This window comes from Trichomycterus rosablanca, chromosome 5 (assembly GCF_030014385.1).
Source record: "Trichomycterus rosablanca isolate fTriRos1 chromosome 5, fTriRos1.hap1, whole genome shotgun sequence".
In the NCBI taxonomy this organism is placed as follows: domain Eukaryota; kingdom Metazoa; phylum Chordata; class Actinopteri; order Siluriformes; family Trichomycteridae; genus Trichomycterus; species Trichomycterus rosablanca.
In genome coordinates, this window is record NC_085992.1 from 34,966,018 (window position 1) to 35,100,826 (window position 134,809).

Here is a 134,809-nt window from a genome sequence, read left to right on the forward strand (position 1 = left end):
AACCGTACAAAATAAAAACGAGAATTTTCATTGAGGATCCGAGCTTACATGCAAATGAACAAAATCTACCATCAAAAATGCACTTGCTAAGAAAGACGACGAAGAGCACAAATTAGAAGATAAAAAGCTCTAAGACTGTAAATAGCTCTTAATTTAAAAGAAGCTGCACAGTAAGGTAGAACAAGACATTTGGAAAGGAGTCCTGAAAGGTCATGACAAAAGAAAAAAAGAAAATAGCAGACATGTGAGAAGGACTGTCCAAAAGTTCAAAATAGCTCGTGTAACCTACACTTCTAATCAGAAATCATAAGGGCGTCAGAGAGGAGAAGAGAGTACAGGAGAGGAAAGAACAGAAAAGAGTAACTACAAGTAAAAAAAAAAAAAGGCACAGCAGAGACTCTACTTCCTGAGAATTCTTCAGGAGAAGCTGCTGGTGTCTGACTACCGCTCTGCCATTGAGAGTGTGCTAACATACTGCATCTCAACATGGTACAGTAGCTGCTCAGCGGCAGATAGGAGATCTCTTCAGAGGGTCCTTAACACAGCCCAGAAAATCATTGGCTGCCTATTGCCCACTGCCCAGCCTGGAGGACCTTGTCAGTTCTCACTGCCTCAGCAGGGCAGCCAACATACTGAAAGATCCATCTCACCCTGCACATCATCTGTTCAACCTGCTGCCCTCTGGAAAACACTTCAGGTCCATCACATGCCGGACAAACAGACTTAAAAACAGTTTTTACCCCAGGGCCATTCGGGAACTAAAAACTTCCAAATCACAGTCTGGACTCCTTTAAAACACAACCTCGTGTTCCACCCTACTCTATATTTATATTTTATTTATTATGACTGCACTATTACTTTTAAAGTGTGCAATATTTTCAGTGCAGTATCTAAGCTACTCAGGGCATGTGCAATACCCCCACTACTAGTCCTCACTGTGGTTTTTCAACCATTGTCTTTTTTATAATTATAGTTTTTAGTCTTTATATTTAAGATTTTTTAGGCATACATATGTGTGTATTGTGAATTGAAGATAGTAATTTTTGCCATTCTATAAGAGGAATTTTAGCCCATCTTAAAAGCATGTTATATAATGATAAAATTACAATACTAATACCATTGTGAACAAAATGCTTGCAAAAAGTGTGAATAAGAATATACATTAAAGATAAAGTAAGAGACAATTATAGACTGTTTTTTTCAAACATGTGACACCTTAGATTTTGGGATAGTTTCAGCCTCTGAAGAGTGGGTTTTAGTTTTGGATATTTTTGCTGGACTTGGCAACCCTGCTACCTACCCCTGTATTACAGAACAAAAATCTTAAAAAAATACACATTTGCTTATAGTTATGTTTATCAATAACACACTTCTTTGAACATGCATGCAGCACTCTAGAAATGTAAAACTGATTGGCAAGTGGAAATTGTTGGCTCAGGAAGAAACGTTTAAATGTAAATGCTAGTAAATACAAACGTGCTAAATTCAACAACGTAATGTTAAAAGGACAGTGGATCCTAACAGCAACCATAAATAACAAAGAAAAAAACCTACTTCAGGGTCATTCTAAAGTAGTACTTTCAAACTAATTAGGGTCTTACCATCACAAATAAAACAGCATTGGCATGTTTTATTGTAATTATATTTAATTACTGAAACACAAATAAAAAAACAAGCAACACTTCATGACAGTGGATGTTTAACGTCAGACATATTCTTTTTAACAGTGACAAGCAAATAAACAGGAGTCTCATAACTGGCTTTTGATCAGCATTTCTTATTGGAATGCAGTCCGTTTAACCACTCGTCCTTCTTTATTTACAGCAAAGTTGTAGTTTTTCGGGTTGTCCAATGCCTCTTCGATACGTTCATTCAAATTCTCTAATGTAATGAAGTTCTTTGCCTCTTCCTGAAAAAAGAAAAATAGAGAAGATGATCATGTGCAGCCAAGAGCTCTTAGTGCAGTTTAATTAAACTATGACAACATGTAAGGAGTCATCTCGGGAGATTTCCTGACTGGCATACCTGACTGCTATTAGAAAGTGAGCCAACCCTATTTGAGCAAATACAGAAATATATCTAAATATGTTGTTTTGTTGGATGCAGGCTGTATTCTGACTCACAAGTGTGCTAAAATTCCATCTGAGGTGGGGTTCTGTAGAATATGGTGCCTGGGCTTTTTGTATGTTTTGACTATTTATAGGTATTTATAACAGTTAGGTATTGTATACATTCACAGTACCAAATAGGATATATAGATATGCATCTAGTGAATAAACTTCAGATGCATCATGACCTGATAAAGCCTGATAAAGTATTAACTGAAAATAAATAATTAAATGATTGAACTTTAAAGACAAAAAATTAAGGTATAGGTACCACTTAGTTTACAACCTATCAGCATAGCTTAGTATTTCTGTTATTCCCACCTGTAACTGCAGGATTTCTTTCTCTTTTTGTTTGATGTGTTTTTCCAGCTCTTGTTGATGCAGATTTGCTGCCTCTCTCCTTCTCTGTTCAGCAGCCTCATTCTCTTTTTGCACACGTAGCTCACTATCAGATACAAGCACACCAGCGGTCATTCATTTCATAAGAAAAAAAGTGTTTTAAAGAATGATGATGCTCTCTAAAGATTATAAACAGATGAGAGGGTTAACTTTCCTGATAAATAACAATTCTTTCATTAAGGAATGATGCAGCAAATAAACAAACTTGAGTGTTTTAAACATTGATTCCACTGTCTGTTTATGTTGTACTAGTTCTTCCACATGAAGGGTAAATCACCATGTGAAGTCCGCACTTGGTATAGGTGTAAAATTCCCCATGGTCTCAACATCATGTTTTACTACAAATTATCATTTGAACGTAGCAGGATTTTATGTACATTCGGTGTATTGTAGTATTTGTTTTGATTTATGGATTTATGGTTAAGCATTTGTGGGCACTTGGGTAGCACAGCACTCAATTGTGCTAGACCACTACCACTGGGATCCAGGGTTTCAATCCCCAGCAGTGCTGTTGGGCATCTACAGGGGTTGGACAAAATAACTGAAACACCTGTCATTTTAGTGTGGGAGGTTTCATGGCTAAATTGGACCAGTCTGGTGGCCAATCTTCATTAATTGCACATTGCACCAGTAAGAGCAGAGTGTGAAGGTTCAATTAGCAGGGTAAGAGCACAGTTTTGCTCAAAATATTGCAATGCACACAACATTATGGGTGACATACCAGAGTTCAAAAGAGGACAAATTGTTGGTGCACGTCTTGCTGGCGCATCTGTGACCAAGACAGCAAGTCTTTGTGATGTATCAAGAGCCACGGTATCCAGGGTAATGTCAGCATACCACCAAGAAGGACAAACCACATCCAACAGGATTAACTGTGGACGCAAGAGGAAGCTGTCTGAAAGGGATGTTCGGGTGCTAACCCGGATTGTATCCAAAAAACATAAAACCACGGCTGCCCAAATCACGGCAGAATTAAATGTGCACCTCAACTCTCCTGTTTCCACCAGAACTGTCCGTCGGGAGCTCCACAGGGTCAATATACACGGCCGGGCTGCTATAGCCAAACCTTTGGTCACTCGTGCCAATGCCAAACGTCGGTTTCAATGGTGCAAGGAGCGCAAATCTTGGGCTGTGGACAATGTGAAACATGTATTGTTCTCTGATGAGTCCACCTTTACTGTTTTCCCCACATCCGGGAGAGTTACGGTGTGGAGAAGCCCCAAAGAAGCGTACCACCCAGACTGTTGCATGCCCAGAGTGAAGCATGGGGGTGGATCAGTGATGGTTTGGGCTGCCATATCATGGCATTCCCTTGGCCCAATACTTGTGCTAGATGGGCGCGTCACTGCCAAGGACTACCGAACCATTCTGGAGGACCATGTGCATCCAATGGCGGTGCCGTGTATCAGGATGACAATGCACCAATACACCCCCATGGCCTGCACAGTCACCAGATCTAAATATTATTGAGCCACTTTGGGGTGTTTTGGAGAAGCGAGTCAGGAAACGTTTTCCTCCACCAGCATCACGTAGTGACCTGGCCACTATCCTGCAAGAAGAATGGCTTAAAATCCCTCTGACCACTGTGCAGGACTTGTATATGTCATTTCCAAGACGAATTGACGCTGTATTGGCCGCAAAAGGAGGCCCTACACCATACTAATAAATTATTGTGTCCAACCCCTGTACATACAGACTATGACATAGTGGTGGGTTTACCGAGTCTCCCCAATAGATTGGCATCCTGCATTGTGCCTAGTTATCCCGAGAAAGCCAGATCAATCACAACCCTGACCACGATAAAGCGGTGGTAATGAAAATGAATGAATAACCAAATGAATGAATGAATGTTAAGCATTTAAATGTGAGGTTATAGTTCTATAGTCATGATGCTGTCGGCCAATCAGTGTTTACAGCACAGTAAATCACTTCATGTTTGCGACCCCGGTCACTGGCTCAAATTTATTTGAGTGAGAAAATGTTACAATAAAGCACACTTCCTGTGATGTATTACACTAGAGGCTAATGCTACCATTCACTCAAATTCTAATAGTACTGCCATGGTGTGATCAGCACAAGATGCAGCAGCAGCATCATCATTACATGTGAGTTTACATTATACATACAAGTTAGGACAAAGAATAATCACCTTTATACACAACTATTGGTGTCTCTTTATTGCTCCTTAAAAAGTAACGTTTAGAAATGTTAGTGTCTTACCGTATTTTACACAGCCTGAGGTTCTCAGTATCATTCCATGCCATTAATGATCTGTGTTCCTCAGCCTCAAGCTTGGCTCTCTCCTCTGCCAGAGAGCCAGTCTCTTCCTCATAGCGCTTCCGCAGCATCTCCTCTTTAAACTGTAACCTAGACACACAACACAGTCCAAAGTTAAATGGAGAGTGACACAATCACTGGTGGTGTGGCTCTGTACTTTAGAAATAATAAAAAAATAATATACAGAAAATTAATTAGGTGAACCATTTACAAATTATATCACCTTTAAAATAGGAAAACATCAAAAAATGTACACAATGACAAACACTTTTTGTCAGGTTTAGTACTGTTTAACAGACTGCCTGAACTTAAGAGACTTAATGTCTCTTAAGAGAGGGGGGTTAAGAAACACAGCCAGGAGACCACAATAATGACTACAAATGACCAGATATTATGTTAGTAAAGTATAATGTCATATCAGATAAATAAAGCAAACAATGTTGTATGACTTTTAATTATTACATATAATATAAACTGCACTGTAGTTTTAGAGGAAATCTCTATACAAAATAAAGTGCATAATGGTGCGTTAGTAAAATGTTATTATAATAGATTTGAATGGAAATGGTGGTAATAATTACATTGACAAGGATATGGAAAAACAAGTCAGTTAGCAAAATTAACAAGTTACAGTTGAGGAAAGGCTTGGTCTGCCCTGTAGCCACATATGGATGTGAAGCCTAGACAAAAATCTAAATGATGACCACTGAGAAAGTTTACAAGATGGCCAGGACAGAAAAGCTACTGAAACACATTAAGTCCCACAAGTTACATTACAAGTTACATTTTGGCATGTGATGAGGCACCCACATGACAACATTGAAGGCAATCTTATGACAGGACTTCTGGGAGGACTCATGGAAGATGAGGGACTCCAGGAAAATGCTGGATTGACATCATCATGACATGGATTGCATTATTAGGGCTAAATATGCTACAAGTGACACAAGACAGAGGACATTGGAGAAAACTGACCCATCTGTGCATGATGGCACAGTGACATGACATGACCAAGTTTACCCACGAGAGAGGATGGAAAACAGTATATGAATATTTCCTTTTAAGATTTTTTTTTAAATGTCAAAGACTGTTTTGAAGAATAAAAATATTAAACAGGTTTTGACCTTTAAGACACAATGTAATTTCATGTAATGATGCCTTCAGTATTATTCTTTAATCACACTCAGATCACATTTCCATCATTCTGATGATTGATAGGAACATCATTTGAAAGCCTTCACTGATTTTTTTTTTTTTTATGCTTTGAGCTGCTGCCCCATGACTGGCTGATAGTTGCATGAGTATGAATGAGTATGATGCTCCAGGGCAGTTGGTGAGGTACTGGACCAGTAATCAAAATCACTGCCAGGTTGTCACTGTTGGCCCCTTGAGCAAGGCCCTTAAACCTCAATTGCTTAGACAGTATACTGTCACAGTATTGTAAATTGCTTTGAATAAAGAGTCTGCTAAATGTAGATGTCAATGTTTCAAAAAAGAGACCAATATACACATGCATAGTAAAGGTCACTGAAAAAGCAGCACTAAATGCAGCAGTGTGTTTGTTACCTGAGTGCCCTCATGATCAGGTCATACTGAGTGTATCGTTCCTTCAGCACCACCATCTCTACAGGATCCACAGCAGGAGGGGTTTTAATCCGACCCGCTTTTGACTTGGCTTTCGGGTCACTGCGGGACTTTCTGCCTCGCACACTGTCCACCAGCACCCCGAACCGAGGAGAGACAAGGACAGCAGCAGGAGTCCGGCTCCGAACTACTGCCTGAAACATTCTACTGCTTTTATATCTGTGTGTTTTATATCAACACTGAGTAATGCAACACATGCACTTAATATCCGTGCGCAATAAAAAAAAATAGGCCGGCTACACAAACACAGCGTGGCTATATAACACCAAAGCGTTTACAGGAGCTCGCCATGTTCAACCTTTCACAGAGGAAGCAGTTTTACTTCTACTAACCATGCCTGTGTGTGAGTAGAGATAACAGAAGTGCAGTGACACTGTAAGGTCGAATGGAGAACTGCACGTTTAAAGAACTGCAACTTTTGGCTAGTGCAGCGGTTCTTAACCTCTTTTTTCTCTTAGTCGAAGTCAAGTCAAATGTATTTGTATCTATGGAAGCAAGTCTGAATCTTTTTGTTTCTTGTTATTTTGAGGTTGGACTAAATTTTAAGATTAGACCTTCATGTGTTCAAACATTTTTTCTGGGACCCCCTTGACACAGGTTATGAAATTATTCTTACGCTTTCAGTGAGGATGACAAAAGGTATTGTCTTCTTCTGCATGGGAATTTTGATGAATCCACGATGAAAGTATATATCATGTGTTATACAACAGTTAGTTCCGACCTTACAATCTGATTGGTTGAGAAGCGTTCTAACCGTGCTGATTTTCGTGATAACAGCACGGTCTTTTCACACCACGACGGTATTACTCCGCTGACACGTTGCCAGTAACGACAAGCTACATGCACACAAACGCGCACGCAGGCGACACAGACTTTTTTCCCCATCGCGTTTTAAATCCGTTATCTGATATACGATCTAGTGCACTATGTAGGGAACATAAATCTGCGATCTGATACACAATCTAGTGCACTATGTAGGGAACTTTAATGTGTTTGTAACGCGAACAGTTAGCTTAATAGCCCAGTTAGCAGCTCCTAAGAGTTCTGTTATCACCCATATCCTTTGGTGTGTGCAAGAGGTTTTTTATTTCATTTTTTCCCTTCGGAGGTTCTTGCCTTCTTCTTCTTGTTGTTCTTACCTCCCTGAAATGAGTTTTTGCAACTTGGGATGTTTGCTTTGTAGTGTTAAATTTTATATTTGTTGTGGAACTACTTTTTGGCGGAAGGTATTGTCAATATTAAAGCATATTTAATATGAAATTCAGGGCTTCTTTGATTTATTTTCTTTCTTTATTCTGTAAAAAATGTTGTATAAAACAGCCTTCGGCTCGTGCCTGCGACCAAATCACAGCCGTGATGTTATTCGCGATAACACACTCCCTCTCGTATTGCTTAAGTATTTTCTGATTTTGATTGATGTAGAGGGTTTACTTTTGGTGAACTGGTGGTGGGAGTTTACTTATTGGAATCTACATCTACAACCAAATCAGAATCAGTTGTTGTCACCATCTGGTGCAGTGGCGGCTCCTGCCAAATCTCTCAGGGGGGGCAATTGTTGTGATGATGGCCAAGGTGACCCGTTTAATGGGCAAATTAAAGCTTAAATAATTAACATCTTAAGTCATCTGTCAGTTTACCCTCACAAATAACTTTGAACATGGAGAGAGACCAGCTTTACCATTAATCATAAAATTAAGTAAGCCTTCACACTAACAATTTAATTCAGTCTTCATCAGATAGCATTTTACTTTAGGTGCAGCAGATCCAGAATAAAGACTGCCCTAATTCTTTAGTTGCTAATTAATCCTGATTACTACGACGACTGAATGGCATTTCCCTTAATGACACGATGGAGTTGCTCCGAACTGATGTGATGGTAGTCATGGTGACGACATCGCGACACCAGGTTACGTGTGATGCAGGCACATAAGTGCGAGCCCTTCCGGAACCCATTCAGAATGTATTGCAGCGCCTACAGTTTGAAAAAAAAAAGGGCCTTAACATGAGAGTCTATCAGAGCAATCCGGGTGATTTTCAATCAGACTAAAATCGCCCAAAAGGGGCGGTACTGTACGGAACACAACTCGACGCTGATTGGACTACAATATTCAGAGGCAAGACAGACTGTCCAGAACAGTCACAGCTGTGATAGAAAAATGTCTTCCTTTTTCCCCCTTTGGTGGTGCGTCGGCGATCGCCCTAAGGAACGAGCCGCCCCTGATCTGTTGACCTTTACACTTCTGATGAGGATGAATCAAATATTTGTCCATTCTCAAAGACCCAATGTAGGCTATAGGTAGTTCAAAAAAGAATTCTGTAACATCATAAGAGATCTCCCATCCCATTACATGTGATTATTTTTTACTTTTTTAATAAAATGCAATGGCCGGTGTTTCCATGCTTACTATCAGACTTAAAAAAAAAAAACAGCCCTGGCTTAGTATTCATTCCTTCATTTATTCACCTCCGCTTTGTCCTGGTCAGGGTCACAGTGGGTAGGTAGGAAGACCCACTTTTTCGCTAAGCACTTAGGCAATTACTAACCCTGCACTTTCAATTTTAGAATAAAAAACGACACTTACCTTCTATTTGTGTACCTATACTTTATTATAACAGGGTCTCAGCAGATTTGTGTTCTTAAATTCTATTGACTGATATTTGTACTAGAGTAAGAAAATGTTTACTAAAGAAAACATGAAGTACACCCACACTCATATTTCATCTGTCTGTACTGATGAATTATTACTTCTAAGTGTTTCATTGCTTTGATAATATAGGCATTTAGTAAAAATTAAAAGATTAAATACACTTTAAAAGCTTTGTTTATTATTTTATTCAGTAGGTATAGGTTTAGGTACAGAGGTACAGAATACAGTACCAGGTTGGTCTAAGCCTGGCACTGGTTAATCTCTTGCTTGTTTTCTTCTATTAGTTAGCTTAGTTTCTTATTGATGAGCAGATAAAACAGAAGCAGGTGAGAAACACATTCACAATTACTTGTTTTAATATCTATCAGATGGAAAAAATAATTAACCAAATAATCTAGTCTAAACATTAAAGTGGTGTCTAAATGAAAAGCAAATAAAATGCTGTAGCTCTCAATGGATATTGTACTATCTAAACGGTGACTTTAGGAGTTAAGAGTGTGGAATAATATCCTGCTGGCGAATTCCACATCAAACGCCTTGATAGGAAATTGTTTGAGTGCATCTCTAATGCCGAAATTAAGACCTTACAAATCCACCCTTACAAACAATTGGTTAAAAGTTTGTACAGAAGAGGCCTTATTTCCAGTCTAATTTGGCACTAAGAAGAACTGAAAAGTGAGAATTCCCGAACAGGATATTGAGCTCTGGCTGGGCGAGTGCTGATCTCTTTATCATCCTGTTTAATTTTGAGTGTGAAGAAGAAGGGGGAAGATCCTGGTTTCCCTCTTGTGTAACACAAGGGCACATTTTCTTTAAATCACTGATGCAGGGATGGCATGAATAGAGTACAAATAGAAACTAGAAATTTTTTTTTGATTGTTCTAGATTCTATTCTATAAATGATTAAAGGCTATGAAGTTGGGTCATATGTGAGGTGTAAGTAGTGTGTGGTGATTTGGGGATTGTTGCATGGGAAATTTTGGGTAAAACAAATCAGGTATTAACTGTCGAGGTGAAACAATAGAGAAGAGGTATGATCTAGAACATAAAAATTCACTATACGAAGTTTAGAATTTGACTTGATGCAGAACAAAGGTTCAGAATTGATGAAATGTTGGTTTGTTGGTTCAGGTTTATGCCAGGACTGGCAAGGAGTAATATGTCAGCCGAATTTCCTCCCCCTCAAGTAGTTGCCTGTGAAAACAAATATATGTAAAAAACAGAGAAGGCATTACATATACAGACAAAAACGATTGTGTAATACATGGTCTGTATTCTTAAAAGTTAAGGGCTGCCAATGACTGTTAATACAAATCTTACTTAGAACTGATTTGATACCAATTTCAGATTTTCCTTATACAAGTCTTATTCCTTAACATTTTTAAAGTCAGCATAGTATGATATAAGGTAGTTATTGAAATACAGTATTCCATAATGTAGGCTAGTGTAAAAAATAGCATGCTGGCAGACAGTGTAAAAGCATTACTTGTAGGCTGCAATCTCAATGTCGAGGGCCATCTTCACATTCAGCAGATCTTGATACTCTTTCAAGTAGCGTGACATCTCCTCTTTGGCCTCAGCAATATTCTTCTCTAGATCACTAATCCTCTCCTACAAAACACAACAATAAAATACATTTAAATATTGTAACATCCAATAAACCAGTGTCAAAAATGTGTCTAATTAAAAAATATTGAGGTGCAAAAATTGGCCACTAGTGTGCTGAGTGGGAAAAGACCGGACTTAAACTGGTCTTCGAAGCTCTTGGTTAGTAGCCCGAAGCACCTTTACAAAAGTGGAGATCAGTGTGTGACTCTCCGTGTGCGAGACTGGACTGGCCTTATGCGAATCCACTGAAGTATGGGTGAATAAGAAGGGGTCGGTGGACTGTGCACACGTCCAAGGGAGCATGTGTCACCCTCCTCACAACATGATTGGGGTCCCCAACAGCGAAAGACAAATTGGCTACACTAAATTGGGAGAAAAAGGAATAAAATGCATAAATAAAATAGAAAAAAAATAAAACTTGTATTATCATGAAATGCATTAATTCATTTAGTTTTCAGTAACCACTTTATTCTTTTTAGGGTCACAGCAGATCCTGCATACACTGTATACAGAGAGTGTCAGTACATCCTAGAGCACACACCCAATAACTCACTTACACCTAGGAATAATTTTTGCAGCCAATCCACCTAGTTTGGGATATAGTGTTTGTGATATTGATGCTAGGTAGCATGATGGTAGAATCATTTTGCTGCACAGCCCTGAGGAATGGGGCTAGATTCCAACAAGCCAATCGCTGTCTGTGTGAAGCTTGTCTTGTGCTTCTATGTACTCTAGTTTATTCCCACATTCCAAAAAAATTTCAGTAGGTGTATTAGCTACTGTATACTGTCCCCAAAGTGAGCGAGTGTGCTTTGGAGTAGTATTTTTAGCTATTGGGATGCTGGGATAGGCTCTGGACACTATGCAATACTAACTAAGGTGCTTTCTGATAATGAGTATTTCTGATAACGTATTATTTTTACTGTGGAGCCATGTCATGATGCTGCAAATTAAACAGTCTGTGGAGACTATAAGTAAAGAGCAGCCATCTATCAGCACTGCTAGAATGAGTCAGCAGTCTGCCCTCTTTAATTAACTGTAACTGCATTACCCCTGCCAAGGTCTTAGCACAATAAAAAAACATGAATCAACTGCTGTCAATTCTACTGACACTATTAGTGTACTGTATATTACATTACATGGCACAGAAATACAATATTCTTTGTAAGTAGGCCAGGAGCACATGAGCATGGATCCTTCCTTTCTTTATAATACACCGATCAGCCATTACATTAAATCCACCTCCTTGTTTCTACACTCACTGTCCATTTTATCAGCTCCACTTACCATATAGAAGCACTTTGTAGTTCTACAATTACTGACTGTAGTCCATCTGTTTCTCTACGTACCTTTTTAGCCTGCTTTCACCCTGTTCTTCAATGATCAGGACCCCCACAGGACCACCACAGAGCAGTTATTATTTAGGTGATGGATCATTCTCAGCACTGCAGTAACACTGACACGGTGGTGGTGTGTTAGTGTGTGTTGTGCTGGTATGAGTGGATAAGACACAGCAGCGCTGATGGAGTTTTTAAACACCTCACTGTCACTGCTGGACTGAGAATAGTCCACCAACCAAAAACATTCAGCCAACAGTGCCCCATGGGCAGCATCCTGTGACCACTGATGAAGGTCTAGAAGGTCAAACAGCAGCAATAGATAAGCAATCGTCTCTGACTTTACATCTACAAGGTGGACCAACTAGGTAGAAGTGTCTAATAGAGTGGACAGTGAGTGGACGCAGTATTTAAAAACTCCAGCAGCGCTGCTGTGTCTGATCCACTCATACCAACACAACACACACTAACACACCACCACCATGTCAGTGTCACTGCAGTGCTGAGAATGATCCACCACCTAAATAATACCTACTCTGTGGTGGTCCTGTGGGGGTCCTGACCATTGAAGAACAGGGAGAAAGCAGGCTAAAAAATATGTAGAGAAACACATGGACTACAGTCAATAATTGTAGAACTACAAAGTGCTTCTATATGGTAGGTGGAGCTGATAAAATGGACAGTGAGTGTCGAAACAAGGAGGTGGATTTAATGTTATGGCTGATCTGTGTATGATATTGTGTTCGGGCTCAAAGGTTCAGAATAAAAAAGCAAAAATATTATTGTAGGTTTTAAAGTGGTCAGTATGATTTAATACAGTTTTGGAATACAGTACTTTAACATACACAGTATCCCATGCTCAAGTTCTCTAGATTTAATTTCCTGTGGTTTTTGTCTTTATTATACACAGTAGAGGAAAAAGTATTTGGCCGCCTGACTCTGAGCTTGTTGGGCATCTTATTCCAAATCCTTGGCATTAATATAGTTGCCTCCTTTGTGGAAATTACTATCTTCTGGACAGGATTCTAGAAGATTTTTGAAATGTGTCTTTGGAAACGTCTGTTCATTCAGTTAAAATAGCATTTGTGAGGTCAGACATTAACATTAAGCAAGAAGATCTGGGACTCTGTACAAAAAATCCAAACTAGTCTAATCTTCTCCTTATGAATCTTGCTTTGTGCACAGGAGACACTTATGCAGAAAAGAGCAATCCCTAAACTGTTGCCACAAAGTTGGATCCATATAATTTATTATATATAATTGATTACATTTACCTGTTAGCAATGAGTGTGGCTGAAACACCTGTACTGAGAGCTGTCCACATACCTTTTGTGATATAACACCTAGTGTAGCACTTAAATAACTGTGATTAATGAATGAATTGTCTGTTCTGTTTTGTGATTATGTGTATGCAAATAAACAACAGCGTTTTATGAACATTAAACGTTAGTAAACTAAATTTGTCTTTTAGACATTGTAAGATCTAAAAGAGAAAGATATAAAATAAACAACAAATCCATAAAGTCATTGTTAAAATACAAAAGAAATAATAGTTTACCATGCAATACATAATGTTTTAATACAAAACTTATAGTTATACTATATATTAAACTATACTTTATCTTCTTAATACACTCAGGTAGCGCAGTGGTAAAACACGCTAGCACACCAGAGCTGACATTTCAAACTCATCGGTTCGGAACTCAGCTCTGCCATCCGGCTGGGGAGCTATATGAACAATGATTGGCTTGTTGTTCATACAGGGTGGGCAGCCGGATAGGGTCCTCATAACTGAAGCAATTACGACCTCTGCTGGCTGGTTGATGGTGTCTGCACAGAGTTGAGGGATAATGTGATCAGGGTGTGGCTCGTCTCGTGCAGGTGAAAAGATGCAGTCGGCTACTGCACGTGTCGGAGGGGGCATGTGTCAGTCTAGCTCTCCTCAATCGGGGTGGGGGTCAGCACCAGAGAGAAAGCAAAACGCAATTGGGTAAAAAAAATTGGACACGCTAAGAAAAAGCAGGAGAAAAGGGGGAAATGCATTAAAAAAAAAGAATCACAAATATAATTTGCCAGTATTTCACCTATTTGAGTCTCAGACTATTTATAGACGTTTGTAGGATAGTGGAATCCAGGGCTGGACTGGGAACAAAATTCAGCCCTGGACTTTTTTCTTGACCAGCCCACTACAAGCACATCGCGCCACACATATCACCCCCTAATCAAATGTTAGATGATTGATATTAATAGTTTTCATCTTACCACTAAAGTTAATAACTCACTATAATAAAAATTAAAATAATAAAAAAATAACTACAAACAAATATATATATTTCCAACACTTTCCTTTGGGATTAATAGTTCTATCCATCTATCACACACATAAAATTTACAATTTCTTAAATGGTTCTATTGGATTTCCCCATCCTGTCTCATTAAACCGCAAGAAATAAAATTAAACCTTTCTTTCATTAAACCACTAAACACTGGTAAATATGCTTTTTTCGCACTTTTATTCAAACGTGATTCACGTTTGTTTCAAATTAGTGCATTGCTCAGCACTTTAGGAGCAGTCACATTATCATGCTATTCTGCAGGTCAGAGCTACGATTTACAATTCTATGTAATCGAAAAAAAATGCACAGCCACTACTAGGCTTACAGGACTGTTTGCGTATGGGACTCATAACGCTAAACAAAGAGGTTCACCAGCTCAACACCTCTGACAGCTCTGATTTCACAAACAAAATCTTTGAGGATTATGCAGATTTTTTTAAAGACGATGTAGGCAAACTTCCTGTCACATACTCAATGAAAATAGACCCCACAGTGCAGCCAGTCGTCCGACCAGCAAGACGCATTCCATTAGCCATGCAAGACAAGGTCAAAGTAGAGCTACAGAGAATGACAGATCTAGGAGTCATAACTCCTGTATCAGAACCTAGCGAATGGGTTTCATCAATGGTAGCGACGCATAAGAAGAACACTGACCATATTCAAATTTGCATAGATCCTAGAGATCTTCATGTGGCCCTGAAAAGACCACATCACCCAATGCGTACTGTTGAAGAAGTTGCAGCCCAAATGTCAAATTGTGTTCTTTTCTCTGTGCTAGATGCAAAAAGTTCCTTCTGGCAAATATAGCTAGACCACAAATCATCACTGCTCACCACATTCAGTACCCCCTTTGGCCGATTAAGGTTCCTCAAAATGCCATTTGGAATAAACTCAGCCAGTGAAGTATTCCAGTGATCAATGGAACAAATTTTTGCAGGATATCCATGCACAGTCATTGTAGATGATATCTTGGTTGGAGGTAAAAATGAGCAGGAACATGATGAAAACTTGAAAAAGGTTCTTGATCGTGCCAGACAAGTCAATCTGAGACTGAATCAGCTCAAATGCAAATTTAAGCTCAAAGAAGTGAGTTACGTAGGCCACATATTCAGTAGTATTGGTCTGCAGGCTGACCCTTCCAAAACAAAAGCGATCAGTGAGATGCCAGTACCAACAAATGTCACTGCACTCCAGAGATTTCTTGGGATGACAAACTACCTTGGTAAATTCATTCAAAACTTCAGCAAAATATCTGCTCCACTACGCCATTTGACACATAAGAACTGTGAATGGTGTTGGCTGAAACAGCACCAAGATGCATTCGATACACTGAAGAAGTGCATATCAAGCCCACCTGTCCTATCATATTACAGTGTTGATAAGCCAGTCACATTGACCTGTGATTCATCACAATATGGTCTTGGAGCAGCATGCTTACAGGAAGGCAAACCAATAGCCTATGCCTCACGCACGCTAACAGAACCAGAAATGCGCTATGCGCAGATTGAAAAGGAGTTACTTGCTGTTGTGTTTGCTTGCAGTAAGTTCAACGATTACATCTTTGGCAAGTCAGTCACCATTGAAACAGACCATCAGCCTTTGGTGACGATATTAAAAAAGCCAATTCACACCGCTCCTGCACGACTCCAACGTATGATGTTACGACTACAAAAGTACAACTTTAACTTGGTGTATAAGAAAGGCAAACAAATGTACATAGCTGACACGCTATCGCGAGCACCAAGCCCTTCTACACTGCAACACCCAAGTGAGGAAAACACCTTTGAGGTCATGAACATTTGTGATATCTCCTCATCCTGTCTGGAAGAACTTAAACAGCACACTGCAAAAGATGCTACACTACAGTTGCTGAGCGACATCATCAGGCGAGGATGGCCAAGCAGAATGCACAGTGTACCACCCACAATTTAACCATTCTACCCCTACAGACATGAGTTGATCGTGGATGAAGAAATTGTGAGAAAAGGCCACAAGGCAGTGATACCACAATCATTACAGACTGAGTACATGAAGATTGTACACAGAGGACACCCAGGAACCGACTCAACAAAGCGTAGAGCTAGAGGTATAATCTTTTGGCCCACCATGACCAAAGACATTGAGGATCAAACTCAGTCATGCTCAATCTGTAACAGTACCAAACCACATCAGCAGAAAGAACCACTACAGCTACACAAGATCCCAGACTTGCCGTGGTCAACTGTAGCAGCTGACATCTTTGAATGGAACAGCCAGCATTATTTAGTGCTCACTGACTCCTACTCAGGATGGTTTGAAGTTGACTTTCTCCGTGACTTAACCTCAGCAACAGTCATTGGAAAACTGAAAAGACATTTTTCTGTCCATGGATCACCACACATCTTTATTTCGGACAATGTAAAACAATTCACAAGTCACCAATTCAAAGTCTTTGCTGCAACTTGGGATTTCGTGCATAAAACTAGCAGCCCAGAATATCCACAATCCAATGGCTTGGCAGAGCGAGCTGTTCGCAGTGCAAAACAACTGTTGGAGAAGTCCAAACGAGATGGCACTGATGCTTACCTCAACTTGTTAAATCTCAGGAACGTGCCTCGTGACTCCATGCTAGGCTCTCCAGCACAAAGGCTTTTATCCAGACAAACCCGCACAACACTACCTATCCACAGATCCCTACTTGTACCATCTTCACTCTCAACCAGCCAAATTCATGCACAACTCCAGAAAACACGACTTTGTCAAAAGAGAAGCTATGATAAGTCTAGCAGACCACTAAATCCAATGCTTCCAGGACAAGTAGTGAGAATGCAAACTCCACAAGGTTATCATCATATGGGAATTGTAAAGGACATTTGCAGTGAACCAAGGTCATACACTGTTCTATCAGAAGGAAAGGTTTATAGAAGGAACCGCAAACACCTCTTGCCTGTAAATGAACCACTCCAAGTACAGCATGATGTATGAGAACCTGCAACCTGAAGGACAAACTATGAGGTTGATAGAACATACCCCAACTACAAGTGACAAACCACCTCAAACAACTCCAGCACGACTGTCAATTGAAAAGCCCATTAGTCCTAGTCCTTACAAAACACGCTCAGGACGCACTGTTCGTCCCAATCCCAAGTATTTGGACTAGACGTTTAGAACTTTGAGCAACACAGTTATTTAGTTTAAAAGACACTTATTTTTTTACGTGCTATATTTTGTTTGAGAACAAATCAAGACATTTAGTAATGTCAAAACTTTTATATCCACCCTGTTGCTCTAGAACAGACCTGGGCATTGTACGGCCCGCGGGCCACATCCGGCCCGCGAGACATCTCCAACCGGCCCGCATGAGGTTCGAGGCAACTAAAAATTAGATGTAAATAAATGTACATCAAACATGCAGTATAACAGGATTGATTTTGACGGGAGCGCTGTGTCTTTAAATATCCGTAAATTTCGTTTTCGTGTGCGCGAGTGTATCAGCTTCACCGTAATGCGAACAGAACTGAGTGTGATTGACGGTGGAGTTTTTAACAAGACATGAACTTCCGAAGTATTTATTTACTGAAGTTAGATGTAAAGCTGTTTAACGATCACAATTTAGGCTCTAAATCGCTGTTGCGGTACTAAACAGAGAAATACAACAATATGAACGATGCAGAGCGTCACACCTGAAGCTTCACTATCTAAACTGCAAAAGCAACAAATACTTTTTATAAAGTTTAACACATCCAGAACTGAAGCAGTCAGGACCAGCTTTGTGATTTTAAAAAGAATATCCAACAATAACAAAGGACTGAAAAACAAATGTGGTAATTAGACTCCAAACAAAATAGTTTAAAAATCTGCACATTTGTTCACATTAGTTTTTTTGCTTTTTATTTGTTTAAAAAGTAAAATAATGTTGATGTTTTTTCTCTGCCTACTTCTAATTTTCTGATTGTAACATCTAAACATTAACAGCTTATTAGAACTGCACAATTGACTGCTTCTCATAAAGAGTGGGCAGTTGTAGCCTAGTGCTTAAGGTACTGGACTAGTAAATACAAGGTCGCTGGTTCAAGCCCCTCCACTGCCAGGTTGCTGCTTTTGGGCCCTTGAGCAAGGCCCTTAACCCTCAATTGCTCAGACTGTATAGTGTAACTGTAATGTAAGTCGCTTTGGATAAAGACGTAAACGCTAAATGCTGAAAATGTAATGTAAATGTAAATAAAGAGATAAAATTAATATTGAGCAGAATTAAGTTCACCTTATTGGTCCTACCCTCCACAACAGTCCCAGTTTCTTATGTGGCCCCTTGGAAAATTTAATTGCCCACCCCTGCTCTAGAATATGTTTAACTGCCAGTTTTAGTACATAACTTTACTTTGTAAAAACAAGTTCTACAGATGCTGTATGTAAATTGCAACAACTTTTCTATGTCTTCAAAATGCAACTTATTATTGCTAAACTAGTTCTGTTATGTTAAGTACTAGGCTAGGAAAAGGGGATGTAGAGCAACTGTCTATTTATATATTTTGCTAGACAAGTGCACTTGGAAGTGTGTGCCCTTATTCCCTTCTCTGCGTATGTGATTGGAACTCACCCGGCTCACTCACATGTTCTGCATATCTGCAAGCTGATGTTGCAAATAATAAATCAGTTTTGTTGTAGTTAAAACGGAGTCCTTTCATGATTCATAGCACTCGACAGTTAGGAAGTACCCTAAGTAGGGCATAGGCGACATTTGAGATGGGCCCACAGTCTCTCCTTAAACGGCGTTACTAACGAAGCAGAGTCACTGAACACTAACTTTTCCTTTTCTGCTCTTTGGCTAGGCTGTAGTTCCTCACTGCCAAACAGGCTGTCCAGTTTCCTGCACTTTTCTGCATCTGCTTGCAGCTTTTTCTGTTTTTTATCACGGGCTTTTTCTGCACCTCCTTTACGCTTTTTCGACCCTTTCTCTATCTCGCACTCATTCATAGCTTTTGTACCGGTGGTTGTGATTACGGTTTATCCTGTCTCATTAAACCGCAAGAAATAAAATGAAACCTTTCTTTCATTAAACCTTTAACACTGGTAAATATGCTTTTTTCGCACTTTTATTTACACGTGATTCACGTTTGTTCCAAATTAGTGCATTGCTCCGATTTTTCTTTTTCTGCACCTCCTTTACGCTTTTTCGACCCTTTCTCTATCTCGCACTCATTCATAGTTTTTGTACCGGTGGTTGTGATTACGGTTTATCCTGGGGGAGGGACATTTCTGTGATTGGCCAATGGACATGCAGTGAGGATACTGTGGTGGGCCAATGCACACATCAGGATTATTATTCAGGAATATTAAAACAGAATTTATTTTTCACTCTCTCTCAGCGGCCCACATACAGAGCGGCCCACCGGGAAAACTCCCGACCCTCCCGATGGCCAGTCCATCCCTGGTGGAATCTATTGATTATACTGATCACAGTTACATCAAACGATTGCTATTACATAACTAGTAAATAATTGAGATAGGCCGGTGTCTTGTGTTCTGATAAAAAGTCACATATGTTTTGTGGCAGTCTTTTAGTTACTGTGGTTGTTAAAGTGTTATTTGTCATTCTGCTAGTCAATCATAGCTTAAAACGCAGGATTCAGTATATCTACCTTTGAAGTATAAAGTATATCTACCAGACCACATGGTGTCACTACTACAGCACCCTCTTGTGGGATAACTCATCTGCTAAGTGTACAGAGTATCAATGCAAGTGTGATGTTTGTATGATACCTGGTACTTAGCAACCTCTTCACTCTGCGTCTCCTCCAGTTCCTGCAGCTGTCTGTTCAGCGAGTCGATGGCACTTCTCAACGTCTCAACCTCAGCAGTACAGCCAAGCAGCAGTTGCCGGTGATTAGCCGTTTCCTCACGCACCAAGCGCACGGCCTCCTGCTGCTTATTGGCTGCCTGCGCCACATTGGCAACCTTATCCTGAAACCAAGCCTCGGCCATCTGCATGTTTTGCTTGGTCAGGCTCTCGTACTGCCCACGAATCTCCCCCAAGGCCATCGAGAGGTCAGGTCTGTCTACATTCGGCTCGATGGTGAGACTGGCCACCTCCAGCTGCGCTCTCAGGTTCTTCTGCTCTTCTGCAAACACCTGCTTTAAAAAGGCCAACTCCTGAGCCAGAGAGATCACTTTCACCTCTGCATCTGCAGACCACAGCGCTGTCCTGTCTGCTTCATCCTTTACACGCTGCAGTTCATCCTCTGCCTGCTCACGCCTCTGGACCTCCTCCTGCCAGCTCTGCTCCAGTTGCTCTCGAGTATTCTGAAGCTTGTCCCTCTGCGCCTCTATGTGTTCCCTATCCTGAGCATTATTCTGTAGCTGCTGGCGGAGACAACGTGCCTCCTGCTGATACAGCTGCTGCAGGCGAGATGGCTGATTCTGGATGCGCCGCAGAGCCTCCACCTGCGCCAGAAGCACTTGATTCTGCTGCTCTAAATAATGCACCTTGTTTGTATAGGAGGCAAAGCGATCATTCAGGCCCACAAGCTCTTCTTTCTCCTGAGCCCTTCGACCAACAAGCTCTGCACACACCACACTTAAGTTGTTCGGCTGCCAGTACCCCACTGGCTCTGACTTCAGTAGCTGTCTTGAGGTGGTGAAGGGCATCTTGGAGAGATGGGTGCTGGAGTGGTTGTCCCAGTGCCGGATCTGGGAGAAGGAGCAGGAAATAAAGCTCATGATGAATTTCTGAATTCCTTTTTTGATTGTTTTTTATTGATGTGGATTTTTTGGACTATAATTCTTTTTTAGGTCCCCCTTGTTCTACACACCATGGATGGAGATGAACCGGCACTGCACCAGTGCAGTAATACTGCTGCACAGCAGGTTTTATAGGGACCTCACAAACACGCATTCACATCTACTCACACACACACAGCTCAGTCTCAGCCAATAGGCTACTTAGCAGTGCTGGAGGTTGGTTTTGTGTTTGACTGCAAGGAGCACATGAGGTGGAAGGGCAGTTTTATTTTACCTCACAACTAAGAATTACTACATAATAAAGAGAAAATATGTTTTTAGAGTTTTTAAAAACTGATTACAAATCAGAAATCCTATTCACAAACGTATTCAGACCAATTACTTAATGTGTTTATAGATTTTCTTTTTAAATCAACCACAAAAATCTATAAATTGGCAAATAATAACTTAAAAATTAAATAATTACAAAGCCTGCTTTACACATTTTTATGTGAAATATTGTCTTAATTTATGCCCACACTCAAATGGGTCATTCCAAAACTTATTTAAACAAGCACATTCAAAATCAACACCATGTTCTGTTTAAACACTTTTTACATGTGACATTTTGATTACTTTTTGATCACCGATTAAAAATATATTTATATTTATTATTGTGGAAGCACATAAAGCATCATAAAAGCATTTGTTCAAATTTATGTAAGTGGACAAATGCATTTATATTTGAAGTATAGCATAGTCTATAAACAAGGCTTCATGTGTTCTACTGTACCACTAATTTAAAATGAACAAAGACTAAAGCTAACCACTCTCTAATTATTGTACCTTTATGGAGAACACAAAGCAGAATTATAATCACAAAACATCTGCAAATTTACAAATAGTGACTTACACTGAAAAATTCTGCTTACCAAGCCTGCTTTACACATTTTTATGTGGAGTAATGTCTTAAATTTTTGCCCACACTCAAATGGGTCATCCCAGCACTTTTTACAAGTGACATTTTGATTACTTTTTGATCACTAATTAAAATATATATTTATTATTGTGGAAGCACATAGAGCATCATAAAAGCATTTTAATTTATGTAAGTGGACAAATGCATTTCTATATTAAGTATGGCATAGTCTATAAACAAGGCTTCATGTGTACCACTAATTTATAATGAACAAAGACTAAAGCTAACCACTCTAGTTATTGTACCTTTATGGAGAACACAAAGCAGAATTGTAATTCTGTAGTTTTGCAGTTAGTTTGTTTATTGGGATTTAAAAGTCATGTTTTACACTTTGGTTACATTCATACACGGTAGTTACTCATTACACATGGTTCATCCGTTCACAAGGTTATATCAAACACAGTCTTGGACAATTTAGTGTCTCCAATTCTCCTCGCTTGCAAGTCTTTAGACTGTGGGAGGAAACCGGAGCACCCAGAGGAAACCCACACGAACATGGGGAGAACATGCAAACTTCACAAAGAAAGTACCCAGACTGCCCCACCTTGTGATCGAACCCAGGACCTTCTTGCTGTGAGGTGACAGTGCTACCCACTTCTGATTCTAATAGCACAAGAGACCTTGCATTTAAGAGAATTTACTATTAGATAAAGGAAAACAGGAAGCAGTGTTTTACTTGTTTATTACATACATATCAGGTAATTTTAATGACCTATAAAGATACTGATGGTCATCCTGCATTTATCCAATAAAAATAAAACACCAGAAAGAAAATTTTAAATCTGCACAGAAAGCAGCTAGAAATTATTGTAGAGGGCATTTCAGACCCAATTCCCTCCTATAATCTTTAAGACAGTAAATGCTATCTAAATGAACTATTTAAAGATTTATTTATTTTTTTAAATAGCTAAAAGTAAAATAAAATTCAGTTACTTGTAAGTGAAGGTGAACTGGTCAAAGTTTTATTGCTCTTACTATTGCAAACAAGCTGGAATTAACTAGATAACAGAATAATCTTTAAAATAAAATGTAATCAAAGTTTGTCTAAAACAACTGCAGCTGGCTCGTTTACGTTTCTATTGTCATTCATGTTACAGGGATGCACCCAAGAACCAGTCACAACACCATAATCTGTACTGCTCATACATACAAACATCTCTTGCTAAATAGCAAGCACATTTTAATACTGTAGTTGATTGGGATTAAAGACAATTTGCTGCTGTTTTCATTGTAACCAAGAGAGCCAAAATTCTATCCAATGCACCATTAAATCAAAGTTTAATGATGTACAAAGTCATTAGTTTATATATGTATGTATGTGGTTTAGTTTGATATATATTTGAACTAAAAGAATCCTGACAGCTTGTGGGATGCTTTTATTATTTAGCTTTGGGACGATCAACACCCTTGTTTTCTGGTACATGTTTGTAGGGGCAGCGGTTATTTTTAATGCAGCCAGTTGTTCTCCAGAAAAAACACTCATCAGGAAGTTTGCTGCAAAAAAGAAAAAAAAAAATGCGACAATTGTAAAAAGAGCATAATAAAAAAAAAAGTATGTTAAACATAGGAGCAGAAAACTAGTCTTTAAATACAACTAGAACACATTGTAATCAACTGCTGAGAAAAAAAACACTGTGTTTACTTACTTAGGGACCCCTATGTCGGTTGATGCAGTTTTGGATGCACCAAGATGTGTGTGAATTCTGTCAGGGTAACGCACTGTGAGACAGGTCCCAGCAACATGATAGCCCTAAAAAATAAATGAAGGAATTAATTAATTAAAAAAATTCTACTTCCACATATTGTTAACCATCAGTGATTTTTTACATTGTTGCTAAGGGGATATAATGTGCAATATCTAAGGAAAAAGTAATATTTAATTCATTTTTATCTTAAGCGTGTAATACAACAAAAAATAAGGATTAGAATAATCAACTAGACACTCACATTCAAATTGTTAATTGCTTTCTCACAATCTTCTTTTCTGGTGTAGTTGACAAAAGCACACCGTTTTCCAGACAGCAATTTTACACTATATACTGACCCAAACCTGTTTTCAAATAACACAAGAAAAAAAGAAACAAGTCAACAGTTTAGCTTCTTTATTTTAAGTGGTTAGAATAGCTTTAAGGTGGGCTTAGTGGGTAGCACTGTCGCCTCACAACAAGAAGGTCCTGGGTTCAATCCCCAGGTGGGGCGGTCCGGGTCCTTTCTGTGCGGAGTTTGCATGTTCTCCCCGTGTCCGCGTGGGTTTCCTCCGGGTACTCCGGTTTCCTCCCACAGTCCAAAAACATGCCACCAGGTTAATTGGAAACACTGAATTGTCCTATAGATACCTAGCCGCTAGATGCACTAGTGCATTGTAGTGCCGGTCCCAAGCCCGGATAAATTAGGGAGGGTTGTGTCAGGAAGGGCATCCGGCGTAAAAATTGTGCCAAATCAATGAGCGATCATGAGGATGACTCGCTGTGGCGACCCCTGAAAAAGGGAAAAAGCCGAAAGAAGAAGAAGAAGAATAGCTTTAAGGTAAAAAGACTGGACTAGTGATCAGAAGGTTGCTGGTTCAAGCCCCACCACCGACAAGTTGCCAACGATAGGCATTTGAGCAAGCCTTTTAATCCTCGATTGCCTGCAATGTTTTAGTCACTTCTCCAAGTCTTTGGATAAAAGCTTCTGTTAAATGTCATGCAATGTTTTACTTTAAAATACAGAAGCTCTTTATACAGTGAAGTTGAAAACAGCCAGCTGCTGTGAAATGAGACTGTACTTACGGTCTAAAGAGCTCATGAAGCTTTGACTCTGATAAAGCAGGCACTAAATCCCCAACCCAAATGGGAAAGAACTCTCTAAACAACATAGGTAAACAACTATTAGACATATATTACACACAAACAGAGAAATATACACGATCAGCCATAACATTAAAACCACCTCCTTGTTTCTATACCCACTGTCCATTTTTTCAGCTCCACTTACCATATAGAAGCACTTTGTAGTTCTACAATTACTGACTGTAATACATCTGTTTCTCTACATACCTTTTTAGACTGCTTTCACCCTGTTCTTCAATGGTCAGGACCACCACAGAGCAGGTATTATTTGGGTGGTGGGTCATTCTCAGCACTGCAGTGACATAGACATGGTGGTGGTGTGTTAGTGTGTGTTGTGCTGGTATGAGTGGATCAGACACAGCAGCGCTGCTGGAGTTTTTAAATACCGTGTCCACTCACTGTCCACTCTATTAGACACTCCTACCTAGTTGGTCCACCTTGTAGATGTAAAGTCAGAGATAATCGCTTATCTATTGCAGCTGTTTGAGTTGGTCATCTTCTAGACCTTTATCAGTGGTCACAGGACACTGCCTATGGGGCACTGTTGGCTGAATGTTTTAGGTTGGTGGACTATTCTCAGTCCAGCAGTGACAGTGAGGTGTTTAAAAACTCCATCAGCATTTCTGTGTCTTATCCACTCATACCAGCACAACACACACTAACACACCACCACCATGTCAGTGTCACTGCAGTGCTGAGAATGACCCACTACCCAAATAATACCTACTCTGTAGTGGTCCTGTGAGAGTCCTGACCATTGAAGAACAGGGTAAAAGCAGGCTAAAAAATAGAGAATAGCCAGAGAAACAGATGGACTACAGTCAGTAATTGTAGAACTACAAAGTGCTTCCATATGGTAAGTGGAGCTTGTAAAAACAAGGAGGTGGTTTTAATGTTATGGCTGATGTTATGGTAAGTAATATAAGTGGAATCTACAGAATCAGTGTTTACTTGCAAAAAAACAGGTAGTTTTAACTTACACTTAACAGTTAACGTTTATGTAGAACAGATAAACAATAGTTTTGTGGCAGATCACTGTTTTGAGCAGCGATATGCCAGCAATTCAGTAGACTTGGTTAGATTTTAATGTGAAATATGCTCTAGTTGAAGTATTCATGTATCAAGTGTTAGTTCTTACGGTAGTGCTGGTGTGGGGCCAGCGCTAACTCTATGCTGGTTTTGTGAAACTGTTTGAAGTGGAGCTTTAAGAGGTTGGGTTTTTAACTCTGGACAAACATTCTCCTCTCTGGGGGGATGAGGAGGTGCCATATTACCTACAAAGATAAAGTAAAGGTCATAAAAAAACAGAAAGTGTGTGTAAACTCAGAAAGAAGTCTGTATAAGCAGAGATGGTCTCACCATGTAATTCAGAGAGCACTTCTAAAGCTTTTTCTAAAGTTCCATGTATGATCAGAGAATTTGAACTTTGCTCTCTTGTGTAGCCCATATCCTGTAGAGGACCCAAAGCAACAGAATGATTAACATTTACTAACAAAAGTGAAATTGAAATAAAAAAGAAATTCTTTAAAAAAAAATGAGCATTAGCATTTGTAGGTATTTTAAGCATGTTATATGTTTTACATTTATTACAATATTGGCCTTCCAAAACCACAACCAATCTTTGGCTATTTAAACAAGGCTATTTGGAAATAATGCAAAAGCTGTGTGCCTGCATTTTCTAAATACTGTGCTTTCCAACAAAAGGGCAAAGTATACAATTATATTTGACATTTAAACATTAACCGGCTTGCCTGTTTATAAAAAATCAATGTTTGCTGGATAGATGCTGATACAATCCAAACTAATGGAATAAATGACCATGACTGTACAGTTATTATTCATAATATGCATGCACCTTCTAACAGAAACACATTCTTACTTACCATTAACTGCATTATATTCACACGAAAAAGCTCATGAGCAGCATCTCTACAGGAGCTGTCCAACTTTAAAACTTCCTTATAAGTCAACCCAGCCTCATAGTATTTCTAAAATACAAGAGAAAAAGTGTGATATGAGTAGATTATGTTTTTTTTTTACCTATTATTAGTAAATGTATTGCAGCAACAATCATACCTTAAGCCCTACTAGTGCTCTTCCTTTTCTGTAGAGCCCCTTAATCCATGTTGGATTTAATGAGAGAGCAATATCTGCATCTGTTAAAGCCTTTTCATACTGCTGCATTTTCTCATAACAGAAGGAGCGATTCCCAAACAACCTGTGAAAGGCGTATAATTAGTACTAGCATACTGAAATAAACCACAGTAAACATACAGGCACTGCTGTCTCTGCCCAAACCATCAATGTAGAACTAATCTAGTACAGTAATTTTAACAAACATAGTGAGCAAAAACATTAACATTCAGATGTCGATTTTAGTCATTCGTTGTTCATTATTTAAATCATTTAAATCTACAAAAGGTGTTCCTGTTCCAATTAAAATCTTGATTTGAATGGTGCTCAAAATAATTATAATAAAAGGTTTCAGAGTATGGTTTCTACATTATTATTTTAATAACTTATTTATTTATTATTAATAATTTAATATTTTTAACTCTAGTATCCCCCATATAATTAGTAAGAGAGTACTTGCTCGTCAATGCCTTTTAGCCCAATGCTGCAAAGGTTCTATTTAAATTATGCTTTAATTGAACAGAGCTGTAATAAAGCCTGGCGTGTCTAATCTAATAAAACTCAATCATCAATTAAATCTTAACTGCTAACTGTAACTAAAGGGGCAATTCCTTTTCCCACACAGTCTAGTTGATGGATTTCTTGTCTCTACGCATCTTGCTTTTGTCTTATATAAAAATGTTTTAGGACCTAAAATAATTTATACAGTACTGTCTGTTTCAAGTTTTTGTTTTTTAAGTGTTGGGAGTAAACTTCAATCCCACATTGTCCAACTTCATCTAAACAGCCTAAACGTACACAGAAAATTTTACAATTCCGAACTAACTCCCACTGAGTCATATACAGTTATAGTGCATCAGTCTAACATGCTAGCTCACCACTGCCAGGCACAAGGGGAATTGAGCATATACAAACTGGCCATTTCAAACAAGAATTTTATATCTAATCATTTAATTGAAGACAGTAAGCTTAAATGTGCTGCTGTGCACTTTTTCACTGGCTGGTCCCAAATTTACATCATTTTGTCATGCATTGGAGAATGTTAGTCAATGCACGTGTTATACTTACTTAAACTCCTGAGGGTTGTGTTTTATAGCTTGAGTAAAATACATTACAGCCATTTCCAACTTTCCTGACTGAGCATACGTGTTGCCAATCACTATAAGTAAAAAACATAAACAAACTTAGCAATTATGACAAATTTGCACCTGAATATATATTTTAAAAGAAGTCACTTACCTGCCAGCTCTGTGCTTTTAGTAACTGGGTCTTTCACTTTCTCTTCTGATGATACGTCCCCTGACGCAGCCTGGCTTGTGTACTGAAAACAGGACAATTAATAAAATTTAGCATTCCATTAGCATAAAAATTAGTTTTTTTTTTTTTTATTATTATTTAAGGCTTTCAATTGACAGTTTTTTATTAAAAATCTATTTTGTTTTAAACCTCATTCCAAGAATCTTCTGTTTCTTTTTCCTCTGGCACATGCTTCTTGAAGTTCTCCGCTTTTTTGTCTTTCCTGTCATGCTTAAGTTTTTGTTTGCGTTTTGCTATGGCTGCTGCATTGGTCACAAACCAGCTGTTCATGTCTAGCTCCTGAAACATACAATTTATCTCAATTACAGCATTCTACCATTAGCTTCATATTAAAACATAAGAACAATTTGTCTGTAACCAACACAAACCTCTGGTTCATCACCGACACTTTCTCGATCATCCTCTTCCTCTTCGTCACTTTCACTGCTCTCTGAAGCTACAGAAGTGCTATGGGGACCAGGGTCAGGTGGTGCCTTGTTACTTGTTTTATTCTTATTTTCACTTTCTTTTTCAGCAACTTTAGTTTCAACTGGATCAGGATTATCCTATGTAAAAAAGAGAAAGTCAAAAGTTACTTTTACTTTTGTTTACATTATTATTCAACCCTTATTAACAAAATGTACAATCTTTCAGCTGTTTGCAATAAATAAAATTAAACAAGAACCATTTAAAAGCTTAACACAACTAATATAACAAGTGATTTCTACAAAGTGAACACAAAATCAGCCGTGTGCTTGAGATAAAACACGTCAAATACCTGGACTGGCTAGGAGTTTGTTGACTGTAAGGTTTGACTGCATGTTAGAAACAGGGCTAAGTCAAAAGAGCTACCCAAAAAGTAAAGAGAAAAGAGATAATTGCCTTGCACAAAAGGGTAGCAAAGGCACTGAGTGTTCCTATAGCACAGTTCACAAGTTCAAAGTTAAAGGAACACTTGCTTCACTATCTGAATGTGGCAGAAAGAGGAAGCTATCACCAGCTGGCACCAGATTTCTGTGGACACAGGTGAACAAAAATTTTCAAGTAACTGCAAAAGACCTGCAGCAAGATTTGGCAGCAGGCATTGAGGTTTCAGTTTGCACAGTAAGGCACATATTATACGATAATTACCTTCCAATAGGATAATGACCCCCAAGCATACCTCAAGGCTTGATTTCACAATTACCTGATTTAAACTTCATAGAAAATCTTGGTGGGATTTGAAAAAGGTGGTTGCTGAATGCAAACCTAAGAATATTAGTGAACTGGAAGCCATTGCCAATAAGGAATGGGCTAAGATTCCTCAGGAATGCTGCCAGACGCTGGTGTCTGGCTATGCATCACGTTTGCAGCAAGTCATAACAGCACTAAAGACACTTGTCATGAAATGATTAAATAATTTGGAGACTGCAGTAGTCATTAAAAGTGGCATTTTGTGTTCAATTTGGAGAAACCACTTGTTACATTAGTTGTGTAGAGCTATGACATTATTCTTGTTTGATTTGTTTGTTTGTTATTTTGCAAAGGTAGCTGAAAAAATTTGACTGCAACTAATCTCATCTGTATGTTTTATTAATGAAATTACCAAAAGATACTGGTTATGTAATAATTAAAATGTCATGTTATCAAACCTGGTCGTCACTAGCTTTATCTGCATTTTCTTTCTCTAATTTTTCTAGCCGACGTCTTTCCCGCTGCCTCTGTTAAAAACAAGACGAGTGTGTATTCAAACATTTTTAATACTTAGACAAAATGAAGGTTTGTTGTCTTAGCATTGCATACCATCTTTTTTTGTTTTTTCTTCTCAGCTTTTTTCTTAAGTTTTTCTTCTTCGTCTACAAGTTTTTTAGCATTTATTTCAGCCTCCTAAAAAATGAAAAATCACACATGAAACCTACCCAGAGAGCACAAATGTAAGAGCATCATATGTATAAATGTCTAACCTCTTGTGTGATGGATTTAACACCTCTAAATGATGTTGAAGGCAGATGTTTTCTTTCTAGAAAGTTTTGAGGAAAACCACAGTATCTATTTTGGTGAGAATTCGAAAAATCATCTTCGTCCTCATCAGATGTCAATACATCGTAGTCAAGACCTGAAAAAAAATGTACAGGATGAAACCCTTACACCAAAGTATATCAAAATAATATCCTTAGTCTAAAATAAATCAAAATCCCCAGCTGGAAGTAAATAACTGCTGGGGCCAGTAATTAATGCCAGTTTTACAAATTGTTAACAGTGCCTCCAGAAATCCTGTTTCACTCAGTACACAAACACACATCATACCTGCAGACGTACATATGAGTAAGTCTTTAAATGAACCATAACAATAAATATACAGCAGATGTTTGTAAAATGAAAAATAAAACAAGATGCTTCTACATAGAGATTATAGAGATTATTAATTAGGCTAAATATTATTCAAGGTCTAATATGTACTTGGGATCTTTACTTTCACTGACAATTTGTTGTGATTTTTAGTATATAAACAAATGAAATAAATTGCAGGTAATCAAACATTAAGAAAGATGAAAGCGTTTACCAAGTTCATAACCAGCAGACAGTGCATTAAATATTAAATCGGATCTATTAGCTCTCCAGTTGATGTAATCAAACATGGTCTCCTATAGATGATAAAAAGAGAGTAAAATAAGCCCAGTTGTACAAAACCAATCTGATAAATAGGGGGAAATTCTCATCATAATCTTGCATCATTTGCACCACTCCTGGTCAGGATCACAGTGGATTCGGTTCAACCAGGAAACACTGGGCGCAAGGCAGGAATAGGAGCATTGTAAAGTACAGTAATTCTCATAATTAAGTTTAATAACCAAAAATTATTCGTTTTTACATTAAGTAAATGGAGGTCATTAAATAAACGTGTTCTCTGCCATACAAAAAAGAATCCACCCACATTTACTTACTTTATAAAAGTAAACACAAGAATGTAAATCAACAGTACAAACTGCTCCAGGTATTACATTTAAAGACCGAGTACTGCTCACTGTTAACCAGCAGATGGTGGACTCTTAATTTGACTCATCAGTTATAAACAAAATCATGTCTAAAATGTAGTTAAGATTACCCAAGCGAATCAGATAATCAGAAAATGTACGGGGAAAACTACTAAATATTTGGCAGATAATTATACTTACACGGGTCGGCACAAGTCTTCCACTTTGGAAAAAATCTAGAGAACAAAAATAACAAAAAAAATTACCAAAAACGTTATTAAACATTCATCAAATGTGAATAAGTGTACTAAATGTACTAATACAGCCTGTTAATAACCACGTGATCTCTAAAAACTAGAGATTATGTGTTAAAAAGTTCCCTATTATTAATACTGTATGTAACTTTTTTCCAGCTGGATAGCTAGCTAGCTAGTTAGCCTTTAGATATCTTCTTAGCTAGGAAGTTAGAAGCCAAACAAAGAAAATCCAGAACAATAATAGTAAGTATTTATTCCAATTTTAGTTCTAAATTAATTTTAAATTAGCTAGTCTAAGCAGTTACTTTGCTACGACCAGCCCCAAGGGTAGAGAAAGTTTGATAAAACTCAAACGGGTGTTTTTGTCTAGAGGTAAATTAGCTAGTACTTACCAAAATGACTATGTCTGGACATATTTATTTTATATGTATAATTATAGTTTAGTAAAAATGTTTAAAACGACGACTGCGTTCCTTTGTTTTATTCTTGCATTCTGAAAACACTGCGCACGTTTCCTCATTCCTCTCACCTTTACCCACACCACGGCCATGCGCCGGCGCATGCGCATTACATCCATACAAGATTTGTTATCCACCGCCACCCAACATTAAAACTACCAGAAAATAGAAACCGAGACAATGTGTTTGATACTTACACACAAATGTATTATATTAACCTTCATTTATTACAATATAAACAGCAATCCATCTAAAGTAATAAGCTCGTTCTACTTTTTCTTCAGATGAACTTTTTTTACAGCAATCGCGCTGTAGCACTAAATGAGTAACAATGTTATTCTGAAATGCTAAATTATTGACCTCACTGCTTCAACCGTGGTAACATCCAGAAATTAATAAAAATTGCATGAACTCACACTGCAGTTTTGTCCTGGACATTCGAGTGTCTTTCTTCTCGTTCTTCGTCAATAAACATGCAGAAATGAATACAACTGCATGAACTCATATTGCAGTGAACAAGCAACACATTTTAGATAGGTTGAAGGAAACTGGAGTGTCTGAGAAAATCTGAATTTAAAAAATAGCAGAATAAAAGGTCCACACTTGGAGTAGCAGAAAATAATCCATGAGTTTATAAATGTTTTTTTTTTAAGAAACCAAACATAAACTGAGTTAGTCCAAGGAGCCTAAGAATGAGCGGGCTATTTTGCCCTTCTCTGCCTATTAATTTGTTACACTGTACCATAGATTCTAACTCTGATTTTCAGTTTTCATTCTCTGCATAACACTGTTTACTTTTGTCTATAAAATATGCTTTTCAGGTACCGCTATCTCTATTGGAATACTTTGTCTTTCTTCTGTTGACCTTGGTTCTGTTACATTCTCCTATCTCTCAGTGACTCTTACATTTCTTTATTATGCTCACAGCATTGTCTTATAGTTATCAAAAATTATCTTAAAAATGGGGTCATATTTTAAACATGTTGAATACACACAAATCACATAGTCAGAATATACCATTGTTTAACACTGATCACAGGATTGTTTAGAAAAAGTGAAGTAGGTTATATTAAGGTAGACCTTTGGTTACACTGATTCTTAGGGAAAAAATATTTCAGAGTCACAGATGTCCCAAAGAAAACCCACACAGAGACTGAGAAAGCAGACAGACAGTGACTGAAGGTAAAACATATAAAACCCAGTCTCAGGAACCATATTGTTGTGCAGCACACAATCTACAACATGCTACTGTGACTTCACTGACTTCAGCGGAGAGCGACTTTATTATCAGATTACATTACCAGAATGTGTTAAAATATACCTGCCTTTTCAGTCATTCCTATCAGATTTAACAGTGCTGTGGTATAAACTGTAATAAATGTTTATGTTTGAAGACTAAATGTTGACACTATCTTACACAATTAAAGACCACTGATTAACTGTTTAGTATTAAAGTTTTTACACTTAAAAATTTACTTAACTTACTATTTTCTTTTTTTTTTTTTTATAATGACGGATTCAAGATTTTTAAAAGGTAAAGTAGGCCAGAGAAGTAAAGAACTGATTTTCTCTTGTTTCTCAGTTTAAGAAGGCAAAGAATTTAGGTCTTTCACCATCTACAGTTCATAATATCATAAAAAGATTCTAGGAGTCAGGGGAAACTGAATGAGTGTGCATTACCATCAGTCCTCAGGCGGTATTGTTTAATCCACATGGGCTCTGGAGTACTTTGGAAAAAAACTAAACACAGTCTGCCACTGCATCAAGAAATACAACCAGAACCTGTATTATTCAAAGAGGAAGCCATATATTAATTTTGTGTATACTTTTGCATATGATTAAAAGCTGGGGTCATAGTGCAGGGTCAGCCAGTTATGCAGTGCTCCTGGAGCTGGCCTAAGCAAGCGGGTCTGTTTTTGATTTTGCATGATTTTGCATTATTTTAGGGCTGAAATATAAAACTATATATATTATAAATTATAAAATATTCAATGTAGCGACTGTAAATCCTATTTAGGGTTCGATAAAATCGTATGAAAGGCTCTGGGGTCGACGTTCAATTCACAACCTTAGTGATTAAAGAATCGACTAGATAGGTTATCGACTCCCACTCAATAGGCTGTTTAAGTCATTTGAATTATCTGCGTAATTTAAACACAAAATAAAATACAGCTAAACACTTTATATCCAGTTAAAAGTAACAGGTAAAGTATTACTATACTAACCGGAGTTTATGCCATTTTAGAATGGGGTCTGTTAACCATAACGGACTCAACTAACATTTGAATAACTGCATCTGCGCAGATCCGGGGTAGAACCACATTTCATGTGCGCATGCGCGAGAATGTCAGTTATTGTCTTAGAAACGCGAGAAAGCTGCAGAAACAACAATGGAGCCGTTAGCGCAAGGTGTAGATGCAGACAGTGCTGACAGGGTAAGTCTGTTTTGACATTAAAGTCTTGTTTTAACAGCAGCGAGTGTTTTCATTATTATGTTTTATTTGTTAAATTCATTAGTCTTTTACTATTTGTTTCCCGCCAGTTTTAAAGCTAGTAAACAAGCATAACTTAGTTAGCTAACGACAGTTAGCAACAAGTGCAGATGAAGTTTAGATATTATCTGACTAGCCGGTGTTCATCGGTTATCTGAAAACACTAACATGTGTTCATTCATAATGAAGTGAAAAGCAGAGCAATCTCGCTAACTGTCGAGTAGTATGTAGAATGTGCAAAGCACAGAAGAAGTAGATGAGCAGCAACAGCAATGTTATTTTTCTGTTTTATATAAGTTACTATATTAACTGTTTATTAAAGTATATACAGCATTAACGAATCACCAGGTAGAACCCGCAGGTCTGCTGAGACCAGACCCATCTCTTGTTTGCCTGCAAATATATATAATCAACTAGGTTAAAAAAGGGATCATTGTGTAATTAAACAAAAATGCTATGGCATACCAATACAAGCGTGAAGATAGTTGTTGTTAAGTACTATCAAGTTGATTCTGACTCCTGGTGACCATATGGATAGTGTTTCTCCAGAACAGCCTGTCTTCTATTTTGGTTTTCAGGCTTCTTAATGGCTCATCCAAAGTTTGTTTGTTTATTAGGATTTTAACGTCATGTTTTACACTTTGGTTACATTCATGACAGGAACGGTAGTTACTCATTACACAAGGTTCATCAGTTCACGAGGTTATATCGGACAGTCTTGGACAATTTTGTATCTCCAATTGACCTAACTTGGATGTCTTTGGACTGTGGGAGGAAACCCACGCGGACACGAGGAGAACATGCCAACTCCACACAGAAAGGACACAGACCGCCCCACCTGGGGATCGAACCCAGGACCTTCTTGCTGTTAGGTGACAGTGCTACCCACTGAGCCACCGTGCCGCCCGCTCATCCGAAGTTTCTCCAATTGTATCCATCCATAGTTGCTGTCTGACTCTTCTTCTTTTATCTTCAACTCTTTTAAGCATGATTGTCTTTTCCAATAAATTGGTTCTTCTTGTCCTCATACTGAATCCAGTATAAGAGAGCTTCAGTTTGGTTATCTGGGCTTTAAGTGAGAAGTTAGTATTGATTTGGTCAAGGATCCGTTTATTTGTCGTCTTTGGCATTTCGTGAAATTGAAGACACTAGTCATTTTAAAACTACATTTTGGCACATATTTGCTGCTAGAACAACTAAGAAAACACCATGACTTCTAGCTGAAATATTAGCAAAAGTCTTGGCCTGTTTTTAGTCAAAGTTCAGGAAATATTGATTGCAGCAATACTCCTTACTATCTATCTATCTCTATCTATCTTTTCCATGCAGGGATGCTCTGCATTCTTTGTCCCTTATGTCCCACATTAACCCTTAATCTGCATCGTCCTGCATCATACACACTTGATGATACTGTTAATTTGATTTTTGTAAAGGAAATGTTACATTTTGCTGTGTGTATTTTAGTAATAGTTTTTTGTGTGTTTACATCTGTTGGGTCTTTAAATTAATTATTAGCTAAACCTAATGTAATAGTGACAGACATAGTACTGCCTTGTTTTTAACTGCCACATTATCAAGAAATATATCCACTAACTGGAAGTTGTTGCATCCAAATCTACTATCAAAAGTAAATCCAATATTTTTTCATTAAAGCCAGTAAGGAATTGAATTTCTCCAATGCTGTGTTTGCCAATGCATCTTGTTGCATACATTTTTTTTTCTGTTTAGAGCATGGAAACCTGGCACCAGCTCCCTGCAGAGGAGGATCCTAGTCAGCTTCTGCAACACACATCAGGCTTGCCTGAAACTGCCTGTCAACACAGGTTTGCTGTCAGCCATGAAGGACAAATGTCCATTGTACAAGACACAAGCATGCAGCCTGTAGCTGATAGATTTGCTTCTTTACAGCTGGGTAAACAGATGTTTTATCATTTCCACTGTTAGTAATTGTTTTTGTTTATTTAATAAAACCTAAATGTAGTTGTCACAGAGCATGTAAAGTAATGTTATTGTCTTTTTTAACTTTTCAAAATGTTTCTTTTCACATTAGCGGAGCTGCAGGATAGCTGTTTATCACCTGTACTCACACTGATTCCTCAGGGAAAGACCTTCATCCCTTCTGAGTCTACTCTTCTTCATCAGACAGAATTAGATTTTGCCCCCTTGAGGTAGTGTGTTTAAAATATTACCTAAGATTTTAAATATTTTTCCATTGTATACTAAGCTCTTTGCATTGTGTGTGAAGGGGATCTCCTGATCTGTCAGTTTTTTTGGAGAGGTGCCCTCGGATGTCGCACCTAGATGTGGATACAGAGTCCAACCACCCAGACAGATCTCTTGAACAGGCATCACTATCCCAGCATCCTTTGGGAGTGACGACTGCCATTTTAGAGGATGTTAGCAGCTGCTGCTCGCTCTCACAACACAGCCTGTCACCTAATAGTGACTACCAGGCATCATGGGTTCATGAAAAGAAATTTGGTAAAAAATATGAAAAACTACTGGATGGAGAATTTGGAGACTCCGTTTCAAAACTGCAAAAGTATGTTGGAGTAGCCAGCAGTGATGAAGTGACCCTGGTGTCTAAAAATGCATTTAGTCAGACTGGTGCTGCCCCAGTTGCACTAAACACACCTGAGGAACAGTCTAAACACTGTAATCCTACCTGTAAGGATGATTCTGACTTTAGGGCTGCAGAGAAACTACAGGTCAGACTATCTGGGGGTAGAAAGCAGCCACAGGGAGGGTGTTCTTCCTCAGTGTCTCATAGAAAGACCATGGGAAGTGTTGAGACATCACTTTCTTCTCGCATGTCTGCCATCTCAAATATTACAGTTCGCTTTGCAAGAATGCAACCAGATGAAACCACTGACTTTCGCCACAGACAGCTTGAGCTCCAAAGCGATGCTGCAATCTCCACACTGGGAAGTATAAATCAAATTGAAAACAAAATCCCTTCAAGTGCACAATATGTTAGTTCGGCCAGTTTATGTGAGCCAGGTTTAACAAGAGCACCCAAGAATTCAGCCAGACATCCAACAGCAGATGGCTTCTTCTTAACATCTCAGCCTGTGTCTCAGTCAACACCTGCTGTGCTTTTTGGTAGAGGAGCACCAGTCCTAACTGAACTGACACCCATATATTCCCAGCAAAACACTGAGGCAACATCAGCAATTAACCAAATACCAGCCCTGGACCTAAGTAACACAAACCCTCTGACCATTCCTGATGTTTCACATGCCACCTCTTTGGACCCAGCTGAGACTCAAAAAGTATCAAACATTTATTCTGAGAAGCAACTTAACCAAGAAGCTTCTTCCCCTAAAATATATGTACTTGCCTTGACCCGTGAGGATGCATCTTTTGAGCCACATACACAATCCATTGGATCCACCTCCCAATCCACCTCTGACCGAGAACTCTCCAATCAGGAGTTAATGCTGTCTTCGAGAAGAGTGCATTCACTACCCAGCCTCAGCTCCCTGCAGAAAGTGGATGCTTGGAAAGCCAGTCAGAGTTCCAGCAGGTCATTTCATGACTTGGCTTTGCAGGGGTTTGCTGGTGTATCTCCTAAGAGGAAAGCACAAGATTCTGCATCTGAAACAGTAAACATCATACTGTCGCCACAAAGTCTGGAAAATCCCAGCAGAGCAGTTAACGTTAGTGGTTTGAGACATAGGAATATGGCAGAGGCAGGTGGGGTTGTACAACCTACACCAGCGTCTCCACTTACTCACTCTCATTCCCACTTATCTCTTGGCACAGTTATCGTCCCTGTTCAGCAGGATGACACTCAAATTGATCTGCAGCTTCCACCTGTACGTTCTCTTGCCATCACACAAGGGAACAACTCAACTGCTGCTGAATCAAGTGATGAGAGGATGGCTGATCGGTCCAAAACAAACCCTGTTAAAACACCCTCTTTAATTGGTCTTGGTCACTTTGGTGATTTGCCTACAAACCCCAGCATGATCAGCTCTCTTCCCAGCTTTAAGGGTAGTTGCTATGGTGAACAGAGTTTTCATGAGTCAGTGGGTGCAGCTTCCTCTGTTGTGAGTCTAGAAGTGGATAATTATGCTCCCTACTGGACGTCCAGGCCTAGTTCCCCCCAACGTTCCTTTGAGCTCAACATCGAAGACAGGATCCCAGTAAGTATGAGATAAACGCTTCAGTATGTACATTTTACTGCTTAATTTAATTGTTGCTTGACCAACATTTTTTGCAGCTCTACCTTCGTAACTTGGGTATTGATCAGTCACCTTCAGCAATCTTAAATCCATTCACACGACGTGGGCCTATCAGAGAGCCTGAATTCTCTCCTACTGACTTGTGCACCATTAAAGATTCAGTAGGGACACCCACCAAGAGCACACTGCCATCTGAAGGTAAGCAAATCATTCTGACATGCACCATATGTAAAGCCCTACTAAATTCACGGGAAAATGTGCTTAATTTTACTGACTTTATTTTTTTAAAAATAATGGATTTTTAAAGGAAAGTGCCACATTTCTCGGCAGTCATTTAATTACTCTCATTAATTGAATGATAGAATAAATGGAAGTTACAATACACAGCACAGCCTACCTTTATAGTTGAATGTAAACTAGAACAGAATTAGAACAGAATCATTCATGTTTTGACACCCTCCCCTCTGCGTCCACAGAATCGATAGGGAGTTTTCCAAATTCAGTTACACGAGTAGTGTTTTTAGCTGCTTTAGACTTTGACATCTTGGACATTTCTCTAACCGATTGCTAATGTAATTAAGAGTTTGCTGAGTTTAGAGAGTAAGAAATGAACTGTACAAGCCACTCAGGTGGCCCAGCGGTAAAAACACACACTGGAACCAGAGCTGGGTTCCTTAATACATCGTATCGAGTCTCAGCTCTGCCTGTTGGCTGGGCTGAGCAGCCACATGAACAACGATTGGCCTGTTGTTCAGATAGGGGCGGGATATTTAAAAAAGCAGCATAGGGCTTTCTCTCATAACTAATGCTATTACAACCTCTGCTGGCTGATTGATGGTGCCTGCACAGAGACGGGAAAAGGGTGCTGTCAGGGTGTGTCTCTCCGAACACAGTGCTGATCTGCACACAGGTGACAAGATGCATACGGCATGCTGCCCACGTGTCGGAGGGGGCATGGGTTAGCTTCGTTTTCCTCAATCAGAGCGGGGATCCAGCATTGGTGGAGAGAAAGCATGATGCAATGTGGCAATTGGACGCACTAAAAGGGAGAAAAAGGGGAGAAAAATTCATTAATATATTAGCATATTACATGGGAAACGTCTCATTTCATGGTCCGTGACACGATTTTCACGGCTGTGAATTAGGTAGAGACTTAACCATATATCCTGTATGTGATCACCTGACCATGAGCGTTTTGGATGTCCCATTCCAAAAATATAGGCATTGGCACGAGGTAGCTGCTGCCTTGTGGCTATTACAGCCTCCACTTTTTGTGAAGGCTTTCTACAACTTTCTGTTGGAATTCGTGCTTAGTCAAGCTGGCACAAACTGTTGCCATAAATTGGAGGAATATGATTTTTCTTATATTTTAATGCATCTCTTTGCAATGCGTGTGGCCAAATTACATGAAATAAAGAATTAATAGGGGTTTCCACATACTTTTGGCCATGTAGTGCATCAAAATGTAATGTAATTTTTTTATGGTGTGCATGTTACTTTCATACACAGGTGATAGTCCTCGAAAGGCGACATTTTCCAGTTCCAGTGTGCTCTCCTCAGATTCCAATTCCTCTTTAACACAACAAGTTCAGAAACCTGACAGACCGGCTAGTCCAGGGAGTGTAAGGATGATACGCTGCCAGACAAGCACTCCACCCAAATCTCAGACTTCACACCACGCATGCTCTGTTCCTAAAGAATCTGACGCTCCCCAGCGAGAGGGCAGTTATGGCCTCCCAGCACAATTGAGCCTGGATTCTGGCCCCCCTCCAGGGACCTGTCTGGAAGTTAGGGAGGGTGACTCATCTCTTGTAGGTTCTGCAACACTGCAAGAGATTAGGCATTTGCTTGGCCGTGCAGAAAGTCTTGTGTCCGCACAGTCATCACTGACCTCGTCCCCCGGATCACACTTTTACTCCGAGAGTGATGCTTCTTTGTTGTCACTCAGACAGGACACACACATGTGCCATGATGACTCATCTTTGTCAACTGGTGGAAGGAATTCCTCGGTCCTGGCTCGCTCTTCCTCTGATTCTGCCCTAAAGCAGAGCTCCTCATCATCATGTGGGGCTCCACGGCTGTCCACTCCATCTCATCACATGACCAATGCACCTTTAACAGTCGGCCAAAGCAGAGAAGAGAACCTAAAGTCACGTGACCTTGATGTAGCCCCAAGGAGGGCGGAGCCTGAGGGATGTAGTGCTGCAGACCCAGACAGGGTCGGCCCTGTCAGCCTGTCAGTCAAAAAGATGAATGCAATCACAACATCGTATGACCAGCAGCAGAGCCAAGACAGTGCAGAGGATGCTGGGGTCAGTTCATCTATAGTTAGCCCCTCTCACAGCTCGGCAGAGATGGAGTTGGGCACTCCATTGGGGAGTGATAGTGGTAGTGACTGCTCATTGGCTGCCAGGGTTGCTAAGCTCCTGCAAAGCGAGTCATCCGTCTCAGTCATTACCAGCCGTCCAAGCACAACTGACACAGAAAAGAGCCGAGCTGGAGGTAAACAGACTCATTGCTGATTTGGATTACGTGCCTTTCAGTGTTTTGAAATATTGTCTAAAATAAGGGGTGGGAATGAGGCAGCAGGTAGTCTAGGTGCCACACAGTGACATTACTTCTTAGAACCTGAGTCAATTTTTTTTGCAGTTTTGCATATTCTCCCATTCTTTTGGGTTTCCTTTTGGTGTTCCATTTCCCTCCCATTGCCCAAATGCATGCAGAAGGTACTGGAAGGGGAAAAATAACACAGTAACCAAACCTGTGTAAAAAAGTAATTGCCCCCCCCTTTAGCTTAACTGGTGGTGCCACCCATGCAACCAAATACAAACAACAACTGTAACCAAATATTTCAGTCTTTAACATTGTTCTAAATATTTTTTTTATTACTTTTGTTTACTGGGCGGCACGGTGGCTAAGTGGGTAGCACTGTCGCCTCACAGCAAGAAGGTCCTGGGTTTGATCCCTAGGTGGGGTGGTCCGGGTCCTTTCTGTGTGGAGTTGGCATGTTTTCCTCGTGTCTGCGTGGGTTTCCTCCGCGTGCTCCAGTTTCCTCTCACAGCCCAAGACATGACATGCAAGTGAGGTGAATTGGAGATACAAAATTGTCCATGACTGTGTTCAATATAACCTTGTGAACTGATGAATCTTGTGTAATAAATAACTACCGTTTCATGTCATGAATGTAACCAAAGTGTAAAAACATGACGATAAAATCCTAATAAACAAACAAACAAACTTTTGTTTACTAAATGCAATATATGTTTTCCTATCTTATGGCCAGCCCCGATCTGAATTGTTGTTGCAATCTTTAGGCCAGTGCAGGGGAACTCCCTACATATTTATACATAGGCCATTGCTGCTGGCCCTTACCGATCAATAACGCAAGTATGTCCTTCCTGCAGCTATTTATAGACTGTTTCTCCTGATAGGTTACTGGGATTTTTGTGGGTCGGCTTACAGTTTTCACTAAATGGATATGGAGTAATCAAACAATGGCTTATTTGTCTGTTATCACTGGTTAATTACATTTCAACTTGATGGTATACTTTACTAGACTGCCCTCTTCTACAAAAGTGTATTGTTTAAATGTATTTATGTATTGTTGTCATATAATATTTAAGTCATATTACCAATAAAATTGTTTTTCTGTGCTTCGTCTAGCAGAGGTGATGGTAAAGGTGTCTGGAGGTGAGTGTAAAGCCACAGGACTTAACACAGAGGACAGAAAGAGAATTGAAGAGATCAAAAGAGAGCTGCTGCTACACACTAAGGTACAACCTAACCCTGAGGCACTTAACTAACTTATGTTTGCGGTTACTAATGGTTTTCGTATTGGTTGTATGAATAGGTGTAGTAATATGGGTTTTTTGTAATGCTGGCAGACTGCTCTGATAACAGTCTTGATACTATCACAAAGGTAAAAATGTGCATGATGAGTGTGGTATGTATGAAATTGCGGTGTTTCTACATTCTTTGTAATTTTCTCTTTTTCCTCACAAAAATTGCTTAATTACGGTGGCCGAGAAGTGCAAAACAAATTTACATTTCAGAAAACAAAATTACAAAAAAACTAAAACAACATTTACAACAAAAGCAAAAACAAATGTACAAGTGCTTGGGTACCCAGTGTTTGTAAATTTGTTTTGGCATATGTAAAAGTGTTTCAGCACTTGTAAATTTGTTTTCGGCATATGTAATTTTGTTTTCTAAAATGTTAATTAGTTTTGCACTTCTCGGCCGCACATTTCTGACGGAAAAGGTAGGGACAATAAACCGGAAGTGCGTGTTGCTTACCTGCTGTCAATCAAACTGTTTCTCAGCGGTAAAGTGAACGGAGTTTGTGATGGTGACGATAAACAAGGTTTTGTCTCGTTTGTGGAAATCATTTATTTATCCAGTTGACCCGCTATTGTTTTTCTTGTGGAAAGTTATTAGATTGTGCAGATGTTTAGACGTGGCGTGTGCATCTCTATTTACCGTCCGCTCTTCTAAACATCTAAGGAATTCCCACAAGAACAACAAAAGCGAAATAATGAAAATCATTAACACAAAATGGACAAAACATTGTTTATTAGAGACGGAACATTTGATACCGAGGCTTTAAAGCTTGTTTCACTTTTGTAACAGTGGACTCAGTGTATCGGAGCTTATATTAAAGCAGCATGTGCGGGACTGATGAAGCTTTGGTGCTGTGTTTTATCTCACTCACTATATAAGAGACAATCAAACCAGGGTTACCCACCGTCCTGTAACATACACAATCCTGCTTTATCTGGAGACTAAACGCCGCGTTCAGTATTGAACTGATACAGGACGCTTTGTTCCGTATTTTTATCAATGGGAGACTGTGGGAATTATATTAAGTAGTGTTCACTTTTATTCTTAGTAACGGTGTGTGTGCGCTGGTTATAGCAGCAGAACTTGTGTAATACACTTCTGTATGAGTAGCGCAGTGGGCGGAGTGCGTTGTTTTGCCTAAAATATGGTTCTGACTTATTATTATAAAGAATAAAAATAATAAATGTTAAACACCATAAATAAAACCTTTGTTCTCATGACTGTGTAAGGTGCCCCCCCCCCCCCCTCTCTTATATAGTGAGTTAGATAAAACACAGCGCCAAAGCTTCATCAGTCCCGCACATGCTGCTGCTTTAATATAAGCTCCGATACACTGAGTCCACTGTTACAAAAGTGAAACAAGCTTTAAAGCCTCGGTATCAAATGTTCCGTCTCTAATAAACAATGTTTTGTCCATTTTGTGTTAATGATTTTCATTATTTCGCTTTTGTTGTTCTTGTGGGAATTCCTTAGATGTTTAGAAGAGCGGACAGTAGATAGAGATGCACACACCACGTCTAACCGTCTGCACAAACAATCTAATAACTTTCCACAAGAAAAACAATAGCGGGTCAACTGGATAAATAAATGATTTCCACAAACGAGACAAAACCTTGTTTATCGTCACCATCACAAACTCCGTTCACTTTACCGCTGACAAACAGTTTGATTGACAGCTGGTAAGCAACACGCACTTCCGGTTTATTGTCCCTGCCTTTTCCGTCAGAAATGTGCGGCCGGGAAGTGCAAAACAAATTTACATTTTAGAAAACAAAATTACATATGCCAAAACAAATTTACAAGTGCTGAAACACTTTTACATATGCCAAAACAAATTTACAAGTGCTGAAACACTTTTACATATGCCAAAACAAATTTACAAACACTGGGTACCCAAGCACTTGTAAATTTGTTTTTGCTTTCGTTGTAAATTTGTTTTTGTTTTTTTGTAATTTTGTTTTCTGAAATGTAAATTTGTTTTGCACTTCTCGGCCACCGTACTTAATCTCAACAAAACTACATGAAAATGTATGAAATGTGCACAGTAATTAAATGTTTTGAACTAATTATTGATAAAATATGACAAACAAAAAATAAAAATTGTTTGTACATTATTAACACCCAGCCTAAAGTCTAAAAAAAGTCTCACTACATTTGCAATGCGCTTCAGAAGCAATGAATCTTGACGTCATAGTTTTAAGTCCATATGTTGTCAAGCGGTATGTACTTTGATGGTGTACATTTAGACAGAACGTGTGTTTTAAAATGTAAGATGTCATTTTCTGCAGTGGTAGGGTAATGCTGGCAGAGCAGGTAGTTTGTGTTGCATAAAACCATCATCTTGGGAATCTGGGTTCAATCCTTTCACCTGGTTTCTATCTTTAAAAAGTTTTGCATGTTGTTCCTCTGTCCATATCTTTTGTCTGACTACTTTGGTTCACTACACCTTCCCAAAACATGTTGGTTGGTGTAAATGTGGCTTTAAATTGCCTCTAGAGGTTTTTATGTGGTAGTTGGATGGAGAGTGCCCTTTGACCAATGCGAATAACAAGGACTGTAAAAAACCATTCTCTTTATTCAGTTTGAGAAACATGCATTTAATGATTTTTCATGAGTCGTATGACAAATTATAATGATTGTCAGAACATTTATTTCAAATTCTGATCAAACTTTATGAGAAACCGGTGCTAAACACATTCATTTCCATCTTGCTAACGTTCTGACATGATCCCTCTCCTTTCTTCATATTTTAGCAGAGCTCAGATTCAGAAAGCAGTATCCAGTCCTCTGTTGGCACTCTGTCCTGGCCTACAGTCGGCTTTGCAGCGGTGCGTAGTGCTGAGGACCGTCTCACAGAGCAGTTTCAGCGGGCCAGTAAAACTTCACTGGCCCCCACTGTTCCATCGCACATACCAACACAACCCAGCCTAGAGGACAGGGTATGTCAGATTGCTTTCAGAGAGGGGATTAGTCTTACCCCACCGCTCCCCTCGGTTAGCACAGCAACCATCCGGCAAACACCCTCCCCTCAGCCTACAAGTCAACGTCTGCATGTGCATGATGGCCATGGCACACATGAAGATGCTGTACCAGATAAGAAATCCCACCAATTAATGAGCTCAGGTAAGGAGTCCAAACTACAGACTCAAGGGCCTGATAAAACAATAGAGAAGGAAGGAATGGGGATAGTGGAAAAAGACAATGAAAGAAAAGCCAAGAATGAGCACCAGGAGAACAAGAGACCTGATGCATTAGCAGTACAAGAAGGGGGTATTAAAGACATCACAGTTGAGAGAGAGATCCCTCCAGGTTTGGAGTCAGCTTCTCCCTCGGCTCATAAAGCTCACATGTCAGATATCCATCTCAACCTTTCCTCTAATCCAAAGCAAAAAACAACACAAACACGTACCGGTGATGCAAGCACTTACTCACAGCTGCAGAATGGACCCCACGCTCATCAGTCTGACAAAATGTTCAGCCAGAGCACTTTGAAAAATGTCCCATCCCCAGTTTTTAACACCAGTAAAGAACAGAATCCCACAGTATCCAGTGAGATCAGCTCAAGTAAAGACAACGATATGGACCAGAACCAGAACACAGGAATAGTTGGTGGATATTCTCAAAAAAGCTATAGACACCAACAAGCTTATATGAATGCACAAACACTGGCTGGTTCAAGCAGAGCTTTATCAGTTCAAGCAGCAGGTAAGTGGTAAAATGCTCTGATTTTTTTCTTGTATTTCCACTACTCATTGATGTAGCATTACTAAACATGTTTTGTTTTTCATCTAGCTATTCCAACATTATTGCCTTATAAACCTCATGGAAGTTCAGAGCTCTTCTATATGCCAAAGACTGACCAAGAACTCTCACCTAATACTTCTGAAACAACAATGGAGAGCTCTCACCCAGGTATTGGAAACAACTGTACTACTCTGTGTTACTTTACTGATGTAAGCAATCTAGTCGATACAGACAATTCAATGAATAAATACTGCATTAGGATTGTAACTTTTTTTATATATATATTACATGAGGCTGTCTGGATACACAGTGGTCAGAAATACTTAAAAGTGCTTTCTAGTGTATGTATTTCCCAAAGCCTGAAACTTTTCATGTTTATTAGAACAGCAGTAGGTTTTAGCTATGCATTAATCAAAGGGGGCAGTGTTGAACAGGGCACTTTTAACATAGACCACACTATCTAAAGCCCCATTAGTTTAACTTAAAAAAAACAGAAATACATATTTTTTTTATTAATGAAAATGTGTTAAGAAGATTAAATTATGTAGACTTTTTAAACCCTGTTTTATAGTTCACTCATAAGAACGATTTTAATGACATGATGCTACCACCATGCTTCAGGAAAATGTAGTTCTGATATCTGATCGGGGTGACTCCGTGGGTAGCACTGTCACCTCACAGCAAAAAGGTCCTGTTTTCGATTCCCAGGTGGAGCGGCCCGGGTCCTTTCTGTGTGGGGTGTGCATGTTCTCTGCATTGGTTTCCTCCGGTAGCTTCAGTTTCCTTCCACAGTCCAAAAACTTGCAAGTGAGGTGTTTGACTGTGTTTGACATTAAAGACTTGAACTGGTGAATCCACACACACAAAGTGTGTAAACATACCTGTATGTTAAAAATCTAATAAATAAATAATAATAATATCTGTTCAACCGGGCAGTTTAAGAAATGTCATTAAAAGTTGTCAGGTGATCACAATTGTTTTATTACAATCATGGGCTCCTCTAAACAGCTGACAGACATGGAACTGCTTGTATGTTTGTAACCCCCGGGGTCTAGCCGATACAGGATTGGTACTGCACTGCAGTTGTAGCATCAGAATTACATCTTACTTTCAATCTCATAACAAAGATCAGTACGTGTCCCATAAAACAAGCATACATATGCACTACTTGTATAAAATAGAACTAGTAGTAAAGTATTAAATTTATGCTATACTATAACACCTCGTCAAACTCTCTCTTCCTCTCTCTTCCTCTCTCTTTCTAGCTCCTTCTCGCTTACAATTTGGCACCACCTCTTTCACCAATGCATTATTCATTCAGTGTCTTTGTCTGAGGGAAATACAAACCCAGTGCTACTGAGCTTCATCAGGTGCAGAAGTCCTTTCTGTATATCTTAGCATTCACGAACTCTGTTTGACATCTGTCCCTGCAGGATCTGATGACGCTGTGCCACCCCGCTTTTCCACTGAGGTGTTGGGCTCCAGAGAAATTCAGGACCGAAACGTCACACCAAAGCATAAGGAAGGAATTTACAGCAAGAGAGTCAAAATGAACAGAGGTGAGATGAGTCCTTTAATAGGAAATTTAAAACTTTAAGCACCAGCTTGTACACATGAATTAAAAGATCTTTTTTTATTCTTTCTTGAACAGAATCCACTGTGTCTGGAAAAGGCTTTTGTGATTCTAAGGTTGCTTTTAGCCAAAAAGATTGTATTGGTCCTGTTTATCAGCTTACCTCTTCCAACTTTTCTGGTGAGCCTGTTAACAATCAGGTGGCTATCCACATTACTGAGCAAAATGAGAAGGAGGAGGATGGGTTTGTTCAACTGAATATGGAGGCGGACTATAGCACAGATGATCAGCATTATCATAGCAATACTGTTCGAAAGCAAAATTTGCCACCGGAAACACTGTCATTACCCACTAAGGCTGCCAGGAATGTGGGGGAGGACAGGAAGGTTCGAGACATTTCTGTGGAGATTGGAAGCTCTCTGGACCAACTGTGGCATCGTTTTAATAGGAGTTACAGCCTGCAGGAGAGTCGTCCCCTTAATGAGGGGGAAGTGTCACTGCTGGAGAGACTGGAGCGCCTCTCCCGTCTACTGCATAGCCCTGCACTGCCACACACTTCTGCCAAACAGGCAGGCAGCCAAGTGGAGAATGGCAAGAACATGAGAAGAGACCCTGAAATGAGGAATGTGCAAAATAAGGAGGTGAACACTAAAGAAAAGAAGGAAAGAAGCAGAAGGGTTAAAAACATAGATGAAGTAAAAAGGCTTCCAAAAACAGCCTGGGAAGATAAGGCTTTAAGAACCAGCAAGGCGTTAGTGGAGGACGTGCAGCAAGAAAATGACCACCGCTATCCTGCAGAGAGAGATGAGTCAGCCAGTGTCTCGGTGGAGACCAGCAGCAGCAGATCCACCATCGACACACAGCGTTTGCTCAGAGCTTTTGGACCTCTGAGAGTTAGCAGTGGAGGAGAGGAGAGCACTAAGCAGACCAGTGGCAGCTTGCTGAAAGTTTACAACACCATCCATAAGCAGAAAACAGGGAACGGAAAAGCTCATTCAAAGCATCACCTTGTTTCTGTTGCCACAGAGACAAGCAGTACAGATGAATCCAGGGTATGGCTTCATACCAAGAATTTTAATTTGGGTTTAATTTATTCTGCACTAGGGCTTTTTGCAGGATTCTGCAATAAATATAATTTTTGTCCTAATCTAAGTGATTAAATGGCATAGCAAAACAGACAAGATTGATATCATTTTAAAAACACTTTGTGACATTTCTTAAACACCACAATGGTGTACATTTTTGAAAGGTTGAGGGACTGGCCATGATGAAGCTATCTGCACCAGGTACTTTCAGTGTAATTTTAGTTTGCTTGGTTAGCATCAGAGACTTGGTTGTGACTCCTCTGCACATGCTATAACCCACAGGTGTCCAAACCTTTTTTCCAATGTGGCTGGAGTATTACTGGACATGCCTATAGCCTATACACATTGCTAGTACACAATTCCTTTACTGTGTCCAGCTGTGCACAGGTTTACAGTGAATATTTATTTAACTTAACTTAGAAGGGTATGCATATGTGATATTGAAACAAATTTAAAACATTTAAAGTCATCAATTAAAAATAAAACTATTTTATAAAAATATTACTGTCTAAAGGGAACTATGACAATATGAAGAATGTTGTGGATTTAGACTATTGCTGTGCTTTGTTAAGATTTTATGGGATTGATAATATGCTTTGCATTTCTCTCAGGCGTCTTTCGGCACATTATCGTCCTCAAGCACTTACAGTCTTCCCTCTCAAAGAGGCACTAGAGGTTGTAGTTCCAAGAGACGAAAAGTCAAACTGGTCAGCCGAGGTATACAAGCAGGTCAGTGTTTCTACAACAGCTTCTCTAACATACAAGATTGCCTCATTTCTAGAAAAGCCGTCGTGCACTAAGAAACACTGTCTTTAAACTGACTGACTCTTACGTAATTCTGCACATAGTGCTGCACGACCCATCCATGCTTGCAACGACTAAGCCTTTGGTGGATGCTTCTTTTATACTCTTGATGATCTCACCTGTTACCAGTTAAACTGCTAACTGTGGATCCTTTCAGAACAGTGTTACTTTATTCTTTATTAACAGTATAACTTTAGTCTTATTTTGCCTCTGTCCCAGTTTTTGTATGTTGTGACATCACATTCTATTGTTTTATATTTACAAAAATGTTTGAAAATGTTTAAAAAATGTACTGAAAATGTTTTTGGAAAGTTTATCAGTTAAATTAAAATTTGAACACATTACAGTTTTTAGTTTTTATTGCATTTTTAAAAAGTGTCCCAACATTTCTAGAGATGGAGTTTGTACAAATAGAAATCTAGAGTGTAAATAAAAAATAAATAAATAATTTTCTTTTAGGTGATTTGGAGATTGTGGTAAATGGCACCCGCAGACACACCCGAGATGTTGGCACCACCTTCCCTTCCCCAGGCTGTGCCAAAGACATCAGAGCACCTGCAGCCAACAGTGAGCTACAAGTCATTATTTTTACACACCCAGTCATTATTTTTACGATGCCCGTCACTTCCAAGAGATATGCTCCCAAAAACAACTGGATCTCTTTCCCAAACAGTTTGGGGGGAAAAAATTCTGTTCCAAAAAACAGCTCTATTTTTCTTTTTATTTCAGGTGTATCATGGTTTGTATCTGCAGATGAAATGAAAGTGGATGCCCGAAAAGAGAACAAGCCACAATCAGATTCACTGCAGTTTAAAAACCAAGCCTGGTTTGAGCCCTACAGCAGGGTGCAGCCATGGAGAGAGCCGCTCAGAGAACGGCACATTCAGGAACAAAGAGAGACACCACCTGAGCATACCACCTCTTCAGAGAATGGCACCAGCCATAAACCCTCTGCCCTGGTGTATCTCTCTCTGCAGGTTTGTGTTTACTTTAAGTTGATATGTGTAGAGCGATTTTGGTATAAAGTAGCTGATGGGTAGAGATCTTTTACAATGTGTATTTTATCTCAGATTTGATAGCTATGGCATTTTGATTGAGTTATTTTGTTTGCTTAACTAAAGTTTTTGTGTGAATGTAAATGTTGCAGGAAGCTCTGGAGTTCCACCGCCCAGGGTTTGTGTCTCGCTCTCGGGAGCGTATGAAGAGACTTTGCTTGTTGGCAGAGGAGAGGAAGATGCAGGCTGTATATAACAAAGAAAGAGAAGAGCTCTTCAACCAGCCTTTGCAAATACAGCGGCCAGCTGCTGGTTTGTTTGTCTTTTTCCATTACAGCTTTATCCTGGTCAGGGTTGCAGCAGGTCTGGTTTTACGAGGAAACACTGGGCAGAAATACCTGGACAGGCTGCCAATCCCTTGCAGAGCTAGCTTGGATTTTATGGAAATTTGTTAGCATTTTTGATCTCTGCATCTACAGTATAGTGTGTTTGCATTTAGTAAAAGAACTGACACATTTTCACAGTGCTGGCATTGTTCAAATGGTTTCTTAAAAAATCCTAATTTGTATGAAATTGTATTTTATAAATATACCCATTAAAAGAACTTATTAAATTATTCTAAATTGGGCACTCGGGTGCTGCAGCGGTCTAACCCACTAGTCCATCTAGTTCTTGAATTCTAATTTCAGCTCTGCTATCGATCAGGATTGGCTGATGTCTGAGTAAAATAGGCGGGACAGAGGTGTCTGAGGGGGTGTGTGTTAGGTAGGCCCTCCTGCAGCAGTACAGAAGAGATACAACTGGGCAACTGGATATGACTAAATTGGGAGGAAAAAAAGAAAAATGCATAAATTGAATAATAATAATAATTAGGGGAAATGTGCATGTTCACTTAAATCTTAGGCAGGTTTCATTTTTTTCTGTTCAACCAGGCATAAATCTTGCTTTTGGTAATGTAGATAAAGATTAATTATAAAGAAAAAATAAAAAGCTGGTGCATTTTTTTCAGACAGCCCTAGAATCAGTTACAGTCTGGAAGCTCATTTTAATCTCATTTTATGAGTTCTTACACAAAAATTACTTCTTACTCTACAGTATCAGCTTCTGCAGCACCTCCAGCTCCTGCTCCCTCTAAACGAGTTATTCCTGTTAGTGAGATGGTCCAGAGATCTAAGCGGTAAGCTCTTCATAACCTGCATTGTTATTCGCTCTCTAGATGATTTTGAAAATAGCATTGTGTGAAGTTAAGTCTTTTAATATTGTGTAAATTAATGCTCAGTGTGGGTATATCTCTCTCCCTTACCTGCCCACACATACAAAGTCTCCATATAGCAATTGCTTAATTCCTAGTGGACTCTCTTATTGGCCTTACATGCTTAAAATGATCAGCAATCTCTCACATACAGTGGAAGACCTATACATATGTCAACATTTACCTTTGTATCTGTGTTTTGATAAACATTTACTGAAATGTATTGATTACAGTTTTTAGATAATCTGTATCCTGAAGGGGAAAAGCCTAATCTCTTTGTTTGCATTTATCAAGTCACTGTGTGCTGCCATTAAGAATTACCAGTTGACTTTGAAGCTTTGGTACAGATTTCCCAAAATGGAATCAGTTTAATAAATTTACACACATGCATCGAAAAGTACTCTAAACTTTGCATCAGTTTTCTCAATGTTAGAAGTCCACCTTTATCTACTGAATTTAGCTACTGGTTCCCACCAAATAATAACTGCATCCTCATCAACTAATAATGGAAAGCCAGAACGCCAAATGAATCCAAATTCTTTATTGGTAGCTCTATTCTATTAGGAATAGTCGTGTTTTTGCTCTGCTCAGTGTCTGAGTTTTTTAGGGTAGGGTGCACTTTTCTTTACATGTTATAAAAGTTATGTAAAAATGCCACTTATTCCAGTCAAATGTGGAATACATTGGGCCATATCATAATACATGTTTAGTTCAAATGTCCAGCAAAAGATTAAAAGCAGGTTTTTGTCTTGTGTAAATTTTACCCAACAGGATTTATTCCCAACTTCCTGAAGTTCAGAAAAGGAAGGAGGAAGAAAGGAGGAAAATGGAGTACCGTACATACCGCCTAAATGCTCAGCTGTTTAATAAGGTTAGTAAATATTTAGTAAACGTTTAGTACAATACAGTTACATGCTAAGTTCAGTGTTGAAATGCTGATCAATCTCATGTATTAATTTGTTCCCCCTACAGAAAATCACCAATCGTGTGCTGGGAAAACGAGCACCTTGGCAGTAGTTTCTTAAAAGAAAGAAACTGCAGTGTGTTTGTGTTGTCTTTTTTTATTCTATTTTAGGTATAGACAACCATGTTTCTTTTATCGAAGTGTGTCGGTCTGTTGTATTGTAGCCAGAAAGGTTTGTTCATGGATGTGTTATTAATGTGTGTTATTTATAATCGATGTAATGTTATTAGAAACTAAATTAAGTCAAAACAAAGTGTCTGTCTTCATGTTTTAATTATGTTTTTAATAAATTAAAGGGCCCGCGGGGTGCTTTAAAAAAGGTTTCAATGTGATTTTTTTTTTTCAACTGAAACAATAAGCTTGTCTTAACTAAGCTTGAATTTTATAAGGATGAATTTAGATGATTTTTTGTGTTCTTGGAATGTGTGTTTTGCGTATACAGTAGTAGATTGTCTTAATAAGAATCAAATACAATGAGACTTCTGGAGTCTTACTTTATGTAGCATTTAAATTTTTCCCCTTTGTTATTAATGACGTCATTTATTTCCATGCTTTTCAGAAATAATTTCATAATATGTTTTTATCAATTGACTACGTTTACCAAATTTTAATGGGCCTCCTGCCTGGTAAATTGTAATTGTATATGCAGGTTTTCGCATCGCAGAGCAGAAATCAAATATTTAGTTCAAAATAGTAAGTTAATCCAGACACTAATCAATACCCCCAGTTATCTGCTGCTACATGATTAAATTCATGACCTCAAACGTCGTCCATCTCTAAGGATTCACACAATTTAAAGGAAATAGGAGGCGTTTAGAGCAAGGGTAAACTGATGTCTTCTCTATTCAAGTCTTTTTACACTAGCATGGAATGTAAATCTAGAGTAGCTGAGACATACAGCATGGCGATAACAACTGAATAGAAACTGTACAAAGAAACTTGGATCATGCTTAATTAAAATGTGCTTGTAATTACCGAAATAAAACCATATATAGACTCACATCTTAATGATTATTGTGATTGATGCTCATTTTATTTGTAGTTACTCAATGTGGTGAATACTCAGATCTGTTAAATTACACATGAAAAAGTAATCGGTTAGTACGTTTTATTTTAAATATGTTTTCACATTGATTGCCTAATTTGTTTGCTTGCAGCCAGGGAAATAAAACAATAGAAATGACTGAATTAACTGGTCTCCAGTCCAAATAGTATTTGCTCTGAATGAATTTGGCCTCAGGTCTCATTTAATTCAACAACAGCACATTTTCCCCTTCTTCAGAAAAATGTCGATGTTGAACTAGTCACTCTAAATTGCTGCTATGGAACTAGTAAGTGAATAGGTATGATGGCAATGCCAGTTGGTGTGTTAGTGTCCTGTTAAGGGTGTGTTCCTGCTTTGTGGGCAGTGTTTGCAAGATGCACAGGACCCATGTAACTCTAATCAGGAAAAAGAGGTTACTGCAGATGGATGAATAAATTAATGAATTATAAAAAATAAATGCATTTTCTTTTTTTTATATACATTTTTTCCCCTTTTTCCTCCCGATTTAGCGCACTCAATTTTGTCTTCCGCTGCTGAGGGATACCCGATTGCATCAGAGGAGAGCACGTCGCTGTACACGCCTTTTTCGGCACATGCACAGCCCTTCACTTCTCGCCCCTGCATTCTGCACAAACGTCTCTTCTGCCAGTCAGGGTTCTTACACAGTGTATGAAGATCCCACCCCTCACATAGTCCGGCCCCCACCCTGCAGATACAGTGGCCAGTTAGTATCTGCCGCAGGCACTGTCAATTGTGCCCGCCAGATGGCGCCCAGCCGACCGGTGGCAACGCCGAGATTCAAACCAAAAAGTTCAGAATCTCTGCGTTGGTGTGCTAGCGGAATATTCCGCTGCACCACCTTGGTGCCATTAAATGCATTTTCAAATAAAAAGCACCTCATGGACTGCTCTTTGTAACTCAAATGCTCGCTCATGTCTAGCAAGTGAAAGTTTCTCCACAAGAGAGGGCTACTTAATCTGAAATCGTTTACTGTTCGACATTTATGTCAAGCTAGTTGGAGCTGGTGTCATTTAGGTTAATGTACCTGTATAGATTCTGTTTATTTCAGTGTAAGAAAACGTATAACTATTATATTAAATAGTACTATACTTTCTACCATAATTACTATTCTTATAGGTGTCCTTAGGCCTGTTGGTGCCATCTATGTAAATATAGCTGCCTATAAATAACCAGCACACAGAACTAACAGCTGCCTGACCAGTGCGTGAAGCCTCACCACAATATGCTACTCGGTGGACAGGCCTAAACTACTGAACTTAAGGTATTTAAATCAGCAACATTTTGTGAATATATATTCTGATTAAATATCTGTTTACAGTGTCATGTGGTATTTAGTTTCTTTAGTGTAATGTAGAGCTAGTATTCAGATTAACCCTACTGTGTTTTACACTGTTGTTTATTTGTAGAATGGGAGACTTCAGAGAGATCGATCAAGACTTCTTCCAGACTGAGTATTACATAGATGACCAGGGTCAAGAGGCCTATGGCTATGACCCAGTATACACCAGTCCAGATTACCAAGATGTGTAAGAATCTTACTAATATCCACAGTATTGACCATGCTAAAAGCTCATAATTTTGTTTATGCTGAACATACAGTGGCAATTACTTATTCTTGGACTCTCAATCATATGATTCAGATGAATTTTTATTCATGTAAAAGGGTTCTGACTGTAAATAGTTGTTTATTTGTGATTGGCAGAGATGGTACATCAAATGCATATGCACCATCACAGGACCCACCTTATGCAGGGCAGATGTTTCAGCCTGCAGCTCCTCCTGGGAATGCTGAATACACTGACTCCTTTGAGGAAGAGCCTCCATTGTTAGAGGGTAAAGAACAAAGATGTTTTTTTTTTCAGTTTTTCCCTCTCTGTAGATGTGAAGCTCCACTTTTGTCAGAAACATGTTTGCCTGAGAAACGGGAATACGTTAAGGTGTTAAGGTGTGCCCAGGCATAAGAACTGTACTGTTAAGCATTAGCATCTATTTATTTTAGTGGAGTTATAAATGAGATGATTTAAAGTGTTACTGTTTTGGACAATTAGATTATATTTACATTTTATTGGACAGCTTTTAACTGTCTAGCTAGCACTCAGCTGTTGCTTGCTCTGTATGTGTTTTAATAAAATGCATGTTAGGGCAGCACAGAGGCACGGTGGGTAGCACTGTCGCCTCACAGCAAGAAGGCCCTGCGTTTGATTCCCAGGTGGAGCGGTCCGGGTAATTTCTGTGTGAGTTTGCATGTTCTCCCTGTGTCTGTGTGGGTTTTCTTCGGGAGTTCTGGTTTTCTCCCACAGTCCAGAGACATGCAAGTGAGGTGAATTGGAGATACAGAATTGTCCATGACTGTGTTTGACATTAAATTAGTGAACTGATGAATCTTGTGTGACTAGTGACTACCTGTCCATTCATGAATGTAACCAAAGTGTGTAAAACATGATGCTAAAATCCTAATAAAATAAATAAATAAAAAAGGCATGTTAAGCATCCAGTCCAAATAGTATTCACTCTAAATGAATTTAGCCTCAGGTTTCATTTAATTAATTAACAGACCATTTCCCCATCTTCAGAAAAATGTTGATGGTGGAATGGCCACTCTAAATTGCTCCTTTGGAACTAATGAGTGAGTGAATGGGTATAATGCCAGTTGATAAGTTGGTGTCCTGTCAAGGTTGTGTTCCTGCCTTGTGGGCAATGTTTGCAAGAGACTCAGGCCCCATGTGACCCTATTTAGGACAAAGAGGTAACTGCAGATGAATAAATAAATTATGAATGAGAATAAGAATAAGAATAAGAATTCTATTTATTTTCAAATGAAAAGCACCTGTGGGCCTGGCTTGTAACTCAAATGCTCACTCATGTCTAGCAAGTGAGAGTTTCTCCACAAGAGAGAGCTATTAGTTTAAGGACGTTTTTTGGTGGATATACCCGTTAAGGATAGGACGAACATTTAAATCAATCAATAAAGAATAAATCAATAAATGTGTCTCATCAGAGCTGGGCATTAACTTTGATCACATCTGGCAGAAGACTCTGACTGTGCTGAACCCAATGAAACCAGCAGATGGCAGCATCATGAATGAAACTGATCTAACTGGTCCTGTTCTGTTCTGCATTGCATTGGGAGCCACTCTTCTTATGGTATAAATTATGATTCATGCATTTTGCATAATTAAATCACTACCTAATCATAAATCACTGGATAAGGAGTGACACAAATTAAATTTAAATGCATGTTTTATGTGTTTGCAGGCAGGAAAGGCCCACTTTGGCTTTGTGTATGGAATCAGTGCAATGGGATGTATGGGCATACATGTTTTGCTGAATTTAATGAGTGCATATTGCATATCATTTGGATGTGTGGCTAGTGTGCTAGGATACTGCCTCCTGCCTATGGTGGCACTCTCTGCATTTGCTGTTTTTTACTCACTACAGTAAGTATGTAAAACACACACACATAAATAATCACATTAAGAATGCTTTTATTTGTCAGATATACAAACACGGGTGTACAGTATTCTTTCTTCGCATATCCCAGCTTGTTTGGAAGCTGGGGTCAGAGTGCAGGGTCAGCCATTGTATGGCACCCCTGAAGCAGAGAGGGTTAAGGGCCTTGCTCAGGGGCCCAACAGTGAATGCATGGCAGAGCTGGATTTTAACTCTCAAACTTTCAGTTGATAGATGAAAGCTCTACCCACTAGGCTACCATTGTCCCTACTGTGAAGGAAATCATAAAGGTGTTAAAAAAGAACTTGTGTTTTTTATATGGTTAGAGAAGTTAAATAATAATATACAGAAAGTTAAATAATAATTTACATTTTTAAGGTTTTTAAAGCTAATTTTCCTTTTAATTAATTACATTTTAAGAATCATAGCAGCATCAAAAACAAAGGGGCGTTTATCCACTAGCCCATCGTCTAACCCATTACAAAGATGATAGTTTGAGTAAAGTATAAAAAGCTGTATTAGTTGCTTCCACACATTAGCTCTTAACTACAGATCAAATGTTTTCTGTTTTGTCTACATTGTGAATACATGTAGTAAATATTCTCAAACAGACCATCTACACCAGTCAGGAAAAAGTGACACTTTCAGACCAGTATGTGGCTTGTCATAATATTTTAAGGTAAATTTAGAGATGATTTACTTTTTTTTTTATTATGAATACAATATATGACTCAGCATTACCCAATCTGCCTTACTTCTATTCAGCACAACAACATAAGGGAAGTCTTGAAAGTCAAAGGCATTTGGTGTTGCTTAAAGTCTTGTGTAACGTTAGTTTAGTGGAATAGACACATTTTTGACTGGCGTGTATTAAAGTTCATTCTGTTGTGTCTTCAGAGGAGTATTAGGAACATTACTGGCCATGTTCGTGATTGGCTGGTGCAGTCTGTCAGCCTCTAAGATCTTCAGTGCCACTCTGGATATGAGTGGACAGCAGCTGCTGGTGGCCTATCCCTGCTCTTTGCTCTATGGAGTCTTCGCCCTTCTCACCATCTTCTGATGAAAGACTTAGCATAACTAAAATAAAGATCGTCTAAGAGCTAAGTTACATAAACCATCAGTTCAAAACTACCTAATTTAGAAGCTACATTTAGGAAAAGAAATATGCCTAGGACCAGATACAATTTCCTTGTTTACTGAAATGTAGTTTTCAAATTGACAAAAGTAGTTGTGAATTTTTTGTAGTTGTGAATTATTATTTTTTTTTTTACATTGTGAATATGTATTTTCCAAAGGATTAACCTTTTCTACCATATAGAACATTAGCAAAGTCATTTTCTGTAATATTTTAGTAAGCAGCTTTGGTTTCTCAATTTATTTATTAATATTATACCCAAATATTTTTCTGTGGTTGCAGGATAGCTAACATTCAAAACCAAAGCCTCAACCAAAGCCTGCAACTTCATCCTGTAGGGCCAGTTATGCTGTTTTGAACTTTAGGCTATGGCTGACCATGACACTGTCAATGACTAAAGTATTTATGTTTTTTGGTGTGTTTTGTCAATTTAAAGTAGCCAGTCCAGCTTCTGCATGTTTTGGGAGGTGAGACTTAACCCATGCAGACATGAGAACACAGTGACTGGAGGTAGAGATAGAACCTGCATATGTACTGTACACTCCTGGGCAGAACATGGGCCAAACCCAAATCTGCACTAATCGTTTAACATCTTTTCATCATCTTATCTTTGTGTACAGGAAGATTATTTAAGTGAATTTCTCTGTTTCAATCTTTCCAGTTCAGTGCAGCAACAAAGACTGACAAGGAACTGATGGCACATGTATCAGGAGTGTATTCTCTTAGCTCTTACTTATTTTCTGACCAATTACTTCTTGTTAAGACTATCAACATGTATTTTGGGGTTGGCCTATTAAAGATTAGTTTGAGCTTGGCTAAGACTTTTAACCTTCAATTTTACTTTTAATTTTTACTTAACCTTTTTTCAGGGTCTGCTGGCCCTCAGACCTGCAGTCAGTTAAGTAGCTGTTAAACCTTAACTGTTGATATTTGATACTGCTTTTCCCACTTCTGTTTTCTTTATCTCTTTCTCTTCTCATTCTGTGAATAACTATTAAATAATTCAGATGGAAAATGATCTGTGTGACCTTCTGGTCTTGTGCATAATTGAATGCAAACATATGGACATGTGGTAGAGGTGTGCACCAATATAGACTTGCACAGTTCATAGAAGACATCTTGTAAACATTATCTTTAGTACCTACTAACATAATAACTATAATTAAGAAAAACACCATTAACTGTTTCGTATTTTTAAATATTTGTTTGACCTTTTTGAACATACAGTGCCAAAAACCCTGGTAAATATGAATGTGATTCCATGAAAATAGGAAAAGACAAAATATTTATTGAAAGTGAGTTGAAACCAAACAACAAAAAATTTGACTTTGTAAATTACTGGTAAGAAAAAGATACATTTTTAAATAAAACAGATATAAACTAAGAGGTTTACTAGACATGTTATTCAGTCAAAAAGTTTAGTGCAAAACAAATATTAATACAAACAGTATTATCAGAGGTATTTTACAAACTAATATCCCATAGGCGTGGCAGTGGTATAGCAGGTTCTCATGCTGGTCCTGTTAATGTCTGTGTGGAGTTTGGCATGTTTGGCCCATATCTATGTTTGTTTCCTTACCCTCCCAAAAAGATGCTATGTGGATTGGCTACTCTTAGTGATGAATTACCATCTTGCTCTGGATGTATTTCCACATTGCACCCAGAGTTATGGGGCTTTGGATCCACAGTGACCCTGATTAGAAGTGAGTGAAAATGAATGAATTTTGTTTGAATTTGTAATATGTGAAATCAGAATGACATAGTGGTGCATCTGATTGAAACCCCACCTAGTCATTATCAGTGTTGGGTTTAGATATGGTTTTAAAACTTGCCAACAGTCACTGCCAGTTTTCATACCACCATTCAAACACATACAGAAAGTGGATTGGCTAAGATACACCAACCAGGCATAACATTATGACCACTGACAGGTGAAGTGAATAACACTGATTAGCTCTTCATCACGGCACCTGTTAGTGGGTGGGATATATTAGGCAGCAAGTGAACATTTTATCCTCAAAGTTGATGTGTTAGAAGCAGGAAAAATGGGCAAGTGTAAGGATTTAAGCCAGTTTGACAAGGGCCAAATTGTGATGGCTAGACGACTGGGTCAGAGCATCTCCAAAACTGCAGCTCTTGTGGGGTGTTCCCAGTCTGCAGTGGTCAGGATCTATCAAAAGTGGTCCAAGGAAGGAACAGTGGTAAACCGGCGACAGGGACATGGGCGGCCAAGGCTCATTGATTCACGTGGGGAGCAAAGGCTGGCCCGTGTGGTCCTATCCAACAGGCGAGCTACTGTAGCTTAAATTGCTGAAGAAGTCAACGCTGGTTCTAATAGAAAGGTGTCAGAACACACAGTGCATCACAGTTTGTTGTGTATGGGGCAGCAAAAGGGGGATCAACACAATATTAGGAAGGTGGTCATAATGTTATGCCTGATCTGTGGAAATGACCCTCTAGTGTGCATGAATAAATGTTTAAGAGTGTGAGACCCTGCAACAGATGCACTTTTTTATGTTTTGTGCGAGACAGACGTTTCAGCTTTAGAGTTTCAAAAAACTGTTCATGTTAAGTGACACAAACAGTTATACGTCTTTAAGGTCCTTTATGGACTCACTGGTGAAGATGTGACCCTGTACTCTGTTCTCTGTAAACTTGTGTGGTCTTCTGTCCAGACTCATGATCTCTTTTGCCTGTTTCCATGCAAAGATCCCTTAAAAAAAGATAATTCAAAAACAGACATTTTATTTTGGTAATGCAATTTCTACAGCTAGTGGTGTATTTTGTGTCAGTCATGGTGAGATCTGAGGACTTTTTGTTTTTTCGTTGTATTTTTATGACCGGTTAAAATCACTGCTTAGATTAGTCTTTTTTAGATTAGATTTCAGTACATTGTTGCTGGGCGGTGGGTAGCACTGCCGCCTCACAGCAAGAAGGTCCTGGGTTCGATCCCCAGGTGGGGCGTTCCGGGTCCTTTCTGTGTGGAGTTTGCATGTTCTCCCCATGTCTGCGTGGGTTTCCTCCAGGGGCTCCGGTTTCCTCCCACAATCCAAAAACATGCAGCCAGGTTAATTGGAGACACTAAATTGCCCTATAGGTGAATGGATGTGTGTATGTGTGTGTGTTTGTATGTGTGTCTGCCCTGCGATGGACTGGCGCCCCGTCCAGGATGTTACTGTGTAAGCCTTGCGCCCATTGAAAAGCTGGGATAAGATATGAGAAGAAAGAATTTAATTGTACTGTACGTCTGTATATGTATATATGACAAATAAAGACATTCTCTCTAAAATATTTTGGCTCATTGGTGTATATTTGCATAGTAAGGTAGTTTGATACAAAGTCCTGAATTCTGTCCCCGTTGTCCTACTCACCCCGTACACTTTAGCCAGGTTGTTGAAGAGGACCTGTCCTGCACTCACTTTGTCCCGGACTCCGCGCACTGTACCGTTCTTGCTGAAGATGTTGATGCGTTTACGACTAAAGAGCTGTTCATGCGCGGTGCTCGCGTACACCAGCAGGTCATCCGGGTCACTGTCATTGTCCTTATGTAACTCACACGCCAGGCGGTTCAGATGGCTGTTAGCCTCGCTGACGGAGGGAGAGACGGCTCGGCTCGGCTCGGTCTCTGAACCGGCGGCTGTATCCGAATCAGTAGAATCCTCAATCTCTTCCTCCTCCTCTTCCCTGTACACCTCTCTGAGCACGCGGCCACTGCGTGCTGATGCCACCCGAAACCGCACGCGCTTCTTCGGCCTGCACCCTTCCTCCTCCCGGCCGGTCATGTTCCGCTCCATTACTAACATCTAAATTCTACATCCAGAGTCTGTGTAGCGTAGTGTAAATGAAAACTGCTGTCCTAATAATAACCAGAGCTGCACATGAGAGGTCCTGCCCTGATGTTCAGTGAAATAACAAAGTCACCGGGTGTCAAATTGTCACTCAGTTTATTAATTTTAAATGAACCTGGTCCATGGAAACTGGTTGAGCACGCAGAGCAGGCACTCTCATTAATAAATAAAAAACTAGCAATAACCAACAATTATAATACAAAAAATAACTTAAGAACAGGAGCTCAATGGTGGCACAACTAGTTTGAATGCTGTAATAATAGACTACAATAATAGAAATACACTATGTGATCAAAAGTATTTGGACTACTGACAATGAGCTTGTTGGACATCCCATTTCATTTACATTTACATTTTTAGCATTTAGCAGACGCCTTTATCCAAAGCGACTTACATTGCAGATACGGTATACAGTTTGAGCAAGTGAGGGTTAAGGGCCTTGCTCAAGGGCCCAACAGCAGCAGTGGTGGGGCTTGAACCAGGAACCCTCTGTTTACTGGTCCACTACCTTAACCACTAGGCTACAACTGGCTTTTTCAAAAACAAAAGGTATTAAAATTAAGTAACCTTTATGTGATCTTTTCAGCTATAACACCAGCCACTCTTCTAAGAAGGGTTTTGTCAGTTATGTCTGTGGGCATTTGCTCCTATCACTCAAATGAGCATTTATATGGCCGAGCACTGATGTTGGTCAAGAAAGTCTCAACTAAGGATCTAGTTCATTTGAGGGCTCTGCACAGGCCACTGGATTTTCTTTAAACCAAGCATTTCTTTGTGTCTTTATAGACCTTGCTGTGTGCCCATGGGCACAACATATACTGTACATAATAAGTCATTGCCCACGAAGACACTGGGAGAACATGCAAATTCCATACCGAAAGAACCTTGAACGCTCCACCTGGGAATTGAACCCAGGACATTCTTGCCACAAGGCAACAGTGCTACTTACCGAGCCACCCAACAGGCTCTGTTATGTTTATCCAATCTACATATAAAATCAATATATTTCTTATATTTAACAGTAAATGTTTTGTGGTTGCTATCATTTTTTCATTTATTTAGATAGCAAAGTTAGATTAGTTTAGTTATATCTGTTTTGTGTGGAATGGTGAAGTAGCTTGTGTTGTTGAAAATGCGCTGCATGTTTTCATTAAAACAAACCCAGTGATTCAAAACAATTTGTTATAATGCAGTAGTGTTGGTGGTATTTAAAAAAAATGCCTCATAGTCAATGCTGGAACAAGAATCAAACACATAGCATACAGCATAAATCCCCTGTGATTAAAGTATGTTTACTGATAAAGGACTGTAGGACTAATGCACATTGTGCATAAGAAACAATGTCGTGTGCTGACAGAATTTGTGTTCCTAATAGAAAGGCCATTAAATAAACTATTTAAAAAACCCATTTATGCTGCCACATCTAATTTACTTATATTATTAGCCCACAACATACGTCATTACCAGGTTAGGATTATAACATTGCTGAGACTGGTCCAATGGGGGTCTTTTTTCACTGATGATTTGGGTGGAGGGGAAGGACAAAGTGCACATAGCAACAGATAAGGTAGTGTTAGTAATTGTATACCCACAAAGCACATCTATATGAAAGGTGTGGCTGATTCAATAACCCAACAAATGTACGTACATAATAGGTATAAGTAATAAAATGACAGACAATGTTAGTAGAAAACATACGCTGATCAGCCATAACATTAAAACCACCTCCTTGTTTCTACACTCACTGTCCATTTTATTAGCTCCACTTACCATATAGAAGCACTTTGTAGTTCTACAATTACTGACTACAGTCCATCTATTTCTCTGCATGCTTTGTTAGCCCCCTTTTATGATGTTCTTCAATGGTCAGGACTCTCCCAGGACCACTACAGAGTAGGTATTATTTGGGTGGTGGGTCATTCTCAGCACTGCAGTGACACTGACATGGTGGTGGTGTGTTAGTGTGTGTTGTGCTGGTATGAGTGGATAAGACAAAGCAATGCTGATGGAGTTTTTAAACACCTCACTGTCACTGCTGGACTGAGAATAGTCCACCAACCAAGAAATATCCAGCCAACAGCGCCCCATGGGCAGCGTCCTGTGACCACTGATGAAGGTCTAGAACAGAGGTCACTAACAGGCGGACCGCGGTCCGGATCCGGACCCAAAAGCTGTCCCATACGGACCCGGACCTACAGCCAAAACAGAAAGTTATGATTTGAAACCTGACGGAGCGCTTCTATTTTAACCGGCGCAGCTTTTGTAGTCTTTACGGTAGCGGCACAGACCAATCACGTGACACCACTCAGCCAATCAAGTCTGTGCATTCCAGCCGGTAAACACTGCGACTCTACAGTGCAGACAGATGAGAGAGTTAGAGGCGAGTTACATGTGGAAAGACGGTGGAAAGAAAAAGAAAGATAGCGAACGTAGAAAAAATGAAGGGAGAGATACAGACGACTGTGCAGGAGAAAGTTGAGAAAAAGACGAGTGAGACAGGAGACAAATGGCGCTCTCCAAAAAAGAAACGTGTACAGCAAAAATACAGCATTTAATCCGTGATGGAGAGACTCATCTCTGTTCTTACTTCCCACTGGAGCACAATTTATTTTTATTTTCTCTTAATTTGATAAGAGAAAGGTTTGATAAGGTGGGGCGGTCCGGGTCCTCTCTGTGTGGAGTTTGCATGTTCTCCCCGTGTTCGCGTGGGTTTACTCCAGGTGCTCCGGTTTCCTCCCACAGTACAAAGACGTGCAAGTGAGGTGAATTGGAGACACTAAATTGTCCATGACTGTATTCGATATAAACTTGTGACCTGATGAATCTTGTGTAATGAGTAACTACCGTTCCTGTCATGATGTAACCAAAGTGTAAAACACGACGTTAAAATCCTTATAAACAAACAGACATCTGATTTGACAGTCAGTTATTGATTACATGCAGATGTTGATACAACTACTAGGCTATTTATATATAATATATATCAATATATATGTTATATATATATATCAATATATATGTTATATATATATATATACTGTATATATATATAGTTAAACATTCCGGACCTTTGCTTCAAGAAATTTTCTCTAACTGGACCTCTTTACATTTTAGTTGAATACCCCTGGTCTAGAAGATGACCAACTCAAACAGCAGCAATAGATGAGCGATCGTCTCTGACTTTACATCTACAAGGTAAACCAACTAGGAGTGTCTAATAGAGTGGACAGTGAGTGGACATGGTATTTAAAAACTCCAGCAGTGCTGCTGTGTCTGATCCACTCATACCAGCACAACACACACTAACACACCACCACCATGTCGGTGTCACTGCAGTGCTAAGAATGACCCACCACCCAAATAATACCTGCTCTGTGATGGTCCTGTGGGGGTCCTGACCACTGAAGAACAGGGGGGGGGGGGTTATATGGCGGGTGTTTACCTGAGTGGGAGCGGGGGTAGGCGATTAGGGTTGCACCTATAAAAACATAACGGGTCTTACACCGTCATAGGAGCATTATCAAAATGTTTTATTTAGGCTGTTTAACATTTATTATTTTCATTCTTTATAATAATAAATCAGAACCATATTTTAGGCAAAACAACATGCATAAAGAACATCATGTAACATTTTTTCTCAATAGCACAAACAACATTTTTACATAATCCATCTTCACACTGACATGCAGCCCCGGTTCTGGACTGCGTTGCTTAGGAGGGCAGTGAGAAAATCTGGGGCAGCAAAGCCCACCCCAGCGCCCCCATAGCACCGGCCCTTCTTGTGTTACTTTAGTTTCGCCCTAAGCTGGGTTCGAACCTAGGGCGGAAAAATATGCGTGCTGTGCTCTGCCCACTGCACTACTCAAACGGCAGAGTATTAAACAGGTTGTTATGCTAATATGCACGCACGGCGTTACTAAGACTAAAAGTAAATACTAAATAAAATAATAACCAAACGCTTTCTAATTCCCACAGTAGCAGCAGTTTCCTTCTGCTTCATACATATCGGTTTGGGCAGTGACAGCTCAGTGGTTAAGGTACTGGTCTAGTAAACAAAAGGTTGCCGGTTCAAGCCCCGCCACCACCAAGTTGCCACTGTTGGGTCCCTGAGCAAAGCCCTTAACCCTCAATTGCTCATTGTGTAAGTCGCTTTGGATAAAAGTGTCTGCTAAATGCTGAAAATGTAAAATGTAAATATCGGCCTGTGTCAGTCTAATCTGCAGCATTTCTCTCCCATTGATAAAAATACGGAACAAAACGCATCCTGTATCAGTTCAATACGCAACACGACGTTTAGTTTCCAAATAAGGAACAATTCCGTATTTTACGGGACGGTTGGCAACCCTAGAACAGGGTGAAAGCAGGCTAAAAAAGTATGTAGAGAAATAAATGGACTACGGTCAGTAATTGTAGAACTCCAAAGTGCTTCTATATGGTAAGTGGAGCTGATAAAATGGACAGTGTGTGTAGAAAGGATGTGGTTTTAATGTTATGGCCACTGGTGATGTCCACCTTCATCGAAGTGTATTATATTAGCGCCAGGGAAGCTAACATTGTTAACGTGTGGTGATTTACCAAACTGAGTCTCAGAGGTAAGCGCCCTTTAAGTTCGTTAGATGGCAGTAAAGCTTTTACATGCTTTTCAAATCTGTAATTCAGTTTCAACGAATAAAACGAACCGGAACAATAACAACACAGATATTTCAACAAGTTACACGTGTTTACATGTTCTAGATAAATCAGGCTCATGTATTTTAAAATAGGATGATCAGTTGGAGTGGAAAATGAATATAATGTTGTGACGTGCGGTACGTATTTAATAATTAATCTGGGGTTTATTTGTTTTTTTATAATGGGAAGGTTGAATAATGATACATTCAGCGAGTAACTTAAGAAAAGAACATTTTTAAAAATGCACTATATGGCACAAAGTATGTGGACACACCTCCTAATTATTAGGTATATATGTTTCACTTACGCCCACTGCTGAAAGGTGTATGGAACGACACAGATAAATGCTTTGTGGACATAATTACATCTTAGAACAGTTATTTGGGAATGCTCTTTCCCGTCCAAGCAGAATTCTGATCGTGTGAGCATAGCGAAGTCCATAAAAATATGGTCTGGTGTGGAAAAACCTCCATGGTCTTCACAGGATCCCTGAATTTAGCCTCAACTCCACTGTACACGTTTGAGATGAATTGGACGGGTTTATCCAAGACATCATTTGTTGGGGTTCAGTCCACATACTTTTGATCATATCAGTGTGTTTAGGTCATGTATATTAATGTTAAAATTTGTTGTTGTCAGTTTTTAATTTTGCATGATTTCATAATTGAAATTGTTGGAAGAGTTGGTTAGTGAGACTGAAAATTGTGCTACTTTGGCAATACTGTGAGATCACAAGAAACAAAATTTAACATGTCACTAATGAATGACTGAGCCCAGACACACTGGGTGTAAGGCAGGTATGCACTCTAAACAAGGTGCCAATATATCACAAGGTATTAAACATTAACTTACTGACAAAAAACCAATGGGCAATGTAGAGTAGCCAGTTCACCACCTTCATAAACATACAAGTAAAATGAAACATGTACCAGAGAAAACCCACAGACAAAAGATAGTTTGTGCCAGACTTTGTGAGTGCATTGTTTATCATGTTAAAAAACATTTCTCAGTGCAATATGGTAAATAATTATAATAGAACTTTGATAATCTATCATGTTATATTGTAAAAGATTCAGGGAATCCAGAGAAATCTCAGTCTGTGAAAAATTAATCACTTATCAGTGCACCCTTAGTGCAGGTCCCAAGTCTGGATAAATAGGAGGGCTGTGTCAGAAAGTGCATTCAGTGTAAAAACTGTGCCAAATCAAGTATGTGGTTGAATGATCTGCTGTGGCGACCCTTAACGGGAGCTGCTTAAAGGAATCATTCATTCATTTATTTATGCTGCCATCAAGGCAACATTTTTTCCCTGATGTCCATGATTATTTTAGCAGTGGCTTTGTGGACACAGCATGTGCTTGACTGGCCTGCCTGTATTCCAGATCTGTCTCCTATTGAGAACGTATGGTGCATTATGAAGAGTAGAATTAGACAGTGGTAATGAGACCATGGAGCAGCTGAGGTCTCAGTGTAATTATTGGGAAAGATGATAAACAGTGGTAAACTTGTCTCTCTCCCAGCTTTTGTTGCAGGCAATTATAAATTAGTTTATCTTTACAAAATATAATTTAGTTGGTCAGTGAAAACATTGAAAATCGTTTCTTTGTGTTTTTGTCAGTTAAATAAAGGTTCAAGAGTATTAACAAATCACAGATTCTTGCGTTATTGCATTTTACAAAATGTCCCAACTTTTCTGGAAATGGGGTTTGTATATTAACAGAGTAAACTGTGTGGTACAAAATAAAAATATACTTTGTTAAATGTTGTTAAAAAAAGTATTTGATGTATCAAACTTATCCTAGACATGGCTTGTAATTGCCGTTTATGGTCACTATACCTTATTAGTGTTCTAAGTTAATTATTGTTGTTAGAAGTTATGGACTACTGAGTAGCAGAAGGAGCTATTGTATATAGGATAGCAGTGTAGCAGAGGTAAAATCACACTGGTATTTTACCTTTGACAATGGTAAAATCAAACTCAACTGTGTTTCTGGCTGTTAATCTATAAATATTTGGAAAAACATTAACATTTTCTTTTCTGGCACAGATTAAGATGCCATTATGGCTCAGAGGGCTGGAAGCGGGCAGAAGTGTGGAGTCCCTGCTATATTTGTATGTCTGGCAGCACTTCTTTGTGCCAATCTGCTTCTCTATATCTACCTGGATGCTTTCTATGAAACGACTGCTCCCCCCTCAGCACACATACATTGTCCACCAAGCTACTTTAGAGTGGGCACTATGACTAACTGTACCCGCTGGCTGCAGTGCCCTGAGATTCACACTAATGTTCGTCGCCTTAAGCTTATTGGACAGGGAGCTGTGAAGCAGGTACAGCTTTTTCTAATTTTTTTGTTATTCTTAAATGTTTATTAAATGTTTATTTTACACTACAGCATATTCTTATAGCAGTTGTTTTGTTTTCCTGTGTTAATTGATTGGTATAATGGCAATTACATGCATTAAATCAGATTCACAACAAAATCACTAGTGGGAGGGTCTGAATACTTTCTGAATCCACTGTACATTGTACTATAGGTAATGTGGCAGTGGAGCAGGGGTTTACATTTTCAGCATTTAGCAGACGCTTTTATCCAAAGCGACTTACACAATGAGTGGAACATGATGAGCAATTGAGGGTTAAGGGCCTTGCTCAGGGACCCAAATTAAATTTGGTTTAAATCTCACCTCCAGTCATTGTATGTAAAGTGTTTCCATTTAGCAGGCTTCTTACCCACTGTGACTTTGATCAGGATAACGCAATTACTAAGATAAATTAATATTGCCTAATTTGCCCCAACCCCCCTTTCCCTCGAATGAGGCAGTTTTCTAGTGTATTTGCCAAACAGATAAATGTCATTTATTTATGTGTCTGAATTATCATGGCTCTTCATGTGTGTTTCAGGTGTATTTATCAGAGTGGCAGGGGCAAAAAGTAGCCCTGTGCATCTTGGCATCAGAGCAGTATAAAGCTGATTTTCTTCATGGAGTGTCCATGCTGTGTTCATTGCAGAGTGCTCGTGTGGTATCACTAATTGGCATGTGTGAAGAAAATGGAGTGTTCGTTACTGAGTACCACCCTCTGGGTTCAGCACTGACACTTGATGCTATTCTTGCTAAGGATCATTACCGAAGTCAAGACACCTGGCAAACCCGGCTGCGACTGGCACTTGACTATGTTGCTTTTCTGGTGTTTTTACACAACAGTCCAGTGGGCACCCGTGTTATGTGTGACTCAAATGACCTGCACAAAACACTGAGTCAGTTTTTGCTAACCTCTGACCTGCGGCTTCTGGCAAACGACTTGGATGCTCTTCCGCTTGTGGAGCCTGGGGGTCAGGGAATAAAGTGTGGTCACAATCAGCTGGTAGGGGAGTTTGTTGCCCCAGAGCAACTATGGCCTTACGGAGAGGATGTGCCTTTCTCAGATGACCTCATGCCTGGCTATGATGAAAAGACAGACATGTGGAAGATTCCAGATGTGACCCGTTTCTTGCTGGGTCATGTCCCAGGCAGTGATGTTCTTCACTTACACCTTTTTCAGGTCCATGCAGAGTGTAAAAGACAGGATCCTAGGCTACGACCATCAGCGCATGAGGTTTTGAGCGTGTATCGCACGGTTTATGACAGCATGAATGAAAGTCACATGGAAAATGTGAGAGAAATGCTGTGAATGTTATATAATGCATTTCAAATGTTGATGACAGAATGACAGAGTGAGTTCAGAGATAGTTAGAATGTAATGATTGAGGTTCAGTAGTGTTTATTAGGAGAATAGGCAAATAACTTTTACTGTATGAACTTTTTCAGAACAACTATTGAATGCATCTAATAAAGTTTAAAAAGTGCTTTTATTTAGTATCGTCTACATTCTTTTTTTTATTAAAACAGTGGCATGGCAGAATACTTTATATAGCAACATTTTGTATACATCCAATATCACTTACAGTATTAATGGAATACAGTTTAGACAGAGCACATTCACTCATAACAATCTAATATCAATATAATTAGAATCACACCCACATGCTTTACCATGAGGATAGTTTTCTTCTGGTCATAAGGCTCACCTTTATTGCACCAGATAAACTTCTGGACAGTAATCCCAGTTGAGTATCTAAGAATGTTTAAGGTCTTAAAAATCTTATACCAATTGCCTTTTGGGTGCAATGAAATTAGCTTTTTTTAGATTTGGCAAAAGCCTCTTAATTTTTTTTACCATGGTTGCAATACACCTTGAACACATTGTCTGGGTGGTGTTTGTATAGCACATCGCAGCTGAACCAAATTGAGGGTTGTTATTACAGTAAATTCCCAATGGTTTAGTAAGGTTGCAACCCAACTTTAAGTCATATAGACTAGCAGTAGGTCTTAAGAATACTAATATTATGTAGGGGTTAAATGATTGCAATTTGACAGTATTGACAAAATTAAACATCTGTGGAGAGACATGAAGATGACAGTTTATGGATGCTTACGATCCAGTTTGATGGAGCTTAAGTTTGATAGATCTGTCATGAAGAATGGGATAAACTGCCCAAATCTATGTGTGCAAAGCTTGTAGAGATGCATCCAAGTAGACTTGCAGCTGTAAAAGTGTTATCTAAAAAGATTGAATCAAGGGTCTGAATCATTTTGTAAATAACATTTTTCAGTTTTTGATTTTTAATTTAAAAAAAACTAAACTAGCACACCAGCGCGACACCCCAGTTCGAATCTCGGCTCTGCTACCAGTCGGCTGGGTGCCATCTAGCTGGCACAATTGATGGTGCCTGCAGCAGACAAAAATTGTCCACCGTGTCTACTGGGTGGGAAAATGACCAGACTGGGTGGGGTCTTCAAACGCTGTGCAAGAACCCTTGTTAGCAGACCGAGGCGCCTGTGCAGAAAGTAGATGAGCCTCGTGTGAATCCACTGAAGTGCGGGCGTATAAGAAGGGGTCCGCAAGGACTGCACATGCATCAGAGGGGACATGAGCAGGCAAATATACCGTCCTCTAATGAAATCGGGATCCCCAGCAGCAGAAGACAAATTGAATACATTAAATCGGGAGAAAATGCATAAATAAATAGAAAAAAACAAACAAAAACATTTTTTCACTTTGTCATTAGGGTGATCAAGTGAAGATTGTTGGGTAAAATGGCAGTTATATCCATTCAAAATCAAACTGACCAGACGGCCACTTTGTAGCCGTGTTAGAATTATTGGGTTTGAGGTGGGGTCAGCACCCTGGGAAACCACTGGGCGCAAAGCAAGATAACACCCTGGGCAAGGCACTAATCCATCTTATGCAAGTTTTCGGGAGGTGGGAGGAAAATTGAGTACCTGGAGTAAAACCAGACAAGCACTTATTACATACAGTGACTATAGTTGAGAACTGAATCCAGTTGCAATTCTTGTCTAATCACACATACAGCAGATGACGTACATGCTGATGATGGACAGTGGTAGCCTAGTGGGTAGAGCTTTGGGTTATCAATCGAAAGGTTGAGAGTGTAAATCCCGGCTCTGCCATGCTGCCACTGTTGGGTGCTTGAGCAAGGTCCTTAACCCTCTTAGCTCCAGGGGCGCTGTACAATGGCTGACCTTGTGCTCTGACCCCAGCTTCCAAACAAGCTGTACTGTACATCTAAACTGCCTGGCCAAAAAAAAGGTCACACACTCTAATATTTGGTTGGACCGCCTTTAGCTTTGATTACAGCACGCATTCGCTGTGGCATCGTTGTACAAGCTTCTGCAATGTCACAACATTTATTTCTGTCCAGAGTTGCATTAATTTTTCCCCAAGATCTTGTATTGATGATGGGAGATTTGGACCACTGCACAAAGTCTTCTCCAGCACATCCCAAAGATTCTCAATGGGGTTCATGTCTGGACTCTGTGGTGGCCAATCCATGTGTGAAAATGATGTCTCATGCTCCCTGAACCACTCTTTCACAATTTGAGCCCGATGAATCCTGGCATTGTCATCTTGGAATATGCCCGTGCCATCAGGAAAGAAAAAATCCATAGATGGAATAACCTGGTCGTTCAGTATATTCAGGTCAGCTGACCTCATTCTTTGGGCACATAACGTTGCTGAACCTAGACCTGACCAACTGCAGCAACCCCAGATCATAGCACTGCCCCCACAGGCTTGTACGGTAGGCACTAGGCATGATGGGTGCATCACTTCAGCCGCCTCTCTTCTTACCCTGATGCACCCATCACTCTGGAACAGGGTAAATCTGGACTCATCAGACCACATGACCTTCTTCCATTGCTCCAGAGTCCAATCTTTATGCTCCCTAGCAAATTGAAGCCGTTTTTGCCGGTTAGCCCTACTGACAAGTGGTTTTCTTAAGGTTACGCAGCTGTTTAGTCCCAATTCCTTGAGTTCCCTTCACATTGTGCGTGTGGAAATGCTCTTACTTTCACTATTAAACATATCCCTGAGTTCTACTGTAGTTTTTCTACCATTTGATTTCACCAAACGTTTAAGTGATCGCCGATCACGATCATTCAAGATTTTTTTCCGACCACATTCCTTCATCGAAGATGATGTTTCCCCACTGTCCTTCCACTTTTTAATAATGCGTTGGACAGTTCTTAACCCGATTTTAGTAGTTTCAGCGATCTCCTTAGATGTTTTCTCTGCTTGATGCATGCCAATAATGTGACCCTTCTGAAACAGATCAGAACATCTTTTCCACGAACACAGGATGTGTCTTTCGACATGGTTCTTTAACAAATGAGAGGCTACTCACTGCATCAGTTAGGGTTAAATAACCTGTTGCCAGCTGAAACATAAGCACACATGCAGTAATTATCCAATGGGAGGTTCTTACATATTTGCTTAGTTAAATCCAGGTGGTGACCCATTTTTTTGGCCAGGCAGTGTATATATGTATATATGACAAATAAAGGCATTCTATTCTATGCTTTTTAGGCAGTTCACTATCCTGCAGAGCTTTTAGTATTCCCAGCTTTTAGAGTGGATCTGAGAAACCTTCAGGAGCTGGATCAGGTGTGCTGGACTGGGTGAAAAGTGAAAGCTCTGCTGGGCTGTGGGCCTCCAGAACTGGGAGCTGAGCGGTGTGTCTTTAACATTTACCCGTGTGAAGAAGGAACCGGAAATACGTCACGTGTTGTCTATTGGTACTGGCTCCGGTGGGTTGTTTGCAGTAATGGAGGTAGTTGGGTGTTTGTAATTTCGAGCCTGCTGTTTTGCCAGGAGTCCGTTACTGACCGCTAGCAAACGAGCGGACGCTTAAAAGTGGGTCTGGGAGTCGGTCTGTGCGGCAGGTTTGGTCAAAACGGAGCCACCGAGCGCAGCCCCGCCATAATGAGCTCGGAGCAGCCGAGCAGCAGCGACCCGGAGGAGCCTGAGCCCAGCAGCATCCGAGCCGACCCGTCCGAACCGCTTCACCTGGAGAAGGAGGAGGAAGAGGAGGAGAATGAGAATGAGAATGGCGGCTCTACAGATTCAACTCCATTCGATCAGCATAAGTATGACAGGACGGATGGTAGCTCTCGGCCTGAAGCAGCAGCTAAAGAGACTGGAGGAGCACCGAGCCTTAGGAGCTCCAGCAGCCGGGACTCGATCTTCTCCTGGCTGAGGAAGCGCAGTGTGCGCACGGGTCCTATAGTGGATCCAGCCCGCGATAACTTTCGGACTATGACTCGCCTTTATTCATCTATGAGTCCCGCTGCAGACTCAGTAAACCTCAACACCCAGACTCACGGTGCAGTGTTTAATCTGGAGTACTCACCTGATGGGTAAGACTTCTTTTCTGCAAACTCACCCCACACCTGCAGCTCGATGTAGGGAAGTACTAAATTTACATGCACTTGAAAGTGGCATGGATAGGGTGACCATATTTATTTTTTTTTAAAAGAGGACACTTGACAGGATGGCAGCATGGGCCAGACTGACACCTGCACTGGGCTGGAAGTTTGGTTGGGGGTAGATGGCAAAACCATTTCATGTAACTGGTGGCAACATGGCAATGTGTATAAAGTAGGGTATTAAATATTTGACAAATGCATGTTCAGTGGCGGCTCCTGCCAAATCTCTCAGGGGGGGCAATTGTTGCGATGATGGCCAAGGTGACCTGTTCAATGGGTAAATTAAAGCTTAAATAATTAACATATTAAGTTATCTGTCAGTTTGCCCTCACAAATAACTTTAAACATGGAGAGAGACCAGCTTTACCATTAATCATAAATCATGAAATGAAGTAAAGCCTTCACACTAACAATTTAATTCAGTCTTCATCAGATAGCATTTTACTTTAGGTGCAGCAGATCCAGAATAAAGACTGGCATTGGGGCTGATGTGCAATGAATAAAGAAGTACAATGAAGCAATTGGGGAGATACAATAAGTGCAATCACAATTCACAATTTAAAAAATACATTACTTACTTGTTATTTACTTGTAACTTATATAATTTCCCCCCCTTTGTAGATGCTTGATGTTTAAATTTGGTCTGGGTGGCCCTAATTCTTAAGTTGCTAATTTATCCTGATTACACGATGGAGTTGCTCCGAACTGAGGTAATGGTAGTCATGGTGACGAGATCACGACACCAGGTTACATGTGACGCAAGCACGTAAGTGCGAGCCCTCCCGGAAGCCATTCAGAATGTATTGCAGTGCCTGCAGTTCGAAAAAAAGAGCTTTAACATGAGAGTCTATGAGAGCAATCCGGGGCGATTTTCAGTTAGACTGAAGTCGCCCCAAAAGGGGCGGTACTGTACGGAACACAACTCGACGCTGATTGGATTACGATATTCAAAGGCTGTCCAGAACAGTTACAGCTGTGATAGAAAAATTTCTTCCCTTTCGTCCTTTGGTGGTGCTTCGCCCGATCGCCCTAAGGAACGAGCCGCCCCTGTGCATGTTACAACTATGTAAACTTCCATGTAAATAAACAGCTAATTTTTTACAAAACAACTAACAAATGCATTTATGGTCACATAATCTTATTTCAATTCAGCGGGACGGCACAGTGGCTCAGTGGGTAGCACTGTCACCTCACAGCAAGAAGGTCCTGGGTTAGATCCCCAGGTGGGGTGGTCTGGGTCCTTACTGTGTGGAGTTTGCATGTTCTCCCCGTGTCTGTGTGGTTTTCCCCGGGAGCTCTGGTTTCCTCCTACAGTCCAAAGACATGCAAGTAAGGTTAATTGGAGATACTAAATTGTCCGTGACTGTGTTTGATATTAAACTTGTAAACTGATGAATCTTGTGTAACCAGTAACTACCATTTCTGTAATGAGTGTGACCAAAGAGTGTAAAATATGACGTTACAATCTTAATAAATAAATACTTTTAGCCCTAAACAATAATAACAACAAATAAAATTGTTTATCAGTAGGGCTATTTTGACAAAATGTGCCGCTATCACAGTGTTGACAATTACCTCTATCTTAGTACGGGCATTTGGAAATGTTTGTGCTGTTTCAGAATCAGGGAAAGGATCAGGCTTTTTAACAAGGCATACATGCAGTCCATTTGTAGCTGTTGTGATGTTTCGTGGTGTAAAATGCAAAAACTCCCTCTGCAGCAGTAACAACATCTTTGCTGTTACCATGTCTTTACCTGACAATCTCTCTCCTTTAGTTTCAGTTTTGTGTTTTGCTGAACTGGCACCTTTATTTAACAGTCATGTATTCTTTGCAGGTCATGCATTCTGCTATCCAAGGATCCCAACCAGATTTTTTTTCTGTAATTCGTCTGTGAATTTTGATTTGCATTTGGGCATTTTTTTAAGTAGTGCAAGAAGACAGGACCCAAAGAGCAAGATGAAATCAGTGCAAAAACACACAAAGAATAGTTCTGAATCCTGGACATTATTGGTAATTTTCTATCTCCAAGAGACTTTGCAGGGTAACACAAGTTCACATATCACCATGAGATAGTTTTAATAAGGAAATCTAAGAAAATTAAACACAAAACAATTTTTTGCACAAAACAGATTTTAAAATTAATCCAGTTACTTCTTACATTAAAAATATGATATAAATAAAACAGTAGCCCGACCATTTTTGTTAACAATAAGTGTTTTATCTGTTTTTAGGTCAGTGCTGACTGTGGCCTGTGAGCAGACAGAGGTGCTCCTGTTTGATCCTCTTTCATCCAAACACATCAAAACATTGGTGGAGGCGCATGAGGATTGTGTGAACAATATCAGGTAGATCCAACACAATTACACAGACGCCAGAAGTTGGACATCAACACACTGCTAGCATTGCTTATTCAGAATTGTTTGTGTACTTTTAAAACAGGCTAGTAAGAATACATTAAGAAATAAACACGGAAAAGTCATGTACAATAGCTTACAGATTGTAAACAAGCATAGAGAGTATATGTTATGTGCATCCATGTACTTTTGCTTTGTTACTCATAAATGATGTTTTTTTTTTATTATATTAATCAATGACTCCTTTCAGTTGCTCCCATTAACGGTCTTCACATAAATACTGTATATTTATCGGAGCGTTCCATTTTTTTCCTTTGTTCTCATGTCCAGGTTCGATGTCTGTGTGTCCATTGTAGGTGTTTTCGATAGTGAACAGAAGTTAACAAGGGCAAATCGACAAGCCTGGGACTAGGCAGTCTCTTACACAGAAGGGTTTTATGCACTGTGTTGTGACTTATTTACCTAATCAGCAACTAGGTGTCAATCAGACAGCATTAATCAAACAATGGCTATATTGACATTACTAATAATGACCTTTATACTTTCCTTCTGGTCATGGGAGAGAGCCCAACATTTTGATCAAAGGCCTTAGCCCAGCGATGGATTGGCGCTCTGTCCAGGGTGTTCCTACCTTGCACCCACCCAGTGACTTTTCAATTTTCAGTAACTGAAAAAGTATTTTTGTATTGTTGAATATCTTTAGATACATATTTGTTATTGTATTTATTTACAATCCATTTCAATTCAGTTATACACTCTTAATTCATTTAGTTTGATTTCAGATTGTATGTCATTTTAATGCACTTGGCTTATCTTCAGACTCTCATGCCCATTCTCATTGCCATTACCCATGCATCATATATCTGTCAGTGTAACGGGTTGTTTTTGTGGGGTGTAGAGATAAACTAATTCTATACTTCTGCTGCCAGGTTCCTGGATAACCGGTTGTTTGCGACCTGCTCTGACGACACCACAATTGCACTGTGGGACTTAAGAAAGCTGAACTCGAAAGTGTGTTCATTGCATGGCCATGCTAGCTGGGTGAAGAATATCGAGTATGACACCCACACACGCTTGCTTGTTACATCTGGCTTTGATGGAAATGTCATAACCTGGGACACAAACAGGTATGTATGTATGTATGTAACAGGGTTTAAAACTTTGGTGATGCATTATGTGCTGCTTGTCTACAAAGGGCACTAGCTGTTGTGTCTATATTTATGTGTGTAGGTTTACAGAGGATGGCTGTCCACATAAGAAGTTCTTTCACACACGCTACCTTATGCGCATGCGTCTTACTCCAGACTGCAGTAAAATGCTTATCTCCACATCCTCTGGCTACTTGCTCATCTTACATGACCTTGACCTCACCCAGAGCCTAGAAGTCGGCAGCTACCGCATCCTCCGTGCCCGCCGCGCCCCACTTAGCACAGGTACACACAGACACCTATGTAAAGTGCACACATTGTACAGGACATTACTGTTTATAATATGGAATGCACAAATGTGGGTGGTATAGCCAAACTTTTTCCTTTAAATAATTTTAAACTACAGTAGTGGTAAATGTTACAGTAATGATCTGTAAGGTTTGTTTGCTTGTCTTAGCTTAAATATGCATTTTTAGTTATTTATAAAATTCCTTTTTTGTGGCTTTGTCATTTTACATAAGGCGTGGTTATTTTACCTGTCCACAGATCACTAGCTGTGTGGAATTCAAAATTGTGGCTTTGCTTTTCATATTTACTAGCAGCGGATTCACAGGCATGAATTGAAAATGACTAGATTGGAAGATAAAGGGGAAGAAATCCAAAAAAAGAAAGTGATTAGAACCATAACAAGGCTCATAGAATGTGAATAATTAAAAATGTTAATAATCTTTTTAAAATAAGATATTTTTGGAATGGAAAGATGATTTGTCATGTATTGTTGGTGCTGGGGTTTTGTCATGTATTTCCAATAAATACTACAAAATTTAATATAAAAAGCAAGAATTAATTTTTTCCATGTAATATATGTAAATAAATGTAACTGATGCTGATTTAAATATTATTTACTGAGAATCTTGAATCTTTAAAGTCATGTCTTTTTAATACAATCTGTCTCCAAGCTAATTGTGCTTAATTGCTTAATAGCACAGCAGGCTGTTTGTAGACGAGAAAGTTGGATAAACGTTTAAAAAAGTAATGTTTGTGTGCATTTGTATGTAAAAAAAAAAAAAAAAAAAAAAAAAAAAAAAATTTGGGTTTCTGTCTTTTAGAAGGTTCCTCAACAGGCCCCAGAACACCAGGCTCTCGACATGGCAATGACAGCAAAGCCCATTCACACAGAGAAGGTGAGCTATACTTTTGGTCCTTTATTAGTAAGTCTGGCCACATGAATTATAGATTTCAGATGTTTTAGTGTACAGCAACACTGAAAGAATTAGAGTTAGCATTCAGTTCTGATTTTCTCCCCAAATCAGATTTTTTAATGTGCTCTGTATTTGAAATTAATATTAATTAAAGACACTTAACTGACCTGCATTGTGCTAAAGAACATAACACCTTAGATTAATTATTGCTAAGACTGTCAGAAAAAATAATCACTATTAGAATGTTTTTATTTCATGATATTTACATATTTACATTTAAATGTTTGAGATGTTTTACTCATAGTAGCAAAATGTCAAGTAAATGTAAAAAATTAGTCCTAAAACTGGTAAATGACTAATAATATAGGAGGAAGTAGTCTATTTGAATGTATAATAGTTTAGCTTTTGATTTTTATTAATCATTTTAACCTTGTCTGGGTCTGAACTCAATGGGAAACACTGGACACAAGAAAGGAATGCACTCTGCATGTGACAGAGCATAGTTGCAGCATGATTTATTCATTCATTTACTTCTCGCTCTTGTTGCTGCTCCTGTAGCATCCCAACATAGCCAATCATGTACCACTATGATTCAGACCCTGAATCTCAGCTGTGGTGGGCTTGTGTGTTTTACTGCTGCTCACTCGTACATCCATATTTGATTATAATTATAACAGTAAATTTTTCTCATATATAAAAGTGTAATTAAACTATATTAACCATTGTACTAAGTAGGTTCTACACTACCACTGTTTTTTTTTTTTTTTTTTTTTTTTTTTTTTTTTTTTTTTTTTTTTTTTTTTTTTTTGCGCCACATCATTTTAAAATGAGATGGTTTTTGTTTATGCATTTTCTCCCGACTTTTAGCACGTCCAGTTGCCCGAATGAGTCATGCTTCCTCTCCACTAATGCCGGCCCCTGCTCTGATTTTGAGGAGAACAAAGCTAACCCATGTCCTCTTTGACCCATGGGCAGCAGCCGCATTTTGTCACCTAGACTAGATGAGATCAGCTGCAGATCAGCTCTGTGTACGGAGAGACACACCCTGATCCGCACTCGTTCCCAGTCTCTGTGCAGGCGCCATCTATCAGCCAGCAAAGGTCGTAGTTGCATCAGTTATGAGAGAGTCTCTATCCGGCTCAATACCCCATTCCTATATGAACAACAGACCAATCGTTGTCCATGCGGCAGCTCAGCCCAGCCGGCAGGCAGAGCTGAGATTCGATACGATGTATTGCTAGCATGTGTTTTTACCGCTGTGCCATCTGAGCAGCCAAATTAGATGTATTTTAATTCAGATAGCAAGTAGCTAAAGAAATTGGTTATATTGAATTTTAGTACCACATAAATTGATTCAGTATGAATTTTGATGTTTGCTCTGTTATGAAAAAGACAGACAATGTTTAAAAAAAACAGATTTAGTATAGTTTTATCTCTATGAGAAACAAAGCATTAGAATACCATGGAATACATTCAAAGAAGTTGTATGTTTTTTAGGCATGTCTCCCAGGAATAGTCTGGAGGTTTTGACACCAGAGATTCCAGGAGAGAGGGACCGGGGAAACTGTATTACCTCACTGCAGCTGCACCCAAAAGGATGGGCTACGTTGTTGCGCTGCTCCAGCAATTCTGATGACCAGGAGGTGAGAAACCGGTTACAGCAGCAGGGTAGAGATAAAAAATCATGTACAGTTTAATGCTGTAATATAGGCAGATTACATATTATATACATTTACGTTGTGTGCATGCACACTGTATAAAAATCGGCCACTTGCGGAGACACCCTGAATCTTGATCTTTCTACCCTTGAACAGTTATGTTTGTTAAATGCCCGGCCATGTTGGTGCCACAGCTTAGATTGGAAATTGACCACTGCGCCACCCAAGTGCCCTGACATAAGTGAACTTTGATATAGCCAGTGCAGTCCACCAAAACCTGAATTTGTCTTTGAATCCAGGTGCTGTAGCACAACAAGTTCACTGGCCACACAAACTTGCAGATTTGCCATATTTGATTCTACTAGTTCACCAGCAGATGGTGTAAAACATTCATACTGTACTGCATCAGTCAACTGCCCTCTACTAATGAGGCTGTCATTTCACAACTTTGAAAGTGGCACAAATGTAGTAAATATATTTTCTTGGATTTTTGCCCCTTTTGTTTCCCAGTCTTGTCATTTCCAATTTTTCGACTGTGAATCTGTGGCCACTTCTTATTACCTGCCACTGCTGGGTTCCCCACACAAAGCCGTTTTACGTACATACAGCCACACTAAGCTCCCTGTGACTCCCACCCACACGTCCAGGCTCCCTGTCCAACTTTCCCTCCCTCAAACACAGTCAATTGTGTTTATGTGGACAGCCGGCCAGGTCAGTGGCTCTGCTGAGATCAAAACTCACGGGTTCATACCCTGCAGCTCTTTTTATTAGTACATTTATGTGGAAATTTGAACGGACTGACATTTCTTTCCCTCTGTTTCTCTCTCTGCAGTGGACATGTGTGTATGAGTTTCAGGAGGGCTCTCCTCCTCGGATTCCTCAGTCTCCTCGCTGCTCTCTGCGACTCACGCATTATATCGAGGAGGCGAACGTGGGCCGTGGCTACATTAAGGAGCTGTGCTTCAGTCCAGACGGTCGGCTAATCTGCTCTCCATATGGTTACGGAGTGCGACTGCTGGCCTTCGACGAACGCTGTGCCGAGCTTGAGGAGTGTGTGCCGGTCCAAACGGCTGTTCTGCGTGAAGTCCGTTCCATTTACTCTCACAGTGATGTAGTGCTGACATCAAAGTTCTCACCCACACATTGCCAGTTGGCTTCGGGCTGCCTCAGCGGACGTGTAGCACTCTACCAACCTCACTTTTAACACACTTACACACTGGCGCACACACGGACACAGACTTTGGTCAGACCGTGAAGCAAATGGCCCCAAAGGTCATGTGTGCTTCATGTTCACTGTGTCATGGTGTGGGTTTGTGGAAATTAGCTGGGTGTTTTTAGAGCAGTGTTTGTGTGTTGTTTAATCTGTGTTCTTTTGTCTGTGCATTATTAAGAGAAACAGCCATGAATCATTCTTACAGTGCATGCCTCTGTTAGGGGTTGCATGCTGAGCACTGGTGTGAGTCTTCACTGGTAGAAGGATAATAGGGTTTATTTTGTACGCTTTGCATAAGAGCTCAGTCGCCCCCAGAGCCTGACCTGCATGTCAAACGCTGACTTTCCACTATAGCAGTGAAGTCACTGCTGCCAGCTTGAGCCAATATGTTGTCTTATCATAGCACTGAATGTAAGCTGTTCAAACGGTTCAGGTTGTAATGGATACGGTTTCTGAATTCTGCCAAATGTTTTTAGAAGCAACAATCACAATTTAGCTCGAATACGAGCTGCGGTTTTGTGTGATTTTTACTGTCTTTTATGTTCAAATGAGGCAGTTTGCCTTGTGCAACACTAATAAAGTTAGGTTATTTAAGTCTGATTTGTAGAAAGTTGAAGCAGTAAGCTTTGTGTGTGTGTGTGTGTGTGTGTGTGTGTGTAGACAAGGTTGGGCAGAAAAAATAATCATAGCACAATGCTAAACACACAGTCCTAACTTTTATTAGAGTACACTTAAAATGTATACAGCACTAAAATTACACTGTATATTTCTGCAATCGCTGATAGGATAAATATAAGCAGAACGTAGTGGGTCAGATTTGATGACCTTGTCAGTTGTGTTATTTCAGTTCATTAAACTGATTACATTGTTAATATTGCTAAAATCTAAACACAATTTAAAACACACGAGTTTTTCTCACATCGTTTTAAATGGTTTATTTATAAATTCCATCTTATAATTTTATTGTACAAAATCAATCACTTGTTACCTTATTGGGAACCCCATAATAATCTGTTCTCAGGACAGCCACAGTTATTTGGATTCCACAAGGTGCTGGAAACATTCCTTTGTTGATTTTGGTCCATAATGGATTTGCATATTAGGACACATAGTCAGCAATCGTACACTGAAAGGCTTTGGCTATCAAATGTTGGTTGGTATTGGGGAATAACAGTGTTTCCCTCACACCTTTACAGCACCAGCAGCAGCCTGAACTGTTTACACAAGGTAGGTTGCTCCTGTATATTCATGAATTTTATGCCATTCTTTCAACTCTGACCTAGACTTACCAAATGAGGCAACATTTTCCAGATTTTAAACACTAGCCTTATATTACTGTTCTTGGCTGCCTGGACTGAAACCAGTGGGGGTGCTCTTCTGCTGCTGTAGCCCACCTGCCTCAAGGTTTGACATGTTTTGCCTTCTGAGATGCTATTCTGCTCACCAGTGTTGTAAAGAGTGGTTGAGTTACTGTAGCCTGACTATTTTCCTCTGATCTCTCTTAACAAGATGTTTTTGCTCACCAAACTGCTGCTCACTGATTGTTTTTTGCTTTACACTGTAGTCTATGTCCAAAACTTTCTGTAAAAAAACACAGACACTCAAACCAGCTTGTCTGGCACCAACAACAATGCCATGGCCAAAATTGGCAACTTTTCCTCTTTCTAAAATTTGATGTGAACATTTCCTAAAGCTCTTCAGCTGTGTCTATTAAATTTTATGCACTTTGATTGGATTGTTATATAACTGTGAAGGTATACATATCTTCCTCAATGTGGCCAGTGCATAAAGGTACATTTAGAACACGCATAGCAAATAGAATGAACTGACTGTAGGAAGGCCGGTGTGAGGAGACCACCTTCATCAGTACATGTTCAAGTATATAATTTGGTAATGGACACCAATGTTTGCCAGTGTTTTTCAAAAATCTCCCCACTCCTTATCACGAGCACATTCCCATGAGCTGACCGAGGAGTGCTGACTATCACTCACCCCCTTCAACAAGTGCATAGTCGCCAGCCACATCTTTTCACCTGAAAACCATATTTTTTTTATTATATGCAAAACTGTGTGTGTATTTAAAATGTTTTTTTTAAAGTATGTTTAATAGGTAAAGTATTCTAAATACTGCCTTTTAAATCTTGTTTTGGATAGTGCTTAGATACATAATGTTTGCATTCTGAATACATTTTTATTATTTGTAATTCATTACTGCCCAACCCTGAGTGTAAGTGTGTCTCACATTGTGTTTCTTTGGGTGAATGCGAATCTTCATAGAGCAGAGTGGGTACCAATCCCTCTATTACAGCATCTCACATACACAGAGACTGGACCTAGACTATCAACTCCACTGGCCAAAATGCATTATCTATTTTTCAGTTGCTGTCAAAATATTTACAATCCCAATTTCCAGAAAAGTTGGGACACTGTAAAAATTCAATAAAAACTAATTTGTTAAATCACTTGAAGTTTTATTGAACTGATAAACACACATTTATATTTTATATTTTGGCTGGAAACAGTGAGAACGAGAGGAGTAGCAGTTGGTCGTGTCTGAGAAAGAGCTTATAGTCCGGATTTAGCACCACTTGATTTCCACCTTTTTGGAAGGGGCTACACACTCAACCAAAAACATTTTTTTGTGGCGGTATTAAAAAGTAGGTACGACACTGGGAAAAATACATTCGAAGGTGACTATTTAGAAAAATTGTCATTAGTTTTTGAAATTCTTATTAAATACAGTTTTAAAAAAAGCCTCATATTTTGTTAATACAAAAAAATACAATGTACAGCAGCACACCTAAAAAGTTGTAAAGTTGTAACAGAGGCAAAGGTTTACAAGTAACACTGCTTTGGAAGGGTCCACAATTAGGAGTTTAACTAATAATAGGTAAGGTTATCAAGACTGAGTATAAATAGAGCATCCACCAAAGGCTTAGGCTTTGTAAGCTAGGATTGGTCATATTTTACCAGTTTTACCACAATGTTTCTTAGCACACAATTTTAAATAATTTAGGTGTTTCACCATGTCCAGTTCATGATTAAAAAATATAAAGGCCAAGGGCAGAAACTGAATGGATGAGCGTGACAATCGCGCACTTAGGTAGGATTGTTTAAGAAACTGTCATGCTACCATGATGGACACAGCCACATGGGCTTGAGAGTACTTTGGAAAAGCATTTTTACTTAACACAGTCCACCACTGCATCAAGAAATGCAGCCTGAAACTGTAGTATGGAAAAAGGAAGCCATATATTAATTTTGCACATAAATCCAGTAAGTTCTCTAGCCCCGACATCATCTGAGATGGACCGAAAGACAGTGGAAACATGTTCTGTAGTCAAGCCAGTCCACGCTTGTTCATATGCTGCCGTCAAGACTGTGTTTTCCCAGGAACTATTGTCTATTTCAGCAGGACAATGTCAAGCCTCATTCTGCATGAGTTACAACAGAGTGGTTTGGTAGACATAGAGTGTGTGTGCTTGACTGGCCTGCCTGCAGTACATATCTGTCTCTTATTGAAAATGTATGGCACATCATAAAGAGAAGAATCAAATAACAATAACCATGGACTGTTGAGCAGCTCAACAGTATACAGGACAGAAAGAACATCCAAAATGGGCAGAAGAATGGGCAGAAATGAAAAAACAATTAGTATATTTGATACCCAATACATGCCTTTGTATCAGCTTTTTTTTTAACTGTGTTGCAGGTATCAATTTCTTAATTTGTTTATATTTAACAAATAGAATTAAGTTTGTCTTTGGAAACAAGAGGTTCAAGTCAAAAAACAAATTATATATTTTAGTTTTTAGTACATTTTTAGAAAGTGTCCCAATTTTTCTATAAATGGAGTTTGTATAATCACTGACTCTAAGCAATCCAAAAGCACCTCTCTCGTGCTGAGAACTGCAGAAAGAAAAGACTGTTTGTTCTGTTGTGGCAGATATTTCTGTTGGATGACTGTTTCGAACAGCAGGGGGTCATTGGTCTTTGAAATGAAAGAAACCGAAGAAGTTCCACAGAACTACTATTAGCAGTGTTTGGATCCGGTAAATGAACATCTGGATGGGGGAATAAAGGAAGTGAGAGAGGAATAACAATGCTCAGCTGTGCTTCACATGTTGGCTGCAAAATAATAAAGTTTTTGTTGTGTTTTTGTCTGATGGTTTCATAACAGACTGGACAGAATTAGTATTTAAGGTTTCATACTGAATATATGACAATTTGTCTTAAACAAAATGAACACTTTTAATTTTAAGATTGCCAACAGACCAAGTGCATCCAGATGGAATGTTTTGATGCACGTGTACCCAGGCTTCTCATGATAGTACCTGCTTCTAAAAAGTTCAAAGTGGCTTTTTGAAGAGAATGTCACTGTTTTGAAAATGACAGTTTTGTTCCAATTTAATTAGGTTCATTCCAGTTCTATTCATTGGGCACCATATATATAGTATATTAATAACCAGTGATTTTACTATAGAAATAAAGATGCGTGGATGGTGCCCAGGTGGCACAGCGGGATATTCCGCTAGCACACAAGCGCCGAGATTCTGAACTCCTCCGTTCGGGGGCATAATTGGCAGTGCCTGCAGCAGACACGGTTCTGCTAGGGCGGGATTGACCGGACTGTGTGGGTGGGGTCTTCAGATGCTGTGTAAGGACCCTGATTGGCAGATAGAGAGGCACCTGTGCAGAGTGCATACTGTAGGTGAAAAAGGGTTCTGCAAAGGGCTACGCGTGGGTCGGAGGAGGCGTGAGCAGCAATATACCCACCTCAACTGCAATCAGGGATCCCCCAGCAGCGGAAGACAAATTTACTATGCTAAATTGGGAGAAAATGGGAGAAAATGCATAAATAAAATAGAAATAAAAAGATTTGTGTATGTCTGAAGTGGCTTTTAGTGTCAACAATAAAGCACATATGCATTGCCAAGTGAAATGTATATAAATATAAAAGGTTTTATCTATAGTAATGATTAATGGACATGAAATTAACATGTTAACCAAGTTCAGTTTAAATGTATATAATTACTAGCTCTTAAAACACTCTACATTATATGAGACAGGTGTAAGCTTGAACCAGGATGATGATATGTTGTTCTGTTGGCTTTTCTATAGTAGTAACTTTAAAATAAGTGCGTTGTTTATTTGTTTATTTTATTTCATTCATTTCATCATCAACCACCTTATTCTAACCAGGCTCGTGGGAACACTGGACAAAAGGCAGAAATACCATAGACATGGTGCCACTTCATTGCACGGGGACTAAGTGGGTAGCACTGTTGCCATACAGCAAGAAGGTCCTGTGTTTGATCCCCAGGTGGGGCGGTTCGGGTTCTTTCTGTGTGGAGTTTGCATGTTTTCCCCGTGTCTGTGTGGGTTTACTCCGGGTGCTCCGGTTTTCTCCCACAGTCCAATGACATGTAAGTGAGGTGAATTGGAGATACAAAATTGTCCATGACTGTGTTCGATATAACCTTGTGAACTGATGAACTTTGTGTAATGAGTAACTACAGTTTCTGTCATGAATGTAACCAAAGTGTAAAACATGACGTCAAAATCCTAATAAATAAACAAACAATCATGTCTGTGTACATGCCTGGCCAGCCAGGACTTAAATCAATGTTAGTCTAATTAGTCGCTGCCAATATTGTTTATTTAGATGCAACTATATGAAAAATACTCATTACACAGTGATGAATAAAGAAAAAACACACAAAAGGCTAGACTACGGTTTTTTTTATTAAAATTTATAAAAAGCGTTTTTGTTACATATTAATAAAAAAGATTGTAGAAAAAAAGATTGTAGAAACCAGCTACACCTTCAAAAAAGTCAACTACCTTTGCATCAACCATAAAAAACAGTGCTGGATTTTACTCATTGATTAATCCACGTCATGAAATTAATTAAAATATCGTTGATGCAATCAGAACTAACCTTGATTCAGGAAACCAGCCATCAGATTATGAAGATCACATCAAGGGTAGTCCTAATGTAAAGAATGAAACTATACATTCGCTCTATACATTTGATAATGAATAGTTTTAGCTAACAGCATTGTGAGTCGTTAGTCTCAAGCCAGAAGAACGTGTGCAGCATGTCAGTATAGTAAGACTCATTCACAAGCCATCTTCTGACTCAGATTCTGTAAGTAATGCCTGGCTCATTTGTTTGTGTTGTGATTGGCTGTGTGTTTATCACTTCCTCCTGGTTTTGGCACGACGTAGCTGCTGCTCTCTCCGGCGGTTCACAATCTTGGTGCTCACTCTGAGTTTGCGCATTCGCAGGGCTCGGATGCGGAGCTGGTCGTCCCGCGGGATCTTCCCACCCTTGGCCAGAATCTGCTTGATTCGTTCTTGTGGGGTTTTTGTGAGGTTGAAGTCACAGATAGTGGCCCGTGGTTCGGAACCCACAGTGCAGTGGCGTTTTACAGGGAAGTAGCCTTCTGCCCACACAATTACGCTATACTCGCCTGGGTTCAGCAAGCGCCAGTAATCGCCATCAACAGCTATGTAAGGACGAAGAAGCATGCAAGAAAACATTAGAGCTTCTAATCATCAACCAGTGCATCTTACATAACATATGTACATTTCTCAGAATGTCCAGTAACAAATTGGTGGGTTTGGCCATTTTAGTCATACCCACTGCTCAAACCCTGGTCATATTAGACATTGTCACCAATGTTGCTCTGCAAAAGTGAACAGAGCATGGTAAGATCAGAAGATTTTAGCTTAAGTTGGTCTGCTTTTGACATTTGCTATTTAACTGGGATTTAACACTTAAGCTATCACTTGTAGATTGGAAATTATTCTGTTTTTGTTCCTGGCACAGAGTGGTGTGGATCCTGCATAATACCATGGGGTTTGGATGCCTGGTTTTGATCATAGCTTCTAGTCACCTCTTACCTCCCAAAACATATAGAAGGTAGATTTAAATTGCCCCTAAGTGTGAGTAAATGGGCAAGGTGAAGATGACCTGTGATGGAATTTGACACGTGTGCAGTACCAGCTGCATCTTTTCACCTACACAAGGCGAGTTCATATGTGGCTCAGCCTTGTGCACGGAGAGCCACACCCTGATCAGCATTATTCCCCAACTCTGTGCAGGTGCCATCAATCAGCCAGCAGAGGTCGCAATTACACCAGTTATGAGTAACCCTGGTCCGGCTTGTCCCTCCCTGTGAACAACAGCCAATCGTTGTTCATATAGCCATCCAGCCCAGCCGGATGGCAGAGCTGAGATTTGACACGATGTATTCGAAATCCCAGCTCTGGTGTGCTAGCGTGTTTTAGTGCTGCGCCACCTGAGCTATTTTAAAAGGAAAAGCCTTTTCAGAACAATGGAGGCTGTTATAGCAAAATAATGAAGGAGTGTTTTACTAAATGCAAATGCCCATAACCAGCTTTCGACAAACATTCGGTCATGCACTGTTTGTATAAAATGCATAGGGTTTGATTATTAGAACATCTCTAACATACATACCTGCTCTGATGTCATGGTCCACGCCTTCAACTTTAACTATAGCATTTGCAATACCTTTCTTCGAGTCTTTATCCCTTATCACACCTTTTATACCTCTGTGCACCTAAAAGAAGCAGATCAGATCAGTGCACGAGAATGGTGAGGATTGTAGGTAAAGAGAAGTAGATCAGGAACGAGGGTAGAAGTTCATGTACCTGCTCCATGTACAGCAAAAGAGACTCCTTGTTATTCTCCCATTCAGTAGGAAGCTCACTGGCATGAGGGAATTTATCACACGACAACTCTACAGTCACCTCAAAACAGTTCGTGTGCAGGTAGCTGAAGTCATTCATACCTACAAACACAAAGACATTGTGTTACATGTACTGTTGCGTGAAGTACACTTCTATAACATTTATTATCGGTTATAGGATATTCAAGCGGTCATGTAAACTGCATACTTTAATAACTAAAACTGGATTAAAGCCTTTATTATATAAGACATCCGAATAAACCACCTAGATTTTAGCCCAAGGCATGTACATTACATTATTGAAAGTGTAATAATCACGATAGACTGCATTCGTAAACAATACACAGAACACTGAACAATGTATCATATTTGTAAATCAGCAGTAATATAGAAACTTCACTAATATAATACATGAATCACTGTTATGTTATTTGTGACTATGCCACAATCATGCAGACAGCAAGAAGCAAGATGACAGTAAGCATTATTTTTTAGAAGTCCACCAATAACATGTTTTATGGCTGATTCAGATTTTATAGCCTAAATAAAAATAGAACACTTTCCGTACTGTTTTGTAGTTTATAGAGGCAGCATGACAGCATTTTCATGAGAAGACCCCACCGATAAATCCACACCGGACATGGCCAGTGTCAGTTGGTGTAGTGGCTTCTCTGGTCCTTTTATAGCCAGCCCTGCTTCCTCTCTCTTTATTCTTTTTTCAAGAATTTGGTTGGCATGTCACATGGCTGCCCCATTTGTGACAAATAACTATATCCCTTATCTCTCTACTCTCTCCACTTGAGGCTGTGGATATTTAATTTTGGATTTCTTTTGATACGTTTGATGCTTTTGTTAGTTTCTGAGTGATTATTGGGTAAAACATGTAGAGGTGCTCAAGTAACTAACTCAAGTAAATAACGCTTATATCCATGTTTTGTACATTAACATAAACTTATGAGCTACTTGATTTTGCACCAGTTATGAGGAACCCTGGTTCGGCTTGTCCCACCCTGTGAACAACAGCCAATTGTGGCAGATGGCAGATCTGAGATTCGATACAATGTATTCGAAATCCCAGCTCTGGTGTACTAGTGTATTTTACCGCTGTGCCACCTGAGCTATTTAAAAAAGAAAAACCTTTTCAGAACAAGTAGCTACACTCCAGTGGTGGCTGCTGGTCTTTCAAAAAGGGGAAGCCCATTGTCGGCTTACATCATAAAATTTGTAAATTTTTTTATACATAAATTCTGCCCTCCGTTCCTTTTCAAGAAGGAAATGGGTAGCAGTTTGTCTTTCGACTTCACTCGCAAAATCCGCGATGGGACTGAAGCTCCCAGTGATTAAGTGATGGTGTAGATCTCAAAATAGCTGTCAATCAAAACGGGATTCAGCCTTTCGACTGATCCTCCAATCATCTTGCAGAAGCTCCGCGTCCAGACAAAATCGTGGCATTTATCCAATGACTGGCGAGTTTCGAAGCAATGAAAAAAACTGTTCCATGCAGTCCCGTTGAAGTGAATAGATGCTCAGCTTTTACGGGCAAATGCATTGACAATATCGAGTCAGTCAATTTGTGATAAGTAGCTGATTCTGAACGAACTTGTCTTCGAGATGAACGTGTTCTAACGCATTTGTAGTCAATGAAATGTTAACACAACTGTACATATTTGACCATTTAATTTTTGACATTTTAGGGGAAGCTGAGCTTCCCTTGCAGTCTTAGAGAAATCGCCACTGCTACACTCCCACCTCACTGCTGAAAAGTATTCTTTTTTGGGTACCACAGTAGCATCAAAGTGAATGTTGGTGCTGTACAGCACAGGGTCTTTGGACTCTGGTTTTAAACCTCACCTCTGGTCGCTGTCGTTCAGAACGCATTTTCCCTGCCCTAATGTTGTGTGAGTTTTCTCCAGGTGAGGTGAAAGAAAGCTGAATGTAGATTGGCTGTTCTAAATTGCTCCTGGTTGTAAGTCACTATGTAAACGAATGTGTGTAGGCCACTGTTCAATAGGTTGGCCCTACAAAATCCTGCCTCATGTACAGTGTTTTCAGGTATTGCAGGAACAACTGTAATCTGGATTAGAATAAAGCACTAATTTGTAGTTTTGGTAGCAGTTTAAATATTTATTATTAAAACTATGAATAAGTATGCAAAAAAATGAGAGTTTAGCCTTTTCTTACTTCCTGGTACAGTGTGCCAATCAGCTCCATTAATAATGTTGTTGTGCTGCTGAAAGTCCTCAAAATGACACATCCTGCGGTCAGGGTTTGCCATGACCAGATTGCTGGAAGCATAGACAGCTGCCAACCAGCGAAAGAAGTCGTTATCTGCTGTAGGTGTGTCCTGCTGAGGGATCCAGTCTCGAGTGCAGTCAAACGGGTAAGTGACCACCAGCTCTCCTCCATGCAGGTTAGCGCTCAGGACAAATGGAATGTCCTGCATCCAGCTTATTAATGCCCGTGTCTCTGGAGCCACCTTTCAGACAGATGCATGAAAAGAAAGTCTAAAATGAATAATGCAATAAATTTAATGCTTTGATGATTATATTATTTGTATATGTGTGTATATAAGATCTTTAACATTATTTTTATTCAAACCATTAAAAAAGACAAAACATAATTTGCGATAAGTTGAGAACTGTCAACAAAGAAATGCAGGTCTGGCTTGGACTTTTAATTGGGTTAAAATCACTCCTTTTAGTCAACATTATAAATGCACTTCCGTGTGCCCTGCAGTTCTCAAGAGCAAACCTAAAAAATCATGTGCTAATTAGCCAGCATCATGTCTTGAGAAATAAATAAATCATTTCAATGTGTTGTGGTTTGTACAGTAACAGCTTAATCCAAGGTGCATGAGGTTATATTGTGGCTTTCATAGTTACACAATGAACCACAATTACAGGATTTGTTTCTCACCACAAACATACAATGTTTAGCCATTTACCAAGAGAGTCTGTCAGAGTTTTATTTGTATGCAGTAAAGATTTTAGTGGATATCAACTTTGATAGGGGCAAAATCATTATGACCAGACAACTGTGTTTCTGAAACAGCAAGGGTTACTCACAGACAGCCGTGGTGAGTACCACCCGACCTGTCCAAGTGGGGGACAAACAACAAAACTCAAACAGGTTTTTGGGCAGCCAAGGCTCATTGATGCCAAAAAAAATTAAGACTATAGCCTCTGGTATGGACCAGCAGAAGGGCTACTGTGGCTTAAATAGCAGATCATTTTATTTTGAATGGTTACCCAGTGAACTACAAGCACAGGTTGTGCTTTTCTCCACAAACATACAATGTTAGTGATTTACCAGGGGAGTCTGTCAGATTTTATTTGTAAGCAGTAAAAATTTTAGTGCAGTAAGGGACTCAAGCCAGTCAGATGCTGTTTTCAGTCCACAATCCACTTAATAACACTTTATCAACAATACTTATATTAAAACAATTATTATTTTTATTTATTTTCTATCTTTTTTTAATGGATTTTCTCCCAATTTTCCTCCCGATTTAGCACACTAAAGTCTTCCGCTGCTGAGACATACCATATTGCATCCAAGGAGAGCACGTCCTCTTCTCGCCCCTGCATTCTGCACAGGCGTCTCTTCTGCCAATCAGGGTCCTTACACAGCGTATGAAGACCCACCCACACATAGTCTGGCCCCCACCATGCAGATATAGTGGCCAGTTAGTATTAATCCCATTAATAGAGCATTAATCCCATTTTAACCCTTATTTCTGTTTTGGCCGTGGCAGCGCTGCATCATGATTAAGGCCCTAACTAATTAACAGACATGAAAATCACATCACGGACAGTGAAATTAGTAGTTTCCCGTGTAATATGCAATTTGCTGTGAAATTCAAACTTTAAGGGTTGTGTTTAGCTTTTTAACAAAACACGGACGACAATTTTCATATTTAAGACGGAGCGTGAAACCTTGCACTTCGCTGGATGTTTCAGCCGTTCAGGTAGGCTGTGCTGTGTATTGTAGCTTCCATTTATTCTATCATTTAATTTATGACTGTTATTTAATGACTGCTGTGAAATGTGGCTCTTTTCTTTAAAAATCTGTGAAATCTGTGATTTTTGAAAAACAAGGTCTGTAAAATGAAGCACATTTTCCTGTGAATTTAGTAGTGCCCTGATCATGGGAAATGCAGCTCTCTCACGGTCGGTGACGTAAGCCGGCAGGCAGCCCAAGATGCCCGTTTACCACACAATTTTGTCCCCTAAAGTTTTTTACAGTTAAATTTACTGTTGCAAAAATGCTAAACCAGGATATTTGGCAAACCTTCAGTCACAGTCTAATATCAAATCCCATATCATTAGTTCTCTCACTAAAACAACACTGCTGAAGCAGAATGTACACTGGGAAAACATTTACTTTCATTATTAGACTTTAAAAAAGCAATTTTCATATGTTTGTCTCTACATTACTTGCCCTGTTTGGTTATTCTTATGTGAGAGGCCCAAGCACAGGGAGATTCAGCTCAGGAAGTGCTCACATTCTTTTAAGATCTGCATGACCCCAAATATCTAGGCTGTGTTTGTGGTGAGCATGTTCGCATCTGTTTAAGTGTTCACTGTACTCAAAACTGAAATGCCTGAATATCATGTTTTAGACTGCGTGGTTTAATGTAATGTAAATACTAATCAGGGTTTTCAGTTCTACAGATAAGACGTATTTCTTTATTATCTACTTTTTATTCACTTTTTCCACTTTTTCACCCAATCCAGACTGCCACCACCCCCAGCCCCCAAACAAGGAGCGCAGTGGTTGTTACATGCTCGAGCTCCCCACCAACCCCGACAAGCATTGCTTTCTTTCACTTGCAAGGGACGGGGTCTCACAGAGCGCAGTATCATGTAAGAAGAGACACGCACTTCCATTCATGATGAGCTGCCCCTGTGCAGGCACCTCGACTGGAAAGCAGAGGTCTTAATTGCAGCAGCAACAGGGAACCATTCGATTGTTGTCCCTCCCCCCTACAGGCACAAAGCCAATCGTGTGTCTGTGTTGGTGCCCTGTTGGGCAATAGCACAATTGGGATTTGAACTCGAGACCGCTGCTGCAGTGTCCTGTATTTCCCAACCTAAACTATGAATAGAATTAAGTCAAAGTTACTAACTTAAGAAATATAAGAAATATTATAATAAGATTCATCCAAGCTACAAATGCTGAGCACAAATCAGAAATACACCTTGTGCATGGCACCTCTCTTGATGGATCAGGTTTGTGTGAGATTGGGTAAACAAGAGGTTGATCCTCTTGTGAGGCTGGCACCTTATTGGCTAAAGGCAATTGTTGGTCACATTAATTTGTCAAAAAATATTTTTATTGGGGAAATCAAAGTTCTAACAATAACCCAAGTGTACATCAGGATAAACATGCTAAACTCTCTACTGACAGAGAAGGGAGGCAAGGTTTTTCTTGGGACCTTGAAGCTGTATGGCACCCATCTCCAACGTTATGATGTTACCACAGCTAACTATCATGAGAAATGAGAAATTGGAAACCAAACAAGCATGTTAACTGGTCCAACACCCAGGATATCATCAATCTAGCAGCTATTATATATAACAAGTATGTGTCATACATACCATTGCTTCAGTTGTGGTGTAGTACTCTGGCATGGGGATGTAGTGATTGCTGACTTTCTTCTTGTCTGTTGCCACCTCCTGAGCATCCCACATGATGTTGTTGAGATCAGGAAAGTTATGGTTCATGTCAATGCCCTCATAGCTGTAGCGACCTAATGCCCAGCCAGAAAGCTCTGAACCCTGGGACACACAAATGTTTAGAACATATAGTTTTGTGCTTATAAATACTTTTATAAATACTCTTTTTTGTTACTATTGGAAAATACAGATTCAAAAGAAAATTATATACAGTGTATCACAAAAGTGAGTACACCCCTCACATTTCTGCAGATATTTAAGTATATCTTTTCATGGGACAACACTGACAAAATGACACTTTGACACAATGAAAAGTAGTCTGTGTGCAGCTTATATAACAGTGTAAATTTATTCTTCCCTCAAAATAACTCAATATACAGCCATTAATGTCTAAACCACCGGCAACAAAAGTGAGTACACCCCTTAGTGAAAGTTCCTGAAATGTCAATATTTTGTGTGGCCACCATTATTTCCCAGAACTGCCTTAACTCTCCTGGGCATGGAGTTTACCAGAGCTTCACAGGTTGCCACTGGAATGCTTTTCCACTCCTCCATGACGACATCACAGAGCTGGCGGATATTCGAGACTTTGCGCTCCTCCACCTTCCGCTTGAGGATGCCCCAAAGATGTTCTATTGGGTTTAGGTCTGGAGACATGCTTGGCCAGTCCATCACCTTTACCCTCAGCCTCTTCAATAAAGCAGTGGTCGTCTTAGAGGTGTGTTTGGGGTCATTATCATGCTGGAACACTGCCCTGCGACCCAGTTTCCGGAGGGAGGGGATCATGCTCTGCTCAGTATTTCACAGTACATATTGGAGTTCATGTGTCCCTCAATGAAATGTAACTCCCCAACACCTGCTGCACTCATGCAGCCCCAGACCATGGCATTCCCACCACCATGCTTGACTGTAGGCATGACACACTTATCTTTGTACTCCTCACCTGATTGCCGCCACACATGCTTGAGACCATCTGAACCAAACAAATTAATCTTGGTCTCATCAGACCATAGGACATGGTTCCAGTAATCCATGTCCTTTGTTGACATGTCTTCAGCAAACTGTTTGCGGGCTTTCTTGTGTAGAGACTTCAGAAGAGGCTTCCTTCTGGGGTGATGGCCATGCAGACCAATTTGATGTAGTGTGCGGCGTATGGTCTGAGCACTGACAGGCTGACCCCCCACCTTTTCAATCTCTGCAGCAATGCTGACAGCACTCCTGCGCCTATCTTTCAAAGACAGCAGTTGGATGTGACGCTGAGCACGTGCACTCAGCTTCTTTGGACGACCAACGCGAGGTCTGTTCTGAGTGGACCCTGCTCTTTTAAAACGCTGGATGATCTTGGCCACTGTGCTGCAGCTCAGTTTCAGGGTGTTGGCAATCTTCTTGTAGCCTTGGCCATCTTCATGTAGCGCAACAATTCGTCTTTTAAGATCCTCAGAGAGTTCTTTGCCATGAGGTGCCATGTTGGAACTTTCAGTGACCAGTATGAGAGAGTGTGAGAGCTGTACTACTAAATTGAACACACCTGCTCCCTATGCACACCTGAGACCTAGTAACACTAACAAATCACATGACATTTTGGAGGGAAAATGACAAGCAGTGCTCAATTTGGACATTTAGGGGTGTAGTCTCTTAGGGGTGTACTCACTTTTGTTGCCGGTGGTTTAGACATTAATGGCTGTATATTGAGTTATTTTGAGGGAAGAATAAATTTACACTGTTATATAAGCTGCACACAGACTACTTTTCATTGTGTCAAAGTGTCATTTTGTCAGTGTTGTCCCATGAAAAGATATACTTAAATATCTGCAGAAATGTGAGGGGTGTACTCACTTTTGTGATACACTGTATAAATTTAAAGTTAATATACTTTATGCACTAAAAAATATTACACAAAAAGAACAAAAGTGGTTAAATACACTACCTTGACAAAAAATATTGGGACAACCCAACAAGCTGGACTTAAGGCGAGAACACACCCCGAACAGAGCATCAGTTAATCTTAGTACATCGAACACTGACATGTTTGCCAAAATAATAATCTAAGCTATTTTATGTATACTTTTACTTACCATACTTAAAAAAACTTAAAATAGACACAAATGTTTAAACACTTAATGTTGAAGTTCTCTAAAACAAGTATCCAACATGTTAAGTAAATTTTACCTTTTGATATGCTGCCTCATATCCGTCAGGGTTGATGGAAGGTAAAAGATGTATACGCGTCTCTTTCACAAGCCGAATTATTCGCTGATTTCCACGTTTGTACTCTTGACAGATGTACTGCATAAGGTTCAACACTAATTCCCGACCCAAAGCCTCATTACCATGCATTCCAGCAACATAGCGGAACTCTGGTTCTCCTGCACATAATAAACACCAATGGATCAGTGGGTAGAAAATGTTCTTTACTGATCTAAAACTGATCTGAAAAATAATGATCTGATTATCTGTTTCTCATTTAAAATTGTTTTATTCTGTTTTAGGTTCATTTGAAGATTTACTTTGGCAGCAAAATAATAAAAAAAAAGATGGTGACATTAATATGTCATGCAAAGACATGGATTATGCCTTGATATTATCTTGCTGTTAATACATCATTTGTAATATGAGCGTGTGTATCTTGTATGCTCCAGTGGGACTCGGCCTCTCTTACATAAACACCATTAGCTTGGCGTTAAAATGTGCGGTCTGTTGCAAGTGGTTGTTTTTTAAGCAGAACTGCAGTACAACGTGGCACTGCTATACATCAGTACAACTTATGATTCTGGACATTAAAAACACACATACATCTGTGTATACTTATCACTTTTACATACGGGTTACTTGCATGCCTTGTTTATTTACTTAAAAAGCAAACCGACAAATCTCAGTATTACTTTCTTACCTAGTTCATGTTTTCCAGGATTATCTGAAATCTCCATAACATAAAGTTTAAGACCAGTGTAGCTCCTCCCAATAGTGTAGATCCGTGTTATATCAGGACACTCATCAGTCACGTCCTTCATTAACTACACACAGAACCACAGATCATTTATTAATTCTATTTTCAAGACTTTCCAGATGAACTGAGTAGGTATGTTTACCACTGTGTTAACATCACCTTTTCTTATTAACTGCACTTTTTAATCCTGTGGAACTTAACAGTATTAGTGCAAATTAAATGATGACATAATATGATTTTTTGTGGTGAACATTATTGACATTTGTACAACTGTAATCTCTTACCTTTCTCATCTCAGCATAGTTATGATGTCTGAAATCTAACTTGTCTGTGGAAACCCTCTCTGGCTCCCATGGATACAGATGATTAGGATCTGTGTGCAGACACATATACAAACAAAGAAGCTGCCAAAAGATATTCCTATTAAAAATAATATTTAATTGATCTTGTTGTATTGGTATAAAATGAAACCTGGCATGGAGCAGCCCAGAATTTCAGCTCTTAGACAGATAGTGCCATTTCTGAACCAGTTCTGTGGGTTAATGCGAATGTACTGGGCCACTGTGGGCTTGGGGAACAAAGCCAGCACAGGTGTCTCCAGATCAAAATTGCCTGCAAACACCTAAACAAAGCCAAACACACTTTATAGTATAGGAACACAAGAAATTATGGGTGCAGAAGTGATTAGAGGAGCTTTCATTTATTCCCAAATAATTGTAACTTAAAAATATTTATTTAATCTCATTTTAATTTACACACACATATACAGTACACTGATCAGTCATAACATTAAAACCACCTCCTTGTTTCTACACTGACCAACTCAAACAGCAGCAATACATGAGCGATCGTCTCTGACTTTACATCTACAAGGTGGACCAACTAGGTAGGAGTGTCTAATAGAGTGGACAGTGAGTGGACACAGTATTTAAAAACTCCAGCAGCGCTGCTGTGTCTGATCCACTCATACCAGCACAACACACACTAACACACCACCACCATGTCAGTGTCACAGCAGTGCTGAGAATGATCCAACACCAAAAAGTGTGTGTGTGTGTGTGTGTGTGTGTGTGTGTGTGTGTGTGTGTGTGTGTGTGTATGGTAACAACTCAACTTACTGCTTCTTGTGATCCATTCATGCAGGGTTGCCAAGTTATGGAGTCATTACTAAACTGCACCTTGTACTTAGTGACCCAGTGCAGGCTGCACACACATAAACACAAATATAACAATTTGAAATATAAAGCAGGGAAAACTAATTAAATTATATTAAAATAATTAAAGACAAAAGCTAGTAATGCTGTTTTAAAAGTGTATATTTAGACTAGATTTAGTGTGGTATGTGAATTAGTTTAGTGCTCATGCTGACCTCCAGATGGAATTTCTTCCTTGTAGAATGACCCCTGTAAAAAGTGTCATTCTAAGAGAATCCAGCTGTAACCATTGGTCCTTATCCTCTGTGGCAGCACACCATGCCCCATCATATTCATCTTCATCCTCCAGACCTGACTACACACACACACACACACACACACACACATAGTATATACAGTGTATCACAAAAGTGAGTACACCCCTCACATTTCTGCAGATATTTAAGTATATCTTTTCATGGGACAACACTGACAAAATGACACTTTGACACAATGAAAAGTAGTCTGTGTGCAGCTTATATAACAGTGTAAATTTATTCTTCCCTCAAAATAACTCAATATACAGCCATTAATGTCTAAACCACCGGCAACAAAAGTGAGTACACCCCTTAGTGAAAGTTCCTGAAGTGTCAATATTTTGTGTGGCCACCATTATTTCCCAGAACTGCCTTAACTCTCCTGGGCATGGAGTTTACCAGAGCTTCACAGGTTGCCACTGGAATGCTTTTCCACTCCTCCATGACGACATCACGGAGCTGGCGGATATTCGAGACTTTGCGCTCCTTCACCTTCCGCTTGAGGATGCCCCAAAGATGTTCTATTGGGTTTAGGTCTGGAGACATGCTTGGCCAGTCCATCACCTTTACCCTCAGCCTCTTCAATAAAGCAGTGGTCGTCTTAGAGGTGTGTTTGGGGTCATTATCATGCTGGAACACTGCCCTGCGACCCAGTTTCCGGAGGGAGGGGATCATGCTCTGCTTCAGTATTTCACAGTACATATTGGAGTTCATGTGTCCCTCAATGAAATGTAACTCCCCAACACCTGCTGCACTCATGCAGCCCCAGACCATGGCATTCCCACCACCATGCTTGACTGTAGGCATGACACACTTATCTTTGTACTCCTCACCTGATTGCCGCCACACATGCTTGAGACCATCTGAACCAAACAAATTAATCTTGGTCTCATCAGACCATAGGACATGGTTCCAGTAATCCATGTCCTTTGTTGACATGTCTTCAGCAAACTGTTTGCGGGCTTTCTTGTGTAGAGACTTCAGAAGAGGCTTCCTTCTGGGGTGACAGCCATGCAGACCAATTTGATGTAGTGTGCGGCGTATGGTCTGAGCACAGGCTGACCCCCTACCTTTTCAATCTCTGCAGCAATGCTGACAGCACTCCTGCGCCTATCTTTAAAAGACAGCAGTTGGATGTGACGCTGAGCACGTGCACTCAGCTTCTTTGGACGACCAACGCGAGGTCTGTTCTGAGTGGACCCTGCTCTTTTAAAACGCTGGATGATCTTGGCCACTGTGCTGCAGCTCAGTTTCAGGGTGTTGGCAATCTTCTTGTAGCCTTGGCCATCTTCATGTAGCGCAACAATTCGTCTTTTAAGATCCTCAGAGAGTTCTTTGCCATGAGGTGCCATGTTGGAACTTTCAGTGACCAGTATGAGAGAGTGTGAGAGCTGTACTACTAAATTGAACACAACTGCTCCCTATGCACACCTGAGACCTAGTAACACTAACAAATCACATGACATTTTGGATGGAAAATGACAAGCAGTGCTCAATTTGGACATTTAGGGGTGTAGTCTCTTAGGTGTGTACTCACTTTTGTTGCCGGTGGTTTAGACATTAATGGCTGTATTTTGAGTTATTTTGAGGGAAGAATAAATTTACACTGTTATATAAGCTGCACACAGACTACTTTTCATTGTGTCAAAGTGTCATTTTGTCAGTGTTGTCCCATGAAAAGATATACTTAAATATCTGCAGAAATGTGAGGGGTGTACTCACTTTTGTGATACACTGTATATATATATAATTACCTTTTCCCTCTTGACCAGTTTTAATTACTTCCATCATGTAAACCTGACCACATACACACACACGCACAACAGGTGGTCTAAATTTTGTATATTATATATTATAAATATTTTTTACATTAAGTTGTGGGCAAACAAAGGAATTAAGCATCATAAATTAATAAGTATTAGGAATTATATTTATATTTATGCAGGTTTATGACTATATTATTTATGTTCGTTAAGGTTTAGAATAACAAACAAAAGATAATTTTGATCTCTCCATGTGTAATACGGATCTCCATATAAACCCGCTTTCAGGTGCAAGAAGCAATTGGCTAGTGCACACGTAGGTATGTGTGTTAGTTACAGGGGAAAATTGGTGGAAGTGGTTGGAAGAGAAAAACGCTATTCATTTGTTATGGATAGAGGATTGGTAAACGTTTTAGTAAATATAAGTATTTGTAAGACAGCACTGTGCTCAATTTTCAGCTGCTTGTGTTGTGACACTCCTAGGGATTCAAAACAAGCCTATTCCAAGAACATTGAGTCTATGGCACAAATAAATTCTGGACAGATCTGTAAATTATTACGCTATAAAGAGACACTTGATTTGGAAAATGTGTTTGACCCTAATGCCTCTCTCATTTTATTCTTTCTTAGGAAAGGACATGATACACCGGAATGAAAAATAAGAAAAGAAAACAAGAAAGCTCAGGTAAGGAAATGAGTAGCAGCCCAGATACTGCCAGATTTCAGCTTTGCCGAAGCAGTCATCATAGGAGATATTTTACATACTTACTTTTTTTTTTACTAGCTTTTGCAAACTTCTGCAAAAATATATCAGTGTTAAGGTTCAAGTTTTAACTCCCACCTCATATTCATCTCTTTCCCACTCATCCATTTCTTGGGAACCCTGGCTTCCTTCACATTTTTAGTTTCACAATCACAGTCACTTTCTTATTTTATTCATAATCACTATGTCCAAGTCCTAACCTATTAAATACTTTTTCAGATTATCAGGCTGATTTCCTTTCTATAGTGTAGACTAAGGAGTCTTTTTTTTTTATCTCTCACACAAACACACATTTTTAAACATATCAAATTCCTGCATAGCTAACAAACCATCAAAACCACACACGTGGAAAATAGGGTGACCTGAATGTTAAGGCGTCCACGGTGGGGGCCTAATCCATTGCTCAAAGATGTAGAAGCCTGTAGCTGGTAATCAGACACTCTCAGAGACTCCAGACCTAGAGGTGGACAGTCTGTAGGGGGAAGGGTAAGAGAGAAAACAGGCATATATAGAAGAACAGAGTATGAGTAAGAGAATGAACCCTAAAGGCAAAAAATAGTCTGACATTTAGTCATCAAATAAACACAAGATAAATGTTTTAAAAACTGAAATAATACAATCTTATTTAATGCTTATTATTATTATTAAATGCTTGTCACATTATTCTAGTTGTGGCACAACTATGCTATACATTTCAATCTAAGCATTTCAGTATTATCTGCAAGGGTGTGCATCTGAACTGTTTTGTTTTAACAGCTTTTTGCTTGCTTAGTGTGCAAAGATGATTCATTTCCTCTTGGGCAAATATCCACTGCACCATATTGCTACATATCAAATAAAAATCAATACACTAACTTGTGCAGCATACACAGGGCTACTAACCATAACAGACTGTTATGATGTAACAACTCATTCCAGTACTTTTACGGTGCTTGCAAATTATAGGAATGCATGTAACTGGTTCTTCCAGAAAATGCATACAATTGGTTCTGTAGGAAAACATCCTCTATTTCCCATCAACCTGTTGAATTTTCTAAAGAACCACTTTGCTCCATGTCTTGGCGAACTAACTGGCTTGACTGTTGTGATCAAATAACTCTATTCACATTTTAGTTTCTACTTTAAAAACAAACAATTCATTAGAATTGATTGTTGTATAAATCTTACCTACTATACACTGCAACCAGTGTTTAATACAATTCCTAGTACTGTCAAGAGATACAAAGTAACAATATGTATAACATATTAGATCAACCATAAAAAAGACTGTTGAACAAAGTAAGTTTAACATAGGTTTGAACATGCAATGAAATTCAAAAGGTCTAAGTCTCTTTCAGGTCTGTTTGTATAGTACCTTTTACAATTAAAACACTTCTAATGCAGCTCCACCCAGTAGAAATACAACAAGGCAAATCAGAAGGCAATTAAAATTCATTTTAAAATACTCTGATATTAGTATATTTATACCTGTTAAAATTGCATAAATGAATTTTTTAAAGAAGAAAAACAATTTCACCATTTTACGTTAGAAAAAGCAACCACAGATGAATAAAAATTATTAAAATAAATAAAACTTGTTACATCTTTATAGTGTTTATGTTTCATTGTTGGAAACTATTCTATTAAAACATGTTTAAACTTTTAAACATCTTTTAAAACAGTGGAAATGGTAAAGTTGGCTTATGGAGCAAATACTGTATTTTAAAATTCATAGAAGGGTTACTGACTTTATCACTGCACGATAAAGGTCACTGCAGTCTTTAAAAATTATGCATTACTGTCCAGTATTTTCTTAAAACATTACCAAAATAAAATCCTTTGTTGTTAATTGTACTGCACTGGTATTGAAATGTAAAAGACAAAATTTTGACTGTTTTTTTTAAAAATTATTATTTCCAGGTTTCTGCCAGAATAAAATCAAAACATTTTATTCCAAATTTCATGCGACTTACTATTTATATTATATTGGTTGGTTACCTTATCTGACATTTCAGAATTTTCCAATGGAAAATGCAAAAAAAAAAAAAAAAAAATAAATAAATAAATGAATGCAGCAAATTAAAAAAGTGAAGTAGTTTTAAAGTATTTAGCAATTTATGTTAAAGGAAAATAATGAACGTAAAAACTTATGTCAATGACCCATATGCAAACGGTGTATAAGGTACACACATAGAATTAAGTTGTAAACATGTTAAAAGCTACACAATCAGTGGTTTGCAGTATTGCAGGAGATTGTAGCCTAAACAAATTAGCCTTTTCATAGAAGACATCTCTATTAAGTATGTTGAGCTTCCAGACACTGATGAACTACTGTTTTCTGTTCACATTTTCCAATGTAAATGAGTTGAAGTCTAGATTTCAGTCTAACTTTGTCACATCGGGGGTTTACAAACATTTTAATAGAAATTCATATAACAATCACAATACACACCAGTTAAACACATTAGAATTTTCTTCATATAGTGATCTAACCTTGTTTCCTTTCATACACCTAGAACCCACAATCTGATTAATATCTTTATACTCACTGTGTTTAGTATTGTGTCCTGTATCATTGTTTTCTTTCTGCCCATCAGTCACATTGCGCTTAGTGTCATTAACTGCGGGTTTCGCCGTGCGCTCCGGATCAGCCACATCTTCAGTCGTATTACCAGAATTTATAACAAATGCATTTGTATCATTAAATACAGTGCTGGTCGGATTGCTTTCTATTGTGCCGTTTTTATAGGACGTGGCAGGATGTGATAAATACTCCAGCATTAACAGCAGCAGTACCGGCAGTTTAACGCTCACAGTTCCAAACATTTTCATTCTGCACCGACTTCCAACAGTCTGGCTGCAACATAAACTAAAGAACCTGGATAAGCCAGACCAAGAGCCAGCCATGTAATATAATCCAGCTGTTACCGTAATGCTTATGGTAGCTGAATGATTGGTGACCAAAATAATTGCTTATTCAGAGTTTAATACAATATTAGAGAGCACAAAATATAGTATACAAGTTATTTAACTCAGTTCCTTTTAATTTTAACACAACTCCAAAAATAATGACAGTAAACCAGAGCTTTGGTCTGTTCTGTTTCAAAAAATTAAAGCTGTCATGTTTAAAGGTTACAGATATTGAATTATATATATATATATATATATATAATGACTAAATAATTGCATTACGTGTATATACCGGGTCAGTGTGTAATATACAGTAGCAGTATACACCAGGTCAGTGTGTAGTATACAATAGCAGTATGCAGTATACACCAGGTCAGTGTGTAATATAACAGTATGCAGTATACACCAGGTCAGTGTGTAGTATACAATAGCAGTATGCAATATACACCAGGTCAGTGTGTAGTATACAAAAGCAGTATGCAGTATATACCAAGTCGGTGCGTAATATAACAGTATGCAGTAGTGTGCAGTAGCAGTATGCAGTATACACCGGTTCAGTGTGTAGTGTGAAGTAGCAGTATGCAGTATACACCGGTTCAGTGTGTAGTGTGCAGTAGCAGTATACACCGGTTCAGTGTGTAGTGTGCAGTAGCAGTATGCAGTATACACCGGTTCAGTGTGTAGTGTGCAGTAGCAGTATGCAGTATACACCGGTTCAGTGTGTAGTGTGCAGTAGCAGTATACACCGGTTCAGTGTGTAGTGTGCAGTGTGCAGTATGCAGTATACACCGGTTCAGTGTGTAGTGTGCAGTAGCAGTATGCAGTATACACCGGTTCAGTGTGTAGTGTGCAGTAGCAGTATACACCGGTTCAGTGTGTAGTGTGCAGTGTGCAGTATGCAGTATACACCGGTTCAGTGTGTAGTGTGCAGTAGCAGTATGCAGTATACACCGGTTCAGTGTGTAGTGTGCAGTAGCAGTATGCACCGGTTCAGTGTGTAGTGTGCAGTGTGCAGTATGCAGTATACACCGGTTCAGTGTGTAGTGTGCAGTAGCAGTATGCAGTATACACCGGTTCAGTGTGTAGTGTGCAGTAGCAGTATACACCGGTTCAGTGTGTAGTGTGCAGTGTGCAGTATGCAGTATACACCGGTTCAGTGTGTAGTGTGCAGTAGCAGTATGCAGTATACACCGGTTCAGTGTGTAGTGTGCAGTAGCAGTATGCAGTATACACCGGTTCAGTGTGTAGTGTGCAGTAGCAGTATGCAGTATACACCGGTTCAGTGTGTAGTGTGCAGTAGCAGTATGCAGTATACACCGGTTCAGTGTGTAGTGTGCAGTAGCAGTATACACCGGTTCAGTGTGTAGTGTGCAGTGTGCAGTATGCAGTATACACCGGTTCAGTGTGTAGTGTGCAGTAGCAGTATGCAGTATACACCGGTTCAGTGTGTAGTGTGCAGTAGCAGTATGCAGTATACACCGGTTCAGTGTGTAGTGTGCAGTAGCAGTATGCAGTATACACCGGTTCAGTGTGTAGTGTGCAGTAGCAGTATGCAGTATACACCGGTTCAGTGTGTAGTGTGCAGTAGCAGTATACACCGGTTCAGTGTGTAGTGTGCAGTGTGCAGTATGCAGTATACACCGGTTCAGTGTGTAGTGTGCAGTAGCAGTATGCAGTATACACCGGTTCAGTGTGTAGTGTGCAGTAGCAGTATGCAGTATACACCGGTTCAGTGTGTAGTGTGCAGTAGCAGTATGCAGTATACACCGGTTCAGTGTGTAGTGTGCAGTAGCAGTATGCAGTATACACCGGTTCAGTGTGTAGTGTGCAGTAGCAGTATACACCGGTTCAGTGTGTAGTGTGCAGTGTGCAGTATGCAGTATACACCGGTTCAGTGTGTAGTGTGCAGTAGCAGTATGCAGTATACACCGGTTCAGTGTGTAGTGTGCAGTGTGCAGTATGCAGTATACACCGGTTCAGTGTCTAGTGTGCAGTAGCAGTATGCAGTATACACCGGTTCAGTGTGTAGTGTGCAGTAGCAGTATGCAGTATACACCGGTTCAGTGTGTAGTGTGCAGTATGCAGTATGCAGTATACACCGGTTCAGTGTGTAATGTGCAGTAGCAGTATACACCGGTTCAGTGTGTAGTTTGCAGTAGCAGTATGCAGTATACACCGGTTCAGTGTGTAGTGTGCAGTAGCAGTATGCAGTATACACCGGTTCAGTGTGTAGTGTGCAGTAGCAGTATGCAGTATACACCGGTTCAGTGTGTAGTGTGCAGTAGCAGTATGCAGTATACACCGGTTCAGTGTGTAGTGTGCAGTAGCAGTATGGAGTATACACCGGTTCAGTGTGTAGTGTGCAGTAGCAGTATGCAGTATACACCGGTTCAGTGTGTAGTGTGCAGTAGCAGTATGGAGTATACACCGGTTCAGTGTGTAGTGTGCAGTAGCAGTATACACCGGTTCAGTGTGTAGTGTGCAGTAGCAGTATGCAGTATACACCGGTTCAGTGTGTAGTGTGCAGTAGCAGTATGCAGTATACACCGGTTCAGTGTGTAGTGTGCAGTAGCAGTATACACCGGTTCAGTGTGTAGTGTGCAGTGTGCAGTATGCAGTATACACCGGTTCAGTGTGTAGTGTGCAGTAGCAGTATGCAGTATACACCGGTTCAGTGTGTAGTGTGAAGTAGCAGTATGCAGTATACACCGGTTCAGTGTGTAGTGTGCAGTAGCAGTATACACCGGTTCAGTGTGTAGTGTGCAGTAGCAGTATGCAGTATACACCGGTTCAGTGTGTAGTGTGCAGTAGCAGTATGCAGTATACACCGGTTCAGTGTGTAGTGTGCAGTAGCAGTATACACCGGTTCAGTGTGTAGTGTGCAGTGTGCAGTATGCAGTATACACCGGTTCAGTGTGTAGTGTGCAGTAGCAGTATGCAGTATACACCGGTTCAGTGTGTAGTGTGCAGTAGCAGTATACACCGGTTCAGTGTGTAGTGTGCAGTGTGCAGTATGCAGTATACACCGGTTCAGTGTGTAGTGTGCAGTAGCAGTATGCAGTATACACCGGTTCAGTGTGTAGTGTGCAGTAGCAGTATGCACCGGTTCAGTGTGTAGTGTGCAGTGTGCAGTATGCAGTATACACCGGTTCAGTGTGTAGTGTGCAGTAGCAGTATGCAGTATACACCGGTTCAGTGTGTAGTGTGCAGTAGCAGTATACACCGGTTCAGTGTGTAGTGTGCAGTGTGCAGTATGCAGTATACACCGGTTCAGTGTGTAGTGTGCAGTAGCAGTATGCAGTATACACCGGTTCAGTGTGTAGTGTGCAGTAGCAGTATGCAGTATACACCGGTTCAGTGTGTAGTGTGCAGTAGCAGTATGCAGTATACACCGGTTCAGTGTGTAGTGTGCAGTAGCAGTATGCAGTATACACCGGTTCAGTGTGTAGTGTGCAGTAGCAGTATACACCGGTTCAGTGTGTAGTGTGCAGTGTGCAGTATGCAGTATACACCGGTTCAGTGTGTAGTGTGCAGTAGCAGTATGCAGTATACACCGGTTCAGTGTGTAGTGTGCAGTAGCAGTATGCAGTATACACCGGTTCAGTGTGTAGTGTGCAGTAGCAGTATGCAGTATACACCGGTTCAGTGTGTAGTGTGCAGTAGCAGTATGCAGTATACACCGGTTCAGTGTGTAGTGTGCAGTAGCAGTATACACCGGTTCAGTGTGTAGTGTGCAGTGTGCAGTATGCAGTATACACCGGTTCAGTGTGTAGTGTGCAGTAGCAGTATGCAGTATACACCGGTTCAGTGTGTAGTGTGCAGTAGCAGTATGCAGTATACACCGGTTCAGTGTGTAGTGTGCAGTAGCAGTATGCAGTATACACCGGTTCAGTGTGTAGTGTGCAGTAGCAGTATGCAGTATACACCGGTTCAGTGTGTAGTGTGCAGTAGCAGTATACACCGGTTCAGTGTGTAGTGTGCAGTGTGCAGTATGCAGTATACACCGGTTCAGTGTGTAGTGTGCAGTAGCAGTATGCAGTATACACCGGTTCAGTGTGTAGTGTGCAGTGTGCAGTATGCAGTATACACCGGTTCAGTGTCTAGTGTGCAGTAGCAGTATGCAGTATACACCGGTTCAGTGTGTAGTGTGCAGTAGCAGTATGCAGTATACACCGGTTCAGTGTGTAGTGTGCAGTATGCAGTATGCAGTATACACCGGTTCAGTGTGTAATGTGCAGTAGCAGTATACACCGGTTCAGTGTGTAGTTTGCAGTAGCAGTATGCAGTATACACCGGTTCAGTGTGTAGTGTGCAGTAGCAGTATGCAGTATACACCGGTTCAGTGTGTAGTGTGCAGTAGCAGTATGCAGTATACACCGGTTCAGTGTGTAGTGTGCAGTAGCAGTATGCAGTATACACCGGTTCAGTGTGTAGTGTGCAGTAGCAGTATGGAGTATACACCGGTTCAGTGTGTAGTGTGCAGTAGCAGTATGCAGTATACACCGGTTCAGTGTGTAGTGTGCAGTAGCAGTATGCAGTATACACCGGTTCAGTGTGTAGTGTGCAGTAGCAGTATGCAGTATACACCGGTTCAGTGTGTAGTGTGCAGTAGCAGTATACACCGGTTCAGTGTGTAGTGTGCAGTGTGCAGTATGCAGTATACACCGGTTCAGTGTGTAGTGTGCAGTAGCAGTATGCAGTATACACCGGTTCAGTGTGTAGTGTGCAGTAGCAGTATGCAGTATACACCGGTTCAGTGTGTAGTGTGCAGTAGCAGTATGCAGTATACACCGGTTCAGTGTGTAGTGTGCAGTAGCAGTATGCAGTATACACCGGTTCAGTGTGTTGTGTGCAGTAGCAGTATACACCGGTTCAGTGTGTAGTGTGCAGTGTGCAGTATGCAGTATACACCGGTTCAGTGTGTAGTGTGCAGTAGCAGTATGCAGTATACACCGGTTCAGTGTGTAGTGTGCAGTGTGCAGTATGCAGTATACACCGGTTCAGTGTCTAGTGTGCAGTAGCAGTATGCAGTATACACCGGTTCAGTGTGTAGTGTGCAGTAGCAGTATGCAGTATACACCGGTTCAGTGTGTAGTGTGCAGTATGCAGTATGCAGTATACACCGGTTCAGTGTGTAATGTGCAGTAGCAGTATACACCGGTTCAGTGTGTAGTTTGCAGTAGCAGTATGCAGTATACACCGGTTCAGTGTGTAGTGTGCAGTAGCAGTATGCAGTATACACCGGTTCAGTGTGTAGTGTGCAGTAGCAGTATGCAGTATACACCGGTTCAGTGTGTAGTGTGCAGTAGCAGTATGCAGTATACACCGGTTCAGTGTGTAGTGTGCAGTAGCAGTATGGAGTATACACCGGTTCAGTGTGTAGTGTGCAGTAGCAGTATGCAGTATACACCGGTTCAGTGTGTAGTGTGCAGTAGCAGTATGCAGTATACACCGGTTCAGTGTGTAGTGTGCAGTAGCAGTATGCAGTATACACCGGTTCAGTGTGTAGTGTGCAGTAGCAGTATACACCGGTTCAGTGTGTAGTGTGCAGTGTGCAGTATGCAGTATACACCGGTTCAGTGTGTAGTGTGCAGTAGCAGTATGCAGTATACACCGGTTCAGTGTGTAGTGTGCAGTAGCAGTATGCAGTATACACCGGTTCAGTGTGTAGTGTGCAGTAGCAGTATACACCGGTTCAGTGTGTAGTGTGCAGTGTGCAGTATGCAGTATACACCGGTTCAGTGTGTAGTGTGCAGTAGCAGTATACACCGGTTCAGTGTGTAGTGTGCAGTGTGCAGTATGCAGTATACACCGGTTCAGTGTGTAGTGTGCAGTAGCAGTATGCAGTATACACCGGTTCAGTGTGTAGTGTGCAGTAGCAGTATGCAGTATACACCGGTTCAGTGTGTAGTGTGCAGTAGCAGTATACACCGGTTCAGTGTGTAGTGTGCAGTGTGCAGTATGCAGTATACACCGGTTCAGTGTGTAGTGTGCAGTAGCAGTATGCAGTTTACACCGGTTCAGTGTGTAGTGTGCAGTAGCAGTATGCAGTATACATCGGTTCAGTGTGTAGTGTGCAGTAGCAGTATGCAGTATACACCGGTTCAGTGTGTAGTGTGCAGTAGCAGTGTGCAGTATACACCGGTTCAGTGTGTAGTGTGCAGTAGCAGTATGCAGTATACACCGGTTCAGTGTGTAGTGTGCAGTAGCAGTATGCAGTATACACCGGTTCAGTGTGTAGTGTGCAGTAGCAGTATGCAGTATACACCGGTTCAGTGTGTAGTGTGCAGTAGCAGTATGCAGTATACACCGGTTCAGTGTGTAGTGTGCAGTAGCAGTATGCAGTATACACCGGTTCAGTGTGTAGTGTGCAGTAGCAGTATGCAGTATACACCGGTTCAGTGTGTAGTGTGCAGTGTGCAGTATGCAGTATACACCGGTTCAGTGTCTAGTGTGCAGTAGCAGTATGCAGTATACACCGGTTCAGTGTGTAGTGTGCAGTAGCAGTATGCAGTATACACCGGTTCAGTGTGTAGTATGCAGTATGCAGTATACACCGGTTCAGTGTGTAGTGTGCAGTGTGCAGTATGCTGTTTCGAACACAGCCTATGTTTTGTTTTCGCTGTGGCTCCGCCCACTTACACTCCGCGGTTTCCTACTGACTGAAACTAGCAACTTCCTTTGCATATCCTTCAGGTGCGCATTAAGAAGAAACTCTGGTTGACTTGTGATGATTAAGAATGTAACAAAGGTACGATTTTTTTTTTATTAAACCTTTGTGATATCTAACCAGAATATAACTAACTCATTAGATCGTCTTTATCAGCAAACCATAACTAGCCCGCTAGCTAATACAATCTGATTCGTGGTCACCTGACAGGGGTTGTAAAATATTTCGTCATTTAGATTATGAAGGTTAATTAATGAATAATACTTTTAAAAGAATACATTTATTGCTTGTTGTAGTATGTGGCAATTGATACATTAAGTTACTTTTTTCGTCGCCGCGGTATGTAGCTGGCTAACAGGGTTAGATGCGTTAGCTGAAAACGAGGTTTACCGGCTAACAATGTAAACATTGTTTTGAATTGCAAACTCAGAGTAAAGTTCTTTGAATTATTATTAGTATTTATATTAACTTTTTTAAGCATCATTGTACACTGTGTGACAGTTTTGTTGTGGTTATAATATGACATGTTATGGTTATAACATTATGGTTTAGCACTGTTAGCTAACATAATTTGCTTAGTAAAATATCTCATCTGTGGTCAAATATTGTCTTTTCTTCCCTAGGTGACAGTTTTAATATACTTAAATCCTTAAGTCTGTGTTAAATTATATATACAGTGTTGATGATCCCCATTGGCGCCAAAAATATTGTACATCAGACTTGTATTATAAAGTGTCTGAATTACAAAGTAAAACTTGATGGTCTCAAAACAAACCATCATTTCCCTATTGACTTTAAGCAGCAAATTCATTGAGTGGTCCCTGACTAATGAACACACTGCAAGTTGAGTTGGCTGGGGGGTGTGATGCAAATCAGAGAGCCCATTACCCACCCAAGTTCACTATTTCTTTATTAACAGAATGCCATGGGGTGGTTTAATTTCATTATGCCTTTGCAGCATGTCAGCAGTTACACATTGTTTCATCCATATTTACTTTCTATTTAGCAGCAGGAGACCTTTCACCAACACTTTTTTAAATATTGTGTCTTTGTCCAAAAGGGCAGCACGGTGGCTCAGTGGGTAGCACTCTTGCCTCACAGCAATAAGGTCCTGGGTTCGATCCCCAGGTGTAGTTTGCATGGGCTCCCCATGTCTGCGTGGGTTTCCTCCAGGAGTTCGGGTTTCCTCCTACAGTCCAAAGACATGCAGTCAGGTGAATTGGAGATACAAAATTGTCCATGACTGTGTTTGACATTAAACTTGTGAACTGATGAATTTTGTGCAACCAGTAACTACCATTTCTGTCATGAATGTAATCAAAGTCTGTAAAACATGATGTTAAAATCCTGATAAATGAATAAATCTTTGTCCAAAAACCCAAAGTAAGTCAATAACAACAATTTGCAATAGTTGCAGTTGGTCCAGCTAGGATAATGCAAGAATAAGGGTGCTCGGGTGGCGTCGCATTATCAGTAGCAGTAAAAAAATTAAGCTAGCCCACTACTCTCAACTGAATTGAATGGCTACGTACAAACATGATTGTGTGTGTTGCTGCATTATTATTCTTCCCTAGGTCACAGTTTAAGGTACTTGGATTATTTAATTTGTGCTGGACTATATACAGTGTTGATGATCCCCATTGGCACCAAAAACACTGTATAAGTCCTCAACGTTAAATACATCAGACTTGTAATATAAAGTGTCTGAACAACAAAGTAAAACCTGATGGCCCCAAATCAAAACGTCGTTTCCCTGACTTTAAGCTCATTGAGTTGTCCTTGACTAATGTACACACTGCAAGTTGAGTTGGCTGGGGTGTGTGATGCAAATCAGAGGACCCATTACACACTCAAGTTCACAATTTCTTTATTAACAGAATGCCTTGGGGTGGTTTAATTTCATTATGCCTTTGCAGCATGTCAGCAGTTACACATTGTTTTTGTTAAGGAACATCATCCACATTCACTTTTGATGTAGCAGCAGGAGACCTTTCACCAACAATTTTTTTTTTTAAAGATTGTGTCTTTGTCCAAAAGGGCAGCACAGTGGCTCAGTGGGTAGCACTCTTGCCTCACAGCAATATGGTCCTGAGTTCGATACCCAGGTGGAGTTTGCATGTTCTCCCCATGTTTGCGTGGGTTTCCTCCGGGAGCTCCGGTTTCCTCCCACACTTCAAAGGCATGCAGTCAGGTGAATTGGAGATACAAAATTGTCTGTGACTGTGTTTGACATCAGAACTTGTGAGCTGATGAATCTTGTATAATGAGTAACTACCATTTCTGTCATGAATGTAATCAAAGTGTGTAAGACATGATGTTAAAATCCTAATAAATAAATCTTTGTCCAAAACCACAAAGTAAGTCAATAATAAGTTAGTAGTCAGTAGTGCAGTTGGTCCAGCTAGAGTAATGCAAGAATAAAGGTGCTCAGGTGGCGTAGCAGTAAAAAAAACAAGCTAGCACACTACTCTCAAGTAAATTAAATGGCTATGTACAAACATGATTGGCGATGGATTGACACCCTGTCCCGGGTGTGGCTGCATTGGGCCGGGACAGTGGACCTACCAAAGTGCTGACCAGGTTAAAGCGGTGGTAAAATGTACAAAAGAAAATGAACAAAAATTATGATAATTTGTCATTTGCATCTGACCTTTATCACACCAGAGTTGCTTTACAATCTTTGTCTAATAGAAAAACAGAACAACATGATAACACAAAATTATTCATAAACTGCATCAACTGAGACATGAAATCAAAATGTTTTACTAAATCTTTTTCAACTGAACAGCAGAGGGCACAGTTGCAGAGCAGCAATGAATTTGACCTATTTTCTCCCTTAGGCAAAGTCAATCGTGCCTGTGTGGGCACCTGGCTAGGTTGGAAGCACCACATGAGTTTTGAGTTTTGTTGCATAGTATATGTGACATAAAATATCTATGCATGAGTGTCAAACCTCTTAATTAAACTTTTATTTGTTTCCTCATTTCCAGAGCGCATTTGCTGAGTTTACATCTAAACCTTTGAGAAGTGATTCACAACAGCAACTGATGAATATCTGTTATTCCTATGCGAACAGGTATTTACTTGCCTCCTCATTTATAGTAGAGCAGGTAATGTAGCCGCACTATAATTGCATGAGCACTTTTTGCTATAAATAATTTTGTTGTTCAATGTGAACCCTAAATTTATACTCCAAAATTAACCTAATGTATTTCATAAAGGGGAACAGACATGTTTGCTCATGTATTACTACCAAAAAAGGCTGTGTCATACCAGAGCTTTAAAAATCTACTTTTTTTTCCAAAACCTTTAAAAAAAAAAAAAAAAAAAAAAAGATAAAACTGGACCCATGATTTTACTGGACTGTATCAAAAGTTCAAATGTCCAGTCTGTCAGTGTTTTATCAGCTGTTTTTCTCTCCAGATATGATTTCACCTCATTAGCAGTGTGCTTAGGATAGTTATTATGCTAAAAATCTAAGCATTCCCAATCAGATGCTTTCCAGAAGGAGTAGCATGATGAACCTTTTTGTGCTTTTCAGGATTCATGATCCCATCAATTCGGGCAATATCACCAGTAACACTGGCAAAAATGCAACCCCAAACCAGGACAGCCCCTCTATGTTTCACCACAAACACTCATTCTTCCCTCTTCTCTAACTCTTCTTTTCACATATTGTCGATGATTGGACACAAAAAATCCAAAATTGGATTTGTCACTCCGTAATACTTTTTTTTATTTATTTATTTATTTTTTACTGATTTCTGTTCCAATCTTTGTGAGCTTTAGCATTTTGTAGGCTTTTCACCCTGTTCCCATTCTGTTAAAGTGGTATTGTTGCTGCTACCCTTCCAAAAACACCATTCTTGATCAAGCTTCTTCGGACTGTTGACCAATCAACTTGGTGTCCCAGTAAAGCTGCTAGATGCTGAGCCAGGTTCTTACTGGACTTCTTCTGAAGAAGAAACTATAAGATTTTTTTTGTCCTTTACCTCCACTGATTCTTAAAATTTATAACAGATTGAATATCACATATACTGTATGATACCACATAACACATATACACAAATTTTCAAAAAGCTCAGACATTACACAGCTTTTTTCTCTTTAAAGTGGTAAATATAGACACATTCATTTACTAGCAAGCCAATACTATTAGTAAGTTATAATTGCATTTCATTATATTATATTTCTTCCATAATGCTTTTATTGTGTATGACATTTTTTGTATTTTTTGTATTGCTTCTTGTTCTGTACAGATTATTTAGGAGATCTCTAAAGACAATAATTTGTGCTTACGTCACCTTAAAATGAAAAGTAACCTCAAGCAGCACATCACCTTTATGGGTGAGGGATGCACAGCAGATGCATTGCTCTGCTCTGAAGTCTGAACTGTGATTTTCTACCCATATTGTATATACCTAGCTCAGTGAGGTTATTATGTGTTTTGGACTGGGTCTATTTTGCACCATCATAAGGCAATAACTGGCACGGGGTGTAACTTTGGCTTCAAAACCTAAAAGTCCTGCCACGATGTATTACCACCCAGATGAATTCACTACATACTAGAGTGAGTTAATTGGCAATTAGCTGGAACAAAATTCTGGAAAGGACTTTTATGTTCTGAACCTGAACTACACACATTTGCTAACTGGTATGTGGTGGTATGACATGCTAAGCAAACCCTACCTACCCTACCCCTAAACCTTTGTATTGCAAAACCAAATTCTGGTGATTCCTCCAGCTGATGTATTATACAAATATAAAGCACCAAGATCAGTTTTCACTTGTTGTCTTTCTTCTATTTCAGTAAATGACAAACTTCCACTTGGTGTTTCTCGACGATACAGTGCAGATGAGACACGCACAACTCACCCAGTGCCTCGTCGCTTATCTCAGGAGACAGAAAAGAAGCATCTACACACACTAAAAAGTTTCAACTCGCTCCCAAAACACATGCTACCTCAAACCAATCCTGTGCTGGAGCGGAGAAATAGACCTACTGAGGCTTTACCTATATTTTCCAAAAAGCTTTCATCTGGAGGACAAAATAGTATCTTCATTGATGAATCACATCAGTCTGCTGCTAAAAAAGATGCCCTTTTACAAAAGCCCAGTTCTTACCATAAACAGAGAGAATTTGCCTTAGCTTTTTCTAAGCAGCTTAATGACCATTTGAAGGTAACTAATTTTATATTCTCCATGATAACTTGCACATCTATACTTATATTAAACTGGGACACTCAACAATGTCCAACATTTTAATAAACAATCTGTGAGTAAGACAAGATCCATTTACGCACTTACACTGAGACCTGATCATTATTAATGATGTTTGGGATTACTAAAACTGTTTTTGATATTATAAGTCATTGAACTGTACTAATTCTCTTGTGATGTAGTACTAACATGCAAATGTTAACTTTAAAAATGCTGCAACCAATGTTGCTTGTCCTAAATCAGCTAGCCAGAACTGCTTTAGGGAGTTTCTCTGTGAGAGATAAGAAACCATGAAAGAGAAAAAGGACTGTCTTAGTTAAATGTTACAGCAAATGGAGAAAGAAAATGAAATATGTATTAATTTAGAGTAGTTGTATATTTACAGTTATTTAACCCCTACATAATATTGGTGACTTCAAAACTTACTGCTTATCTGTATCACCTAAAGTTTGGGGTACACAATGATTAAAGCTTAATGGTGTGTTGCAACCATGACAACCATGGTATACAATTTTGACCAAAACCAACCCAAGCAATAGAGAGCTAAGGGCCATGCTTAAGTGCCAAACAGTGATAGCCTGGCAGTGGTGGGGCTTGAACCAGAGACCTTCCTATTACTAGTCAAGTACCTTAAAATAGAGATATCACTATTTACTGTATTTTTTTTTCATTCAATTCTATACACATCACCTTTTATGATGGGGAATTGAACATTATTGATTGTGTGTATACTATTACCATGATAATATATAATCACAAGCTACATTACAAATATTTGTATATGAAAGAACTAAATATGCTTCAGCGTGCTTCAGACCTGTTTTGCTATGTTAAAGAACCAATCATATATTTTTTTCTCTCCTTGTGGTACTCGGATTGCAAAGTAACTAAAATCTGTGTAGGAAAAGAGGTTTTAAAAATCTTCTTTTATTTTGCAATATTTAGGTTGAGAGGGCTGTTACACATTCAGGGAAATCTCAGCATCAGAAACCTCCAGGCTGTCCTGTGTCAGGGAGCTACAGTTCACCCGCTTCTCAGAACTCTCAGAGAGGACGTAAGAGCCCTAACAGTGTGGATCAGCAAGGCCAACAGTCTGTTGAAAAGATGGACAATCTGCTCAATGGGGACCACAACATTTCTGTACTCAGCCCTGTTTCCTCGCGTGTGGTAAGAGAGATGTTTGAATAAGAGTGTGAAAAATAATTAACTTACTGTACAGTACTTAAAGTACTGTAATGTTTTAATATTTTTATTTATTGACACATTTTAATAGTTGTTATAATTATAAATTGATCTATAAATAATGTCCATTTTATACAAACATTACTGATTTTTATTTAAATTAAGCTGGCAGATGACAGTTTGTTCATTTAGTTTTTGACCAGTATTTCAAAAGCTTTTGTTTTTAGGGTTACTGGTCAAAGGCAGATTCTTGACCCATAGGAAGGGTGATTGTGTCTGTATCATGGAATAGTTACAGTATGTGTTGTGAAAAATCATAATCATGGACGCTCAATCTTTTACCCTTTTAAATAGTCTGTATTTTTTTCTTGGAATTGTTTTATAGGGAGAACTCGAACCCCAGGCATATACACCAGGTATGTTAGATCTATTGGTGTGGTAAGCACATTCTTACAGCTAACATTATCTTTTATAACAAACCTGAAATATTATTCTCAGCAAACACTCCCCAATATTCCAGGTAGCAAATGTCTGTCCCTGAAGAGACGAAGGGAATTCAGTGGAGAGAGAAGAATGGAGTCCAAAAGATTGTGTCAGGAGGATGTTGAAGACATGCCTATTTCTATCAGCAGCAGTTCTTCTTCTGGTTCATCCGTTATAAGCTCACCACCAAAGTATATCAGACGTGCCTTCTTAAAGAACAGTACCAACTCTGTTCTTACTATAAAGGAAAAACCCTCTCCAACACAGAACAGCCATAGTGAACAGACAAAGACTTCAAATATTATATGCAAAGAGCTCTTTAAAGATCCAAGCAGAGAGCCAAAGTCAGAAAGTCAAAGACTTAAAACAGAAGCACCGTCTGCTAAAGTCCTCGGAACCAGTCAGGTGAAAGAGGAGATGGGAAAGTTTAGTGAAAGCGAAAGCCCTGGAGTTAGCACACACCTTCCTCACCCATGCAGTTCACCTTACAACAACAACAGTTACAGTGATGGAGGTTCAACTACCTCTTCACACTTCAGTTCTTCGCCGGGCTTTATGGACACGTCTTCTCCGAAACCCTTCAAACATACCCAACTCGGCTCTCCAGGGTCAAAGAAAAGTGAAGGACAGACCAAAAAACATGATCCAATGCCAACTCCAAAGGCCAGGCATGATGATGAGAAAAAGAAATGCCTAGTGTGGAAGGATCCTTTTGATCTGGATGAGGATGTGGATGATTGTGCTCTGAGTTTGAGCAGTAGTACTAGCACTGAAGAGGAGCAGCTGCTGTCTTTGAAGGAGATTCTGGAGCGTAGCAGCCGTGTGCCTGACACTCCAGACAAGATGGCATTCTCAGAGCCCAGCACTCCGCTTACCAAAGTTTCTGTAAGTACACATTTAAAATAAATATTTACTTAGTTAATGCTTTATTTTTGTCTTGACCCCTCCCCTTTATTTCCCAATATAGTCATTTTTAGTTTCCAATTGTGAATTCACTGCCGCTTGCATTACCGTCAACCTTATCAAGGAGAGGATCACTACCTGCCCTCTCTGACACGTGCAGCCGCTTCTTATCACCTGCCAGTGTTGGGTTCCCACACAGAGCCGTATTATGTCTGGAGCTACACTAAGCTCCATGGGACACGGTAACACAGTCCCACAGGTTGCATGTCGAAAGCGGCAGCAGGTAGAGACCCCGTACAACCTTCCCTCCTTTAAACACAGCCAATTGTGTTTGTGTAAATGCCCAGCCAGGTCGCAGTTGTGTGCTAGCGTGTTAGACCGCTGTGCCCATCATGCACGTTGGTGCTTTATTTAAAGACACAAATGCATAAGTGCTTTTCCTAGTTTACAAAAATAACGTGAAAAACATCAAGTTTGTAAATGTGTACATTTATTTGTGTAATTTGCAGTACATTTCTTATTTTTTCCTTAGCCAGAGGACCTAAAAACTAAAGCTGTAACTTACAAGAACACCCTGGACCAAATGCTGAAGGAGAAAGAGCAGAATCAAAAGTAAGTCAGGTGTAATAGATCTTTTTTAAGTATAGCAGAAACAGAGATGACCGTGGTGCATTACATTGCTTCTTGTATAAATGTGTGACATTGTCATTTATGGCATTTAGCAGACTATTTTATCTAAGCGACTTACATCTGTGATCAAATACAATCCAAACAATTAGGGGTTAAGGGTCTTGCTTGTTAAGGGTCTTGGTTCTTCTGATTACTAGTTATGTAAATTATCTGCTGTTCTACCACTGCCCAGTTTTACTGACGGGACAAAAGTTGTTCAGTACTTGACCACCCCACCCCTTTCAAAACAGTATAATCAATGTATGTTTTCCTTATAGGTCTAAAGAACTTGAAATGCAGTTGCTTCAGACTTGTAAAGAAGACCTGTTAAAATTGGATGAAGAAAATGAAAGTGCAGAAGACTTGCTTTCTCATGAACAAAGGTATTATTATTGATTGTGTATTATATTATGTGCCACATATGCTTTCAGTAGAAAAAGCCTGTCTTGCATGTCCGAGTTTTAATAAGTAAATAATGATTGTGTACAATGCAACATGGTATATTGTGGTCCAACTACAAAATCAAATCCAAGCTAAGAATAGCCAAGTGTAGCAGATGTAATCTTTCTAATGACAATTTTGAAAAATATGAAAAATATTATTTTTTTTAAATTCTGCAGAAATAGTGCAAAAATTCAAATATACAACTGCTAAAACAGGGGAAAAGGAGAAATAAAGAGTGTGCAGTGGTAACTTTTGTCTAACAGGCTGCACATGTGTGGCACTGTTATAGACTAAACCAGGGTTTTTCCAAACGTTTTTTTCAAGCAAACTGGTTTCACTCTGATTTACACGATGTGACATAAAGCCTCCACAAGGGGGTGTTCACGTACAAGTTTATTTAATTATTGTTATTTTTCTCTGCTTTGAAAAACCCTGGGTGAAACCTAATGTTTTTTTGTTAAATAGGCCATTTGTATAAGCAAAATAATCCATTATGAATAGTGATCTGTGCTGTGTCCATGTATTTTGTCTGAAAAGTGTCAAGTTACATTGTGGTGGTACGTATAATTGGTGGGGGGTGATTATGATATAATTATTCAGTGCTTTTTATGCCCATTCTTTTACACATACCTACTTTATTGCTGTATTAAACATTTTAATGCGACTGTGCATACTTTAATATTTTCACTGTTTGCTGTCATACAGGGAATTCCTACAAAAATTCTCAGTTACGTCATGTGCTATCAGAGACATCCACCCTGGAGAGGAAATGTTTATGCTGACCAACTTCGGTCGCCTTTTTAACCATGAGAGTCTGGACCTGAGAAAGCTAGGTGTGATCCCTAACAACATAGCCCAGCAGACCCTGCTTCAGTAAGAATTGCAGCCTACATATGAGCAACACACTGCTTTCTTTCGAATGAAAGTCTTTAAAGCTACAGTTCTTATTTCTCCCAACCTCACATAAGCCAAGCTGTGAGAAATTTATATACACGTAAGTATGCTGAATGCTTTTTTTTTTTTTTTTTTTTTTTTTTTTTTTTTTTTCTGTGCAGAGCGCGCTCAGATCAGCTTCTATTACTGCTTAGTGCAGGTTTGTTTAGGAGAGCCTACTTGTCTTCCCCCTGCCAGCGTCAGGTTACACACTGGCTTTTTCAGGTAACAAAGTCTCCATCACAAGACAAACATTCAGCAACACACATATCATTTCTCATGTTCAAACTAGACACTAATTTAGTACACAGTTATTAATATTGAGAAAGTGCCCATATAATTAGATGTAGTTTGACAAAGAATACAATTCTACTAAAATGTTATAATTAGGGCCCTACTAAATTCACAGGAAAACAGGAAAAATCACAGATTTCACGGATTTTTTAAGAAAAGTGCCACATTTCACGGCAGTCATTAAATTACACTCATAAATTCAATGATAGAGTAAATTAAAGCTACAATACACAGTGTAACATACCTTAATAGTTGAATGAAAACCTAGAACATTCAGCAATGGTGGAAGACTCCGTCTGTAATACGAAAATTATCATCCGTGTTCTGACACCCTGAGTAGTGTTTTTAGCTGCTGTACATTTTGATATCTTGGACATTTTGACTAACCGATTGCTAACTGAATTGCCATAGGATTGCAAGGACCGCCTCATAGTGCAAATTAACCAGTAAATGTAAGACACTTAAACGCTAAATCGCTAAACAGAAACCTTAAAGTCCATGACGCGATTTTCACTGTCGTGAATTATGTAGGGCCTTAATTATAATGTGATAAGAGATTGTATATTTTTTGTTTCTTGATTGGATTGTGCAGTTGTACATTTTCTTGAATTTCCCAGATGATGTCAGTCCATCCAAACCCCGTCATCTCAGCACAGATTCTGCTGTCCATGACCACTATTGCCTTATCTGCTGCTCAGCAAATAGGTATGCATTGATTTTACTATGGTATTCTCTGTTTTGGCTTTTCAATAACATATTTACATTTTGTGCTAAAATAAAACTAGCATAAAACACAGATTCCTGCCGTTTAATAACATAAATATGACAAGATCTTCTGTTGTTCATATGTTCTAGTGGAGAAACACAGTAAAAAGTTTGAAGTGTGGGTGCCCAGTATAAAGGATGTTGCACTAGTCTTCCTCAACATGGGGGTATCATTTGTCAATCTGTTTCCTTATGAGGCTCTGCAACCCCCTTTTACAGAAGGAGATCTGCTGTAAGTATTGACCTCTTGTCCATTTTGAAACTTGCACTGTAGGCAGTCGGCCTTTGTGTTAGTACAATTTCTTATACCAATGATTAAATGACTCTTTTTAAATATAAACATAAAAAATATTAAGGCCAAAGAAGTGCAAATTTATGAACAATATAACTATGTTTAAAAGTTATGTAAAGGTATAGTGGGCAAGCTCACCTGCTGTTGTTTATGGCTAGTTAAAAGGTCCTAAATTATTAGTACATTGTATCAATGTGTCTCGCTAGAGAGAGTTCAGAAATCCAACCTGATGATGCTAGAGGTGAAAAGGAAGGAGTCTCATTTCCCGAGCACAACTTTGAGAACGTTGTAAAGGTAAACGTTTGGTAGCTCATATGTAAAACATTGCGTTCAATGGGTTTAGAGATGTACGCGTCTATTATTTTGTGCCAACTAAAGTCATCTTTTATCTAAAGCCAACTTTGTGTGTGCACGTGTAGTACCTAGCGCTGTGCGCTGCCTTGTGTCCAAGGGCATACACTGATGAGGAGCTGCTGTTACTCCTGACTGTGATATGTAGAGTAAGTCTGGAGACGCGTTTACAGCTGATGCCCACAGGAGACCTCACCCGCCTGCTGCATCACATTCTCAACAATCTGTCAGACTGGGAAACTCAGGTTTGACACTGCACATTAACTGTACTATCACAAGTCAACTGTTTAAGTGAATTAAGTCATTTATAAATTCCTATATATATTTTAAAAACTTAAATGTGCACTAGTGACCTTTTTTTATTATTAAATTGATTTCATATGTAAAAAGAGCAGTAACGTCAGTAACGTCAAAAGTTTACATACACACAAGTGATGTGTACATCATGGTCAGCTTGTGACTTAACTACTTACTGCAACTTTTTAAAATAATTCCATTTAAGTAAATGGAACCCACACCTCTTTGTCTAAGACAAAATATTAACAAATTAAAATGATTATATTAGTAAATGCTAGGTCAACATTTACATACAGTCCTGCTTAAAAATTGCGCTAATATTGTTTTAAGGAAAATTTAGAACACCCAGATATGTGTTAGCTTGAACTTAATATCGGTGTTTCATGAATTTATCTTTGTGTACGAGGGATCAGGTGGAATAGCCATCTGTTACACCAGCCCACCACTGCTGTGATTTGGACGTTGGATACAGTCTACACAGACATGATTGGCTATGTGTAAGGGAAGGTAAGGAGCTGACTGAAACCCTGCATTGGATTGGCATCCTGTCCAGTCCAGGGTATTCTTGCCCAGTGTTTCCCCGTAAAACCAGGCTCATCGTAACTCTGACCAGGATTAAGTCGGAGTCAAAGTAATTCCCTGTTTCAAGCTCTTTCTCTCAACAGTTCACTACAGCAACTAGCAGAGCAAATATTGAGCAAATGGTGACACAGGTCTCAGGATTGTATTTTCTTAGTTTTTGCTAAATTCCTGAACAATGATTTGTTGTTAGGGCCGTTAAAAAGAATTTTTGCTGGTCAGATGTAAGCTAAAAAGCAAGTCTGCTTTCTCTTACTCTGCTCTTTTGTGGATGCAGTTGCCTGAGGTTTGCCAGGCCATTACTGATCTGAGTGAAGATCATCACAATCTCAGGTGGCTGGTGCTACTTCTACCTCACAGTGGCAAGGGAAAGTAAGTGGAATATGTTAATGTTATTGAAATGTTATTGTTGTTGTTCAAGCAATATTATACATTACTGCTTTCCATTCGCTCTCTGTGTTTACATAATTTGATATCTAAAGGTATTTTTTATTTGTGTCACTTAAAAGGCAGTTGAGGAGACATCTGAGTGTGGCAATCATCTCTAAGTTATTAAATCAAAGATGCACTTACAAACCCTCGTGTTTGGAATTCCAGGTGAGAGGAATTAACTTCAGCTGTATTTGCTATATATTTAAAATTGTGGAATTTATGTTGTTAGTTATATTATATTATACCAATTTGTTTTTCAATTTATTGCACAGATTATAGGTCACATTAAAGGTGAAGATTATTTATCTTAATTATCTTTATTTTTACATTGGAAAAAACTTAACAGTTGTGTTGAGACTGACAATTCTTTTCATACAAAATCTCCATTTTTTATGAAATTCAGCAGAGACCCATTTTTATTTACAAAGACTGAGCCATTAGAGGATCTACCTTTTATACTGAATCATGATACCATGTTTCCAATTCACCTCCTTATTGTGGAATGTTTCAAAACAGGACAATTTGAATATTCTGTAACCTCCTCAATCTTATTTTGCCATTTTCCAACTATTTGCAGTATGCTACTGTATCAAGAATTCAGAATTTGCTTATATATAAAAATACAATCAGGTTGTTTTTGTCCATTAAATAAAGGTTTAAAAGAATTAACAAATTACAGATTCTTGTTTTTATTGCATTTTTACAAAATGTCCCAGCTTGTCTGACAACAAGGTCAGGATCTGCAGACATATTAAATAAAAAACAATAAAATCTAAATAATACTTTTCTAATATTACTGAAATGTTGGAAAATGATTTAAGTGTAAACATTATATACCCTTATGTGTCCACTTCTCAGCTGTCGGATCTAAGAATTTATCTACCACGAATGCGACCTTCCTTACTGCTGAAGAACTTCATGACTGTAAAGACAACAGACCCACAGGATGCTGAGGACTGTGCCACCACTCCAGATCAGCAGGTGAACAGAGCCCATGTGAAATAGATTTTATTACATCACATTAGTTTTAGTATCCTATTACATCACATTAGTTTTAGATACCCTGATCTGATACCGAGTATCTTTATAGGGGCCAATACTGGCCTAAAATATTTTCTGTTCTGAACAGGTTTGGCTTACAAGACATGAGTCTTTATTAAGTGCAAAGAGTTAACACATCTACGGGTAACAAATTTAAATATGCCAGTATGGTCCAAATATTAGTGAAAAATGTCTATTTTCTAATACTAACATATTGGAGAAATTAACAAAAAACCCAGACTAATAAATGTGACCACTTTTGCACATGCTGCTCACGTTTGAGTTTTTTTCAGAATATGATAAATTCACCTAATAACAACAAGGCATATAATTTGGCGATTGGTTTCATTTTATCAATGTTTTTCTATATTTACTTTATCTGTAAAAATGCTTTCTCCTAGGCCTATTACCTCTGCTATAGCCTTTTGGCGTTGACAAATGAAGCCTCCAATTTTGAGTTTTTACCCTCAAAGCAAAGAGTAAGTGTCAAATCTTCTGTTTGTGGGTTTTATTTGTGTGTATGCGTGTATGTGAGAGAGGGGAAAAAAATCTGTTAATATTGCATACTGCACTCTCTTGAATACTGCACTCTCTTCAAACTGAGCACTGAAGAAATGTATTCCTTTAAAAAAATCGAATGTTCATGTAAAAAGCAATGTTTAATGTTCATGTCTGGGTTGGTGGTGGGTTTGTTTTTATTTGGTTTCATTTGTTAGACACTTAGTTAAACATTCATATTTCTGTCTCTATCTGTCACTCAGAATGAACTGCGGTTGCTCTCTGCTGAACTGGAGAAGCACATTAAGTGTGACATCAGAGAAAGTGAGAAAATGCTTTATAGAAGCAAGGTACAGTAACTTCCACAAATTACTTTCATTCCATTACTTTCGCAACTACTAAGGATCTCTTAAATTCTAATAGTAAAACTATAATCAGTACAAATACCTTTTTACTCATTTCAGGTAAAGGATTTCGTTGCGAGAATATACACCAAGTGGCAGGTACTTCTCCAACGATCAAGACCCGAGGAGGTATGAATCTATATCTATTTGTGACATACATACATACATATAAATATAGATGTGAACATACCTAAATCTAAGGTGTTGTTATGGATTTTGTAGTTAAGTACAGTTATTATGCTGCTAAACACTTTAAATCTCAAACATAATATCCATATGTGCTTGTCAAACACCTTATTCCAAAACTATTGGTATTTGTACGGACTTGGTTCGCTTCTGCTTTGCATTTGTAAGAGCATCAGATCTTCTGCGAGGGCTTTTTAAAAGATTGTGGATCATTTTGGGGCTGCACTTCCAAGTTAGTGAGGCAAGATTGAGATGCTTTGGGCATGAGCAGTTGTATCAGGCAAAGGGTGCTGATGGTAAAGCTGGCAGGCATAAGTAGGGGAGGAATGCCACAGAGCAGGTTCATGGATGCTGTGAGGAAGGACATACAGGTGGTTGGTGTAACAGAGGAGGAAGTGGGATAAGAAGGATCTGCTGTGGTGACGCCTAATGGGAGCAGCTGGAAGACGAAGACAACTTCCACCATTCATTATGAATCTGGACACTCAAGGTGGACAGCAAAGCCAACTTGTAGTTTCAACTTTTAAGCGCTTTGAAATTGAGCCTTAGACTGTCATTCCTCTTCCACCATGCTTTGGAGTTTGCATGTATTGTCAAAGAGTTGCTTTACACCCATTAGTAGATGCTTGGTATTGCTCATGTTAGAATTATTACAGTGTGATGATGTATGATGTGACGGTTACATAACAGTCTATATTACTGCCAATGATTTGGAATGGAATGTTAAACAACATATGATCCGGCATCCACATATGTTTTTTTAACCAACTGCTCATGTCATTTTGAATGGCTGGCTCATACCATGGAAATTTAGCATGTGTTTTCTGAGATATAGTGTGAAAATTTCATAGTGTAGCACTATTTGCCCATGATGAAAGTATTGTTTGGATGCTTAGACATGGTAACTTAATTTCTGTTGCATCCATATGCAGACCTTAGTAGCAAGACTGGCAACAGAGGACAGATGATTTTTTATGCACTGAGCATTGAACAGTCAAACGTTTGTAATCTTTTGTTTTTGTCCTGGATTTCCCCTCTTATCTCTCAGTCGTGTTAATTTCCAATTCCCAAATGAGAATCCACTGCCATTTGCTCAACCCCTGATGTGATATAGGCGAGCCAGATCACCACACACCCACTCTGTGTCCACACTTGTGTCCAATTGTGTTCTTATCACCTGCCAGTGTTGGGTCACAGAGCTGTATTGCGTACAGAGAGCCACGTTAGCCCACTTTTGTAATCTTTGTTTGCCTTTAACTTAAAAGTCTTAGAATTATGATCATTTGCTGTCATTTAGGCAGATCAGTGACTTTGTCATCATGTTATTTTGCCCAGGGGAAGCTGTATGATTACTGGAAACCTCTTCCTGAAGATGAAATTCCCATTGAAGAAGAGGGGCTTTCCACTGAAAGTCCAAAGCGTACAGCTACACAGGTGCACCAGAGTGAGAATTTCAACGATGTCCTGTCAGAGGAGGAGGAAGAAAGGATGGAGGAGAAAGGTGATGTATCAGTGGGGAGTAAGGAAGAGCCAGAGGACAGGGCGAGAGACAATCAAGAAAAGAATGAAGGCTTACAGGAAACATCGGAAAATGAAGTTGAAAATGAAGGTCCTGACAAGTATGAAGGACAGCTAGATGACCAGCTAGGAGAAAGTTCTAAAGAAGGTGATGTTGATAACGAGCTTGTTGAGAGAAATGAGGAGCTTCTACCAGACAATGAGCCTTTGGATAGAAATGTAGATCTTGTGGGGGGAGAAAATGAGTATGAGACACTGGGGTTTTTAAGTGAGGATACAGACATTATAGAGTAAAGGAGTTATGGAAATCTCAGATAAACAGAATTTAGAGTTATTTATCTTTGTCTGTACGTTTTATATATGTTGTATGGGCGTATCCACACTACATCTGTTTATATTTGGTCCTCCGTATGTAACTGTTTTACTTTGGATTTGTGCTTTTTTATAGGACAGCGTAATAGAAATTAATTAAAGTGTAAAAAATTTTTTAAATAACCTTATATACATTGCATAGTTGCCCTATTACTTTTCAGATTGACTGTTCCAGCTGTTTTTTTTTGTTGCCTGGATTAAGACACTGGTTTAGTAAGAGAGCCCTTAGATTTTTATCATCTGTCAAAAAAACTGATCTTGCTGTTAATTGCTGAAAGATTGATTGACAGACTGGATGCACCAACACAGCGATATGTAAAACAAGTTTAAACTCCTAAATTACCACTTTGTATTTAAATTGGTGCGAATCAGCACAAAACTCTCTATTTAACCTGCACAGCCTTTATAAAATAATTAGAATTTTTTGGAGGTTAAAATAGCATATTCAGTTTTTACTTTTTATATTGTGTATACAAGATAACCAGTTGTTAATGACTAAATACGGGTTCTAAATTAAAACATTTAAAATGATTATAATAGTAATGAATATTACTATTTTAAGTTCTTATTAGTGTGTAGATAGCGGTGTGTATGTTTTTCTAATTGATTGTATGTTCTTGTGAACGTCGTCTTATTTTCAAGCACCTTGACATAATATGCATGAAGGCCCTTTCTGCCTTAACCTTCACTCAGTCACTTTACTGCAGACTTCCCATTCAACCTTGTCTTTTTGTCTTTTAAAAAATATGCAGAGCACATATCTCTTATGAACAGGATTTCTATTCTTTGAGCTGCTGATATATTAGTTCATATTTTCTTGATGTTTTACATTACTATTTTTGCCAGGGTATTCATAGACAGCTGGGATTCCTTTTTTAAATGGTAAACTGGTGAGATGGTTCTGTCTACATCACCTTCATTTCCAGATAATTTAGCGGTTCTCTTCAGAACTAGAGCAACAAATGATTGATACTGCCAGTGTAAGATCTAAAACATTACAGTACATTTGAAGCACTTTTTCTGGCACATTATTTTAAAGCACTGTGGCCAAATACTTTTTGTTTACATTTATTCCAGGCCAATATGCAATTAAAGTGGAGTAAATTTGCTGGCTTAATATTTTATTGAGGAAGCTCTGATGTTGCATTAACCTCCTATGGCTGAGAGTCCAGGAGAGCATATATGTTGAGGACTTACTCTCAGGGTGAAACAGATGGTCCTTGATCAGTTGATCTATTCATTGGGTTTGGATAAGCTGTGGTGTCTCATAAAAAATTTATGTTACCTGTCCCCTTATTAGGATGGTAGCTGTTGTGTTAGAAAATAATTGAAATGTTTTTATTTGGTAAAACTAGCTAAAGTCAAATGTAATTTTTTATAATAAATACATTTTATATGAAGCCTTTGGTATATTATTGTTTATATTTTTATTGCTACAAAAAAACAACATTAATAGTATAGTTCTTTTTTTAACGGCATGGTGATGCAGCTGGTAAAGTGAGTGCTGCATAATAACATGGGTTATAAGAACTCCGGGTCGATTTCAACCTCTGGCCACTGCCTATGAGGAGTTTGACATCCATGTGGAATTCCTCTGCATACTCCAGTTTTTCTCCCCCTCCCAAAAACATGCTGAAGCTTCATTGGCTACACTAAATTACATTTGGATGGGAGTAAGTACGTAAATTAAAGTGTGTGAGGCCTGTGATGGATTGGTGCCCTGTCCAGGGTGTTTTTTTGCCCAGCGCCTAATATTTCTGGGTGTCATGAGACGAACTGCAACCCCAAGCAGGAATAAGCTGTTAGTAAGAATAATTGAAGTTACAATGGATGTGAAAAGTCTACACACCCATGTTACAATGTCAGGTTTTTTGAGATGTCAAAAATGTGACCAAGATGATTCATTTTCCACCTTTAAGTTTTTCCACTTTTAATGATGATAGATTTATCCTGAGGAAAGATTTTGATGTGACCTTTAATCTGTACAATTCAATTGAAAAACAAACTAAAATCTTTTACATTATCTTACAAGAATGTATAATAATGACTTGGCAAACTTTGCCCACTTTGTTTGGACAAATTGTTTTTGCTTGTAATTTGTCAGACTGTGAGGGCATCTCCTGTGCACATCCTTCAGTTTACTTTTCATCTTTAGGTCACCACATAGATTTTCAGTTAGATTTAGGTCTGGACTCTGGCCTGGGCGATTTCAAATTTGATCATCTTCTGGTGGAGCCATTCTGTTGCTGATATGAGTTATGCTTTGGGTCATTCACTGTTCCATATTTAGTGGCCCTGACCCTCTGTAGTGTGTTCCATGGTATATGTAATGCCCTGAAATCTTTTTGTACTCTTGTGAGAGCCTTTGATACTTTGTAAGCTTTTTGCAGATCTTTTGCTGTAAGATGCAACTAAGTAATGTCAGGAAAATCAAAACTAAACTTTATATGGGGTTAATCAGAGTTCTTTTAATTGATGGCAGTTACTGACGACTATTTAATATGAGTTTAAATGTGATTGGTTCATTCTGAACACAACCACATCCCTAATTATAAGAGGATGTGCACACTTATGCGACCCCATTATTTTAGTTTTTACTTTCTAAACCATTTACCTAAACCATTTGTTTTTAAATTGAATGGCACAGATTATAGGTCACATGAAAGTAAATATTAAACATTCTTGGTCTTTTTGGTCAGTTCAGCAGCTGAACAGTATGTTAATGATTGTAATTTCATATTCAAACTAGTCAGTAATGAGCACACTGGATTATAAATATAATATCGAAAGATGTAACTGTGTCACATGTTTAAATTTATTTTTCTATATTTGTTTTTATACTTATGTTAAATGTATTGCACTGTATATGATTGAATGTACTTATTATATTGCTTATAAACTTCTATAATTCAAGGACCCAAATGTTTATAGATGGCAACAGCACAAAATGCCATATCGTTAAAAAGGTGATCTGTAAATTTTAAATGAAAAAAATAAATGTTTGTATTGATTTGTACTCTTTGTGACTATGATTTTGTACAATACAACAGCTTCTAGAATTTAGCACCTTAATACATAGTACATTCTCTAGTTTGTTCTTGTACTACATGTACATGTACCACTGGGGGTGGTAAAATTGCAGTTACTAAAAAGCTCACAGTGACTATAACTGGTATGCATTCTGAACATGGTACAAACACATTTTGAATATGACTAAATACAAACAATATTTTTTTTTTATTAGTTAGGAAATTAAATTGATACAATAAATGATCTACTTTTCTGTACTTACAGTAATGCAGTGTATCCATGTTTTAATAGCTTTTTTAATTTTAGGATAAGCAAGAAGGATGGGTGGTACAACCACACCTTAATAAAGATACTAAAATAAAATAAACTAAATTAATGCTTTACCACAACTGAAATCAACACTACAAAATTAATGTAGTGGCCACTGTGCACAAGACATCAAGGTAATTATATTTTAGCAAAGTTTCTAACCAGATGTTTGATGTATTTGTTTTAACTAGGGATGTAACGGTGCACCGGAAAACAGTTAAAAATCGGTGCGCATGTGCCGCGATTTGAAGCAGATGGGAGTTTTACTTACAGAAAGGTGTTCTGAGGGCAGAAAGACAAATGATTGGTTCAGAGAAACCCGCTCTCAGGGCAGGTGAAGTGTACTGTACAGTGTACTGTATAGTGTAGTGCTGCTCTCAGGGCAGGTGAAGTGTACTGTACAGTGTACTGTATAGTGTAGTGCTGCTCTCAGGGCAGGATAGATGTACTGTACAGTGTACTGTATAGTGTAGTGCTGCTCTCAGGGCAGGTGAAGTGTACTGTACAGTGTACTGTATAGTGTAGTGCTGCTCTCAGGGCAGGTGAAGTGTACTGTACAGTGTACTGTATAGTGTAGTGCTGCTCTCAGGGCAGGAGAGATGTACTGTACAGTGTACTGTAGTGCACTGAGGAGAAGTATATGATGCAATATAACAGTATAACTGTTGAGAAACGGAGGTCATAAATTTGTGCTCCTGGGTAGTAGTAGCTGGGATATGCGAAGAAAGAATTTCATTGTACTGTACACCTGTATATGTGACAAATAAAGGATATCTTCTTCTAATTACAGAAAGACCTTAAAGGATGTGCAGAATGCTTTGGAGACTAATTGGAAAACATTCGACCTGGCAACACATGGCCTTGGGCCTGCTGTTATTAAAGGCAAATTTGCATTAATGTCTTAAAGAGAAAATGGAAGTCCTGACATCAAAACAGTCCACAGAAGAATACGTTTTTTTTCCACACATTTTGTATTTGCAAATATTAAGGTTTTTATGTAATCACTGTTTAAGAGTACAGATTTTTGTTTTTAATTTTGATTCTCTCCTTTTAAGTTACCATTTTGGAAATTGTTTTAGTACAGCAAAACATACGAGCCTCCTCATGAGAAAATAAAAACACTTTTTTGTTTTATTTTAATTTATTTTTTTCTGTGATACAAATAAACAAGAATAAAAAAATAAACTAAAGATCTGAACTGTATTATTTCATTTTGATCTGTTTATAGCTACAGTGGGGAAAATATTCTCCTCCTCAGAAACAACAACTACTTCTTGGATGACATCAGGATCTGTAACCTCCTTCAACTTTCGTTTAACACCTTCAATCCAAATATTCTCCATTTCTTTCCTAAAAAAGGAAATAAAACATAATTATGGTGACATTCTCTAAATTTACAATTCCTTCTCCAAACCCAAGAGCTATCTTGACTCAAGAACAAAACTAATCTAATCTGTTCACATTTTCCAAACCCAAACTTCTACAACCCCAGTTTCTGTTGATTGTTGAGCAGCTAGAGGGGATTCTACACAGTGGTAGACATGGCCCTGACCGAAATATTTTTCGATGTGTTGCTGCTCACTTTCAACATCTGATATGTATTCTATGTTCTTCTGTAAATAAAATATGGGTCTCTGAGATTTGCAAAAAAAAAAAAAAAAAAAATTGCATTCCGTTTTTGTTTACATTTACACTATATTGCCAAAAGTATTCGCACGTCTGCCTTCACGCGCATATGAACTTGAGTGACTCCCATTCTTAATCCATAGGGTTTAATATGATGTCGGCCACTCTTTGAAGCTATAACAACATCAACCATCAATGGGAAGGCATACCACAAGGTTTAGGAGTGTGTTTATGGGAATTTTTTTACCCTTCTTCCAGATGCGAATCCTGACCTGACACTGATGTTGGACGAGAAGGCCTGGCTCACAGTCTCCACTCTAATTCATCCCAAACATGTTCTACTGGGTTGAGGTCAGGACTCTGTGCAGGCCGGTCAAGTTCTTTCACACTAAACTCTTGCTTTGTGCACTGGTGCGCAGTCATGTTGGAACAGGAAGGGGCCATCCCCAAACTGTTCCCACAAAGTTGGGAGCAAGAAATTGTCCAAAATCTCTTGGTGTGCTGAAGCATTAAGAGTTCCTTTTACTGGAACTAAGGGGCCGAGCCCAACTCCTGAAAAACAACCCCACACCATAATCCCCCTCCACCACACTTTACACTCGGTACAATGCAGTCAGACAAGTACCGTTTTTACATAAA

At 39.3% G+C, this 134,809-nt stretch overlaps 10 protein-coding genes across 17 annotated transcripts; 5 read left to right on the top strand and 5 right to left on the bottom strand.

The window, feature by feature from the left end:
• Positions 1-1,628: 1,628 nt before the first annotated feature.
• mrps26 (mitochondrial ribosomal protein S26) lies at positions 1,629-6,735 on the bottom strand. Its single transcript, XM_062995098.1, has 4 exons — positions 6,351-6,735; positions 4,728-4,874; positions 2,430-2,553; positions 1,629-1,909 (listed from the first exon to the last, which is right to left on the bottom strand). The coding sequence occupies exons 1-4, from the start codon at positions 6,569-6,571 to the stop codon at positions 1,778-1,780; spliced, it is 624 nt and encodes a 207-aa protein (XP_062851168.1). The 5' UTR covers positions 6,572-6,735; the 3' UTR covers positions 1,629-1,777.
• A 2,511-nt stretch (positions 6,736-9,246) lies between these two features.
• Positions 9,247-21,162, bottom strand: neff2 (neuronal intermediate filament family member 2). Its single transcript, XM_062995099.1, has 3 exons — positions 20,097-21,162; positions 10,563-10,687; positions 9,247-10,270 (listed from the first exon to the last, which is right to left on the bottom strand). Exons 1-3 carry the CDS (start codon positions 21,051-21,053, stop codon positions 10,210-10,212), a joined length of 1,143 nt encoding a protein of 380 aa, XP_062851169.1. The 5' UTR covers positions 21,054-21,162; the 3' UTR covers positions 9,247-10,209.
• Positions 21,163-22,698: 1,536 nt separating this feature from the next.
• On the bottom strand, positions 22,699-34,201 carry si:dkey-33c12.4 (uncharacterized protein LOC560112 homolog). 4 transcript variants are annotated; one of them, XM_062996060.1, is made up of 19 exons: positions 33,642-33,685; positions 32,378-32,420; positions 31,448-31,482; positions 30,835-30,916; positions 30,236-30,387; positions 30,075-30,158; positions 29,924-29,992; positions 28,682-28,858; positions 28,443-28,592; positions 28,236-28,317; positions 28,065-28,155; positions 26,940-27,081; positions 26,747-26,851; positions 26,223-26,313; positions 26,002-26,137; positions 24,804-24,878; positions 23,980-24,082; positions 23,679-23,782; positions 22,699-23,526 (listed from the first exon to the last, which is right to left on the bottom strand). In XM_062996060.1, the coding sequence occupies exons 1-19, from the start codon at positions 33,642-33,644 to the stop codon at positions 23,412-23,414; spliced, it is 1,839 nt and encodes a 612-aa protein (XP_062852130.1). In that variant the 5' UTR covers positions 33,645-33,685; the 3' UTR covers positions 22,699-23,411. The 4 variants fall into 4 exon arrangements, with proteins under 4 accessions (XP_062852130.1, XP_062852133.1, XP_062852132.1 ...); XM_062996063.1 differs by lacking the exons at positions 32,378-32,420; positions 33,642-33,685 and adding an exon at positions 34,187-34,201; XM_062996062.1 differs by lacking the exon at positions 30,835-30,916 and having other exon boundaries at positions 33,642-33,679.
• A 2,076-nt stretch (positions 34,202-36,277) lies between these two features.
• Positions 36,278-53,217, top strand: alms1 (ALMS1 centrosome and basal body associated protein). 3 transcript variants are annotated; one of them, XM_062996064.1, is made up of 17 exons: positions 36,278-36,365; positions 36,504-36,621; positions 36,699-38,601; positions 38,679-38,838; positions 40,150-41,142; positions 42,304-42,413; positions 45,234-46,185; positions 46,273-46,392; positions 47,658-47,783; positions 47,876-48,849; positions 49,494-49,611; positions 50,146-50,253; positions 50,416-50,663; positions 50,834-50,993; positions 51,777-51,858; positions 52,705-52,804; positions 52,906-53,217. In XM_062996064.1, exons 1-17 carry the CDS (start codon positions 36,302-36,304, stop codon positions 52,948-52,950), a joined length of 6,381 nt encoding a protein of 2,126 aa, XP_062852134.1. In that variant the 5' UTR covers positions 36,278-36,301; the 3' UTR covers positions 52,951-53,217. The 3 variants fall into 3 exon arrangements, with proteins under 3 accessions (XP_062852134.1, XP_062852137.1, XP_062852136.1); XM_062996067.1 differs by having other exon boundaries at positions 45,237-46,185; XM_062996066.1 differs by having other exon boundaries at positions 42,307-42,413.
• A 1,972-nt stretch (positions 53,218-55,189) lies between these two features.
• zgc:123321 (Protein YIPF5-like) lies at positions 55,190-58,473 on the top strand. The gene is made up of 6 exons (XM_062995100.1): positions 55,190-55,224; positions 55,370-55,489; positions 55,666-55,796; positions 56,962-57,107; positions 57,219-57,400; positions 58,311-58,473. The coding sequence occupies exons 2-6, from the start codon at positions 55,371-55,373 to the stop codon at positions 58,471-58,473; spliced, it is 741 nt and encodes a 246-aa protein (XP_062851170.1). The 5' UTR covers positions 55,190-55,224; position 55,370.
• A 2,619-nt stretch (positions 58,474-61,092) lies between these two features.
• Positions 61,093-62,378, bottom strand: grxcr1b (glutaredoxin and cysteine rich domain containing 1 b). Its single transcript, XM_062995101.1, has 2 exons — positions 61,920-62,378; positions 61,093-61,261 (listed from the first exon to the last, which is right to left on the bottom strand). Exons 1-2 carry the CDS (start codon positions 62,349-62,351, stop codon positions 61,226-61,228), a joined length of 468 nt encoding a protein of 155 aa, XP_062851171.1. The 5' UTR covers positions 62,352-62,378; the 3' UTR covers positions 61,093-61,225.
• A 3,196-nt stretch (positions 62,379-65,574) lies between these two features.
• Positions 65,575-70,908, top strand: pomk (protein O-mannose kinase). 2 transcript variants are annotated; one of them, XM_062995104.1, is made up of 3 exons: positions 65,575-65,591; positions 69,115-69,395; positions 69,970-70,908. In XM_062995104.1, exons 2-3 carry the CDS (start codon positions 69,129-69,131, stop codon positions 70,735-70,737), a joined length of 1,035 nt encoding a protein of 344 aa, XP_062851174.1. In that variant the 5' UTR covers positions 65,575-65,591; positions 69,115-69,128; the 3' UTR covers positions 70,738-70,908. The 2 variants fall into 2 exon arrangements, with proteins under 2 accessions (XP_062851174.1, XP_062851173.1); XM_062995103.1 differs by lacking the exon at positions 65,575-65,591 and adding an exon at positions 67,102-67,204.
• Positions 70,909-74,210: 3,302 nt separating this feature from the next.
• Positions 74,211-83,061, top strand: wdr32 (WD repeat domain 32). 2 transcript variants are annotated; one of them, XM_062995105.1, is made up of 7 exons: positions 74,211-74,822; positions 77,124-77,237; positions 78,176-78,373; positions 78,477-78,679; positions 79,504-79,578; positions 81,094-81,239; positions 82,087-83,061. In XM_062995105.1, the coding sequence occupies exons 1-7, from the start codon at positions 74,389-74,391 to the stop codon at positions 82,456-82,458; spliced, it is 1,542 nt and encodes a 513-aa protein (XP_062851175.1). In that variant the 5' UTR covers positions 74,211-74,388; the 3' UTR covers positions 82,459-83,061. The 2 variants fall into 2 exon arrangements, with proteins under 2 accessions (XP_062851175.1, XP_062851176.1); XM_062995106.1 differs by having other exon boundaries at positions 79,507-79,578.
• A 5,182-nt stretch (positions 83,062-88,243) lies between these two features.
• cpxm1a (carboxypeptidase X (M14 family), member 1a) lies at positions 88,244-105,588 on the bottom strand. Its single transcript, XM_062996365.1, has 13 exons — positions 105,312-105,588; positions 103,146-103,255; positions 100,177-100,316; positions 99,926-100,010; positions 99,279-99,429; positions 99,092-99,180; positions 98,751-98,874; positions 98,030-98,226; positions 95,783-95,962; positions 92,367-92,661; positions 90,148-90,287; positions 89,954-90,056; positions 88,244-88,979 (listed from the first exon to the last, which is right to left on the bottom strand). Exons 1-13 carry the CDS (start codon positions 105,586-105,588, stop codon positions 88,669-88,671), a joined length of 2,202 nt encoding a protein of 733 aa, XP_062852435.1. The 3' UTR covers positions 88,244-88,668.
• A 9,742-nt stretch (positions 105,589-115,330) lies between these two features.
• On the top strand, positions 115,331-132,221 carry slf2 (SMC5-SMC6 complex localization factor 2). The gene is made up of 20 exons (XM_062996068.1): positions 115,331-115,418; positions 117,153-117,523; positions 118,508-118,729; positions 119,130-119,160; positions 119,265-120,112; positions 120,663-120,742; positions 121,078-121,182; positions 121,949-122,116; positions 122,299-122,401; positions 123,088-123,175; positions 123,326-123,467; positions 123,734-123,821; positions 123,947-124,123; positions 125,032-125,126; positions 125,264-125,351; positions 126,045-126,167; positions 126,629-126,706; positions 126,989-127,075; positions 127,190-127,258; positions 128,651-132,221. Exons 1-20 carry the CDS (start codon positions 115,409-115,411, stop codon positions 129,125-129,127), a joined length of 3,450 nt encoding a protein of 1,149 aa, XP_062852138.1. The 5' UTR covers positions 115,331-115,408; the 3' UTR covers positions 129,128-132,221.
• Positions 132,222-134,809: the final 2,588 nt, after the last annotated feature.

What these genes read in the sequence shown, in the direction of transcription:
- mrps26 (XM_062995098.1), bottom strand. Translation starts at nt 6,571, where the DNA reads ATGTTTCAGGCAGTAGTTCGGAGCCGGACTCCTGCTGCTGTCCTTGTC. An exon ending in CTGATCATGAGGGCACTCAG is followed by an intron (nt 4,875 to 6,350) that starts GTAACAAACACA and finishes TTGTGTGTCTAG; the next exon opens with GTTACAGTTTAAAGAGGAGA. An exon ending in CTCAGGCTGTGTAAAATACG is followed by an intron (nt 2,554 to 4,727) that starts GTAAGACACTAA and finishes TGTATCTGATAG; the next exon opens with TGAGCTACGTGTGCAAAAAG.
- neff2 (XM_062995099.1), bottom strand. Translation starts at nt 21,053, where the DNA reads ATGAGCTTTATTTCCTGCTCCTTCTCCCAGATCCGGCACTGGGACAAC. An exon ending in AAGAGGTTGCTAAGTACCAG is followed by an intron (nt 10,688 to 20,096) that starts GTATCATACAAA and finishes TGTGTTTTGTAG; the next exon opens with GAGAGGATTAGTGATCTAGA. An exon ending in ATTGAGATTGCAGCCTACAA is followed by an intron (nt 10,271 to 10,562) that starts GTAATGCTTTTA and finishes TTGTTTTCACAG; the next exon opens with GCAACTACTTGAGGGGGAGG.
- si:dkey-33c12.4 (XM_062996060.1), bottom strand. An exon ending in CTTCATGAGCTCTTTAGACC is followed by an intron (nt 24,083 to 24,803) that starts GTAAGTACAGTC and finishes ATTTGAAAACAG; the next exon opens with GTTTGGGTCAGTATATAGTG. An exon ending in AAGCAATTAACAATTTGAAT is followed by an intron (nt 23,783 to 23,979) that starts GTGAGTGTCTAG and finishes TTTATTTTTTAG; the next exon opens with GGCTATCATGTTGCTGGGAC.
- alms1 (XM_062996064.1), top strand. Translation starts at nt 36,302, where the DNA reads ATGTCCATTGTACAAGACACAAGCATGCAGCCTGTAGCTGATAGATTT. An exon ending in ATTTGCTTCTTTACAGCTGG is followed by an intron (nt 36,366 to 36,503) that starts GTAAACAGATGT and finishes TTTTCACATTAG; the next exon opens with CGGAGCTGCAGGATAGCTGT. An exon ending in AATGGAGAGCTCTCACCCAG is followed by an intron (nt 46,393 to 47,657) that starts GTATTGGAAACA and finishes CTGTCCCTGCAG; the next exon opens with GATCTGATGACGCTGTGCCA.
- zgc:123321 (XM_062995100.1), top strand. Translation starts at nt 55,371, where the DNA reads ATGGGAGACTTCAGAGAGATCGATCAAGACTTCTTCCAGACTGAGTAT. An exon ending in AGTCCAGATTACCAAGATGT is followed by an intron (nt 55,490 to 55,665) that starts GTAAGAATCTTA and finishes TGTGATTGGCAG; the next exon opens with AGATGGTACATCAAATGCAT. An exon ending in AGAGCCTCCATTGTTAGAGG is followed by an intron (nt 55,797 to 56,961) that starts GTAAAGAACAAA and finishes GTGTCTCATCAG; the next exon opens with AGCTGGGCATTAACTTTGAT.
- grxcr1b (XM_062995101.1), bottom strand. Translation starts at nt 62,351, where the DNA reads ATGTTAGTAATGGAGCGGAACATGACCGGCCGGGAGGAGGAAGGGTGC. An exon ending in ACCTGGCTAAAGTGTACGGG is followed by an intron (nt 61,262 to 61,919) that starts GTGAGTAGGACA and finishes TCTTTTTTTAAG; the next exon opens with GGATCTTTGCATGGAAACAG.
- pomk (XM_062995104.1), top strand. Translation starts at nt 69,129, where the DNA reads ATGGCTCAGAGGGCTGGAAGCGGGCAGAAGTGTGGAGTCCCTGCTATA. An exon ending in GACAGGGAGCTGTGAAGCAG is followed by an intron (nt 69,396 to 69,969) that starts GTACAGCTTTTT and finishes TGTGTGTTTCAG; the next exon opens with GTGTATTTATCAGAGTGGCA.
- wdr32 (XM_062995105.1), top strand. Translation starts at nt 74,389, where the DNA reads ATGAGCTCGGAGCAGCCGAGCAGCAGCGACCCGGAGGAGCCTGAGCCC. An exon ending in CTGGAGTACTCACCTGATGG is followed by an intron (nt 74,823 to 77,123) that starts GTAAGACTTCTT and finishes ATCTGTTTTTAG; the next exon opens with GTCAGTGCTGACTGTGGCCT. An exon ending in ATAACCTGGGACACAAACAG is followed by an intron (nt 78,374 to 78,476) that starts GTATGTATGTAT and finishes TTATGTGTGTAG; the next exon opens with GTTTACAGAGGATGGCTGTC.
- cpxm1a (XM_062996365.1), bottom strand. Translation starts at nt 105,588, where the DNA reads ATGTTTGGAACTGTGAGCGTTAAACTGCCGGTACTGCTGCTGTTAATG. An exon ending in GTGGACGCCTTAACATTCAG is followed by an intron (nt 100,317 to 103,145) that starts GTCACCCTATTT and finishes GTGTGTGTGTAG; the next exon opens with TCAGGTCTGGAGGATGAAGA. An exon ending in TGAATGGATCACAAGAAGCA is followed by an intron (nt 99,430 to 99,925) that starts GTAAGTTGAGTT and finishes GGCTTTGTTTAG; the next exon opens with GTGTTTGCAGGCAATTTTGA.
- slf2 (XM_062996068.1), top strand. An exon ending in CCACCACTCCAGATCAGCAG is followed by an intron (nt 126,168 to 126,628) that starts GTGAACAGAGCC and finishes GCTTTCTCCTAG; the next exon opens with GCCTATTACCTCTGCTATAG. An exon ending in AACGATCAAGACCCGAGGAG is followed by an intron (nt 127,259 to 128,650) that starts GTATGAATCTAT and finishes TATTTTGCCCAG; the next exon opens with GGGAAGCTGTATGATTACTG.